Source organism: Lynx canadensis, chromosome D2 (assembly GCF_007474595.2).
Source record: "Lynx canadensis isolate LIC74 chromosome D2, mLynCan4.pri.v2, whole genome shotgun sequence".
Taxonomy (NCBI): domain Eukaryota; kingdom Metazoa; phylum Chordata; class Mammalia; order Carnivora; family Felidae; genus Lynx; species Lynx canadensis.
Window position 1 is genome coordinate 8,908,099 of NC_044313.2, and position 143,458 is coordinate 9,051,556.

Genomic DNA, 143,458 nt, shown 5'->3' on the forward strand with positions numbered 1-143,458 from the left:
ATAAAGAGAGAGGGAGACACAGAATCTGAAGCAGGCTCCAGGCTCCGAGCTGGCAGCACACGCCCGACCGACGCGAGGCTTGAACTCACGAACCGCGAGATCATGACCTGAGCCAAAGTCGGACGGCCAACCGACTGAGCCACCCAGGAGCCCCGAGAAGAACTTGTTTTTAAAATAATCTGCTGAAAACATCATGAAATGCATCTTTTACGCAGCTCAATTATAGGAACAAATCGTATTGCTTTCTTTTGTTAAAATAATGTCTTCAATCATATGACCTACAGAATTATACCCTTATTTTCCACCCACTTCCATTTAGAACTAGAACTTTCAGATCTTTCTATCTATTTAATGTTTATTTTTGAGAGAGAGAGAGAGAGAGAGGGAGAGAGAGCACGAGCTGGGGAGGAACAGAGAGAGAGGGAGACAGAGGATCCGAAGCAGGCTCTGCACTGTCAATGCAGAGCCCGATACGGGGTTCGAACTCATGACCTGAGCTGAAGTTGGACGCTTAACTAAGCCACCCAGGCGCCCCAGATTTTTCTTTTTTAAAAGTAACTTTCTTTTTTCAGGGGCACCTGGGTGGCTCATTCAGTTAAGCTTCCAACTCCTGGTCAGTCATAGTCTCACGGGTCTTGAGATAAGAGTCCTGCATTGGGCTCTGTGCTGACAGCGAGAAGCCAGCTTGGGATTCTCTCTCTCCCTCTCTCTTCCCCTCCCCTGCCCTCTCTCTCTCTCTCTCTCTTTTTCCTTCAAAATAAACATTTTTTAAAACTTTTTTTTTAGGGGCGCCTGGGTGGTGCAGTCGGTTAAGCGTCCGACTTCAGCCAGGTCACGATCTCGCCGTCCGTGAGTTCGAGCCCCGCGTCAGGCTCTGGGCTGATGGCTCAGAGCCTGGAGCCTGTTTCCGATTCTGTGTCTCCCTCTCTCTCTGTCCCTCCCCCGTTCATGCTCTGTCTCTCTGTCCCAAAAATAAATAAACGTTGAAAAAAAAAAAAATTAAAAAAAAAAAAAAAAACTTTTTTTTTAGATTTTTCTAAATACATTTTCAGTTCCTACCTAGGCTAGTAACTTAGAATTGAATCGATCAATAGAATTGCCAACTATAACAAATGTTTCTCTGATCCAAAAAATAAAGATTTAACAGGAATATAAAGCAGTCATGTCTGTACGTTAATACTTCACATGCATTTCTCCAAATGCTGACAGAGTGAAACGTCTGTCTGCCCTGAAGCTGAAGTGATTTACACGTGTACAACTTTAACAACAGTTTTGGAGAAAACACAGATGCCCTTCTTCCCAAATTTGAAAAATGATTTCCCGGTGCCTAATTTATGGAGACTGGAAAGATAAAACACAAAAGATCAATCCCAAGAATCATGACTAAGGCCTTGAACAGAATACTTCAATGCCATGGAGGTTTACTTCCACAAAAAGGCACGATAGTTTAGACTTTTATGCCAGCGACAAGGGGGAGAGGCCCGTCCCTGTGGACGTCAGTATTCTGTGTCAATGCACTTTGCGATGGTGTTGAGCTGGATATTTGAAGCTCCTTCGTATATTGTGCCTTAAATAAAAAGGGAGCAAAAAAAAAAAAAAAATTAGTTGTGCACCCATAACTACGTGTCTACATTAAGACATAGCTTGGGGCGCCTGGGTGGCGCAGTCGGTTAAGCGTCAGACTTCAGCCAGGTCACGATCTCGCGGTCCGTGAGTTCGAGCCCCGCGTCAGGCTCTGGGCTGATGGCTCGGAGCCTGGAGCCTGTTTCCGATTCTGTGTCTCCCTCTCTCTCTGCCCCTCCCCCATTCATGCTCTGTCTCTCTCTGTCCCAAAAATAAATAAACGTTGAAAAAAAAAAAATTAAAAAAAAAAAAAAAAGACATAGCTTCTACACATTACCTCTGTATATTTGCTATAAAACTGTCACTAGTGATATCATTCAATATCCCCTGAATATGGTACTATATGACAAAGTCATTTTGCCTAAGAGATGAAAATATTCCATTTGGAAATTGGATTCTGATTCCAGAATCAGTAGTAAACGGTTGAAGTTCACCGTTCCTAATTTATCAACGCATGAGCCTGGATTGTCACTCTGAAACAGGCAGCTTTCAAAGCTCCTTGTTTTGGTCTTCCTGCCTGGTAGTGGAGCGTCAGACGGCTCAGGCTTGATGGGGTGCTAGGCTTCTGAAATCAGAACTTAGCTTCAAAGAACGGCATTAAACGAATCAAACGTAGTAACATTTTTGGTAAGAGAAAAATGACAAGTCAGTTTGGTTGCAGTTTTGCGAAAAGGCTCCGTTGAGGCGTTTATAAAGGCAACTTGATGTCTTAAAAAATATAAATCCATCCTTCTTCTTGAAGGAAGAGGTGGGGGAGAAAAGCCCAGCCCCAGAAAAGAAGAGAGCCAATAAACACAATAGTGAAGAGATTACAATTGCCTTTGCCTAAGTACGGTAATATAAAACCAAACATATACAGCAGGCCACACAGCTACAGAGGCAAATAAAAGAAAACAAAATAAAACGTAAAAAAATCTACCTACCAACTTTTGCATCTCGGAAGTATTTTTCCACAGGGAAATCTTTGGTGTAGCCGACTCCTCCCATCCACTCGATACACTTACTGGTTGTGAGGCCTGCAATCTGCCAAAACCAAGCAGCAAATAATATGCTGAAACCGCGTAACTCATGCACCATAAACACTCCTGCGGAATATTTTAGTAACGTGGAGCCACTGCTGTCCGCCGATCGGAGTTACTTTGTAGGATCGCATTGTCTCTTCAGCCCCATTCTCTACGCCATTTTTGGCAACTCGTATTTATTCACAAAATTCCTATTTTCTTAAGAACATTAGGGTATCGTTCAGACACCTATGCACACCGACAGGTATCGTTACTCAGCAAATATATACACAAAGGGTCTTCTTTGCATCACGCACTCCGCCAGCCACTGGGTAAACGATGGTTGGGGGCTCTTTTGGTTCCCACATCAAACCAACAATTACAGAAAGTGATCAACTCTACGAGGCAAGGAGAACTGGCTAGGGAAGCTGATGTGATGTAGAAGGAGAACAGTGTGAAGAAATTACAGCTTCGCTGAGGCCCAAAGGATGAGTGAGGGGACATGTCAAGTTGAGGAACGTGTGGGAGGGCTTCAAGGGGCGAACGGGTTTATCGACCTCAAGGACCTGAGGGGAAGTGGGCTGGGGTCAGGGCAAGCTGCGAAGAGAATGGAGAGGCAGGCGGGCCTCCTGAGGGCAAGCATGTTTAATACTGTAATGGCCCCCCAATCTGTCTGCATGCTAATCCCCACAAACTAATGTTTGTTACCTTACATGACCACTGGGACCCACAGATGTGGTTAAGTTAAGGGCTTTGAGAGGGAGATGGTTCCGGACTGCCTGGGTGGGCCCAATGGCATCACAAGGGTCCTCATAAGGGAAAGACAGAGGCAGGACGGCTCGAGCCAGATTTGAACACGCTACCGCTGGCTTTGAAGATGGAGGACGGGGCCACAGGTCACGGAATGTGAGCAGCCTCTAGAAGCGGGAAGAGTGAGGAAATGGATTCTCCCAGAGCTTCCGAAAGGCAGTTTTGCTGACACTTTTGATTTTATCCCAGTGATACTCACTTTAGACTTGTGACCTCCAAAGCCATGACATAATAAAACTGCAGTGTTTTAGGCCACTACATTTTTGGTCATTTGTTAAAAGCGGCAATAGGAAATGAATACAAGCACTGTTCCATTTGCCGTGAGAAGCCACGAAGGTTAAGCTGGAATGGCACGGCCTCGTGAACACTAAGAAAAGGGAAGAGGGGACTGGAGGAAGCGACAAGGACCAAGGGAGCAGTCGGAAGATGAGTGGAGGCGTCTGGTGAAGAAATCACCCGGCTTGTTCAATAGGGGGCAGCAGAAAGGGAGGGAAATATACAAATGCAAGAAATACTCGGGGCACAATCCTCAGCACCTGGATGATGGGCTCAAGGTGGAGACGACGGGGAAGGGGGTGGTGAGATGACGCTCAGGCATCTGACTGGTGCGATGGGTTGGGCAGGTGAAGTGGAAATTGGATCTATTAGTCTGGAACCCAGAAGGGAGGTTGAGGCAGAAGATTAAATTTGGGGGCTAAGACGTTAAGTGGCTACCGGAAGCTATGGAATGAATAAGGCATACTGCCGAGGATGGGCCGTAGCAGCCAGTGACCGGGCAAAGTTCTCCAGCCAGTGTCCAATGGGTTAAACAGAGAAGGCAGAAGTATCAACAGAAAGCATTAAATTAAAGCAGAAACAATCTCTTCTTGTGTTTTTATTTCACATGAGCTCCCATGGCATTCACCTGGCCCCAACTGGAAGCCACGGGTGTGATGCCATCGTTCAGACTGAGGCTCACCCAGGGATTTATGGTGGGTGTTCTACCTGAACTGGGCCACTCGGTTTCCACAGAAGAGCCTGTAAAGACATCAAGACCTCATAGAATTGAGCACTTTCCTACGCAAGGTTTGCAAGTGTGCTTTTCTGTTGCAGGAACTGGAAAGTCTACGTTATTTTACTTGAAAAACAAACCAATTATCAACACTCCTAAGTGGAAAGGTTAATACTTTTAAGTAACGGGGAGGGGAAGGTGAATTACGTTTTGTCTTACCTCTGATGCATAGTATTTGGCCATGGATGCTTCTTTTATGAATGACTTTCCACCTTCTAAAAGCCTAGCAGTGTTGTATACTAGCAATCTTGCAGCCTCCAGCTGGGTGGCCACCTGAGCCACTTGGTGTTGGAGCCCCTGTAATATTTAGGCCCAAGTTAGAGAATTAGGACTCATGAAAACACCGCTTATCCTCAAAGTCTTGCCTGGACATGGAGTGCTGACACACTGAAAATGTGCACCCCCCGCAAAGGAATTTACGTTCATTTTGTAGAAATACTTTAAAATCTCCAATCTAAAAAATAATAATTAAAATATGCAATCTAAAATGAAATACATTACTTCTCAGACAACTTTCAAAATTCATGTAATTATAAATGTCAAGACTTAAGAAATCATCACAAAATGAGGCTTAAAAATTTGACTGTTAGGGCGCCTGGGTGGCTCAGTCGGTTGAGCGTCCGATGTCAGCTCAGGTCATGATCTCGCAGTTCGTGGGTTCGAGCCCCGCATCGGGCTCTGTGCTGACAGCTCACAGCCTGGAGCCTGCTCCAGATTCTGTGTCTCCCTCTCTCTCTGCCCGCCCCCACCCCCCCACTCACGCTCTGTCTCGTTCTCTCAAAAACAAATCAATGTTAAAAAAAATTAAAAACAAAATTTGACTGTTACATTTAATAACTTAAGCCCATTGCATGATCAAAATTAAGCTTAAACTAAATCCCAGCCAAGCAAAAGTGTGAACATATTTTTCATCTGCTTGAATTCATAAAATTTTGATTCTGCATATAGCCTCGGTGCATTAAAAAGATGCTGTTAGGGGGAACCTGGGTGGCTCAGTGGGTTGAGCATCCTACTTCAGCTCAGGTCATGATCTTGTGGTTTGTGAGTTTGAGCCCCGAGTGGGGCTCGCCGCTATTAGCCTGTCAGTGCAGAGCCCGCTTCAGATCCTCTGTCGCCCTCTCTCTGCCCTCTCCTGCTTGCGCTCTCCCAACAATAAATAAATAAATAAATTTTTTTTAATAAATCAGTAAATCAGTAAATAAATACATAAATAAATAGATGCTGTTAGTTGCAAAGCAGTGAAAGAACAGTTGAAGCTCCCATTTTCTCTAAGTATCTTTATTAAAGTACCTCTATGGCAATATTCATGAGCAGGTACCAGTTTCTTTAGGGTTATAGACAACAGAAGACTAATTAAAAAAACAAAACAAAATAAAACACCCTGAAGAAATCACTACCACTTCAAATTTTAGAGGATGGAGGGGCACACACTCAATGTTAGTCAATAAAAGGAGTGAGTCAGTGAGTGAGAATATGAGTATTAGCAGTTTATAGTTATAAACTATATCCTGGAAATATGGACATGGGTATGTCTATCACGAACAGAAATTTCTCATGCCCAATATCTCTGTCTGCCCAGATATGCACTAAGCACCTACTATATGCCAGGCACTGGGCTGAGCACTAAAGATGTCGCACTGAACATGGCAGTCAGAGTTCCTTGTGCTTATTACTTATATAGCCCAGCAAGGAGAACAGTTAAAAACATCTATCGAAAATACCCGATAGATTCTCCTTCTCTTTCTGTAATATTTGGTATGCACAAAAAAATCTGTTACATGTGTGTAGCTTATAAAGCATCATGATAAATTGAACACTCGCTAACCTATGTGTACAGCAATTATCATCCTCCTTTTAATTTATCTTTACTTTATGGCATCTTTTGAGGAAAAGAAATTTGGTAGCCAAATTCACCATTATTATTATCTTTTACAATTGGTCTTTTGGGGCCTTGTTTACAAAATAATTTCCCTACCATGAGATCATAAAGATATTCTCTATTTTCTCCTAAAACTTAAAAAAAAATTTTTTTTAACGTTTATTTATTTTTGAGAGAGAGAGAGAGACAGTGCAAGCAGGGGAGGAGCAGAGAGAGAGGGAGATACAGATTCTGAAGCAGGCTCCAAGCTCTGAGCTGTCAGCACAGAGCCTGACATGGGGCTTGAACCCACAACTGTGAGATCATGACCTGAACCCAAGTCGGAAACTTAACCGACTGAGCCACACAGGCGCCCCTAAAATTTTATTTTTTATGTTATATCTTTAGTATATCAGAAATCTATTTTCCATGTACGGTGTGAGGTAGGGATCCAGTCTCATTTTTTTTTTTCCACAAGGAAAGAATAGCCCCACTCAGTGATCTGCAATACCACTACTATCCTACATCAGGTTTCCATATGTGCCTAAGTCTATTTCTGGCCTTTCTTTTTTGTTCCATCAGTCAATGTGTCTATTTCTATGCCAATATCACTATTCTAGAAATAGTTTATGGCTTGTTATGTGGAATGCAGATTCTAATTATTTTTGAAAAGCACATTCGGTTCAATTAAACCAACAGTTGCCATCTAGGTTGTCCACTCCAATGACCACATCAGGTGCCAGGAGAGGCATAAAGCTGATGCCGGCAATGTCTCTTGCCCTACAAGAACTAACGATTGCTGAATACCGGTTCCCTGACTACACTGTGAACACAGGGCCTGACATGGAGAACATATTCAATGAATCTATCCTGAACACACAACTGAGAGAAGTGAGGATGAAGGGGCCTCATCTTTACCCAAGGAGCTTGTAGTCTGGACAAGACAAAGATGTGAATGATCACATGCAAAGCAAAACACAAACCATTCTAATGAGATTAAAGCAGTTAGAGAAAACTCTACCTTTAACCAAAGCATCAGATATACGTGGATAGATGTATAAAAATATATTATAAAATAATTATATATAATAAATAATGTTTTTCAAGATCAAATTTCCAAAAGCGTTTTCCAAAAGTGTTTCTAAGTGTGTTCTAATGCCACAAGAGGCATCTCTGGAAGTGCCACGATTATACCAATTAGTACACCTGACCCCGTATCCCTCCCTTACCAACTCCACAGACACAAAAATAGTTTCTGGCGTACCGAGATCTCCCTCAAATTGTCTCGTATTCTGTCCCTTTCCTTGCCATCTGTGTGGTAGCTGGTCCGAGAGAGTTCGCTAGTATAATAACATGCAAGTCAGACCAGAAGCCAAGACAGAATCTGACACATTACTAGCTGTATGTCCTTGGGAACTCAATCTCCAGATGCTTCAGCTTCCCACGTGTAAGACGCCACGACAGCACAGGCTGTGGGGGGCCCTGGCCAGGACTGACATGCTCACTCAGACTTTCCAGGCCAGAACTGACTGTGCCTCATATTTCCATGCACGTGCAATCTGTGTGTGCCCACGTAACGACAAATAATTACTACAGCACCTGAAGACAACGCATCACAACAGAACTGGTAATGGAATAAGAAATTGTCCTTGGGGCCTGCTTACAAGAAGGTTTTGTGAACATGTAAAGCAATTTTTTGGGATTTTTAGGTCAAGTGCTTAAGCGAGCTTGGTAAAGCTGTCACTCCAGGCGTTCCCGAACCCGGCAAGGCCTCAACATGGACCGGAAGATGCCACCGTCACCAACGGTCCCCTTAGCTGGGGAGCTCCGAGAAGCCACATCATTAGACCAGGCCCCTATTTCCCAATACGCTTGGCTGAGAACATCTCGTTTGTACCCACTGCAGCACACTGTACCTTCTACAAGAAAGAAGGGTCAAGGTGTCGTCTTTTGAGGATTACCACATGGCTCTGACCTGCGCAGGGGATTCCTAACAAGTGTTACCGTTTACTGAGCGCTCGTTAGACTCAGGCAATGTGCTGAATACTCTACACATCTAGCGGATGCGAAGTCACCCTGAAGTCACCCTAGTATCATCTTTAGAGAGGAGTCATGCCACAGGCGGGCCTCAAGGATTGTTGTTCTGCCCTTGGAGAAGGTCAAGGCATTCACAGGTGTGCTCCCTGAGACCTATTCCTTCCTCCTCTCCACCTCTCCCATTAAAATCCCCCCGAGGGGACGCCCTCCACAGCTTTATGACACAGCTCTTCATTAATAGGAAACCACGACAGTATAGCTGGCTAGAAAGAGGCTGAGAATTACGTACCTGAAAATCGAATATCCTTTTGCCAAATTGTATCCTTTCCTTTATATATGGGATAGTGTGGTCAAAGCAGCCTTGAGCCAATCCCAGCATCTGTTTAAAAAAAAAAAAAAAAAAAAGAGCAGAATTTCTTATTTTGTTGTAAGTTTAACACTTTTAATTATTTAGGGTATAAATCCCTTTTACAAGCAAATTGAACAGCTGGGGTAGGGGAAGGACTGGCGAGGTGTGTGTTAACACCTTCACCCACTGCATTTGTAGAAGTTAATTTCCGGTAACTGGGAGAAGATTCGAGAGATTTCACATACATATGAGTCTACTGAATTCTTGCAGGGTAAATCCTACGGCTTGGCTGTGCTTGTACAACCAGGTTACTTCTAAGGAAGCTTCTCCTCTAAGCTGTGATTCTCCAGGCATAAAGCAAGCCACAGAAATTTTGCTCGGAACTGGCCTCAAAGACTAGAGCAGCTCCCTCTGGTCCTTCTAGAAGGCAAGCATGGAAGGTCACTTCCTAACCTTCTATCTTCCTGTCCGTTCTGCGTACCATCAGGATTAATAAGGGCTTCAGGGGAAAGGGCACTAGAACATAAAAGAGCAGTGTTTTCCAACCCTGGAGGCATATCAAGATCATTTGTGGGGACTTGATTAAAAAAGAAAAAAGCGACATGAGGGTCTAACAACTGAATCTAAATCTTGAGAATGGAGGGGGTGAGTGGCCTAGGCATCAGCGTTTAAAAAAATTTTTTTTAACGTTTATTTATTTTTGAGAGAGAGAGACAGAGCACGAGTGGGGGAAGGGCAGAGAAGAGAGACACTCACAGAATCCGAAGCAGGCTCCAGGCTGTCAGCACAGAGCCCGATTCGGGGCTTGAACTCACGAACTGGGAGATCATGAACTGAGCTGAAATCGGCCGTTTAACCGACTGAGCCACCCAGGTGCCCCGGCATCAGCGTTTTAAAACCTTAATGGTTCACTGCAGGGCTAAAGCGAGAGCACCTGGTGAAAACATGGATTTAGGCACTTGAACAAATCAGGACGTGGTGACAATCTTAGCTGAACTGTCCCATTGCTAACTAAGCTCTGTATCGAACTATTCAAGCTTAGAAGTGGTTTCCAAATTTCAACATCAGGTAGCCACTTAAGCCACCATCTACTTATGCCAAACTATGTGGGTTTTAGAAAAAGGAAACAGGGGTGCCTGGGTGGCTCAGTTGGTCTAAGTGTCCGACTTCAGCTTTAGGTCATGATCTCACGGTTCATGGGTTCAAGCCCCATGTCAGGTTCTGTGCCGACAGCTCAGACCCTGGAGCTTCCTTTGGATTCTGTGTCTCTCTCTCTCTCTCTCTCTCTCTGCCCCTCCCTGCTCGCACTCTGTCTCTCTCTCTCAAAAATAAACATTTAAAAAAAAAATAGAAAAAGGAAACAAATATCAATAGCAAAAGCTTTGTGGGAAATGCCCATAGACTTATTAATATTTCATTAGTGTTCACATTTTCCTTTAGCCTTTTATTTTGAATTTTCTGGAGAACAGAATATTGTGCTAAAAATTAAAGGATCTCCCCCCCCCCCGCCAAAAAAAAAACCCCAAATTTTAGTGAGGCAGCGACCCAACGCATTTTTGGCTGAGTCAAGATGATGTCATCAAACTTTTTTTTTTTATTTAAACTTGATTTAGCCAACTGTCACCAAACCCTTAGGACTAAAATTCACAGCATGTTAATAATATCCTACATTGATGTGAAAATTAAAATCACTGGCTGTCAATCACAATAGGCTTTTCATCTCTGTACAATGTTTTCACTATCATTACTGAAAAACTAAATAGTCCTCGGCTGCAGTTTTGAGGACTGATGCCTTCAGGTCTCTGTCAGATGTGACTCTTGCTCTAAAAGGCATTCACAATGCTAGCCAAGAAACAATAACTACCTGACCTTAACTTTTAATTAGGTTATAAGATAACTCAGAGTAATTAGACTAAAGCCCAGGCTGTGTATTTTAATGCCAGAACATCTATATTATTTATATGTCTGAGAACAAGGAGATTCAGACTACGGTTTTTAACACCATATCTGATGAAGCTGAATCACAGAAAAACATTAAGAACAACAGATATGCCAATTCTCTCATTATCTAGCTTTGTGGGAAACACGGGTTAAGTTTTAATCTAAGAATATTTTGTCAGCAAATTAACAGCAACACAAAAACCCCTAGGGTAATAGCATGACATTTACTATTCCAATAGCTAATACATGTAACATCTTCAAAACCTAAAAGCTGTCAGTTTGTAAATTTTGGATATTCACTGACTAAATGAATTCTACAAATTCTGTAAATATATTCTACAAAATGATATATTTTTTAAAAGGTTTTATTTTTAAGTAATCTCTACACCCAGCATGGGGCTCAAACTCACGACCCCGAGATCAAGAGTCACATGCTCTACCAACTGAGCCAGCCACGTGTCCCCCAAACGACATTTATAATAAAACCCAAGACTTTATTCATGTTGCTAATCAAGAAAATAACTGAGGGGTGCCTGGGTGGCTCAGTCGGTTAAGCGTCCGACTTCAGCTCAGGTCGTGATCTCGCGGTCCGTGAGTTCGGGTCCCACGTCGGGCTCTGTGCTGACAGCTCAGAGCCTGGAGCCTGCTTCTGATTCTGTGTCTCCCTCTCTCTGACCCTCCCCGGTTCATGCTCTGTCTCTCTCTGTCTCAAAAATAAATAAAGGTTAAAAAAAATAATAAAAAGAAAATAAAAAAAAAGAAAATAACTGGTATCACTTCACAGAAAAATGTAATATGCATTACAAAGGGCAAATTTGATAAAAAAAAAATGGAATAGTTCTCATCTTATATATCCTATTTTATTGTGGTTATTTTATTTCAAGCGCTACACACAAAAAATTGCCAGATTTTCACATGCACAACACTAGGCAACAAATTTTTCATTATTTATAGATTAGAGGGGCACGTGGGTGGCTTGGTCGGTTGAACGTCTGACTTTAGCTCAGGTCATGTCTCACGGTTTGAGGGTTCAACCCCACATCAGGCTCTGGGCTGACAGCTCAGAGCCTGGAGCCTGCTTCAGATTCTGTGTGTCCCTCTCTCTCTGCCCCTCCTCCACTCACACTCTGTCTACTTCTCTCAAAAATAAACAGTAAAAAAAAGATATTATAGATTAGAGATGTTTACTACACAGACTGTTATGTATTCTTAATTTAAAAAATTTCTTCTAGCATGAACCTCAAAAATTGAAAAGATTTTTTAAAAAATGCATTTAATTTACAATATATTTGAGAAGTGATTGATGCAGGTATCAGATAATACTTAACATTCTCAAAGCAGAAAAAGTGTCACCACTAAGCCATTGTTTGGCTCTCAGGGCATTACATAATTGACCAAAAGTGGGATTTTCAAGCTGGTGGTCAGACGCCATTCTCCCACCTCACGGAAGGGAAGGGCGCCATCTTGTGTTCACACGCTTCCAAATATTCATCAGTTTTACTGCATTTTTCTCTTTCTACGTTTAATCGACCCACACTGTGCGAGAGTCAAACGAAATGGCCACAATGTGACTAACCTGTGCAGCAATTCCTATTCTGCCTTCATTAAGACTCCCTATGGCATACTTATAGCCGTGTCCAATTTGTCCCAGGATGTTGGTTTCTGGAACCTGAAGGGAAAAATGTAGTTATTTCTCCATTTAATTTTACAGAGTTCATTTTGATTATATAGTTTTACATGCACAATACTCCCAATTCGCGTCATAGGACTCCAGCCCAGGACTTAGCAAATTCCAAGGAAACTGTCAGCTACACCCGTCTCTCCCTCTGCACCTCTTCCCACACACGGGCTCTGGGAGACACAGGACTCAAGTCTGTGCTGTTTGCTACTGCGTCCTCTAGCGTCTAGCCCAGGCGTGTGTGAAACAAATGAATGGGTCTAGAGAAAGGGTAATCTCATACAATTCCTGAATCCCAAATGAGATTTGGGATTTTTATCTGTATGCTATGGGATGAGATACAACATTTTAGAGATCACAGAAAATAGGCAAGTGGTTTCCTAAATCAAGGGTGTGAAACCTTTCTTCTGCCAAGACTATTATTCCCATAAAAATCAACTGAGGTTGTGTGCACACAGATGCATGTGTATACCAGGGAGGGCAAAAAGGAGAGAAGAAATAAAGTGTTTATTCATCATTAAAAAAAAAATCTAGGGGCGCCTGGGTGGCGCAGTCGGTTAAGCGTCCGACTTCAGCCAGGTCACGATCTCGCCGTCCGTGAGTTTGAGCCCCGCGTCAGGCTCTGGGCTGATGGCTCGGAGCCTGGAGCCTGTTTCCGATTCTGTGTCTCCCTCTCTCTCTGCCCCTCCCCCGTTCATGCTCTGTCTCTCTCTGTCCCAAAAATAAATTAAAAAAACGTTGAAAAAAAAAAAATTAAAAAAAAAAAAAATCTAGACTAGGAACAATAAAACAAGACACTTAGCTTTATAACCCTGGGGGAGGAAGTGGGCAGAACAGAGGAAGAAAGGGCAAGTGGGAAAGAAGCCAGTCCGGGGGAATTAGTGAGGCTGAAACATCTATCTGTACAGTCACCCCGTGGGCACACACAACACATGCTCACTCATGAACAGAAAAATCGAGTTGCAATAGGAGTGGTAAAAAACCCGTCACAACCTGCTCCACCTGAGTCAAGTTCTAACTAAGCATTCTGGCAATCTTCTCTTCCTCGGTTGGAACAGATTCCACTCAACGGTGGGGCGACGCCAGGTCGGTTCCCAGGCTCGCCGAGTAACATCCCCACCTTGTGGCCTTTAGTATATCCAACACCACACACCTGTCTCGGAATGCAAGTTTATAAAGTATACATGGCTCACAAGCATATAAATTAAAAAGTATAAATGGGTGCGGGGGGCGGGGGGGGGGGGGAGACGCCTGGGTGGCTCGGGCGGTTAAGTATCCGACCTCAGCTCAGGTCATGATCTCACAGTTTGTGAGTATAAGCAGCGAGGAGCCTGCTTTGGATTCTCTCTCTCCCTCCCTCTCTGCCCCTCTTCTGTGTGCACACATGCTCTCTCTCTCAAAAATAAGTAAACAACAACAAAAATTTGTTTAAGTATAAATGGGATTAATCTTCAGCATTGGCTCTGAGGCCAGCTGCTGGGGAGAAGCTTCCATCCTTTGCCTAAACTCTCGTGAAAAGTACATTTAGGGGGCGCCCCAGTGGCTCAGTTGGTTAAGCGTCCGACTCCTGTTTCGGCTCAGGTCATTATCTCATGGTTCATGGGTTCCAGCCCCACATCAGGCTCTGCACTGCCAGTGTGGAGCCTGCTGGGGATTCTCTCTCTCCCTCTCTCTCTGCCCCTCCCCCACTCGCTTGCATGCACACTCTCTCCCTCCAAATAAATAAATAAACTTAAAAAAAATAAAAATACTTATTTAAAAAATAAGTACATTTAGTCACAGTCTCACCTAAGAACATCATCCCAGTTTTACAAAATACTCTCCTATGCACACTCAACATTGTGACGCTTTTCTTGCACGTCGATAATTCCGTGCAAAGCGTATTTCACACCAGTCTTTCACTGGAAATTCTAAGACACCCACCTTGACGTTTTCAAACGTTAACGGGCAGGTGGAAGAAGCTCTCAACCCCATTTTGTTTTCTGCTTTCCCTATGTGAAGGCCTTCAGTATCGCGATCTACTAAGAAGCAGGTAATTCCTTTATACCCCTAAAAAGAAGATTTAAAATGCAAATAAAAAATGTTATTGCCACACTCGAACTGGGAAGATCCCTTGTTTCCAACAGTTGAAAGTTACCAGAAAATTAAAACTGAACTTTAGCATTAAATAGTAATGGGCTCAGGGGCAACTGGGTGGCTCAGCTGGTTATGCATCTGACTCTTGGTTTTGGCTCAGGTCATGATCTCATGGTTGGTGGGATCGAGCCCTGCATTGGCCTGACTGCACAGAGCCTGCTTGGGATTGTCTCTTTCTCTCTCTCTCTCTCTGCCCTTCCTCCACTTGTGTTCTCTCTCTCTCTCTCTCTTTCTGGCTCTCTCTCTCAAAATAAATTATCATTAAAATTTTTTTTTTAAATATTAATGGACTCAGAATTACAACATGTGCATTAGGACACAAGAAGTTCTGGAAAGCACTAGATTCAGAGTTAAGAATGCTACAGGTTCTCTGACTTTTTCAAAAGCCATTATGGCTAGCAAAATTAAGATATGCTAAGGTACTGTGTGATCACGAGAATTTCCATGTTTTAAATTTAATTTTATTAAATACTTTAAAGTTTCAAAATTTAATTCGATTGTTAGGTCAGAGAAAGGACAAAAGATAAAATGTATTGACTTTTTTGCCCTGTATCTATTTTCTAACTACACAAAATATTCTTAAAAACAAATGTACTAAGTCAGTACTTACATTCACCATTACATAGAAATTCTGGAATCCTACAGAATGGAAGATTAGCTTCCTATATAACATACTAGGTGGCAATTAATAAATAGTCCTCCATGTAAGTAATAATCACATCAACTGTATTTATTCAGGAAGATCAGTAAATAAGAGGATGAAAAGAAATCAACTGTCCTAACATTTTAGTCCTGAGGAGAAGGAAGGATTTCAGACAAAGTTGTAAAAAGGAAATGCACGCAGGCAAGAGATAGAAAGAGAAAAGGTGGGGCGGGGGAGGGAAGCAATTTTGCTTCCAAACTTACAAGGTCAGAATTTATGTTCGCCATCACCAGGAAGAGCCCCGCACACTCAGCACTGGTGATCCACATCTTTGACCCATTGATGACATAATAATTTCCCTTTTTATCAGCTCTGGTCTTCAAAGCAAATGCATCGCTACCTGCTCCAGCTTCTGAAAGGCAGAAACTTCCTATCTACATATGCAAGCAAAAAAAATTCCAAGTTAATAACTGTATACGTATTCAGTATAACAAGTACGGTAAAGCAAACATTTGTCAACGAAAGCTTTAGCCACTTTTAAAAGCCTGTACTTATCAAAATAATAATGGTATCTTCACGTTATTATTTTCTAAAATACACCTTACTGGGGTGCCTAGGTGGCTCAGTCAGTTGAGCGTTGGGACTGCAGCTCAGGTCATGATCTCACGGCTCCGGGTTTGAGCCCTGTGTCGGGCTCTGTGCTGACAGCTCAGAGCCTGGAGCCTGCTTTCGATTCTGTGTCTCCCTCTCTCTGCCCCTACCCCACTCATGCTCTGTCCCTCTCTCTCTCAGAAGTAAATGAACACTAAAAAAATTTTTTTTAAACATAAAATATACCCTACTATTTGTCGAAGACAGATTTAAAGACTTAAGCACGTATATTCAATGTTAAATTGAATGAAATTGGTCCTAATAACTGCAGTTTTCTAGACATCTCACCATAAATTAAACTACCAACAAAAGTATTACGAAAATATAATTGGGGCCGAAAAAAAATTTTTTTTTCTGTGATGATTATTCTCTGAATTGCTGAGCAGAAATGAGAGGTAGAATAGATTTTTCTAATAGCATTAATTTATGGAGCACTGCTTGACTGACGAATGGTGCTGCGCTGTGGTCTTGGATAGGGGTCAACATTGCAGCTGAAGATGTCCTAAGTTTGGAAGAGATCAGATTCATTTCAACAAGTATCAACTCACTTTCTCTGTCACCAGCTTGGTCAAATAGGTAGCCTTTTGCTCTTCTGTTCCATGTTTTCTAATCAGTTTGTTAATGATGGTGTTCTGGAGGTCACACACCAAAGCCACAGATGCATCAACTTTGGCTAATTCCTCTATCGCTAGGATAGAGGAAAAAAAGGAAGCTCCTGTTCCTCCATATTTTGTTTCAACTTCAATACCCATCAACTAAAGGAAGAACAAAGAAACAGATTAAGAAAGTCAGTTTCTATATGGGAAAGTTTCTTGCAAGAACAAGTTCAAAACCAAAGTTTAACTATATAAGTTCCTAATTTTAAAATCGCATATTTCATTTTACTTTGGTATGGCTACTTCACTACGTTGTAAGTTACAAAAACTATAAAACTATATGTAACTATATAAATTTGAAAAGGATGTAGTTATACACTAGAACTATCATTTGCTTCCTTATGGAATCTAAAACACAAAAATTGGTGAAATGCTCTGAAGGATAATGGAATGGAATAATGAGAAAGTCTCGCACACTAAGGAGACGGAGGAAGGCAGTGGGTCACAATCTCTTCTGGTCAGCCGCCTCCACCTTGACTCATTCAGCCAAGATAATGACTGAATGACCATTCCTCCTGGGGGCACTGTGGCAAGTCCGGACGGTTAGTGGACATCTGGTGGTCTCTTCCTGAACCACAACAGACAAGGCAGAGGAGCCTGGTGAACATGACCAGATTCTGGCCAAGGCTTTCCAGTGACCATCTGACTGTTCAGCAGCTACTCCTAAGTCTGGAACATGAAATGTCCCCAGCCCCCTACTTCTAAGTATTCTCATTTCAGAAAGAGAACGTGTGTACGTGTAAATCAAGACCCAGAGCTGTTCACAGGTAAAAGGGTAATACTGCTCCTTTCCATTCTGCGCAGACACTTCTGGAACGCTGCAGCAGGCTGCAGTCTGGGTTCCGGCTGCTATGTTTAAGCTGACGGGAAGCTTAGCGGATGGGCAGGTAGAAGCACGAAGGGGGGAGACTGAGACGGTGAGAACTACAAATGATGTTCTACCAGGGAAAACTGAAGGATTCGGGCGTGCCTGAAGTCTGAGGAAGGCGTGATAACTCATCTGATTGTAATACCTTAGAGCTGTCAGAGACACTGCTTCTCCAAAAAAGTCACCGATTTTCCCTACTGTAAAGTACTTCCCTACAAGTACTGGAAATACCGTACTTGTCAGCTATTACGGCAGGTGACCACAGCACGGGGACGAGAGGAGGCTGAGAATAGCCGGTGCAGGATGTGTGCAGCCAAGCAGAGCCTCCAGGTGGCGCTCCACCTAAGGAAGAGCAGGCCCTGAGGCCGCAGCGAACCCAGCCAGCGAGAACTCTCTGGTGGGGAGAGTGGAGCCCAAAGTGTGGAGCAAACACTAAGTAAGACTCCTCAGAGCAGCCTAGAGGTTCTGCAGACGGTGGAGACGAAGCCTGCGCAAAAAACTGGATTCACAGACGCTATCTGACCCGCTGGGACTCCAGAGAAGATTCCATTTTCCCAGACGTTTCACTGCTTTAAAGAAAGGTGGAAAAATCACTACTATGTATGGTATTAAAAAGCTGGTCTCTTTAAAACCGGGAAGAAGCAAAACTATTTAGGTTCGGCGAGAAAGGCTATCTTTCAAACAGGATCAACACACCAGATTCTAGCCAATGGCTCTGAATAGGAGCTACTAGTTCTGGGATATCCCTAGTATTCAAAATGAAAAATGAATTACTGCTTCACGCCTACGGAGAGGGAGAGATGACGAGCGAGTGCAGTGATTGTGAAAATGTTCTCCTTGGAGCCCCCATGCTGATAAACCCACAGCCTAAACAATTCTACCTTTTTTTTTCCCCCCAAGTTTATTCATTTTTGAGAGAGAGAGACGAGATGGAGTGTGAGTGGGGGAGAGGCAGAGAGCAAGAGGGAGACACAGAACCCGAGGCAGGCTCCAGGCTCCGAGCTGTCAGCACAGAGCCCGACGCAGGGCTCGAACTCACAAACTGCGAGATCGTGACCTGAGCTGAAGTCGGAAGCTCAACTGACTGAGCCACCCAGGCGCCCCAAAACAATTCTACTTTTATCTGCTCTGTATCCTGGGCTTCCATCAAAGGACTACGTGACTTGAAATCTGGAAATCGGTTTCCCTGGTTAATGTGGAATTCAGAGGTCACCTGAACTTCTAAGTTTACCATGTACAGACAGAGGGATTCAGGTAGAATATACACTTGACTATGAAGTTTCACTAACTAAAGTTGGCTTCTTAATCCTGGGCATTACCGAGCTGGAAGATTCTTTGTCACGCAGCTGTCCTGTACACAGTACGATGTTTAGCAGCATCCCTGGCCTCTATCCCACCAGTTGTCAGTGGCACCCCTAGCTGTGGCAACCAAAAACGTCTCCAGACACTGCCAAATATCTCTTGAGGGACAAAACGGCCTCTAGTTGAATACCACAGGTCCAAAGAAATCACTCTCACTTGCTTCTAAGCCCTTTACTTAAGAAGTACAGGATTTCCAATTTCAAATGTCAAATCAATTAAAAGAAAATCTTTAACTAGGACCTCAATCTAAAAGAGAACATACAGGGGCGCCTAGATGGCTCGGTCGGTTAAGCATCCGACTCTGGATTTCGGCTCAGGTCACGATTGTGTCACGGTCATGAGATTGGGCCCCACGTCGGGCTCTCTGTGTGCTGACAGAGATTCTTGGGATTCTCTCTCTCCCTCTCTCTCCTCTCCTTCTCCAATCATGCTCTCTAATAAATAAACATTTAAAAATAAATGCATGAGTGAATGAGAACACAGATAATCCTGACTAGGAAATGAAGACTTCGTTATGCCATCATTAAAGTCCCTAAATTTAAAAGCATGCCTACATTTGAATGCCGGAAAGTACAGTATTTTTAAAGTTTGAAATGGGAAGAATTACAAAGTATGTACCCCTTGCTGAAATAATCCTTGTATTACTGATTCCTCCATTTTTGAATTTTCATCCATCGTTGAAACCAGAGGAGCAATCTGTTCCTGGGCAAATTTTTTAACTGTAGGGGAAAAAAAAACCAATACTGATAACGTCTTTATTCTATTTAATATAGCAGGTTTTACTGTTTTCAAAAACATGTTTTAAATTCATGGGAAAAAAATTGCATTCACAAATTGAGGTGCACACATCCCCCAGGCACATCACGGAATTTCACACCAGGGACCCAACTGGTGACCAGAGGGGTCCGGAGTTGAAAGTGAGCCGTCTACTCACCCGTGTTCTTAATCATCATCTCCTCCTCTGTAAACATCTGCAGAGGGGCGCAGGATGGCCCATGATCCGTTACACCGAGCAGAGCTGCTGACTGGGAAGATTTCAGGACACGGGGAGGAGTTTTCCAAGAAGACAGGCAAGTTGGGACATGTCTTCTTAGCTGTAGGAACGGTCCCCCCCGTGGAACCGGGAACACACACATACAAGGTAAAGAAAAGTATCTGAACATCAGTTTCTTCGGGAATGACTTTATAACCCACTCTCCTCTCTTGCGTCACCAAAGAAGGGGAACGTGAGCTGGCGCATTTTAAAATTCACAGTCTTGGGGGGCGCCTGGGTGGCGCAGTCGGTTAAGCGTCCGACTTCAGCCAGGTCACGATCTCGCGGTCCGGGAGTTCGAGCCCCGCGTCGGGCTCTGGGCTGACGGCTCGGAGCCTGGAGCCTGTTTCCGATTCTGTGTCTCCCTCTCTCTCTGCCCCTCCCCCCGTTCATGCTCTGTCTCTCTCTGTCTCAAAAAAATAAATAAACGTTAAAAAAAAAAAAAAAAATTAAAAAAAAAAAAAAAAGAGTAACTTTAAAAAAAAAAAAAAAAAAAAAATTCACAGTCTTGGGACCCAAAACCCACGTTGGTTTAACGTGTGTGTCCTCTACCAGCGATGAGCTCTTCTAACTAAAGCAATTTCCCGGATGATTACCTTTTAACCTTCAAGAAAACAGAACTTTCTAGGTGGAACTCATTCTTAAAATGTTGCATTCCACGGACTTCATTAAAGGGGAAACCTGAAAACAAAAGCACTACTGGGTGACGAGCGCAAAGAGCATTCTTGAGTGGGGTGGGTTGCACAGGGCAACCGAGCAGGGGTGGGGGAGGAGAGTCCCCTGCCCTGCTGGCTGCGGACGCCAGCCTCTTGATTCCTGAGGCTACTTTTGTTTTGTCAGCTTCTCATTAGTAAGAGACAATGTGGCATAAGGGTTAAGAAAACGGGCTCTACAGTCTGCAAGGACTGGACTAGTTTCAAACCTAGCATCTGGTATTTACCAGCTATGTGGTCTCGGGCAAGTGATTTCAGCCTCAGTTAAAACCTCTGAGGCTGTTTCCTTCCCTGCAAAATGTAGATGATAATCCCTTGAGTTTTGTGAGGATTCATGAGACAATCTGCATGAAGGGTTTAGCATAGCACCTGCCATATAGTAAGAGCTCAATAAACAGTGATGACTATTTCTACTCGGGCCCCTAAGAACACAGCAGTGGGGGTCCTACCAGAGGTAGTTGTGGCAGTAGTAACAGAGTTAACCCGCAAGGCTGGCTTTTCTTGCCATTCGTGTATCTCCCTGCTGCAGTGGCCCAAATCCTTCAGACGTGCCAATTCTGCTTAAACAATGGATTTGCTCCAATTTTGTACAAAAAAGAAGTCATCTAATTTTAAATACTTGCCATACCTTTCCAATTTTATTTTGTACAATTCTATTGCAAGGGAAACAGATAAGGTATCCGTCTTTTCCTGAACGTAAAAACATGCTAAGTGAAAGAAGCCAGCCACAAAAGATCACAGATTGTATGCCTCTATCTACATGAAATTTCCAGAAAAGGCAAATCCACAGAGACAGAAAGCAGAGCAGTGGCTGCCTAGGGCTGGGGGGTGAGAAGGAGCAGTGGTTACAAAGGGCACAATGATGGGCTCCTGGCTGGTTTACTTGGTAGAGCGTGTGACTCTTTATCTCAGGGTCATGAGCTCAAGCTGGGTGTAGAGCCTACTTAAAAAACAAAATAAGAAAGGGCACAATGATCTTTTGGTGGGGGATGGAAACGTTCTAAATTGGATTGTGGTGATGATTCTGTAAATTTACTGATAGTCATTGCGTTGTACACTTTATTTTTCCTATTTTTTTAAAGTTTATTATTTTTTAGTAATCTCTATACCCAACGTGGGGTTCGAACCCATGACCTCGAGATCCAGCATCAGATGCTCTTCCAACTGCGCCAGCCAGGCACCCCGTTGCTCTACACACTTTAAAGGAGTGAATGTCATGGTAGGTAAGTTATACTACAATTAAGCTGCTTTAAAAAAAGAATTAGTGTGTTCCTTTTACTCAATGAGATTTAAAAATGAACTTTCTGAGCACCTGCCAATTGCCTGAGAGTGTAGGGCACAAGGGAGAGCATGATATGGCTCATGGAACAGGCCAAAAAAAAAAAAAAAAAAAAAGTCAAGTTTTGCAGGATTAAAAAGAAGGGTAGTAAAAAACGGGAGAGTGAGTGAGAGAAAAGGAGCAAGAGTCACTGTGTTTGAAACCACTGTTAATCTTTCCCACATACGGGTCAATCTTTGCAATTATGTGCCCAAGTACAGATGTGCTCTGCTCTAGATTCAGGGGGGAAACACACGCTGGCCAGATGGAAGAAAAATGTGGTTCAGTTTTGTAGTTCATTTGTTTTGTTTTCAGAATCAGGAGGCAGATAGTTTAGGGCGAAGTTGCGCGGAACATTTTCTTCCTGTTAAAAGACACAGTTGGGAGAGGAAAACTTTGGACTAGAAAGAAGGAGGGGTGGGGGGATACATGAGGTGGTGTCTTCTTCCTGATGACACAGATGAAGAATCACGGGTAAGGAGAGGGGGGTTGAGAAAGGGAGGTGCACAGGGGCTTGAGGAGGGCAGCAGAGTGCTAAGTAGGACCAGGAGAGAGCGTGATCGGTGACAACAGGCACCAGGGACGGACTGGGAGAAGGAATGGAATTATGGAGGTGGAAGGGTATGTTTTGCTCAGTGGTTGGGCGGGCAGCGGGGGGGGGGGGGGGGGGGGGCGAGTCCTGTAATGGGACCGTCCAGAGATGTTGGAATGAATGAATGAGCTGACCAATCTCCTCCACAAAATGATCATGAAACTCGCCTGTTACATTTTAAAACCCCAACACATTGCCCACCTCTCTTCTTTCTGGAAGAGATTATTTACTTCACCAGACCCCCTACAGAGTTCTTTGTGTCTCTGAGTCAATGTATCACCTTTGTACTGGAGTTGAACAGAAAGCCCACCACTGAGAAACTTAAGAAGCCAGCAGGTATGACAATAATACCCATTTTTTCCTGCTGACATAACCGTGACCCGCTTTAGTCTCAAAATTGCTACCGACAAAGTGTTCGACACATAGCAATTATTTTAGATTCGCAAGACAACAGAGGCAAAGGTCCTTTACAAAGTAGGCATACAAACGTAGGAAGATGCGATAATAAAATATAGTGGCTGTGTGCTAAGGGATTGGAATCCCTTAGGAACCAAAGCATTGAACGTTATTACCTCTCCTTTTTGGCAGAAAAAAAAAAGTTCCTTTTAATATGACAGTCTTTAATAAAGGAAACGTTTCCTTGCCTCGCCTTTAAACTGCACAGCCCAAGGTTTCGATGATGATTTTCGACTGTCCCCTGCCCTTCAGTGTTGACCTCAGCCTGTGCGGCTTTGGTGTCCACTCCATCAAAATGATTTTCCACAGTTATAACCCATTGTACCACATCATCACATTTTTTTGTACAGGGCAGCAATTGCTCCTTGAATGGAATAATAGTTATTTATGCCTTGCCAGATACTTTGCGTAACACGAGTCTGATCTGTTTCCTACTCAGCTGACCAGAGTTCTGTTGCCCTTGGAAGTACTGATGATCAGACCTGGGGTCTGTAGACTCCTGTGGACGGAACAATAAAGTCCATGAACTTGCATGGGGGAAATTATATCTTTATCTCACTAACCTCTAACGGAAATAAAGCATTTCCTTCAGTTATGAAACGGAGGCAACAAGTTACAAGTTATCTGTGGCTCTGTCACCAAAAGAAATTACAGATATTTTCCTATCAAATAAACTGGTGCAAATATCTTGATGCTCCTTACTACTTCAAAACTACAGAGCTGCTTCCAGATCTTTTTTTTTTAAATTTTTTTTTAATGTGTATTTATTTTTGAGACAGAGAGAGACACAGCATGAGCAGGGAAGGGGCAGAGAGAGAGGGAGACACAGAATGTGAAGCAGGCTCCAGGCTCCGAGCCGTCAGCCCAGAGCCCGACGTGGGGCCTGATCCCATGAACCGTGAGATCGTGACCTGAGCCGAAGTCGGACACTTAACCGACTGAGCCGCCCAGGTGCCCTGCAGATCTTAAGAAATACGTATTACTATATCACAATTAAAAATATCTTTATAACTTTTCTCATAACTGGCTTCCTTTGTGTCTTGTATATTTTACGTATTTTAAAACATTTTGAGAAAAGGTCTATTAAATTTCACTACAGTGCTGTGTACCTTTCATCTATTGCACACAAAAAGGTGAAGAACCCTTGACTGTGGAATGTTCTGGTAGGTTTTTTTTTTTTTTGCTAAATCCATTACATCTGTTATATATGGAACATATCCATCGTGTTCCAGCATAATGAAATATCGTTCCCAACATTTTTAGAGTGCTTCAGTTCTACGGGCTTTTACAATTCGTGAAAGGTAAAAAGGAGGACACATGAGAGAAGTTTGCGAACCTGCGAAGCCCCGCTTAGGCTCTTCCCGAGGAAGTGTTCCAATGCAACGTGGAGGGCTTTGCACCTTAAATGTCTATATTAAGAGGTTCCCACCAAATGTACCCCCAGCTCTTTTTCCCACATGTGTGCAAGAAGACATGCCCTTTCCTGCTTGGATTCCATTCCAGCACCACGGAATTCACATTCCAGTTTTCTTCTCTTAGTGGTAACTTCTTTCCGACAGTGAGAAACTTGGCTCTCGAGATCTAGGATGATTTACTTGCTTAAACCTAGTACACGTTTACAACAGTTTCAGAACTGCTAACCCAGACCGCTGCGAGACACAAATTTGTGCTCGCGCACAGGCCTTTTTGTCTTTGGCAATCGAAACATGGTTTCTGTGGCTTCTTTCTTCCCTGCCCCCTGTGTGGGGTGATGTGACCGTCCTGTAATAATTCTGGGACCAATTCCAACACCCATAAGCAATTCTCCCAACCCAGAGACGGTGTCAGGCCCCACAGGTCAAGGGCTCAAGTCCCACAAGATGGCTCCTGTCCCACTTCATGCAGCAGTTGGCAAGCCCGGGCCATCCCGTGCTTCAGACTCACTGGCTACAGATTGCAGGTTCCTAGTACCTTGGGTTCATTAAGGTTTCTAGAGCAGCTCACAGAACTCAGAGGAACATTTTTCTTACTGGATTACTGATTTATTATCAAAGAACATAACTCCCGAGCAGCCACACAGAGAGATGCACAGGGCACGGTGTGGGGAAAGGGCACACCTTTCTGTGTTCTCTACTCGGGCACCCGTCTCCCAGCACCTCCCTGTGCTCATGGACCGGAAAGCTCTCCGAGCCCTGTTCCAGTGGGTTTGTATGGAAGCTTCATTATGTAGACCAGATTGATTCAATCACTGGCCATTGGCCACTAACTCAACCTCCAGCCCCTCTTCCCTCCCAGGAGCCTGGTGGAGGGGGTGGGGGGTGTGAAACTGAAAGGCCCAACCATCTCATCACGAGAGTGGCTCCCGGGGAACCCAACCCCCACCCTGTGCGGCAGTCTAGAAGTCATCTCATTTGACAGAAACTCAAGTGCTGTGGAAGGGGGTTCAGTATGAGTAACAAGGCACCCATTTCACCTTTAAGGCTCTCAAACTATTTCAGGAATTGCAAACAGGATCCCAATTATTTTCAGGAAAGATGCTCTTTGCTCTTCTTGCCTAGGAAATTCCCAGGGTTTGGGGAGCTATGAGCCAGGAACCCTGAAGGAAGACCCGGCATGTGTTTATTATAAACCTCAGTATCACAACTTGTAATATCGTTAGATACATTTGCCACAGCAACATTCCATCTTCCCCTTATACCCAGTTCAATTTTACTTTATTTTTTATTTGAGGTGGGGGGAGAGAAAGAGAGGGCAGAGAGGCAGAATCTTAAGCAGGCAACATGTTCAGTGTGGAGCCCAACAGGGGGCCCGATCCCACGAGCCTGGGAGCATGACCTGAGCTGATATCAAGAGTCGGACATTCAACCGGCTGAGTCTCCCAGGAGCCCGGTTCAATTTTTCTTTTATACATAAGGTAAAATGTACTTAAAATTTTTTTTTCTAACATTTATTCATTTTTGAGAGACAGAGTGTGAGCAGGGCAGAGAGGGAGACACAGAATCTGAAGCAGGCCCCAGGCTCTGAGCTCGATGTAGGGCTCTAACTCCCAGACCACGAGATCAGGACCTGAGCCAAAGTCGAACGCTTAACCAACTGAGCCACCCAGGTGCCCCTGGTAAAATGTACTTTTTGTAGTATACAGTTCACTGGGTTTGGCCAGATGCACAGAGCTCTGCGCTCACCACTGCCGCTCGCCATACAGTGGTTGCATCACCCCCAAATTCCTCGTGATGCACCTCTTCTTCCCCACTGCTCGTCATCCACTTCTTCCCAATCTACTGCACTGTACTTCCCATCACAACTCGAGCCAAGAATGGCTCCAGCGGGCTACCTCTCTGCACCGGCATCCAGGGCACAGAGGACACAGACACACGTGTGGCCTCATCCAAAACTAAATTCATAGTCACCTACCTCCACTTAGGCCCTTTCCCATTCTCTGAAATGATGACATTCTCTCACCACCACCACCCTCCCCCCCGACATACACAAGCTCTGCCCCTCATGGTCAGCCAACGATCTCACCTTCTACCAGAAAAATTAATGCCAACAAACAGTAAACACCTCAACTTCCCACCACCCAATCCACTCGGGGCCCTGCATGGGCCACCCCTCCTGTCCTTTCTTCCTCTTACAATGTAAATGCTGTCCCTCCTCTTAAGAAAGGCCCATCCCCCTACCTCTCTCTGGATCCCACCCCTCCCCACCTTCACGGGATCCTTAGCCATCACGTTTGTCTTCTCACATTTTTCCACTTCTCCCTGCTCGAATCCACCTGGAGTACCATCCCCCCCCCTTCCCCTACACAGCCAGACACCGCCGGAGTGCTGCCTACTTGCCCTTGCCTCCTCAGTGCCCCCACCGCTCACCGGCACCTCTCCCTGGAGGGCCTCCACCAACATCTCTATGCTCTCCAGGCTTCAACTTACTTGCTGTCAGCAGATTCAGTTCAGGTGAGCACACCCTCCTCCTTCCAAATGCTCCCCTCTCATTGTCTTCCTTCTGGTCAGTTTTTCCTCAGTCTCCTGTTTTAGCTTCTCTCTCACTTTGTTGGGGAAGTCTGACAAAGGCTCTCTCCTTAACCAAACGTGAGTGAGTCAGCTCCTCTGAGTCCATTCCAACTAGGCCCTGACCTTGGGCGCTGTCCTTGGTCTGCTGAGTCCAGTTTTAGCAAGAATCCTGCCGGGTCAGGTTAGTGAAAACACCCACCCTCGGTATCTGATCACTGCAGCATGCCTCCAGCAAGAATCCTCGCTGGCTGGCGAGTGTGACTCTACCAAGTGTCAGGGAGGGAGCATTTCTTCTAACCTTCGTGGTCCTTCTAGCTGGACTAAGAATCAAACCGAGATGGGAAGGATTAACAGGAGAAAGTCCAGTTGAATCCACACAGACCTGGAAATTCCAAAGACAGTCAGGTGACGTGATGCTTTTATGAGCTAAGGACGGGGTAGACATCTGAGCGTACAGAAGGGACAAGGCCATAAGCAGGAAGGGGAAAGATGTCTGGAGGTCACCCAATCATGCAGGTGAGTTTCTTAGGTAAAGAGGAATCTCCGTTAATAGCTTTCTTCTTGGTATAAGCAGGCAGGTAAGGGGGAAGTATAGAGCTTTACCTGAACCCGCCAGGTTTTGGTTGCTTTTAACTCACACTAACGTTCATGCCAAAGTGGCCCACCTTGGGTGGTCTGCCCCTTGCCCCCCACAAAAGAATCCCACTTGCCTGTAATGTTTCTTAGTGATTTTGCATCTGCTGACTCCCACTCTACTTGTCCTTGCTGTGTTTGGAACTGGGCTTGATCTCCCCTCCCTACCGCAAAATCCAATGTAGGCCCTTTTTTATTCTGAAATTATTTCTTAACGTTTTTATTTATTGTTGAGAGAGAGACAAAGTCGGAGAGGGGAAGAGAGAGAGGGAGACAGGATCCAAAGCGGGCTCTGTGCTGACAGCAGACAGCCTGAGGCAGGGCCTGAATTCAGGAAACTGTGAGATCATGACCAGAGCTGAAGTCAAATGCTTAACCGACTGAGCCACCCAGGCGCCCCTGCAGTAGTCCCTTCTTGGATAAAGTCTTCTTCATCATCTTTAACAAGGGTCATGAATAATTTTTCTTTAACAAAGTGGGGGGAGGGGTGCAAAGAAACTCTTAAACTCTGTAGGTCGAGTGTAAAAACAGGTATAAGAAATCACAATAAAGATCAAGCCACACATTAAGGCCCAGCAATTCCCTGTTAGCTCATACACATGAGGATAAGCTTGCAAGCAACGCAGTGACAGTTATAAAGGTGAAGAATTAAACATCCAATTATCTGTCAACAAAGGAATGCATAAGTTGTGGGGTACTGATTCTGAAGTGGAAAAGAATTTGCCATCACAAAATATGCCTCTCTGACCTAAGGATGATCTTGAGCTGCCTATTTTTTTTTTTCAATGTGTACTTATGATTGAGAAACAGAGACAGACAGAGCACGAGCAGGGGAGGGGCAGAGAGAGAGGAAACACAGATTCCGAAGCAGGATCCAGGCTCTGAGCAAGCTGTCAGCACAGAGCCGGAGGCGGGGCTGCAACTCACAGACGGCTAGATCACGACCTGGGCCGAAGTCAGACGCCCAACTGGCTGAGCCACCCAGACCCCCCCCCCCCCCCCCCCCCCCGAGCTGGCTCTTTTTCAGAAATAGCAGACATAAGAGAATGTCTCAAAACTGAGTAGACAAAACCCTTTTGTACGAGACATTTGGCTACATTAAAAGGGAGATCTTCAAGTGAAAGGGTGTCTTCCTCTCTGTACCAGGAAGAGTAGGATGACTAAGTCCCTAGAAACTTATGCAGGGAAAAGGGGAGGGCTTAAATCTGCATAACTGCCCCACTCTTGTTTACTGGTGCTTTTCCTGGCAACCTCCCACAACTGCATGTCCCTCCCTCCCACTTTTGTATTTAGCTGGTAACAGTATTTAAAATGATGGTGGCTTGGGCCATTTCAGGGTTACTCAGTCTCCCTGGGTGTCTCCCATTTATACAGAAGGTATCCAAGTTATTAAATTTGTTTGTTTCTTTGCTTGTCTTTCCCTGTTAACCTGTCTTTTATTACACAGGGATCTCAGCCAAGAACCTATAAGGGTAGAGTGAAAAATATTTTCTCCTCCTCTATAATTCAATGGGATAGCTTACAGCAGTTAAAATGAACTAGGGAGCTACATATAGCAACATGGATAAATCTTGGAAATATCATAGTGAGTTAAAAAAGCAATTTGCAAAAAGGATTTGTTTGGGATGATAGCATTTATGTATACTCTAAAAACACACCAAATGATAGTATATATTCTCATGGAAACACACAGATGCAGTAAAAGTCTTAAAAACATGAACAAGAAGCACACACATCAGCGTCAGGATTATGTTCCCTCTGTGGAGAAGGTGGAAATGGCACCGTTTTTGTCAAAAGTTTGTTTCACTTCTTGAAAAAACAAATGGGTGGCTCAGTCGGTTAACCAGCTGACTTTGGCTCAGGTCATGATCTCACAGTTTGTGAGTTCGAGCCCTGTGTGGGGCCGTCTGCTGTCAGCATAGAGCCTGCTTCAGATCCTCTGTCCTCCCCACCCTCCGCCCCTGCCCCTATACTTCCCCCTCAAAGATAAACATTTATTAAAAAAATTTTTTTGGGGCACCTGGGTGGCTCAGTCGGTTGAGCGTCCGACTTCGGCTCAGGTCACGATCTTGCGGTCCGTGGGTTCAAGCCCCGCGTCGGGCTCTGGGCTGATGGCTCAGAGCCTGGAGCCTGCTTCCGATTCTGTGTCTCCCTCTCTCTCTGCCCCTCCCCCGTTCATGCTCTGTCTCTCTCTGTCTCAAAAATAAATAAAAAAAAAATGTTAAAAAAAAAAATTTTTTTTTAAAGTTTATTTTTTGAGAGACATAGAGCGTGAGTGGGGGAGGGGCAGAGAGCGAGGGAGACACAGAATCTGAAGCAGGCTCCAGGCTCCGAGCTGTCACCACAGAGAGGGGCTCGAACTCACAAACTGCGATATCATGACCTGAGCCAAAGAAGGATGCTGAACCGACTGAGCCACCCAGGCACCCCCAAAATAAACGTTTAAATAGATAAACAAACCTCCAAAACTATAGGAAAAGTGGGTTGTGGGCATATGGGTGCCAGGTTTCCTGCACTTTCTTGTGTATTAGAAATATTTACTGATGAAATGTTAATGTTATGACTTTTTAAAGTATGTGATGTGTAATCCATGTACGCTCTGGATTTTTGAAGTAGGCTTGCCTTTAAAATGCTACGTTCGGTTTTAGATAAATCATACTGCAGAACAACTTTATGGCTTTCTTAGGAACCTGTCAAATATAGTTGCACGTAATTAAACTAAAGAAACTGGTCAATTCTGGGAACATTCACCAACTCCACTAGGGTCGAGTTGCCCCTGAGATAGCAAAAAAAAGAGAGAGCCATACCAATGAAGACTGATTCAACGGGCTCAAGATGAAACTTGGGCTTCTGTATTTCTAGAAAGCTCCCCCAGATGATTCTCATGTGTAGCCTGGGCTGGAATCTGGTTTAACACGCATGACTTGGAAAGTAAAAACTCAACTCCTCTTAATGCAACCTTTCAAAAGCCTAACCACTCACTTGTCTATGGTAATGATCCACGAATGTGCATCCCTGCTCTCCCTGCCACGTCCGCCCCCAATGTGTTTGGCTTTAAACAGTTTTTTGTGTTGAACAGTAACAAGGTTCAAAAAAGCTTTTGAACGATGCCCCATCCTCATCCAGCCCACTTCTCGACCTTCCTCACAGGTCACTGCGTCAGGGTCTGTGCTCACAGCCCAGAGCCTGGAGCCTGCTTTGGATCCTGTGTCTCCCTCTCTCTCTGCCCCTCCCCTACTCATGCTCTGTCTTTCTCCCTCTCAAAACAAACAAACCAACGATCATTAAAAAAAAAAAAAAAAAAAAAAAAGTGGCATGTTCTAGTGACTGAGCCAGCCAGGTACCCACTAAGTCCTTTTTGACATACAAGTCCATTAAAATCATGTAGTAATTCTACAGCTAAATAATTAGGGTGCTCACCCTGGGTAAGCAGATTTTGATGGTAACTTTCTTGTCCTTTTTGCGTTAAAAAAAAAATTAACCAAGTAAATTTAAAGATCTGACTGGCTTTATTCAATGATTCATGAATTAGGCAGCATCCCATCTAGCAAGGGGGAGTGCCACTGGGATAAATAAAAGAAAGGCTTTTAAAAGCAGAGAAAGCATTTAAAAAAAAAAAAGAAAGTAATTTATTAACAAGGAATGCACTGTTTAGACAAGGTTGCCCTCCCTCCTAAGGGGAGCTGAAAGGGTCTATCAACAAATTTCTTAGTTGGACCAAGAAATTCCAAGTTGACCTGTTAAAGGCTACATTCCTGGTTGGCTGGCGAGGGGGCGTGGGGGTGGGGTGTTGAAAACTACAGTTAAGTTAGGTATTAAGTCTCGGCTTACTGCTGTGCGGCCCTTAACCTAAGCGACATCATTTTTAGCCTCTGGTTTTCTTTTTTTTTTTTTTTAATTTTTTTTTAATGTTTATTTATCTTTGAGACAGAGAGAGACAGAGCATGAATGGGGGAGGGGCAGAGAGAGAGGGAGACACAGAATCGGAAGCAGGCTCCAGGCTCTGAGCCATCAGCCCAGAGCCCGATGCGGGGCTCGAACTCACGAACCGTGAGATCGTGACCTGAGCTGAAGTCGGACGCTCAGCCAACTGAGCCACCCAGGCGCCCCTAGCCTCTGGTTTTCTAACAGCATTGACTCAACTTTACAGATCAAGAAAGGGTAAAATAAGATTATTTTATGATATAATTAAACATGTGTAATACTAAAAGAAGGATCTTTTAACTGTCAACAAACCAGAATATCCCACTCTCCGATTCTGCTGGGAACTAAAAAGTATTTTAAAAGTAAATCAGCAGAGTGAGATATAATCAGAATGGTTAAAATAAAAACCCTAACAACAATACCAACTGATGGTAAGTGTTAGGGTCAGGCGTAAGGCAGGGTAAAGATAGGAGTCAGAGGCTAAAAAATTTTAGCAGTCAAAGGCTTTATTTGGGAACTAAGGTCTCGGGCGAGGTTCCATGACTCTGGGAGAGAGAAAGAGAGAGGAGTCAGGGAAGTCGTGCCCAGGTGTGGTGGGGTGGGGTTTTTAAGCTGCAGCGGTTCCGGGTTTAGGTCTGGGTGGGCCTTTTCCGCTGTCGCTCGGTGATTGGTTGACCTCCAACTCGTTCTGGCAAGCTACTAGGGGCTTTTCGTTGGGTTGCACTGGCAAGATGGCCGTCCCCTCTACTGTGATTCCAAGGACATCCTAAGGGTAAGGACGAGGATAAACTGGATGTCCATACACTGCTGTTAGGAACGTGAAATGACACAGCCACTCTGGAAACCTGTTCAGCAAGTTTTTTCCGATCATGCAATTACCACAACTGTGTTGTCATTATTTACTTAAGACATGAACATTTAAGGGGGCACCTGGGTGGGCTCCTGGACTTCGGCCCAGGTCATGATCTCGCAGTTTGTGAGTTCGAGCCCTGTGGCTCTGTGCTGACGGCTTGGAGCCTGGAGCCTGCTTTGAATTCTGGCATCTCCCTCTCTCTCTGCCCCTCCCCTGCTCATACTCTGTCTCTCTCCGTCTCTCAAAAATAAATAAATGTTTAAAAAAAATTTTTTTTAAAGAAATGAACATTTAAGTTCAAACAAAAACCTGCATACCAATGTATACAGCAGCTTTATTCATAATAGTCAACTAGAAACAACCACGTTGTCTTCCATTGGATGATTCGTTAAGCACCCAATGGTATACCGCTCATGGCATGGGGACCCACTTGGAACCCCAGAGCTGGCAGAAAGATTGTTTTAATCTGAAGACATCTGAGATTCAACAAATGCAGGAAAAAGTCTTCTTGGAGGTTCCCTGATCTGGCTCAAAGCAGTAACTTTGGGGAAGGGAGGGTGCCAGAAACCCTCTCTTGGGGGAGTTTTATGGAAAGACCACCAATACTTGTAGAGACAAATATTATCACGAACTTTCTTATCTCTTGTCTGTTCTCCTAAAAACTCATCTGTCTTTCCTAAAAGAACCCTATTTGTTTTTCTCTTAGGATCAGTTTCTGCCCCTTTCCTTTTCCCTAAGATATGAAACCTTTAACTAACCTTTGAAAGAGTCAGCTAGTTCTTCTGTTGGTTCCCCTACTCATACGAAATAAACCTTTTCCTTGAGTTAACGTCTTCTGTCAGTTTAATTTCCAGACTCCAGCTACAGAACCCAAGAGGGCAGAGGAAAAGTTTTTCAGTCTGGAAAAATGGAATATCGCTCAGCAATAAAAGAAGCAAGCTCTCCATGTCGGCAACAGCTTGGCAATAACCTGTTCGAATCTCAGGACTATTATGCTGAATGCAAAAAGCCAATCCCAAAGGTTATGAATCGATGATTTCATTTATCTAACATTCTTGAAATGATACAATTATACAGATGGAAAACAGAACCACTAAGTTACAGGGCCTTAAGGGATGTCCTGTGGTTAAACAAAGGTAACACAAAGGATCTTTGTGAGGATGGAAGTGTCCCGTAGCTTGGCTGTGGTTGTGGATACCCAAACATACGCGTGATTAAAACTGCACAGGACAAAATATATAAATTACATGTAAAACTGGAGATATCTGAGTAAGTGTGATGGATTGTCTCAATGTTAACATCTTGGTTGTGATACTATACTGTAGTTTTTATAAGGTGTTACTACTAGGACAAATTGGATGAAGAGTATGCAGGGGGTGCCTGGGGGCTCAGTCAGTTACTGTCTGACTCTTGATTTCAGCTCAGGTCATGATCTCAAGGTTGTAAGATCGAGCCCTACATTGGGCTCTGCGATGGGCCATGGAGCCTGCTTAAGATTCTCTCTTTCTCTCTCTCTCTCTCTCTCTCTCTGCCCTTCCTCCACTTGCACACACACACTAAAAAAAAAAAAAAAAAAAAAAAAGAAAAAAGGAGTATGTAGGATCTCTTTGTGTTACTTCTAACAACTGCATGAGAACCTACAATTATCTACTGAAAATAACATTTTAAAAAATTCTAGTGCCCTCCCCCCCAATTAAATTAAGCAAATTACTTTAAAATTAGAGAAACCAAATGTGATAGCTTTACCATGACAGAAATTCACATGGCTTATGAAGATTATGTCAACAATCTAGAAGAATTTAACGAATAGACATTTGAACACTGAACCTCTTATCATTTGTACCTGTTTCTAAAACATGTAAATTTAAGAAGTTTTCCAGCAGGAAGTAGGAGTGAAGAGGGGCAGGTCCTCCGTGCCAAGGTCTCGTAAAATAAATAGGAGCTCAAGGTTAAATGCCAAGGTGTTTAATTATGCTCACTGCTTGTTAATTAACCTAATCAAAACAAGAACGGTGATTTTTGTGATGTTTTGATGCTCCTTGGGGCAGAAGGAGCAACATGGTATATAAATAGTTCTGCAGGTTTTTTTTTTTTTCAACTTTATTTATTTATTTATTTATTTATTTATTTATTTATTTATTTTTGGGACAGAGAGAGACAGAGCATGAACAGGGGAGGGGCAGAGAGAGAGGGAGACACAGAATCGGAAACAGGCTCCAGGCTCTGAGCCATCAGCCCAGAGCCTGACGCGGGGCTCGAACTCACGGACCTCGAGATCGTGACCTGGCTGAAGTCGGACGCTTAACCGACTGCGCCACCCAGGCGCCCCTGTTCTGCAGGTTTATGGGACAATAGTTAACACAGAGAGGGCCCTATTATGTAATCAGCTGGCCACATTTTTCTCAGGCTCTGTGGTAGGCGGAGGGAGAATCCTTCCAAGACAGCTAGTTTCCTGTACAGCAAAATGTGAGAAGAGGCGGAGATAAGAGGATTTGCTTATTAATGCCACTGTGTCAATAATGGTTATAAAAAAATCCTTCAGTACAGCAGATGGTGCAATGTTTCTTCTCCACTATGTAACAACTCAAGGACTCCCGTCTTCCTCTACACAGACCTCTTAGAGAATTCCAACTAACTCCAGGATATTTATTTTAAGATCTGATTTAAGTACTACATATCTCATTTCAGATTTTAAATTGATCCTTTCTTTGCCTTCCTATCCCCGAGCCAAAGCTTTTACACCAGAACTTCTTCAACCTCTGCTTGCTTTCTCCAAAAACAGCAGCTTCGGTTCCAGGCGTTCTCCAGAACTACTAAAAAGGTAACCTTTCCCTTCCATCGGTCTCCGCCTCCTCCAGTATCTAAAGGTTCCTAACAATGCCACCGCTTTCTAGAAGAATAGACAGAGACTGTCTCAGGAGAGGGTGAAATGAACCAAGACAGGGCACAGTGCTGGGAAATCAGCATAAAGGAGACCTGTTCACCTTTACATGGCCTTGGCCAGGCCAACAAGTTCTCTTTCCAAAACGGCCTCTATTTCCAAAGAAATCTTACAGGGTGGGATTATCAACGAACTTAAAAATTTTTAATTGTGCCATTAACTCGGGTCCAACACCTTATCAGGTACTGGGAATTTCCCTCCTCTTCAGGGAAACCAGGCTGGGTAGCAGAAAGAACAGTTAAACCAGAATCAAGAGACCCGACTTCTAGACCAGGAGTTGCACGCTTAAAATGCCTGCAGGGACAGGTGGATAGTAAGAGGAGGGAAGGGAGCCTACGAACCGAAGGCAGTTCTCTAGCCTTAAACAGACCCAGTTCATACCCTGCCTCAACGTGCATTCCATAAGCTGGCCCTGAGTTCCATCTCGCCTCTGCTCCCTTTGGGTTGTTTTCTTTACATAGCACGAGTTGTGCTTGTACTTTTGCTCTTACTCTGAATAAAGTGTATTTGTCACAAATCGTCCCCTAAGGGATATCCTACATTAATTCTCGTCTTGACTTTGCCTGTCTTCAGCATTCACCCCACATGGTCTGTAACGTACTCCAAAGGCTCAGACCTATATCTGATTTTTCTGTTAGTTTCTGCTCCGATTTTTTTTGGCTAGTTGCCAGATCCCTTTCCTGCTCAGCTTCCAAAATGCTTCCAGTTAGAAGTTCAATTCACACTTTTAAAAGTCTGAAGTCTAAGCAGAATGAATCCTTTTCGTTTTGTTCAGGTCATCACACTAAGAGGTGGTAGGCAGGATTCAAACTCCAGTGCTCTGATTCCAAGGCCTGTTTCTAGAAGTCCTAGAAAGTCTAGAAATCCTTTATAGGATTAACTGAACACGGAATCGCCTCAAAAATACGTTTTTAAAATGATCCCTTGAAAAACATCAAGGTGCTTAAAATGCTTTGGAACCACAGGTAGACTAGGTCAATTCCCCACAAACCAGGTTGCCCCAACAAAATGGACATGTTAGTTCTAATGCACGTGCAGGGATAAGAGAGCCCTTCTGAGAAGGCAGGCATGGCTGAGTGCCCAAGCTGTGACCTGACTGTTGTGTGACAACAGCACCTTGAATACCGTCCTCCCCCTCCCACCCCCCAGTTCCTCAGCTGTGAAATGAAGCCACTAAGACTTGCTTAATAGGAACAGTGTACAGGGTGGTGGATGTAAGATGCTGTCCCTGGTCTATAGAAAATTCTCAGTAAAATCTGGCTTTCCATTTGTCTTTGATATCAGGGACCAAAATTAGCCCTAATTTGCAATTCTCTACCCTCCGTACCACTTGCTATGACAGCAATAAAACTAGATTATAGCTGACTATGTACCTCCAAAGCTCAAAACCTTCAAAGGCCCCTCAACAACCTAAAAGATAAACTCCAAAATTCCTTAAAATTCCCCAGGCCCTTTCGTTGCTGTGTCTTCCCCAATTCTCTTTTTCCCCTAAAATCTAAACCCAGCTCCCAGAGAGGCTGTCTCTCCCCTAATGGTCCTGTATACCACTCCCTCCTCTGAGCCCACAGGCAGACTGTGGACCCGTTGGGATTTGTATGCTACCTACATAGCAGATTAGTTGGATATAGTTCTAACTTCCCCACTAAAAGATACACTTCTTAAAGGTCAGTGTTCATGGTCTTTATTGTATCTGCCATACTACCCAATGTCTCACACATGGCAATAAAAGCTGACATTTAATGACAGCTGACTCTATGCCAGGCACTATTTTAAGTGCCTCACATCCCCCTATAGATAGGTACCATTATTCTCCCCATATTACAGATCGAGAAACTAAGATCCACAGAGATTCAATAACCTGTCCAACGCTGCTAGGGAGTGACAGAGCCTGTGTTCAAACCCAAGCAATCAGGTTGCAAACCCCACATTCTCAACCACTATGCTACATAGTCAACATCCCGTCAATTACATTAGCTGATTAATGCAAAAGAGTGTCAGAAACTAACAAGGACAACCAGTCACAATAAACCAACAAATCCAAACAAAAGAGATCTCTGGCATGGCTAAGGAAGAGAAGAAGGTAGCAGAGCACGAAGGTCAAGTGTCCCATCAGACTAGAATCTGAACACCAGCTCTGTCACTTACTTTCTAACAAGTCACTCTGAGCAAGTCACTTGATCTATTCCGGCATTAGCCTCTGCAGCCAAAAGACTGATGAAACTAGTACTCTGGAAGATAGTTTTAAGAATTAAATGAAATGACACAAATAGAACACCAAGAACATGTGCCTGCCACACCACGTGTGGTCTAAAACTGTGTTGGCTCTAACACAAGAGTCAAATTGTGAAATCCTGGGAACTGTCTTTCCTAAGCTACTAAACAACAATTATAAAATAGTACTAACTAGTACCATAGAGACTTAATTTCTTTGCAACAATACACTAAGACGACTTTAGAAATCTTCTTAATACCTCAAGTCTGTAAGACAGTCAAATAAAATTAATTACCTCTAATTACACAAGGAGAGTTCTGCCTCCCGGCATGGTACTGAAGTGGCAGCTGAACAGCCTTTAACTCTTTAGAGCAAATGCAAAGGTCTACAGCCAAGCAGAGGTCAAGTCCCTAATGAAATGTTCTCACAAACAGAAATGTATCCAAGTGTGAGAGGGTTCTAGAAAGCCTACCCAAGGAAAAGCTGAATAATGGAAACATTTAATGTAATGAGAAAACCCCACACAGTATCTTTTAAAGAATCCACAGTTTGTATCCGTCCAGAGAGCGGAATTAGGTACAACAGGTGGGTATTCCTGGGAGGCAGGTTTCAGCTCAAGTTGAGGAAGCCGGAGGGAAATGGGCTCCCCTGAGCAGTGCTGAGCTCACCCATGGGAGATGCTCTGGCCCTGGTCATGAGATAAGGGGCTGAGGGAATTCTCTAACTGGTTGCGAAGTCTGACCAACTCTGAGGTCCGACCAACTCTGAGGTCCCTTCCTAACTCTGGAGCAGGGCTGAGTTAGGGAAGACGGGGAAACGCACCGCTCAGAAAGAGACTATTTTTCACAATCTTTTTGGGGGTGGTGGTGAAATGTAATAATTGGGTAAAGTTGGCCTCGGAGAGGGGGCACCTCTGCAAACTGCCCCTAAGGATCCGAGGCTCAGGGCCCAAAGATTTGCAAAGGACATCTGGGAGTCATGGCACTCCGACTCAGGGCAGAATGCCTGCTTCCTCAAAGAAGCTTCGAGAACATCTCCCAGCCCCCTTTTCACCAGCTGCTGCTCCCGGCCCTCCTTACAGAAGCGGAGGCCGGCTCGCCCAGAGGCCTGGTGGGAGGTCGGCCCTCGGTGAAGGGTCTGAGACCGACCCGGAGGAGAGAAGGAGGCTAGGACCCGGGACGTGGAGCGGGCTCCTGGGTCCCGTTAGAAGACCCCGCCGCCGAGGCCAAGGTCGTCTCAGATCCCCAAGGCGACCGCCACCAGCGCACTCACCAGCGCGCTTCCGCGCAGCAGCCGAACCGCCGCTCCCTCCATGGGTGTTGCAGGAGATGCGACTGTGCCAACCCAGCGAAATCCTTTCTCAGCGCCTCCGGGCCCAGGGTCAGCGCTTAGGGGCGGGGCCTAAGGGCGGGGTCAGGCCCCGCCCCCACCCCCCCGCACACCTCCCTGGCCCCGCCCCCTAGTGCCTACGGAACCTCAAGAGAGACACACAACTCCCTCTCCGCCTTTGCCATAAGCCCTGCTCACGCGAGACTTCGACAAGGCTGTGGGGCGGGAAGAGAGTCGGAGACACAACAAACATGGCGGCGGCGGCGACGGTGACGAAGACGGCGGCGGCGGCGACGGTAGCGGCATTAAACAAGGCGGTGGGAGTTACTCGGTGCGGTGGTCAGGTGGTAAGTAGCAGGCTTCCGGCTCGGAAGGCGGCGACACAGCTGAACAGGACAGTTAAGGAGCGGCGGGAGACGAGAGTCGAGTTCGCAGCGGGCCGGCTGACCCCGCTCGGGACTCAGTCTCAGCGGAAGGTTGGGCGTGGTCGGTCGGTCAGCAGGGTCGCGACCCAGGGTGTTCTTGGCCCGAGTGAGGAATGTGCTGTTTCTCGGTTCCGGGAGCCCCGAGGGAGCGGCGCCTGTAGGCAGGGGCTGGAGACTCCTGGGTAGGGAGCTGCTTCTCGCTCTGACAGGTGGTCGTGCGGGGGTCTCCCCGAGGTTTGCGTCTTCACCGGGTCCCAGGGCCTGGGGGTTAGACGAGGCGCGGGACTCCTAAGTGTTGCGAATCCTTATGAGGATGCTGCCCCGACGCCAGTCCTGGGCTGCTCCTTGGGAGGACTTTTAAAACCTCTGTTATCTAATGGTCCTGCCTGGGTTAGTTTCTACTGTTTATGCACTCTCATTTTGGGAGATGTGAGGTTTGGGGAGGGCTTTGCAGCCAAGACCCATTCAAGTTCACGCAGGCTTAAGTCTCTTAATAAACTGTCTGTAGTGCGGGTAACCAAGCCGTGCAACTATTAAGTGCTCTGTAACTGAATTTGAATTGAGGTTAAACCGGTTCCAGCTACCACTGACCACGTGGCCCGTGTAGTGTCCCCTTAATGTGCTATTGGGAACCCTAATGGGAAGTGACAATTGGAGGAAGAAATAAAGCTACTTTAAATTGTGAGATCTAAGGAAAATTCGGTTTTGAAGAAACAAAACTTATTTAAAACAAAATTTTAAACATCTGGACAGTTAGTTTTAAAATTGCATTTTATTTTAATTTATGACATGCCTTCAACAGCTACTGATTAATATATTGTTGGGAAATCGTTATGGGGAATTGAGATGTTTGGTGTTTTTTTGCCCCCTAGGGGTTCAAACCGCGTCCTAGAAAACCCTACGTGTTCGGGATTGCGATAGAGAGCATAATAAAGAGGGGAATCAAGTGTTCGTTCGTTGTGGGGTGTGCTTGGAGGTTTCCTTTTTAGCCCTTTCCCACAAATGTTTCCCTAGGACTAGTGCATTATTTTTATGCAACTGTAGTTGTTCAGCAGTACTAAGCCTGACTCTGTAAGTGTACAATACTGTGCACAAATGAAGTTCATAACTTGAGTTTAAGAAAATAAACATTATTGAGAATTTGCAAAAACGAAATCTTAAGAAATCCACCAGTGGGTGGAAAAAGTCAAATTAATGCTTGTTAGTCTTTGGTGGTTCTTTGTAGCTTTTGTTGAAATAAACTTGTTGCTTTGTTCTTTCATTATCTACTAGTTTAGTTTTCTGGGAATTTTAAAATTGGCACAGGTTATTTTCTTAGCTTAAACCTGTAGATGCTAGTTAACTTTTTGTCATAAAGGTTTTGATTTGTGGTGTGCTTTTCTTTGCAGAACTCTGTATGGCTTTTCAATTTTAGTTGAAATTCCCTCCATGGCCTTTTGGAGTCCCTTGGTGTGTCTCCAGAGTAAATTTCGATTACTCTTCATTTCATCAATGTTGGAGTGGCAAGAAAAAGGAGGAACTGATTTGGGGTGAAAAGGTTAGAGTGTGTAGCTCCTGTTTTGGATATCTTCTAACTTTATGTTTTACTTTTATGTTATGTTTTCTGATTTCTCAAAGCCTTATAATGTCCCTTTTTGCTTTCAAAGAATTTGTTTTGGACGATTCTGTAATCGAAGGAAATGTGTCCTAATTATCTTTGAAGAGTCTGCGTCACTCTCTCTACAAATCAGTCCTCATTTGTCAGGCTTCTTTCTCCATTGATGTGTATTCCATGGCAAAGTAAATCTTTCAGTGACTGTAATTATTAGGCCATAAAAATAAGCACATCTATTAAGCTGCAGTCACTTTTGTAGAGGCATACCTAACCACCAAATTAAGCTGTTGTATAAGTAAGTTGGTTGCTCAGTTTTCTACCTTATGGTTAGTAACCCCCAAAGAGTAGGTGAATAAAATAGATATTTCTATTCCTGTATCATGTTGTTTTCAAAAATTTCCCATAGCTAATAAAAAAGATAGACTTTGGGGGGAAGGTAGGCCATAGAGAATTCTTCTGGTTCTTCTGTCACTGCTGTTTCATGGTTGTGGCTGTCTTCTAATTCACATCATGATGCCTGTTCTGTTAGCTCCTGGTTAAGAGAGGGTTTATGTGTGTGCACTTGTATGTGTATCAACAACTTCCCATTTATAGTGTGAGACTGAAAAACAAATATCAGAAAACTTCATACACCAGTATCAGAAACCAAGAAAGGTTGGAGAATCGTTTTAAGTTACCTGCTTAAAGGTGAAGAGGTTTTCATGTTCTTTTGGGATCCCAAAGTTTGTTTCTTAAATGCTTCTTTCCTTCACTGGGTAGCCTCTGGCTGTTTTGTAAGAACCTTATTTTTGAGCCTCGAATGGGTAATTTGGGAGAAACTGTTGGCATAAAAATGGTTAAGGTACATTCTACCCAGTTTATACAGACATGTACCTACACCCCGGGGGTTACCATACTAGACCCAACTTAACTTTTATCAGAGTAATCACAGGGGAGACACAAAAGTTTTGCCGTATCATAAGGAACGGGAATAATTCTTCCATGGTTGATATAATTCGATATCATTTAGTGGAAAGAATAGGTCAGGTTAGGAATACACCACCCAAATCTGTAATAAAATTGGAGAATTCAAATATGTTTCTTTTTCTGATGACATGATCTTCCATTTTGAAATTTTGTGTAAGTTATATTTTGGCTAACAAGTCCCAAGGTGTTGAATTCATGGCTTGTGGAAAAGATACCTCCAGTAAAAACATTATAGTTTGCTGATTTCTTAAAGTAGATTTTTATGGTATGTTTGGAGAGGTTTTTAAATTTATCAGTGTCTTAGGGGCATCTCCAGATTTCAGTTAATTTGTGAAGTTCTTAGATTATTAAACTTTCAGAGACTGATGATTATTAAAGACAGGAAGAGGGTTTGGATATGAAACCTTTATTTTCTTTTGATATTAGGAAGTGTTCCGTAGTTTCAGTTATTGTTCTTTTTCTATTTACTGTTGATTAGAAATAGTGGCTTGAGATGGAGAGAGCTGGATTTTGAACCAAAGACTCCATTCAGATTTAGGCAAGGGCCTGTCATGGTGTGTGTGTGTGTGTGTGTGTGTGTGTGTGTGTGTGTGTGTGTGTGTGTACACGCGCGTGCGCAAAAGAGAGAGAGAAAGTAAGAGAGGGTGTGAGAGAGATAGATGTGATATAGGTCAAGGGAGCATAAAAAATGCTTAGGGATGGAATGACACGTAATTTCTGAACCATTGCAGAAATACCAGAGGTTAAAACTCATCAATATATTTAAAACTCTAATTTAAGAACAGTTTTCTCCCCATATTTACAGTGTTGTGATCTTCCCTTTTTTCGTAGGCATTCTTTTTTTTTAAAGTCCATCATGCATTATGATTGAAAATCACACAATTTATGGCAGAGAACGCAGTGAAATTTATAATGTGACAATGTGATAATAGCCAAGACTGTCAAAATATGCCAGCCATCCTCTGTAATTAGGTTCATTTGTGTTCTTAAAACTTGAGATGCATGTATAAAAATACCATTTTCTTCTGCTTGCTTACTGGCAATCTCACGCATTTTTTTTTTCTGCATGGTCACATGTTGTACCATAGCAATGTTAGGCCTTCTAATCAGGAGTTGGTAAGATTTATCTTGCTTTTTGAAGACTATCAAAGCATATTCAGATATTTTCCAATGGACACATCTCAGTTTTCATATGAACTGATTAGCAAGAAGTGATGCTAAGTTGTAATGTAAATACCAGGATTTCTTTCTTAATTACGACTTTTATAATTAGGATACAGACAATCTGTAGGGCCTTACTAATCCTCATCCCTTTTATTTCTTTTTCCTCTTATTGTGGGGGGCCTCTACCTCTAGTACTTTATTGAGTAGCAGTAGTAATAGCAAGCATCCTTGTCTTGTTCTTGATTCCAAAGGGAATGCAACTAAATTTTCTGTTAATTGTGATGTAGATTTTTGGAAGATACCCTATATCAACTTGAGGAATTTTAAACATTCTAAATTTGAGTGAATGATTACTCTGCTGTTTTCTTGCACCTACTGTTTGACACTCAGATATCAGTCTGATTGTTTTTTTTTTTTACATGGGTAGATTGCCTTTTTTTCCTCTGAGTAGTTTTATGTTCTCTTTATCTTCTTTGAGGTTTTAAAATTTCAAAACGTGTCTCTTATTTTATTATCATAGGTTCTGTTTTGCACTCTATGATCCCTTTCTGTCTGAAAGACATCTTTAATTTTGGAATTTCTTGATTGTTATTTTTTTGAAAAACATTTCTCTTGGCTTATCTTTTTATTTTTCTGGAACTCATTTGATTAATCTGTCTGCTGTATTTCATACCTTTTTATGTATATCTTTACACTGTTTCCCACCCCTGTGTGTTTTGTTGTCCTTTTTTCCCTTTCCCTTTTATTGAGTTATAATCTTACTACCAATTATTGTTGATCTTATTCTTTATAACCTTTTTCATTGGAGCTGACTGGCTCACTTTTTTTTTTTGCCCCTGATCAAAGGTTAAATTAAAATTTTTTTTTAATCTTTATTTATTTTTGAGAAAGAGAGAGACAGAGCGTGAGCAGGGGAGGAACAGAGAAGGAGACACAATCGGAAGCAGGCTCCAGGCTCTGAGCTGTCAGCACAGAGCCCGATGCGCGGCTCGAACCCAAGAACTGCGAGATCATGACCTGAGCCGAAGTCGGACGCTTAACCGACTGAACCACCCAGGCGCCCCTCAAAGGTTAAATTTTAAAGGACAAATGAGCAGAATCAACAACAGTCATGGAACAATTAGTAATACACTGATTAGGAAGCAGAGAGAACCAGTTTAGATAAGCATGGTAAGATGGGAAAAAGTAACTGAAACAAACTTGTTCAGAAACCAACAATGATCCTTAAGACTGAGAAAGTTGAGCCAGACTAAAGCAAATGATTTAAAGAGGTGGCCTAAGAGAGTAAAATAAGATATGAGTTTGGGAAATCGCAATTTGGGCTATGGGAATTAATGAGACGAGGGTAGACCATGTGTGTTTCATTGTAACTAAAGAACATATATATAAAATGATAGCTTATGATGCTCAGTTGATGAACTGAGAAAAAGGGGAAAAAAATCTAGGACAGGAAGAATTTTTTGACCTCGGGTATAACCATTTTTTTGCTGCAAAATAGCTACTGTTGTCTGAGAACATGCCGTATGCTACACAGGTTGTGAGATACTTTACGTATACATACCTGTAAAACTTAAAACAGCATTGCCAGTTGGTACTATCCCATTTTACAAAATAAGAAACTGTGGCTGAGAGAAGTTTCTGTTTAGAGTCTTCAAGCTAGTACGTTTGGCCTAATACCGTAATACTCTGTTTATCTAGAGGATAGACCTTCAGTGGCCTCAACTTTCTAGAAAACAATGAAAAGATGTAGTAATAACAATACCTTTTAAAAACCCCTAAACATCTTCTAAGAAGGGAGGAAAAGAACTATTCACAAATGTTGCATTAAGAACAGTGAAAATTTGGTCATTTGCACATCCTTACTTGGATAGATATGTTCAGAATAAAGAACAAGTTAGATGTGAGGAGAGAGAAAGACAAGAAATACAGATATTAAATAAAAATCAGTCTGGGGCCAGTAAATAAGGGAAACCAAAAACTGCCCTGTGTCCTTCCATTAGTTCCTAAAATATCACTGCAGTATTGTATAGTACAGCATGCTACAGGAGTGACATAGTTAAGGGTTAGTCTATATCTATTAGAGTTCTCTTTAGTTAAAACAGAAGTTTTGGTCTTAAAATATCAATCAAGCTGCTGTTAATTGGGAAATGTGCTGTCACGGAGCCTTCTCATTTCTCAACTCCACAGTTCATGCTTTGGAAAACAGATTGAAAAGTACCCAGACTAGTCCAGACATTCTTGAAGAAGAAAAACGTACTGGTGGACCTTAGTACCTGAGTTATTAAGATTTTTATTATTAGGACTGCCTAATTATTATTAGGCAAGCGGCATGGAGATCCTCAGTTTGTCTCATCCCTGAAGTGCAGCTAGATTAGCACCAAACCATTTTGCACACCTAGGAAATTGATCTGAGGATTAACACAACAGTCTGCATAACCTGAGTTACAGAACTCGGCAGGTATGCAGTGCAGAGAGGTGAACTGGGGAAGACAAAAGCAGCGGAGGGTAGGGAGCTGTTTTTGTGGAGAGAGGACAGAGAAAGGTGGAGAGTGTGGTGCATTGGGAGAGTGCAGGAAAAACACTCCCTCGAAAGTAGCTAGAGAAAGAGAGAGGAAGAGTGAAAACACAGGGGACTGAACAAGAAATCTGTTCCCCAAAACCTTTGACAGGAAGAAAGGAGAGGGTTTCAATACCACCAGGATTCTATAAACATTGGAGCACAGAGTCTGAAGTTCTGGAGCCCAGTGGCTGGTGTGCTCTGGTGAGGAAATAGGGCGAATCCCCAGGAGCAGGCAGCAGGGTCTGAGGGGTCCGCATGCCACATGGGGAGAAATGGTTCCCCTGCTTGGAGAGCATTTGGTGAGGCCATACGGCCTTCCCACAGACAAAGGTCCCAGTGGACTCCGGAGAGCAGACACGTTTGCTGGTATTGGGACATATATGCCAGAGTGTAGTGAAACCTGATGCCAGCTGGGTATTGTGATTTGCCACAATCTCTGAATCCCTGTGGCTGCACGATCACACAAACGTTTTCTGGGGCCAGCAGGCACCTGGCCATTGTGCAGCAAGACCTTCCCCCAGAGAGTCATAGTGGGTCCAAGCCACAGGGTTCTCTCAAAGTGTGGGGTTTTGAAAAAAAATTTTTTTTAACGTCTATTTATTTTTGAGACAGAGAGAGACACAGCATGAACGGGGGGAGGGTCAGAGAGAGAGGGAGACACAGAATCTGAAACAGGCTCCAGGCTCTGAGCTGTCAGCACAGAGCCTGACGCGGGGCTTGAACTCACGGACCGCGAGATCATGACCTGAGCCGAAGTTGGACATGTAACTGACTGAGCCACCCAGGCGCCCCAAAGTGTGGGGTTTTGAAACACAACTCCACCTGGGATCAAAACTCTGGAGGGAGGTGCCGCCTGGTAGGCGGACAGCTTGGACATGGACAGAGTAGAGGTGGGGAGTGGACGGAGGCCTGAGACAAAGGAGGGGTGCTTGATCATGGGTTGGTGAGAGCATGAAGTTCCTGTGTCAGAGACTAGGGAGCTGGGTAAAGCCATTTCTATCTCCTGCACACACACGGGCACCACACCGATCCACCTCAGTAAGCTAAGCAGCGCTACCTAGTGGAGAATGGAGCCATTACACCAAGCCCTGCCCAAATGCTCCCTCCGAGCATATCTCCTAGAACAAGTCCCTCTACCTGCTTAGTGTACAGACTATAGAGTACTTCATAGTTTGAGTTCTAGGGGTAATTGGATGTAACTTCATTTGGATTTAATTCTGTTTGCTGGTTCATTTATTTGTTTTTCTGCTTCTGGTTTTGTGTAAATTGGGTTTTTTTTTTTTTCATTTTATTTTGCATGGATACAGAAAGAAAAAAATGTATTTTTCTTTTTTTTTTTGTTTTTTTACTTTATTTTTTATTTTTAAGAATTTTTCATTCTATTTCGTTTTATTTTATTATATAAAAATTTTTTTTTAAGTTTAAAAATTTTTAGGGGTTCCTGGGTAGCTCAGTTGGTTAAGCATCCAACTTCAGCTCAGGTCGTGAACTCATGCTTCATGAGCTTGAGCCCTGTGTCGGCCTCTGTGCTGACAGCTCAGAGCCTGGAGCCTGCTTCAGATTCTGTGTCTCCATCCATCTCTGCCCCTCCCCCACTCACGCTCTGTCTCTCCAAAATGAATAAACGTTTAAAAAAAATCTAATAAATAAAATATTTAGGGCTTATAAAAAATACATTTTTTAACCTTTTTTTCTTTTCTTGCCCCCTTTTTTTTTTTTACACTATTTTATCAACCTTTCAACAAGCAGACCAAAACACACCTAGGATCAAACTTCTTTTATTTCATTTTTTGTTTTGTTTTTAATTTTTAACTTTTATTTCATTAACTTTCTTATTCCTCCAAAATGACAAATGAAGGAATTCACCCAAAAAGAAAGAACAGGAAGAAATGACAGGCAGGGGCTTAATCAACACAGATACAAGCAAAATGTCTAAACTAGAATTTAGAACCATGATAATAAGAATACCAGATTGGGTTGAAAAAAACATAGAATCCCTTTCTGCAGAGATAAAAGAAGTAAAATCTAGTCAGGACGAAATTAAAAATGCTGCAAGCAAAATGCAGTCTCAAATGGACGCCACGATGGCAAGGATGGAGGAAGTAGACCACAAAATTATGGAGAATAATGAAGCAGAGAAAAAAGAGGGAAACAAAGGCAAAAGAACACGATACAAGATTTAGAGAACTCAGTGACTTATTAAAAAGGAATAACATCTGAATCACAGGGGTTCCAGAAGATGAAGAGAGAGAAAAAGGGGCAGGTTTATGTGAACAAACCATAGCAGAAAACTTTCCTAATCTGGGGAAGGACACAGAGATCAGAATCCAAGAAGCACAAAGAACTCCCATTAGATTCAACAAAAACCGACCATCACCAAGGCGTATTATAGTCAAATTCACAAAATACACAGATGAGGAAAGAATTATGAAAGCAGCAAGGGAAAAAATTAGCCTTAACCTATAAGGGAAGACCAGGTTTGCAGCAGAGTTATCCACAGACACTTGGCAGGCCAGAAAGGAGTGGTAGGATATATTCAATGTGTTGAATTGGAAAAATATGCAGCCAAGAATTCTTTATCCTGAAAGGCTGTCATTCAAAATAGGAGAGAGAAAGAGTTTCCCAGACAAACAAAAACTAAAGGAGTTCATGACCACTAAACCAGCCCTGGAAGAAATTTTAAGGGGGAGTCTTTGAGTGGATAAAAGACGAAATGAAACAAAAAAGATTGGACACAACAAAGACTACAAAGGACCAGAGAACATCACCAGAAACAGCAACACGGTGGTACTGAATTTATTCACTACTCACTCTAAATGTCAATGGATTAAAAACTCCAATCAAAAGACATAGGGTATCACAATGGTAAGAAAACAAGTCCCATCTATATGCAGCTTAAAAGAGACCCATTTTAGAACTAAAGACACTTGCAGATTAAAAGTAAGGGGATGGAGAACCATCTATCATGCTAATGGTGTTCAAAAGAAAGCTGGAGTAGCCATACTTATATCAGAGAAACTAGATTTTAAAATAAAATAGAGACTGTAACAAGAGATGAAGAAGGGCATTATATCACAATTAAGGGGGTCTATCCACCAAAAAGATCTAACAGTTGTAAATATTTATGCCCCCAATGTGGAAGCACCCAAGTATATAAATCAATTAACCACAAACATAAAGAAACTCATTGGTGATAATACCATAATAGTAGGGGACTTCAGCACCCCACTTACAACAATGGACAGATCAACTAAGCAGAAAATCAACAAGGAAACTAGCTTTGAATGATACACTGGACTGGATGGACTTAACAAATATATTCAGAACATTTCATCCTAAAGCAGTAGAATACACATTTTTCTTGAGTGCACCTGGAACATTCTCCAGAATAGATCACATACTGGGACACAAATAGCCCTCAACAAGTACAAAAAGAGGTCATACTGTGCATATTTTTAAACCAAAATGCTATGAAACTTGAAGTCAACTACAAGAAAAAATTTGGAAAGACCATAAATACTTGGAGATTAAAGAACACCCTACTAAAGAATGAATGGGTTAACCAAGAAATTAATGAGGAAATTCAAAAGTACATGGAAGCCAGTGGAGATGAAAACATGACAGCCCAAAACGTCTGGGATGCAGCAAAGGTGGTCATAAGAGGGAAGTATATAGCAATCCAGGCCTTCTCAAGGAAGGAAGAAAGGTCTCAAATATACAACCTAGCCTTCACTTACAAGAGCTGGAAAAAGAACTGCAAATAAAGCCCAAAACTAGAAGATGGGAAATAATAAAGAATAGAGCATAAATCAATAATATTGAAATTAAAAAAAAAAAAAAAACCCAGTAGAACAGGTCAATGAAACCAGGAGCTGGTTCTTTGAAAGAATTAACAAAATTGATAAACCCTGGCCAGATTGTTCAAAAAGAAAAAGGAAAGGACCCAAATAAATAAAATCACAAATGAAAGAGGAGAGATCACAACTAATACTGCAGAAATGCAAACAATAATAAGAGAATATTATGAGCAATCATATGCCACCAGATTGGGCAATCTGGAAGAAATGGACAAATTCCTAGAAACATCCAAACTACCAAAACTGAAACAAGGAGTAGAAAATTTGAACAGACCTATAACCAGGAAAGAAATTGAATTAGTAATCAAAAATCTCCCAACAAACAAGAGTCCAGGGCTAGATGACTTTCCAGGGGAATTCCACCAAACATTTAAACAAGACTTAACATCTGTTCTTTTGAAGCAGTTCCAAAAAATAGAAATGGAGGGAAAACTTCCAAACTCATTCTATGAGGCCAGCATTACCTTGATTTCAAACCAAACCAGACCAAAGACCCCACTAAAAAGGAGAACTACAGACCCAATATCCCTGATGAACATGGATGGGAAAATTCTCAATAATACTAGCAAACATGATCCAACAATACATTAAAAGAATTATTCACCATGATCGGCTGGAATTTATTCCTGGGATGCAGGGTTGGTTCAATATCCACAAATCAATCAATGTGATACATCACATTGTGATGAAAGGATAAGAACCACATGATTGTCTCAATAGATGCTGAAAAAGCATCTGACAAAATACAGCATCCTTTCTTGATAAAACCTTCCAGAAAGTAGGGATAGAAGGAAGGATCAGACTTCAAGATCATAAAAGCCATATATGAAAGCCCCACCATGAATATGATTCTCAATGGGGAAAAACTGAGAGCTTTCCCTCTAAAGTCAAGAACACGATCTAAAGTCGATATCCACTCTCATCACTGTTATTCAACATAGTTTTGGAAGCCCTAGCCTCAGTAATCAGAAAACACAAAAAAATAAAAGGCATACAAATTGGCAAGGCAGAAGTTAAACTAACTCTTCATAGATGGCATGACACTCTATGTGGATAACCCAAAAGACTCACCAAAAGCCTGCTGGAACTGATTCATGAGTTCAGCAATGTCATAAGATATAAAATCAATGTGTAGAAATCGGTTGCATTTCTATACACCAATAATGGAGCAGCAGAAAGAGAAACCAAGGAATCAGTCTCATTTACAATTTCACCAAAAACCATAAAATACCTAGGGATAAACCTAACCAAAGAGGTGAAAAATGTATATGCTGAAAACTATAGAAAGCTTATGAAAGAAATGGAAAAGGACACAAAGAAATGGAAAAACATTCCATGCTCATGGATCAGAAGAACAAATATTGTTAAAATGTTGATACAACCCAAAGCAACCTACATATTCAATGCAGTCCCTATCGAAATAACACCCGCATTTCACAGAGTTAGAACATACAGTCCTAAAATTTGTATGGAACCAGAAAAGACTCCAGTTAGCCAAAGCAGTCCTGAAAAAGGAAACCAAAGCTGGAGGCATCACAATTCTGGACTTCAGGCTGTATTACAAAGCTGTAATTATCAAGACAGTATGGTACTGGCACAAAGACAGACAGACACATAGATCACTGGAACAGAATAGAGAACCTAGAAATGGACCCACAAATGTATGGCCAACTAGTCTTTGACAAAGCAGGAAAGAATATCCAATGGAAAAAAAAGTCTCTTCAGCAAATGGTGTTGGGAAAACTGGACAGCGACATGCAGAAGAATGAACCTGGACCACTATCTCACACCATACACAAAAATAAACTCAAAATGGATGAAAGACCTAAACATAAGACAGGAATCCATCAAAATCCTACAGGAGAAAACAGGCAACAACCTTTTCAACCTCAGCTGTAGCAACTCACTCAACATGTCTTTGGAGGCAAGGGAAACAAAAGCAAACATGAACTATTGGGACCTCATCAAGATAAAAAGCTTCTGCACAGCGAAGGAAACAGCAAAAGTAACCTATGGAATGGGAGAAGATATTTGCAAATGACATGTCAGATGAAGGGTTAGTATCCAAAATCTATAAAGAACCTAACCAAACTCAACACCCCAAAAACAAATAATCCAATGAAGAAATGGACAAAAGGCATAAATAGACACTTTTCCAAAGAAGACATCCAGATGGCTAACAGACACGTGAAAAGATGCTCAACATCACTCATCGGGAAAATAAAAATCAAAACCACGGTGAGTTACCACCTCACACCTGTCAGAATGGCTAAAATTAACTCAGGCAACAACATGGTGAGGATGTGGAGAAAGAGGAACCCTTTTGCACTGCTGGTGGGAATGTAGATGGGTGCAGCCACTCCAAAAGACAGTATGGAGTTCCTCAAAAAATTAAAAATAGATCTACCCCACGACCCAGCAATTGCACTACTAGGTGTTTATCCAAAGGATACAGGAGTGCTGATTCAGAGGGGCACATGCACTCCAATGTTTATAGCAGCACTATCAACAATAGCCAAAGTATGGAAAGAGCCCATATGTCCATCGACTGAATGGATAAAGAAGATGTGGTATATATACAATGGAATCTCACTCAGCAATCAAAAAGAATGAAATCTTCCAATTTGCAACAACGTGGATAGAACTAGAGTATATTATGTTAAATGAAGTAAGTCAGACAAATATTCAGACAAGTTTCACTCATGAAATTTAAGATACAAAATAGATGAACATAAGGGAAAGGACACAAAAACAATATAAAAACAGAGACAAACCATAAGAGACTTTTAAATACAGAGAACAGTGTTGTTGGAGGAGTGTTGGGTGAGGGGATGGGCTAAAGGGGCAAGGGGTATTAAGGAGGACACTTGTTGGGATGAGTGCTGGGTGTTATATGTAAGTGATGAATCACTAAAAATATGTGTGTGTGTCTGTGTGTGTATAAATACCTAATATAGTAAAACTATCAGAATATCTACTAAAAATCCCATTTAGTTAAAAAAAACTGTTTGGAGACATACATGTATTGTGTAAATCTCCATTTGGTTGAAATAACTTTTGAAATATTTAGCTCTTTGAAACATCTAAATAGCAGTCAAAGGAGGTTGTTTACATGCCCCCTCCTCCTTCCATCCTTAGAAGATTCTCTGATATTTAATGCAGGAGTGGATATCATAATTTGTGACACCTCCTAGAAAAAATTCAGAAGGAATCTAAAAAAATTTATCATGCCATTTAAGGGATGACTGAGTTCAGCAGACATGTTAGCTACAGGGGGGAGAAGAGAATTGCTGACTAGGGATGTAATGAAGAGGATCTAGCTGGTCACAAGATCATAGAGGGGGGATTATATCATGAAGGAGGAGGGGGAGGACTCGATTTCTAAACTTTCTTCCAGCTCTTAAGATTCTGTGGATTTGACGGTCCCGTCCACCACTGCAGTTTGAATCACACTGGAGTAGGTTTGTTTGTTTAGTTCTTAATGTGGTTGCCATCTGTGCTTGGCGCCCTTTATTTCTTGTGCACTTTCTTGAAACTTTTCTTTTCATCAGCCAAATGCAAATATGTATGTGTAGACTCTGCCCACACATCACTAACTTTCAAAAGAAAATAAAAATTAAATTGTTAAAAAAAAAAAAGAAAAAGACCACGTGGTGTGTGAGCATAGACAAAAATAGACCAGTGAAACAGAATAGAGAATCCAGAAATAGAGCCACATATATATAATCACCTGATTTAGAAAGGTGATAATAGAATCTAGTGGAGAAAGGCTAGTCTATGAAATGCGTGTTGCTAGGACATCTCTTTGGGAAAAAAGTATATTTTGACTCTTCACCTCACACTATACATACACAAATTCCAGATGAAATATGAAAGGTAAAAAAAAAAAAAAACTAGTAAAGTTTTTAGAAGAAACTACAGAAGAACATCCTCAAGTAAGATATTGGTAAGGACACAACTCTAAATGTGAAGGAAAGAAATGGGGAAGTTGGACTGTATTAAGAACTTGTGTTCATGAGGTTATCTTTAGGAAAGTGAAAAGGCAAACAGAGTGAGAGAAGACGCTTGAAATCCACATATCCAATAAAGAGCTCATATCCAGAATATTACAAAGAACTCTTACCTATTAGAAAAATAGGCAAAAGACTTGAAAGCTATCACTGGGTATGAAAATAGAGGGTGTCTTCATGGCTAATTAACATAAAAAGTACACAACTTCATTAATCATCAAGGGATAGAAATTAAAACCAGTGTGATACCACCATATATGCACTGGAATGGCTACAATGAAAAAAGCAATAAATACCTGTGTGTTGGCAGGGATGTAGAGCAAGAGAGCTCTTGTTCACTGCTGGTGAGAGTGTAAACTGGTTTAAGCACTTTGAAAAACCATTTTGCACTATCTAAAGCTGATATATGCAAACCCTGTGCCATAGCAATTTCAGAGGTCGCAGGGTCCTTGCTGGGGCTCAGGGACCAGCACAGGAAGGTGTGCCGGGGTGCTACCAGGATGCGGGTGGCCTTCTGTTTCTCCATGTGGGTGCTGACTTCATGGATGCATTCAGCGTATGACAATTCATTGAGCTCTACCCTTAGGATTTATGTGCTCTTCTGTGTGTATGCCGGGCTTTGAGAAAATGTTAAACTTACATATTGAGAAGTGACTAATCTTTAGATTCATTCTACTGAGTGAATCATCTGGCTTTCAAAGATGAGTGTTTTTAGATAGAAGTAACTCATTAAATAGTTGGAATATTTAATGAGGAAAAAATTTAGCAGAAGATATATTTAACAAGACCTTAGACATTTGCATAAAAATATTTTTACTGGAAGAAAAGACTTTTGTCTCCTAGGTGCTTGTTTTTACTAGAAAACTTTTTCATTATTTGATTTCTGAATTTGGGCCATAATTATACCTATGTGAGGATCAGTTTAGTTTGTGGTTACAAAATCTTATATGATACTTTACATGAGCATCAGATTTTTTGTTTTCTTTCTTAATTTTTTCCCTCCATTCTCATAGCATGATGGGTAGCGGCAGAGGTGGTGATTTGGATTTTTAGGGCAGGGGTCAGGGAAATTATGGCATGTAGGCCAAACCTGGCTTAAGGCCAGCCTCTATAAAGCTTTATTTTGGAACACAGCCATACTCAATTTATTCACGTTTTTTATGGCCGCTTTCAGCTATGACGACAGTTAAGTAGTTGCGACAGAAACCTTATGACCTACAAAGCCTAAAATACTTACTGTCTTGCCTTTTTATGGAAAAGGTTTACCACCCTTTGTTCTAGATCACCTTTATTTCTAGAGTATTCATCCATGTGAACCCTATGATTTGAGAGCCTTTACTGTCCAAAATGATAGTCACTAGCCATATGTAGCTATTTCAGTTTAAATTAAATAAAATTAAAAACTCAGGTCATTTGTATTCACCACACTTTAAGTACTCGTCGCTGTGTGTGGCTGGTAGCAACTGTATTGGGCAATGCAGATATGTAATATGTCCATCATCCAGAAAATTCTCTCTGGCCCTGATTGAGCCACTTGGTTTTTTTTACTGTCTCCATTGATAATCCTGCTGATGTGCCTGTTTCTTTCATCTGGACTTATTTTCTCTTATTTTCTGTCTTTGTAATTTCATTCCATCCTTTAAGACTAAGTTTGAATCCTAGTTTATTTAAATATTAAATATATTAAATATTCAACATTTTCTGTATGTCTTATCTAGTTCACCAAGAAAATAGTAAGATATTGAAAGGCAGGTACTGTGTTCTTTGTAGCTTTGTTTTCATCTGGACTTATTTTCTCTTATTTTCTGTCTTTGTAATTTCATTCCATCCTTTAAGACTAAGTTTGAATCCTAGTTTATTTAAATATTAAATATATTAAATATTCAACATTTTCTGTATGTCTTATCTAGTTCACCAAGAAAATAGTAAGATATTGAAGGGCAGGTACTGTGTTCTTTGTAGCTTTGTTTAGTTCCTTGAACGTAGTCATCTTTGTCACTGTTGTTTTAATACATATTGGATCTCACTAAATAGTGTGAAATTATTTCACTTTTTTTCTCCCTAGGCATAACGAACTGTAAACTTCAAAAAAATAAAAATAAATAAAAAAAGAAAGAAAGAAAAAGAAAAAAGTAAAGATGGGTGAAAAGAAACCAGAGCCTTTGGACTTCGTGAAAGATTTCCAGGAATATCTGACTCAACAGACTCATCATGTGAATATGATTTCTGGATCAGTTAGTGGGGATAAAGAAGCAGAGGCTCTTCAGGGAGGTAGACTCATCTTAATACTATTAATTAATTCACTTTTCATAAATATGTTAATGTTTGTATATAGCTATGCATATGATGAAGACCACTATTGACTAATGTGAATCATTCCATCTTTACTTAGAAAGATACAGTACAATTTGTTTACATGTCAGATTTTTGTTGAGGGAGAATGAGGCTTCCCCAAGGGCCTAACATGGTCTAGAGAGGCATTATGGTCTCATTGGAAGATTAGGAGTTCCAAATATCCTTCCCATCTTATAAGTTCTAGTAGCTAACTGTCGACACAAGGAACCCAAGGGGGTTGAACATCAGCTTCACTACACAAAGGATTTGGCCATTAGGAAATCTGGATTAGACCAGAGACATGATGGGGGTTTCTGTTTTTTCTCTCTTAAAATGAAGAAAGCGCTGACCATGTTTACCCATTTAGACAGCAAACTGGAATAGAGAAAGCAACCCATTTGGGCCTGTTACAGACAGACTTTATCTTGTTTGCTTACCAAACACACTGGAATTTATTTCTGAACGTAGCTCAGGTGTCAACAAACCACAGCTCACGGACCCCACCTGGACTGCTAACTGTTTTTATATGACCTGCAAACTCAGAGAGATTTCTAGATTTTAAAATGGGGGGGGGGGAACCAAAACAATACTCTAATGTGCAAATTATATGAAATTCAGACATCAGCATCCATAAGTAACATTTGATTGAAACAGAGCTATATTTGCTTGTTTACATGTTTTCTATAGCTGTTTTTGTGCTATAACAGCAGAGTTCAGTAGTTGTGATAGAGAACATGTGGCCCATAAAGCCACAAAGTATTTACTCTCTGATCCTTATGGGAGGTTTGCTGACCCCTGATGAAGATGGTCTGTGGCCTGTAGTCTAGGGGCCAACAGCAGTGGCCAGGCATCATCTGGGAGCTTGTCAGAAGTGTAAAATGTCAGTTCCCAGTGCAGATCTACTGAATCAGTCTGTATTTTAAAAAGCTCCTCATGTGATTCATACACATGCACATTAAATCTTTGGAGTCACCGGCTCGAGAGAGAAATCAGAGAGGGGGACACAGCCTTGTCCCTCCCATGCCGTGGCACTGTTGGATATTGGGTTTTCACCGACCAGCAAGATCACTTTTGTCCTGGTGAAGCAGGGAGGAAACAGTGGAGGAGGCGGCTTGACGTGTTCACACAAATAGTACTGCTATTTCCTGGGGATGCAGTAGAAGTGCTTTGCCCATGAAGTTGCAGCACCAAAAATGTCCCTTCTGACACTTGAGTTTATAGGTTCCTGGACTGGGATCCAAGAGAAAAGGCTTGTCCCCACTGCTTGCTGGTCTTCCTGATTAGGAGCACTTGCCCCTTCAGTTTCTTTATAGATACAAAGAAGTAGTCGGATCACATTAAAAACAAAGGGCCAGACCGATACCTTTTAGCTTTCAAATTCTTGCAGTTCCAACATTCAGAGGTATCAGATAGACTATCTTCCTTTATGTGCTTATTTAGAATGTTAAGATCCTAAATGCATCCCAGCCTCTAGAACATGTGCATAAACCAAGTGGAACAGTGCAAAACTCAACATTAATTGCTTTAGACTACAGTAAATAGAGTTAGGATTGGGGAGATTACCGTGACTGCCAGTTATAATATTTGTAGAAGTGGCTAGAATCTTAAACGTGTGTAACTTTGCCATTACTCCTTACTCCCCTCTGTCTCCTCACCTGTCACATTAGGATAATACCCAGCTCTCTTCTTCAGAAGCATGTGGAAGACTGATAAAATGTATGTGTAAGTAATTTGAGATCCCCCTATAAAAGGTTCTCAAAAACAGGATACTGCTTTTGTGTGAAATTAACCTCAGTTCAGAAAGTGAAAGTCTGTAGCTTACCAGTTTAGCTTTTGTGCTAAATTAACTATCAATTTATGATTTTTTTACCACTCAAAACCAAAATGCTAAATTGAGTTGATTCTGAGATGCATAATTTCTTTTGCTATACTTTGTTTATAGCTGGAACAGATGGTGATCAAAATGGACTCGATCACCCATCTGTTGAAGTTTCTCTGGATGAAAACTCAGGAATGTTAGTAGACGGGTTTGAAAGGACCTTTGATGGGAAGCTCAAGTGTCGGTACTGCAACTATGCCAGCAAAGGAACAGCCCGGCTTATTGAACACATTAGAATCCACACAGGTAACGGAGAAACAGCTGGAGAAGGCATTTGTTTGGGGGTGGGAGAGGGGCCAAGGAAGGCAGGTTGATGCGTCCTATAAATCGTTCTAATAGTTTAACATTGATGGCTGATAACAAGGTATGGATAAATGGAGAAGTTACTCTATTTTTTCAAAACGATAGCATAATGAGAGGAAGTAAGGCCCCTTCTAGAGCTTCCCCTTCCTTAGCCATCTTTCTTCGTGTTCCAAGTAATCTCTCAACATTTATCTGCTTCTCAGGCTGGGCAGGTTAATGCTGATGGTATGTGAAGTGATAAAATGTTTTTATCTTCATCCTTAGTATGTTTCAGTTGCCGACCAGGGACAAGGCATTTATACAGTCACAGACTACATTGCTAATCTGCAGGGCTTGCTGTAGCCACCCCACTTCCTGAGAAACCCTCCTAGCTGTGCCTGCCCTGGGCAAGCCCTGGTCACGTGTCCCAGCTGTGTGCCTGTGGTTTCTCATGCTATGTGGTGCTGACCTAGACCCCTTCTGAGGACAGGGTTTGTGGCAGGGCCCTCTTGGTGCCCCCAGAGCCTAAAAGAGCAGCTGACACATAGTAAGTATTCAGTACTTAATTTGTCAGTACTTAATTTGTTAAATTAATGACTCCAAATCTCATATTCCAGATACTTATTTTACACTATTTCCAGCTAAGGGCACTAACTCAAATTGTCCCCTCTGGCAGCTGAAGAGGAGAAGGAGGAAGGTAGAGGTAAAGCACTGGCCATTTTGAAGGGACACTTGGCATAACTCATACTTGGACTAGGAAACTCATTTCCATTTTGAGCTTTCTATTTAATAGAAGGACTTTTTAGAAAGGCTTTTTGTATTTTTTTTCTGAGGAAGGGGTATGTGTGTGTGTGTGTGTGTATGAATATGTATGGAGAAGTGCTCGTGTATAGGTGTGTACATAAACATATAACTGAGGCATGCTTTTGGTAAAGTCACTGTTACACAGGGTACTGTCAGTTTTGCTCTTCTTTCCCAAAATGCCAGCTGAAGCCATAACAACTTTTACATGATATTGATTAAGAGAATGGATCTCTATGTCTCAAATTGTGGCTGAAGAGTTCTTAAGCTTTATTTAAGTGTACAGGTTTCTTTGCAAAGAAACGTGAACAATTTCTAAATCTAATGAACGGACAAAACATGAAACTCTCCACAAATGAGCTGCCTTTGCAGTTTCTCCCCCATTTTTCTTTTTAAACAGGTGAGAAACCTCATAGGTGTCACTTATGTCCATTCGCATCTGCTTACGAGCGCCATCTGGAAGCCCACATGCGTTCCCATACAGGAGAAAAACCATACAAATGTGAATTATGTTCCTTCCGCTGCAGTGATCGAAGTAACCTGTCCCATCATCGAAGGCGCAAGCATAAAATGGTACCAATTAAAGGCACTAGGTCTTCCTTAAGCAGCAAGAAAATGTGGGGAGTTTTACAGAAGAAAACAAGCAATCTGGGCTATAGCAGAAGAGCACTAATCAACTTAAGTCCACCTTCCATGGTGGTTCAGAAGCCAGACTACCTTAACGACTTTACCCATGAAATCCCAAATATCCAGACCGACTCGTATGAAAGTATGGCAAAAACCGCACCAACGGGTGGCCTGCCAAGGGACCCACAAGAACTCATGGTTGACAACCCTTTAAATCAGCTCTCGACTCTGGCAGGACAGTTGTCCAGTTTACCGCCGGAGAACCAAAACCCCGCCTCCCCCGACGTGGTCCCCTGCCCGGATGAGAAGCCTTTCATGATGCAGCAGCCCTCTGCCCAAGCGGTCGTTGCCGCCGTGTCCGCGAGTATTCCTCAGAGCTCCTCCCCCACGAGCCCTGAGCCTCGGCCGCCCCACAGCCAGAGGAACTACAGTCCGGTGGCAGGTCCGAGCAGCGAACCGAGTGCCCACACCAGTACCCCCAGCCTAGGGAACAGCCAGCCGAGCACTCCGGCTCCCACGCTGCCGGTCCAGGACCCTCAGCTCCTGCACCACTGCCAGCACTGTGATATGTACTTCGCCGACAACATCCTTTACACTATTCATATGGGATGTCATGGGTATGAAAATCCTTTCCAGTGTAACATATGTGGCTGCAAATGTAAAAACAAGTATGATTTTGCCTGTCATTTTGCAAGGGGACAACATAACCAACACTGATTGAAAATAATCACATTATGCTTTCCTTGGTTTTTGTGTTTTATAGTTTTGTTTATTGTTGTTTTTGTTTTTCTGGGGGTGGGGTCATTCCTAATAAGATGTCTGCTAATTTAAAGTCTATCTACATATTTATAGAATGTAAGTTTGACAGTGAAAACAAAACTTTCTCCTTTTTTTTTTCTTCTCCCCATAAAAATCTGGTGAGGGTCACTTATGTATTAGAACAGTTAGACACATTGGGGTCTATTTTCTCGTTTCATTTAGACATTTGAGAATTGGAGTGCAGTCATAATCCTAACAGGTATTCATTTAAATTTCCCATATTTATGGTCCATAAAATCTTCAAAGCTTATTGCTACTCTTGGTATTTCAACATACACATTGCAGCTAGGTAATTTCTGCCATGAATCAGCATGGTAAAATTACCGCCTCTTCCAAAGTCTATTAACAGCTTATTCAGTGTTTTCAGAGAGGAATTGCCTTTAACAACACTCTTAACTGACATGCTGTTTAGTTCACATTGCTGAAGTTGAAGCCGCGCTTTCGTTTCAACTGATAATCACAGAACTACTTTGTGTAGATTTTGTTTTCCATAAGGGGAAATGTTAATAGTGCATTCCTTTCAAATTAAAGCTATAAAAACATGAGGTAAAAGTTCTGAAAAGAAATGAAACTTAAATTGAAAATGGGCTTAATATTTAAAATACCTGTTTATTCCATTTCCAGTTTAAACACCTGTCTTTTTATGCTGGTTTATTGTAAAAGCCACAGGTAAATACAGGAGAGTGCTAGAAATATAAGAGGATTATCTGTAAAGATGCCTTTTTGTTTCTTTTAATTTGAACCTTTCATTTAAATTCTCCATTCTGACATCATTATTGTCAGGCGAGGTTGATAAGTATACTGAGACTCTGTTATTCCTTCTATTCCTTTGATGACCAAAGAGGTACAGTGGAATTCATCCATCTCACTCCTCAGAAATGCAGTCCTTTACACACATGTACACGCGCGCGCGCACACACACACACAGAATCTCTGAAATGTCCATTTCCTGCCCTCTGTCCATTCATTGTCCATAATTTCTGAGAAGAGGTGGTATAGTAACACATGGGAAAATGTGGTGGTGAAGTAATACTTAAAAAAATGAGAACGTGTGTGCAGAGCAAATTCTGGTTTTTCCTTCAGAATTGGCCATTTAAAAGATTTGCTGTGAATTCAAGTTGTAATGCTTATTTGCAGGTCCTGCCAGTTTTTCGTGTACAGTGACAAAACTATACGGAGACTGAATCGCCGCCTTAGTAGGAAAGGGTACAAAAAGTAGGAAAATAGAAGATGCAGTTAAATGTGGTATTTGATTTGTTTACAAAAATAAGACTTGCTAAATCTAGAATAATTTTGAATAGGAGGCTATTGTTTTTATATTGTGTAATAACTAGCTTACTCTGAAGAGGGCTTGGTCAAACAATAAAATATATTGTTACTAACTGCTGGTTTCTGTGTACTTTGCAAAAGTTTGATTTTTTAATTTGGTTCAGATCTTACAAAGTGTTACTAATTGGCTTCTTAAGGAGAATATCCTAACTACTAAGCATTTAATAAGCAAAAAAGACCTCAGCTCATCTATAGTAACTAAAAGGGAAACACAGACAGTGTATGTCCCCAGAACCCCCAAGTGCCAACTTAATGAATCTTCTGCCCTCCCTTCCAAATGCTAGAAAGCCAGTAAAAGGAGTTCTTGTGGTTTAGTGTCCAATTGAAACTAATCTCAGCAGCATTGTTGAGAGAGCAGCAAGGAGTCTGTCCAAACTGTCAGTAACTCTCTTCCTTGTCAGATCTGAGGCTTGCGCCATCTACGATTGTATTTCTCTTGTAGCTCCACTCACTCACCGCTCAGATCCACGTTCATGCAACCATTTCCAAATCTGACTTGGCTCTAGTATTTTTTTATTGCCAGGATAAACAGGTTGCCGTCATTTGGAAGCTTTTGCAATTCAAACGAAAGCAATACTCTGAGTTCAAACGAAAGCAATACTCTGAGATAGAAAATGAGAGATTTCATTAAAGAAGGAGGAAGGACTCTCTCATTAAAACCAGTTTATTAACTCTATGTTCTGGGCCCAATAGTGACAAACACTTTTTTCTGACAACTAAAGATAGATGTTTTGAAGGTACATTTTAATTTAAACAGAGAATATCTTTTTTTTCATAATTATAAACTAGAATTAGAAATCTAATTTTCCTAGGACTTAAAAGAGCACAGTCCATGTTCCAAAGGCATCAGTGCTTGAGCGCTACAATTAATTCTAAATGCACTAAAGTTTTTGAATCAAATCTACCTTAGAAACTTTTTTAGTATTGTATTTTTTAAAAAGATTTAGGATTTTATTTAAATGTTCTGTGAGTTAAATTTTATACATGGAAAGATGATACTATCTTCCATTAAGTGTTGAATATGTTTCTCCCATTTTATTTTTAATCAAATATTTTATAGAAATGAGCTGCTAGGAAAAGTTGAACGTGAACTATTTATAGTACTTTGCTGTGAACAGGCAATGCTCTGAAACTAAAATTATTTTTGTTCAGTGAACATAAGTTTAGATTTTTAAAGTTCATAGATAATTTATCTCCACTAATATTTTTTTAAGAAACTGTGAAGAGATTAACAGGGAATAATTTCGTTTCAGATTTTACTAATCTAGTATGTAGCTACAACTTCTTGAAATTCAAGTAAAGGCTAGACTTTTACTTTGAATATTTGCCACTGCTATTTCATTTTAGAAATAAGTGTTTGCCATTTATCTGCAGAATTGTTTGACAAAGGGGATATTCCTTTAAAAATGTTGAGATAAACTTCATTTTAAGTTTTACAAAGATATTTATCAAGTGGATGTATTATTTTTAAAGAAATTCCCTGCTAAGGACTTTTTCATTAAATAATCTTATTAGAGGGATTATGATTTCTACAACTTGTTTTTGTTCATATGTACTTTGATGTAAAGAACATATTTTATATGCAAAACATAAAACCTGAGTATGGTTGCAAAACACTACATTGTTTAGGGATTCCAGAGAGCAGTTTGATGCTGAAATAACCATATCTAGTCTGTAGTTCATATTGTGAATTAAGCTTTGCTTTTGTAATACATGAATAAAAAAATAACACTTCTATTGATCTCGATTTTTCTTCTTTGAAAACTAGGGTCCAGTTAGGTTTTTAGTAATTTTCCTGTATGTAAACTGTTAATTAAAAAAAAGGGGGCGGGGTTATGGCTACATTGGTTTGAATTTGTAGAATGCCTTACCCATGAGAAGATCTGTCACATGAGTTAAAAACAAAAACAGCTCCATGTATCCACGTCTTGTCTTCTTCCTTCTCTGCCTTATTGACGAAGACTCCTGTCCCCACCAGCCCTACCCTAAGGGTTCTGGCACGTAAATGAGGAAGCCTGCTGCCGATACTCAATTGTCCACATCACATCTGACAAGCCACCAACTGAAGTAGTTTCTGTTATGACAAATGGATCTTTAGAATGGACTTTTTTTTTTTTTTTTAAACAAGTCTGGCAATTCACACCACTGGCCTAGAAAATATCCAGTAATGCAAAATGGTTTTATTTTGCAAACTCAACCAAAATCGGATATTTGATTGTAAGTTCAAAAGTTTTAATGCTTTGAAAAATATTTCTGGACAATATTCTCTTTCTCATGATGAAAAAAAGCAATAGCGTCTGATACATTGGTGGTTTCTGGAAAGCACAGGTACTTTTTGTTTCCTTGTCTTAGGTCTTCCAAAAACTCTGCTTTGAGCTTGTTGAGTTCTTCTGCTAGAAGCTTCAAGTTGAAAGGAAGCACTCGTTCCTCTAAAATGAAAAGACATTCTCAAATTATTTGTATAAACTAAATCAGGCCAGGCTGTCTAACAACATAGGAAATTAATTCGAATACTTCTGACAAACTGATCAGATTTTATTAATCACAGTTGAGTTGGTGTACTATGTAGACAAAAGGTCACACTGACGTGATAACAAATCTTTTAAATAACTTGGTATGAGATGCATGAGCAGAAAAGATAAGCCTGAGGGGATTTTTTTGTTGTTGTTGACAAGATGGTTGGTTTAGAATGTTCTTGAGCTACACAGGTAGTAAGGCAAAAAAAGCAGGAATAGGAAATGACAGTGTGGTTGAAACTGTTGTAAATAGTCTCTAGAGCAGATGTCCAACATAGAACTTCCTACAATGATGGAAATGTCCTGGATCTGCCCTCTTCAATACAGCAGCCACTAGCCACGTGGGTAATGTGACTGAGGAACTAGATTTTTATATTAAACAGCTTTATTGAAATAAATTTGCATACTATATACCCTTTATTAATTTAGACTCCAACTCAGGGGGCACCTGGGTGGCTCAGTCGGTTGAGTGTCTGACTCCTGGTCTCAGCTCAGGTCATGATCTCGAGGTTCAGGAGATAGAGTCCCACGTTGGGTTCTGTGCCTCTAGATTTCTCCCTTCTGGATCTCTCACATGACTGAACTCAAGCAACATGTGGACTTCTGTGATGGCTTCTTTCACTTAGTCTAACATTTTCAAGGCTCATCCTGGCTCCGATGAATAATGCTGACGCAAACATTTGTGTTCACATTTTTATATGAACGTACGTTTTCACTTCTCTTTCCTGGCAGTGCAATTGCTGGGTCCCGTGGTGACTACACTTACTCGCTGCAGGAAGTGCTCGGTGGTTTGCCAAAGCAACTGCACTGCTTCCCATTCCCACCAGCAGCGGACGAGGGTTCGGATTTCCCCACGTGCTCACCGCCTCTTGGACTTTCTGATTCTGGCTGGCCTAGTGAGTGGGTGCAGTGGCCGCTCGTGGTTTTGGTTTGCGTCTCCCTGATGACTAATGATGTCAAGTGTGTCTTCTTGTGGTTGTGGGCCACTTGTGTATCTTCCCTGGGGAAACGTCTATTCAGATCCTTTGCCCGTTTTTAAAACCGGGTTATCTTTATTATTGAGTGGTAAGAGTCCTTTATCTGTTTTGGATGCAAGTCCCTTATGAGATGGATGATTTGTGAGGATTTTCTCCTGATCTGTGGGTTGTCTTTTCATTTTCTTGGTGGTAGGAGAAATGAATTTCTAATTTCATTTAAGCATAGATCTAGATGCTACGACCACCTCCCTCACCAAAAAAAAAAAAAAGTTTTTTTTTAATGGGTGGGAAATAAGTCAAGAGTGATTTGAGCGTAATCCTATCTCCTCCCCTTCTCTTCATTTTATACAGAAGACAAGGCAGGCAAATGATTGAGCCCCAGCTCCTGCAACTATTTGCAACTATTTTTGTTTTTATTCTAATTATGCTGCTGTTTCTGTTCCAGGCCCGTGTTTTTCAAACTCTGGATTATAACCTACAAGTGAGATGCAGGTTGCAAGCTGTGTTTATCTAAAATGGAATCAAAAAGATCATAGAAGAGCTCACCAAACGTGAGGGTTCTGTGAAACTTGTTGCTATGCACGTGTGTGTTCGTGTACTGAGCTACAGTCTCGGGTACAAGATAAAATCTGCTTCTGGATCGTGGTTAAAAAAAAAAAGTATGAAACACACCATATGGTTAGTGTATTGTTTCTTTTTCCAAGAAACTGTTGTAAAGGTGTTAATAATAGATGTTGTTGTAAAGGTGTTAATAATAGATGCCGATGATGCAGGGAGCGTAACAGAAAACATAAACTAGAGTCACTTGACTCTGAACCCAGGTTGTCCACGTATCTAGTAGCTGTTCTGCCTTGGGTAAGTTACTTGATCCTCTCAGAACCTTCATTTCCCCATTTATAAAATTACACCTACCTCATGAGGCTGTCAAGACTGGAAACAGTATGTATAAGGCACTTAGCATGTAAAAGCTAAAGAAACGGTAGGCTATTAGTTTTTAAGTCAGATTTTAAATATAGTGTAGAGTTCAATATTTAAAAGCGAAAGGAGTAATTTTTTTAATATTCATTTATTTGAGACACAGAGAACGAGAGAGGGGAAGGAGAGAGAGAGAGGGAAAGAGAATCCCAAGCAGGCTTTGCACCGTCATCACAGAGCCTGACACGCGTCTTGATCCCATGAATCATGAGATCATGACCCGAGCCAAAATCAAGAGTTGGACGCTTAACCAACCGAGCCACCCAGGCACCCCTGAAGGAGTTCTTTTATAAAACGACCACACATGCCATCTAAGTTCAGACTGACAATCCACTGAGCTTGCTGACTGGACATGTGGCCCCTGACCACCTCTCCCCATTCCTTATTTCACCCGATTCAGTGGCCTCTTTTCTGCTCTAAGACCTACCAAATAACTTCACCTCGGGGTTTCTGCACCTGTGTCCACTGCGTGGAATGATCTATCTCCAGATATCTGCATGCTGACTCTTTCCGTTATTCATATCTCTGCTTAAATACCACCTCTGAGAAGCCTTCCTGATTACCCTTTAAAAGAAGCTCTCCTGGGTGCCTGGGTGGCTCAGTCGGTTGAACATCCGACTTCAGCTCAGGTCATGATCTCGCGGTTTGTGAGTTCGAGCCCCGCGTTGGGCTCTGTGCTGACAGCTCAGAGCCTGGAGCCTGCTTCGGATTCTGTGTCTCCCTCTCTCTCTCCCCCTCCCCAGCTCATGCTCTGTCTCTCTCTGTCTCAAAAATAAAAACAAACAAAAAAACATTAAAAAACAGTTTTTAAAAGAAGCTCTCCCATCACCCTCCACTGCCTTACCCTACTTTATTTTCTTCAGGGCACCAGCAGAGACTCATGTATTTATCTGTCTGTCTCCTCAAAGTAATGTTCTGCTCCCTGCTGACACCCCAGTATCTAGAATAAAGCCTAGTACAGAGTAGCCACTCAATAAAAATGTATTGGATGGATGAATACCCTGTTCTAGGGGTAGAATTTTTAGTTTTCTATAATCCAGTTGCATGGTGAAACTAAAAACGATGTCAACGTTGTGACGGAAAGCTAACCAACTACCCAAGGGAACAAGAACAGCAGGAGAGTTGTATCAACTAAACCCCACACGACTGCTCAACATACCTTTTGCTTCCTTCATTGTCTGAGAGACAATCCTTCGGAGCATCTGATCGGCTTGATGAAGAAGGTTGGTTGAACAAATGATTCGTCTGCTTCCTATGCAACACAGACATCGTTACTGGAAGTTAGGTAGTTTTATAAAAGAGGTGGCTAAACTGTGATGTGTTTCTGATGAGACTACAAGGAAAGTTACGGTGGGTTTCTGTTCCAGCTGTCCCTCCCGAGATCCCATCTAGATGACGGGGGCTGACAATCTGTCCAATAATGGGCTCTCCGTCTACAGCGTTTGTTACCATGTGCGGTGCAAGTGCTCCTGTCCTTGTCCGTCTCAAGCTACCAACACCAACATATGTAACAGGCTCTAATATTTCGGAAAATGTGACAGTCGGCTTTGACCAGCTGCTGCATGTGGCCACCAGGATGCCACTGCAGCCAGTTGTCATAAGTAGAGTGCTGCTGAGATGCCAAGGCGGTGACAAAGGCATTTTCACATTTTACTCATATTCTTTTTTACATTCAGCTCAGAAAGACCTTCCTTCAAACAGTTGTACCTTGCCATTTATACCACATCTATACTGGAAGATTTACCTTTTGTTCCACATTGTCCTCAATATATTTTACTGGATTTTCCAAAGCAGTAAGCAATAAATCGGTCAACTTCAGGCTAGAAGAGAAGGTGAGATAAAATGAATCCTTCTATCAAACATCTTTTTTAAAAAGAACCTGTGTTTATGAATACTGAATTGAATTCTAGAGGAATAAACATGCTATAATCCAAAGGATCCTAAGCCAAAGGGGTAAAAAATGAAAAGATTTGGAAGCTACCTTCTACTTACAAAATCCAAATGGAGAAGCTGAAAACAAGTTAGAAGGGCAAAAGAAACCCCTTATTTAAAAAAATACTGGGGCGCCTGGTGGCGCAGTCGGTTGGGCGTTCCGACTTCAGCCAGGTCACGATCTCGCGGTCCGTGAGTTCGAGCCCCGCGTCAGGCTCTGGGCTGATGGCTCAGAGCCTGGAGCCTGTTTCCGATTCTGTGTCTCCCTCTCTCTCTGCCCCTCCCCCGTTCATGCTCTGTCTCTCTGTGTCCCCAAAAAAATAAATAAACGTTGAAAAAAAAATACTAATTTTCTAAGACTCATTCAATAAGCTTTGAAAAGGAATTCTCTCTTTTCCCTCATTAAGTGCTACTATAACTCTACTTTATTTCCTCAAGAAGGGACTTCTTTCTGGCTTCTTATTTACTGATGGGGATTAGCAAAGTTTCCTCGCTGGTCAAGGGCCATGGAGGGTTCAGGTAGAATCCATTCATTTACTACTATGTATGTGAAACTATGTGCTATAAGTTGGGGGTTCAGGAAGATCCCTACACTTTCTAAGTCCAGCAGTGGTTACATCATCTCCATTAGGAGACAGATAATTAAATCAGCAAAAATGTATAATTTCAGACAGTGACAGGTGGATAAGTGAAAGAACAAGTGAATTTTAAAAATTAGCCATTTAAAAACTGCTGGTCCCCTGTGGACAACAGTTAGGCAGGAGCTAAGAAAATGAGGGCAAAATAGCTCTAGAACTGTGCTGTCTGAGAGAATAGCCACTAGCCATGAGCTATTTAAGTTTACAGTAATTAAAATAAAATTTAAATTCAGGCCGCCAGATGCACCTGCTATATTTCAAGTGCTCAATAGTCACATGTGGCCAGCAGCTACTACACTGGACAGTACAAATGTAGTACATTTCCATCATCTGCGAAAATTCCATTAGAAATGTGCGGCTGTATAACTCTCAAGACATATATCAACAACGAAAGCATTAGCACCGCAGCCCACAGCATCACATATACGTGGTGGTGTAACTGCAGGGGGGTCTGAGGCAAAATTAGGACTCCAGACCACTTCCACTCTCTTTCTTTCTGTGAGAAAATTACTGGGCAACCTATTTAGACTGTGCTACTGTGGCAAGAGTTTCAAAGATGTGTCCAACTCTGCATTCCCTGCTCTGATCTCTGGGAGAACGTAGTCTTTTTTTTTTTTTTTTTTTTGAAGTTATTTATGTATCTTGAGAGAGAAAGAGAGAGAGAGAGGAGAGAGAGAGAGGAGAGAGAGAGAGAGGAGAGAATCTCAAGCAGGCTCTGCACTGTCAGCACAGAGCCCGATGTTGGGGCTGGAACTCCCAAGCTGTGAGATCCTGAAACCAAGGGTCCGATGGCTTAACCAGACTGAGCCACCCAGGCGCCCCTGGGAGAACATAGTCTTAACAAGAGCACATGTGCGCCAGCAAACTTGGGTTCACATCTGAGCTACCACGAGCTCGGGGACTCTGGGCAAACTAACTTTCTCACTCAGTTGCCTCTTCTCTAGAGAGGAGAGAGAGCAATCTCCATGTTTGTGTAAAGGTTAACCGAGTGGACCTGGGTAAAGCCAAGGGCACAGTGCTCCCTCAGGGAGGCACCCAGCTAAGGTCAGCTTTGCGTAGGATACCTGGCTTCAGAAGAACATTCTGAACTCTCAATTGTGAGGCTGTTGTGTTCCCAAGCATTTTTCTCGGGGGTTGGGCTTTTCCAGCTTTCTTCCCATCAGGTGGATGGTCTCGGCAGGCAGCGCCTGGGGTCTCTGGCTGTTCCTCTGTAAACAGGTCTCCAGAGAACAATCTAAAAAAAGCTGGCAAAAGCCTAATGAATCTGAAAGCAATGTGAAACCATGAAATCAGTGGTGCACTATTTTTTCCAAAATGCAAAATAAACAAATCAGGCAAATTATCCCAGCTGTGGCAGGAAAATACTGAACATCTAGCTTTGAAAATTAAGTAAATCTATACTAACTTCCTGATCCAATTCAATTCCTCACTAAAAGCAGGTCGGATTTTGATAGGCAAACAAGTGTCTGTGTGGTAAGAAAAAAATGTTTTAATTACATTCCGAGCCAGTTGGTAACTTCGTATCTCATACTTTGATAATAAAAGTTGTCATCTAAAATCAAAAACAAAGGTCTAGAAACGCAGTCTTCGTTAAGAGATAGCAGACCGGGCCTCCGGTGCAGCAGAAGATATCAGATCTTGATCCTTTAAGCAGGTTATAAAATCCTCCCACATGCTTCAGTCCTGTTGGGTGGGGTAGACATCTGACCACCGTTAATGACAGCCAACAAGAAGTATTCTAGGTACTTCAACAGTTCCTGTCGAAGCAACTTCCATTGGGATGGCTACAAAAGAGGGAAAAATCACAATTTATATTGGGCTTTGGTCAACAGGGTGCTCCCGGCCTATCGCCTTCCACCCCACGTGAACATCTCAGCTCACAGAGCCAAACCATGTGGAATTCTCTGAGCACAACTTGTTTCACCTTGCCTCCTATGTCTTCCGATATCCTGTTCCTCTGCCCAGAAACTCTTACTCCCTGAGGATAGTCCTCTGAAGTCTCCACAGACACATCCACGCAGGAGGCAGCTCAGACCCTCCCTTGCCTACATGACATCCTGCTTTGCACAGACGGGGTCTCCACCTAATGGGGCTTACACTATTTAGGCATTTGCAACATCTCTAACTCTCTGCTCAATCAACAGTCCATGGTCTAACTGGCCTCCAGCAGACCGTCAGGCACGTAAGAGGTGCTCCAGTACAGAAAATGACTGAATGAGTAAATAATGGAAGAATGAAAAGCTGTTACTATCCAAGAGAAATGAGCCAAAATCATAGACCTGACAAAATAAAATTGGCTTAGACAAAGCAACGCTGGTTTGTCCTTGAGAAAAGTTGTGGACAGAAAAGATCTGCCGAAAGGCGCCTGGGTCAGGGTGAAAAGCCTTGAGGCTCACAACAGAGTTGGAATGGGATGGGGAAAGCTAGACTGAAGGGAAGAGAATAAGTACTTGAGAACATAGGTAACTTGTGCCACTCAAGGACTGTGGAGAGCAGGTCCAGTCTGGAGAGAAAACATAGGAATAGGAGATAAGGGTCCCTCTCCTGCCTGTCCATGCCTTACCACATCAATGACGTTACAGCACATACAACAAATACATCAGCTAAACCTACGGAGAAGGAAAACACGATCACTTCCTAAAAGGTGAGATTTCCTACTCATGGTGACTAGTTGAGTTCCACAGGTCTCCGTCTACAGGGAGGAGTGGAAAAACTGTAACAATAAAAGTGAGGAAATGGCCCAGTAAATACAACCATACATCTCACCAACTTTCAGCTTTCACTCAAGTGGCGAAAATACTAGCATCCAACTAAATCTAGTGCTACAGGGACTTGATACTGTAGTCATCTCACAATTAGAACAAGAACGGGACAGAATACATACAGTTGCCAGCCACCGAACGTACTATAATTTTACTATATAGAGTGGAATCACATCATATTCATATTTATTTAGATGCCTCACCTACACCAGGTACTGAACGACAAATCTATCTCAATTGTCAGAATCTGTCGAAGAGTATTTAGTCTAGGGGGAGAACAAGATGGGAGATATGAATCCACTCTTCCCCAGAGGTCGTACTTTCTTGTGCTTCTCCAAGGGGATACATCTCGCTGCACAGAGTGTGATTTGAAGGCTTCAAGAGAATCTATAAGTACCTATATGTAAGTAGGTGCCTAAACACAAGCCCATTACTTCATCTGGTGGTCACCTGAGAAACAGCCGTCTTTTCCTAATGCGGCAGAGGCGATGTACCCGGAAATGAGTGAAGAGAGAGCTTCAGACACCAGCCCCTTCATTTGTACAGCTTCTATTGTCATGGGAGGGAACCTAGTAATTTTGTTATTCATAATTTTGTATCCTTTATCTTAAAAAAAAAAAAAAAGTTCCCAACTGTGTAAACTTGAAGACCCACAAGAATTCACCGGTGTCTGGACGTTAAACTGGCTGTGAAGTTTTTAAGAGGATTCTGTCCCCTCTCCTAAGTACGATCTTCCTAAAGGACTTTTCAAAAGTAGGGGCGCCTTGGTGGCGCAGTCGGTTAAGCGTCCGACTTCAGCCAGGTCACTATCTCGCGGTCCGTGAGTTCGAGCCCCGCGTCGGGCTCTGGGCTGATGGCTCAGAGCCTGGAGCCTGTTTCCGATTCTGTGTCTCCCTCTCTCTCTGCCCCTCCCCCGTTCGTGCTCTGTCTCTCTCTGTCCCAAAAATAAATAAACGTTGAAAAAAAAAACCCAAAAAACAAAAGCATACTTGTCTATGGGGATGGGGATGGGGGCGGGAGGGTACCATCCTGCACGCCGACAAAACCTAACGCCGTCTTAAGACTCACTGTATGCAATACACAATCCGTACAGGCCCCAAATATACACATAAATCTCTGCGACGAATCCTTCTAAGACGAGATCGACACATTCTACGTTTAAAAACCAACTCCACTTCTCTCGAACTCCAGTCTCCCCCCGCTCCGTCAGGGCCGCACCTCCCACCCAAGGGCAGTCCCGCATTAGGTGAGCCCCTCTTTGTCCTTCTGCGACCACAGGCTAGGCCCCGCCCCCTCCGTACTGACCAACGGCCGCTCGCATAGCCTCCTTGAGGAACGCGTCCGGCATGACGTCATCATAGGCGACCACGCCGACGGCCCAGCCCCGCTCCTGCCGTAACCGTGGGCTTAGGGCCCGCGCGAAGGTCGATTTTCCTGCCGCGGGCAGGCCGCAGAGAGGCAGACTAGCTTCCGCGGCCCCTCGCCATGCACTCCTCTGGCGTCCTCGGCGGTCTTCATGCTGTCGCGGGAGACGGGAGGCGGCTGGGGACGTCGTCTCCGGAACCGGCCGCCCAGCGCGCACGCGCAGTCTCCCACAGCCTGCCGCGCCGCGCCGCCTGGGGCCGGGAGGGGCACCCGGCGGGTCTTCCAATCCTGGCCCCGTGCGCGGCCCGCCTGTTTGCGAGGGCCCCCGTTTGTGAGGCGAGTCCTCTGGCTCGGCAGGCCGCGGTGATGCGTTCCTAATCTCCGGCCATTTCCCAAAGGGTCAGAGAGGTGGCCTCAGTGTTCAGTTAGACTTGTCCTCCCCGCTGGAAACTTGCAAGCCACTAGGAAGTGCGCCTCGGTCTTGCTACGACCAAGTACCCGGCCCTGGAAGATCCCGGAAGAAGCTTTGGGCGTCTTTCTCTAGCGGTCTTTGAAAGGTCAAGTGCTGGAGGTCAGCATAGCAGGCGAAGCTGAGAGTCCCACGGCCGCGCTCCACTGCCCCTCCTAATGTGACAGGTGGCAGGGAAAAATAAATAGTTACTGTGCCCTGAGTTACAGCAAGTGTGAGGAAGTGGAGGCCGGATAGAACATCCCTAGACCTCAGTTCCAATGCTTTCATGCAGAGGACAGTAGGTATTTTAGCGTTCAAATACTAAGCTGTGGAGAGGTATAAGACAAACTCCTTGTGTGCAGATGTAGTGTAGAGAAGTTGAATTCGGATTCTAACTTACACCTTATTTTAAAATTTTTTTTTTCAACGTTTTTTATTTATTTTGGGACAGAGAGACAGAGAACGGGGGAGGGGCAGAGAGAGAGGGAGACACAGAATCGGAAACAGGCTCCAGGCTCCGAGCATCAGCCCAGAGCTTGACGCAGGGCTCGAACTCACGGACCGCGAGATCGTGACCTGGCTGAAGTCGGACGCTTAACCGACTGCGCCACCCAGGCGCCCCAGTTACACCTTATTTAAAGGGGATTACTTCTCAGTCGTAAAGTGGTATGTTCAAAATGTGAACAAGTGAGGTTAGAATCCACATACAGGGGCAAAATACAATCGGTAACCCAATGTTAAATCTGGTATAAATTGACACGGCACGTGTATGTACATTTTTTTTCTGTTGGAGCTGAGCCACGAGTTAAACATACTCTTAATTTCATGACATTCTGCCATTGGTCCAGTGCAAGAATGAGGAAGGAATATTATGACAGTGGGGCAGCAAGCCCAAGGTCCCCAACCAAAAGGCAGTATGGCAGTGGTTGCTGAGTTGCAGACTGCCCCGAACTCAAATATATGGCGTCAGCAATGAAGATACAGAACTTTGAGCAGAAATTTAGAAGTTCTATTCAGCTAAGCAGGTAGCTGCTTGGAACTTAAAAAGTCTTGCTTAGTGACATTGGGTGTCTCTGCCCTTTAGTGCCCTCCCCTTGAACCTCCTTTCCCCTTCCCTCCCATGTCAGTTGATTTAAGGATGAAGCTAAGGGGCGCCTGGGTGGCTCAGTCCTTTATGCGTCTGACTTCAGCTCAGATCATGATCTGACAGCTTGTGAGTTCAAGCCCTGCATCAGGGTCTGTGCTGACAGCTCAGAGCCTGGAGCCTGCTTCTGATTCTGTGTCTCCCTCTTTCTCTTCCCTTTCCGCACTCACATGCTCTCAAAAGTAAAAACATTAAAAACAAAACAAAAAACATAAAAAAAAAAAAAAAAGGATAAAGCTGAGTATGCTAAGAACTTAGGGGAGGGAAAGGACCCAAACTTTCATTGCTCTGTTGGATTCTAGTACCCATAATCAGACTGATCTATTTTTGGTGTCATTGCAGTAATCACAGTGACCAAAAAGCAAGCCCATCCTCGAGAGACATTTGTGGCCCTTTTGACTCATATACAAACACATAATCTGAAGGGGCACAGGTCACTCTTGTTTAGGATTTGTTCAAATTGACTTAAATCGCTCTTAAGTTGATTGCCACACGGGCATTGTCACTAAGTGCACCCCAATTATCATCCTCTGTCCGTTCTGATCCTCTCAGAAGCAAGGGGGTGGGTCAGTAACCCTTCCTGCTGGAGCAGTCACTCTGCTCTGAACTTGTAGTGAGGCTGCTTGACAGACCTAACCTTGCTAGTTCTGTTCTCTCAGTTCTGCCCCTCAGAGCCGCAGGCACTCCCCGACTCTTGCCTGGCCAAGGTCTCCTGACTACCACGTGGGGGGTGCCCAGCTCCGGATTCCGGTTTTTGCCTCCGCTAAGTCTTCCATGTTGGCTGTTCGTTCTTCTCACGAGCGCTTCCAGTTCGCTTTGCTTCAGCTGCCCGTTGCAAACATGTCAATTTGTCCTGAAGGGAAGCTGTATTTGCCTGAGAGCAAGTGAACACAAAACAGTGTGTGACAGCTCTGGGGTTAAGTTCCTGATTGTGAGTGAAGGGCTCAAAAGGACACTTCCAAAATCAGAGATTCCACCTTTTTTTTTTTTTTTTTACATTTTTATTTATTTTTGAGACAGAGACAGAGCATGAACGGGGAGGGTCAGAGAGAGGGAGACACAGAATCTCAAACGGGCTCCAGGCTCTGAGCTGTCAGCACAGAGCCCGATGCGGGGCTTGAGCTCACGGACTGCGAGATCGTGACCTGAGCCGAAGTCGGACGCCCAACTGACTGAGCCACCCAGACGCCCCGAGATTCCACCTTCTGACATCACCAGTATCTTCAGAAGCAGGTTTTCTCCTCCGGTCACTAACGCTGTTTTCTGCCAACTCAGCACTCAAGTTCTTCAGCTGCTAACAAATTGCTAACATCTAGCTTGCCAAAGCCCAGATTTCCTCAGTCACAGCAATAGTCATATAAAACCTCACTCCTCACCTCTTTTGCTCATTTTTCTTTACTAATTCCCAGAGCTAAGCCTTCTGGAACCCCTACAGATTTTTTACAATCTTTACCTTAACCCAAACATGGCATTGTTCACAACCTCTCCAATTTCTCACTTCTCACTGCTGAGAAGATTAACACAAGCGCGTAGCCGTACTGGTAGACATTTAGTAAGTGCTTGTCCCGTTAGCTGCCTTCCTCATGGGCCTGTGAAAACGAACTTCCCTTTCTTTGCTCTCCAGTGAGGTATTTGTTCATACCCGTTTCAAAAACTCCTGTAAACTTCAGGCTGGCACAAAACTTTGTAAGCTTACTGGCTCCTCTCTGACACTATCAATTGTTTTCAGTTGAATCATCTTCAAGTCACCAATCTTATCTCTTCATTGAGCTTTTAAAAATCCTAACAAAGGGTCTCAAAATGTGAGCCAGATACTGAATGTTACCAGATCTTGAAGTAATTTTTACAATATAGTGTTTTTTCCTGATTTCTCCTCAAAGACTGCCTGCCCCTGGTAGTGTGAGAGAGTCAATCATTCTACTGTGCTGACAGTGGGTACTCCGTGCCAGAAAATCATTAATCGCAACCCTAAGAACCAGCAAAGTGTCTGAGTGCTAAAAATATCAGTACGAGAAGCAGTTTCTGCCAAGATACATGGAGTGATCGGACTGTTGTTGCTAAACCTCTAGTTCATAGGACCAGTGATGCTACACATTTCAATTTCTTGGTTTCTTAAGAACTTTCTAAACAACTCTTTTGGAAGAAAACCACAATTCCTAGAGTTCTAATGGGCTTTTATGTTTCCTTCCTACCATTGTCTATGCTTAAAATAGTTACAAAGATGTTTAAAACAAACTCAACAGTCTAGTGAGCCATGTATTTTAACACTGAACGTTATTCACTCAATGTTCACTTTGGTACTTGTGTCAGATACTGTGTTAAATATTAGATATCTGCACAAAATAAAGACCTCCCCTGCTGTTAAAAAAAAAAGCTAATATTTGAGGAAAGTGAGAAAAGTAAAATGTCCACAGCATGTAGAGATAAATATAACTACCAATTAAGAAAATGTACCTTGGCTGTTCATATGTATTGTATACAAAAATACAGCTATCAAAGGTAAAAATCCTACAAGGATTTTATAGTTTCCCTTTTTCCTGAAGTCCAATATTATAACTTATCCCTGTGTGGGGGGGAACAATAAACATACTTCAAAATTCTGTAATTATGCATAAAGATGGGTAATTTTTAGGAAGCACACTATCAAAGTGGGTTGTAAGCATATTACGTAGAATATTTGATGGGTTACTTCAGAAAGCACAAATGTCACAAAAAACACAACAAAAAGTCACAAAATACATCCTACAACTCATTTAGCTCAGATGCTACTTTCCTGCATTATGAACTTATCAAAAGAAGAGTTGGTTCACCCAGATCTTAAAATTCTAGGTGAACAACCTCGGTCACTGCCGAGTTCCCAAGAATGCAGGATAAGACAATCCCATGAAATGGGTCCATTACGAAAGTTCATTTTAAGCCAGGTATTCTGAAGCTGGAGTAGATTTTTCCATAGATACCATGTTACTCATGCTGGTTACCTTTTCAATCTAGTCTTTTCACTGAATTCATTCACATTAGTGTATACGGCTGTAGATACAAGCAGAACAAGTTGTTAATTTTTTTAAGTTACAAAAGTAAAACATGCAAACAAAACTTTGCAGTTTTCAGTAATTTAAGGGTATAAAGGGGTCCTAAATCAAAGTGTCTAAGAATCTGTTGTAAGGCACACAGAGCAACAAGACACAGTTATGTGACTCCTACCTACCTCCCCCTAACACTCTATTTGTATTTTCAAATATTTTCCCCTAACTTTATTTTAAAATTATTCTCTTTACTAAGACTCTAGGATAGTGATGTGTGGGTAGAGGTAGGGAAGCAAGAATATCTTTAACAGTAGCGTGGGGTTCTTTTTAGAAACCATACACACTATCTCCTAATAAAACTACTATTTTCCCCAGTTAGAATTTAAATGCTGTTACTTAATAGAAGAATGTCCAATTTTTTTTTTTAATATTTTATTTATTTTTAAGACAGAGAGAGACAGAGCATGAGTGGGGATGGGGCGAGAGAGAGAGGGAGACACAGAATCTGAAGCAGGCTCCAGGCTCTGAGCTGTCAGCACACAGCCCGACGCGGGGCTTGAACTCATGAACTGTGAGATCATGACCTGAGCTGAAGTCGGACGCTCAACCGACTGAGCCACCCAGGCGCCCCTGTCCAATTCTTGACATATACTGATGACCACAACTGTGTTGTAGTCCCCAAGACAATCCTTGGGCTCAATGATTTGTTAGGACTCAGAAAAGCTGTTATACCCATGGTTACGAATCTAACATGGCTGTGAGATATAACCATGTCTTGCTCCTGTGTGTGCCTTATAACAGATTCTTAAACATGAAAGGGTGCAGATTAAAACTAGTAAAGCAAAGGCACATAGGGTAGAATCCAGGTGAGACCAGGTGCAAGCTTCCAGTTGTCTTCTCCCAGTGGAGTTGTAACGACAGCACTTAATTCTCCCAGCAATGATGTGCGACATCATGTGCAGGGTGTTGCCAACCAAGGAAGTTCCTCCGAGTCTTGGTGTCTAAGGTTTTTATTGGGGGTCAGTCAGGTAGGCATGTAGCACCCATGTGCTGACGTTAGTTACTCAGTCTTCAGCCCTTTCAAGGGTCAAACTGATAGAATGTGGCCCCTCACCATAAATCCAATTGTTAGCATAACCTCAAGATGGTGGGGTCCAAGGCCCCTAGTTAAAAGACAATTTTATCAAGCAGGATATGCCAACAGCTTAGAGGGTATTTCCAGGAGCTGGGTAAGAGCCAGGACTTTTTTGGAATGTGCACGTTTCGAACAAGTTAACCCTTTTACTGGACAAAGCAACTTTAGTATAAGAAGATGTTACATAGTCAACATCATGGATGTGAGCACAGATTCAGCTCTAGATCAAGAGCTTCCCCATGATTTCCACATTTCCTCACAAAGGTTGAAGTCAGGCTGTATTAAAAACTTTATAGAGTACAGCAATGTTGCTAACCAGAAGAGAGGTTATAAATGAGATGGGGTGGGAAATACCTATAAACAAGAATTGGGGGGAAAGGACAGGGAAGTCATTGTTTCTTTCCCAACTCCTTCCTTAATTACAGGCCCATATGGAGGCAGGGTGAGAGGAAGGGAATTCCTGGCAATTGTGGGACCTTGCAAGAGCCAGAAATGGAAGGAGGCACAATCCAAGTGGTACTTGTTGGGAAGGAAGAGAAGTTCCTATAACCACCTTCATGGGGAGTATACTCCTGGCTAAAAGGCAGGACATATACAGTAAGAAGTAACTCTACTTAAAATTAAGATGGTCAACATTTAAACTGTTGTATTACTAAATGAATGGGTTCAGGAAAATTAATACTCCAACTCACTTTTTTTTCTAAAATGTACCTTTCAGTATGCATTGGCTTATATTCTGAAAACAGACTGGAAAAATGCTCCTAAAGAGCACATTGAGTTCTTACATTTTAATAAGCTGTAAAAACTTTAAAATAGGTGAGTTAAAAATTGCATAGTTCATCCTAGTGATATTGGGGGAATGTATTGTATTGACATACTTTTATGATTATTTCAAAGGGGAAAACAGGGAAAAAAGTTAGTTGCAATTCATGACAAAAGTAATTTTTCATAGTAAGATTGAGATCAGTTCTGAACAACCACCACATTGGCTTTGAAGAAAAAAGCATATGACTGAATTTACTCGTTTTGCCTTTTTCGGTGTCTTAGTTCGTGATAAAGCTGTCACCCAGCCTTTGCCAATTTGTCGATTCCATACAACAAACATGTGCTCAACACCTCTAGAAGGCATAAATAATTGCTAATCTTGACAAGCCTACAGATAGTAGAAACAACTATGTAAACTGATAAAGTCTGAAACTGCAGAATTATCGTATCTAACAAAGACTCTTTGCTTGATCACTCAGGATCCTGAAATCTACTCCTAGGCTCATCTGCGCACTTCCTTGTAAAATCTAGATAGTAAGAGATCTGCTGCCAAGTCAGTTTAGCAAGAGTCCCCCATCCTCCAGATCTGATCACCCTTGATATTTAATCAGGTTCCTCATCTTCCACCATCCCCCAAGTGCTACCATCCTGGCCTCTCATCGGCAAATGTTCTATTAGGCTGGTTTTAGCCAGAATTCCCCGGACCCCTGATGTTTCCTCTTCATAATTTTCCATTATAGACTCCCCACCCTGCTCCTTGCCTATAAATTCCCACTTGTCCATGATATATTCAGAATTGAGCCTGGTTTGGGGCACCTGGGCGGCTCAGTCGGTTGAGCACTCTTGGTTTTGGCTCAGGTCATGATTTCACAGTTCGTGAGTTTGAGCTATGTGTCAGGCTCTGTGCTGACAGTGCGAAGGCTGCTTGGGATTCTCTCTCCCTCTTTCTACCCATCCTCATTCTCTCTCAAAATGAATAACTTAAAAAGAGAGAGAATTGAGCCTGGTTGTATATAGAGGTCTATCTCCTATTGCAATAGTTCTAAATAAAATCTGTTTTTTTACCATCCAGCTGTGGTTTTTTCACTTCATACTTAAAAGGGGTAAGCATACTACAGAGAAATTAGTTTAATTCCGTAGCAAAGTGGATATCTGCTTGGTTTTGAATGATAAAGAGGACATTCCCTACTACCCAAAGAAAGGGGATTCTAGATAGAGGGAAAAGTATGTGCAAAAGGAGGAGCAGTATGTGGAAAGAGGCAGGCAGGAGTCACAGTACCAAGGGCTTTTTATGCCGTGCTAAGCAGAAAAGGTGATGGTGACATCAAGCATCAGAAGGGACAGAGGGCAGTGTAGAGGATGAAATGGAGGGTATGAGAATGATGGCTAGGGGTGCCTAGCTGGGTCAGTCAGTAGAGTATGCAACCCTTGATTATGAGGTCACGAGTTCAAGTCCCACATTGCGCATAGAGCTCACTTAAAAAAAAAGAGAGGGGGTGCCTGGGTGGCTCAGTTGGTTGAGTGCTTAACTTTGGCTCAGGTTATGATCTCGAGATTCGTGAGGTCAAGCCCCAAGTTGAGTTCACCACTATCAGTGGTGGAGCCCACTTCCGATACTCTGTCCCCCCCTCTCTGCCCCTCCCCTGCTTGTGCTCTCTCAAAAATATAAAACATTTAAAAAAGACAGAGAAGGCTAATGACAGTAAAGAAACTCCTGGAATTGTTCAGATGAAAGCTAGTGCTTAAAAATAAGAAGCAGAGATGAAGAAAGATGAGAAAGATTTCCTTTAAGAAAATCAAGACCTGGTGATTTATTTTCTATTTCAAGCTTTTATTTAAATTGCAGCTAGTTAACATATATGGTAAAATTAGTTTCAGGTGTAGAATTTGGTGATTCATCACTCACATATAACACTTGTGCTCCTCACAAGTGTCCTCCGTAATACTCAGCTCCCTCCATCAACCCTGTTTGTTCTCTATAGTTAAGGGTCTCATGGTTTGCTTTTCTTTTTCCCCCTTCCCCTATGTTCATCTGTTTTGTTTCTTAAATCCCATATATGAGTGGAATCGTATGGTATTTGTCTTTCTCTGACTTATTTCACTTAGCATAATACACTCTAGCTCCATCCACTGTCACAAATGTTAAGATTTCATTCTTTTTGATGGTTAATATTCCATTACATATATATATATATATATATATATATATATATATATACACACACACTACATATACACACACACACATATACAACATATGTGTACGCACCACACATCTCTATCCATTCATCAGTTGATGGACATTGGACATTTGGGCTCTTTCCATACTTGGCTATTCTTGATAATGCTGCCATAAACACTAGGGAGCATGTACCTCTTTGAATTAGTATTTTTGTCCTTTCGGTAAATACCTAGTAATGCAATTGCTGGGTCATAGGGTAGTTATATTTTTACTTTTTTGAGGAACTTCCATACTGTTTTCCAGAGTGGCTCCACCAGTTTGCATTTCAACCAACAGTGTAAGAGGATTTCTCTTCTCCACATCCTTGCCAACATCTGTTTTTTTCCTGTGTTAATTTTAGCCATCTGACAGGTATGAGGTGGTATCTCATTGTGGTTTTGATTTGTATTTTCCTGATGATGAGTGATGTTGAGCATCTTTTCATGTGTCTGTTAGCCATCTGGATGTCTTCTTTGGAAAAGTATCTATTCATGTCTTCTCATTTATTTTTAATATTTATTTTAAGAAGAGAGAAAGCACCCACATGCTTGCTGGAGTGCAGGAAGAGCAGAGAGAGAAAGAGACAGAGAGAGAGAGAGAGACAAGAGACAGAATCCTAAGCAGGTTCTGTGCTGTCAGTGCAGAGTCCCACACAGGGCTTGATCTCAGGAACTCGAAACCATGACCTGAGCTGAGATCAAGAGTCAGGTGCTTAACCAACTGAGCCACCCAGGTGCCCCCTTCTGCCCATTTCTTAACTGGATTATTTATTTTGGGGGTGTAGAGTTTCATAAGTTCTTTATAGATTTTGGGTACTAACCCCTTATATGTCATTTGCACAAAACTTCTCACATTCCATAGGTTGCCTTTTAGTTTCGTTGTTTCCTTTGTTATGCAGAAGCTTTTCATCTTGATGAAGTCCCAAAAGTTCACTTTGCTTTTGTTCCCCTTGCCTCTAGAGATGTGCCTAGTAAGAAGTTGCTACAGCTGAGGTCAAAGAGGTGCTGCCTATTGTTTCCTCTAGGATTCCGATGGTTTTCTGTCTCACGTCTAGGGTCTTTCATCCATTTTGAATTCATTTTTGTGTATGGTGTAAGAAAACAGTCCATTTTCATTCTTCTGCATGTTGCTGTCCAGTTTTCCCAACACTATTTGCTGAAAAGACTTTTTTCCATTGCATGGATATTCTTTCCTCCTTTGTCAAAGATTAGTTGACTATACAATTATGGGTCCATTTCTGGGTTTTCTATTCTGTTCCATTTGATCTGCGTCTGTTTTTGTGACAGTACTTTACTGTCTGGATGACTACAGCTTTGTAACAAGACCTGGTGATTTCCTGAATGTATGGGAGTCTTTAGGTTTTGGCTCCTGGTCATTCAGCCTCTTTAAGGAAGTCAAAATCCAGTAGATAACATTCATTTCACTCCTTAAATTCAAGATTGGGATTTTTGAAGAAAAGCGTATTTTCCTTTGGACTGCCCAAAATGTTAACATGAGTGAAAGTTAATGTATGACCACAGGAAACAAGATATTTAGAATCAAAACACTGATGTAGACCACCTAGAATGAATCTGGAATACTGAAAAATCTTTGCAAACCAGTACCTTTACATTTAAGCACTTTTGAACTTGATGCTCCATTTGTCTATGACCTAATTTCCTTTTTGCTTTCAAAAAATGAAAAACTCACCTGCACAAGCCTTTCCAGGAAGAGGATGGGTGGAGGTGGTGGGGAGGCACTAGTTACCTTCCTATCCCATGGGGCAACTAGAAAGTTCCATCAGCTCCTTTTTCCCGGAATCAAAGCTTAAAGGTCCTTCAAGTCCCAGCTCAGATGTCACTCCACCAGCACTGGGGTCCCACTTCTGCTCGGGACAGGTTTCTGCTCACAGCCACCGCCCTCTGGCCGCTTTCCACACCTCCCCTCCAGCGCCGAGGCTGGAGGGCGCCAGGTCACCCCGCCGCCGTCCTGCCCTGGCGCCAGCGGCTCACCGACAGGGCGACGTCCGGCCGGCGCCCCGGCTGCACTGCAGCCCGGTGACACCGAGCAAACCTCCGCCTGCTAAAGCCAAGCTGCCGGCATCCACGCACCCGCCGCCCGCGGGGACGACGTGCTGGGGGACCGCGTGGGGGTCAAAGAAACCCCAACTGCACGGCCCGACCCACCGCCCAGGGTCTGCGGTCGGCGGGAAGGCCAAGGCGTCCACCGCAGGCACAGCGAGGCTCGGCAGCAGGGCCTCCAGGTCGCCTGCAGCGACGGCACCACTCCTACCTGACGATGGACTCTCCTCGAAGGACCAACCCTCCCGGGCGGCCAGACAACCGTCGTCCACACCACCTGCTACTTCCTCCGACCGACGTCGAAAAATCCGCCTGCGTTCCCGCCAGTCTCGCCCCGCGTCTGCGCACAGCTCCTTTCGTAGGCCGAGGGGCCGTCGGAGCGCATGCTCTGTCCTTGAGCTCTTCCCGGGCAGGTTTGGAACCGCGTTGCTGAGGCTGGCTGGCGCGCGCATGCGCGTCTCCGGTACCTAGTTCTTTCCCCACTGGACAAGGAGCTGCTGGTCTTGGAATTGAAGCCTGCCGAGCCGGAAGGCGCTGTGCTTTTTCACCTCCGTCGCTCTGGCGGAAACGCAAGCGGTGGAAGAGAGGTTCCGGGGTTGGCCTCGGCTGGCGGCTGCAGCATGGACACCCGGGCCGAGGAGGCGGGAGTGACTCGCCGCCCGATGCTGGCCTCTTCCTGGGATGCTGCCTGCGGAGCCCTGGCCCGGAGTCTCCATCTCACCCGGGCTGGTGTCGGCGCCCCGGACTTGGACTGGGAGCAGCTGCTGGCGCCGCCTGACTCGGGGTGAGCAGGGCCGGCGGGGACCGGGGCCGCGGCGCCGGGATGGTCGCGCTCCTGGGGGAGCCGGGAGGGGAGGCGGGGCCGAGCGGAGAGAGGGTGGGGGGCCCGGGGTGCGGGAAGGACCTGACTGCGGGGGCCCCGCATCTCCGCCGGGTCGCCCCCGGGGTCCGCCTCCCTCCCCCAGGCGACCCGACGGAGGCCTCTCTGTTGTCGACCCGAGGGGGCGTTAGAAAAACGAACTGTCGAGAATCCCCATCAGCTTAATTATGAGAAAGAGCCACGTTTGCCTTTTATTGCATTCTGCTTCCCACTCTTGTGCGCACAGTAGGTGCCCAGGGAACTTTTTATGTTGAAGGAGCAGGACTGCAGAGGCTTGAATCCACAGTCGAGGAGAAAGTAGAGGGGAAAACCCCGGTGGGTGGCGTGCCCATCTCCTTGTGAATCTGTCTTGAGCGTCTGTTGGGTGCTTGGGAGGGTGCGGGGACCGCCGTGGTAAATGGGAGGGAGTTAGAAGAAGTCCTGGTGACCCAGTAGGAGGGTCGTGAGCAGCGTTCAGACAGGTGCACTGTGTGAGAGTTTGAACAATTCTTTTCAGCCAAGATCTGGTGATTTTGAAAAGAAGCCTCAACAGTGACCAAGATGAAAACCCCTGCTTCCTTTACCTGAGATGCGACCCTAACGGAGGTGAAGAGATCGTTTCTATTGGCATTTTAAGTTCCGCAAGAAATATGGAAGTATACTTAGGAGAGGAGTACTGTGGAACCAGTAGGGGCAAGAATGTTTGTAGTGATCTGGATAACAGGTTTGTAACTTGTTCATGCAGAAGTGTTCCCCCAAGCAGTGTTGTTTTTCCCCAGGGTTTGTGGTATTTACTGATTCTCTGACATTGAGGCCAGCACTAAGGGAGAGAAGAGAAAAACATACCAGCAGGAATAGAACTTTCTCCTTTTTTTTTTTTTTAATTTTTTTTCAATGTTTTTTATTTATTTTTGGGACAGAGAGAGACAGAGCATGAACGGGGGAGGGCAGAGAGAAGGGAGACACAGAATCGGAAACAGGCTCCAGGCTCCGAGCCATCAGCCCAGAGCTTGACGCAGGGCTCGAACTCACGGACCGTGAGATCGTGACCTGGCTGAAGTCGGACGCTTAACCGACTGCGCCACCCAGGCGCCCCTAGAACTTTCTCCTTTTAAGAGATCTTGGAGATTGGGACGCCTGGGTAGCTCAGTCGGTTGAGCGTCCCTTCAGCTCAGGTCATGATCTCACAGTTCGTGAGTTCAAGTCCCGCTTCGGGCTCTGTGCTGACAGCTCAGAGCCTGGAGCCTGCCTGCTTCCGATTCTGTGTCTCCTTCTTTCCCTGCCCCCGCCGTCCTCACACTCTGTCTCTGTCTCTCAAAAAGTGAATAAATGTTAAAAAAAAAAATTAAAAAAATAAAAGATCTTGGAGATAGATAGTCTAGGTCACCTTTCTCAATTTTTAGAAATGTGGAAATTTAGAGCTAATTGAGGGAGCTGACTAGATAGAGGGTCATACTAGGTAGTCAGACTGTATAAACTGTGCAGACTACAGTGTAGTCCTTATTCTTCTTCTTGGCCTTTTTTCTACATGGACGTACAACGGTGTCTCTTCCAAAGATAATTGGGCAGTTAGTCTGGAACACTGCATACATTTTTCTGGAAGGAAGTCTATTGTAAGTAGCAGACAGACCCAAGACGGTGCCTCCCAGCCTATGTAACCCACAATTCAGCCTGTTTTTTGCTATTTCTCTAGGTTTTTTTTTTAAAGACTTATTTTTGTTTGGTGAGAGAGAGAGAGCATGTGAGTGGGGGAGAAAGGCAGAGGGAGAGAAAGAGCGGAAGAGAGTGAGAGAATCTTAAGCGGGCTTCATGCTCAACAGGCAGCCTGATGTGGGGCTTGATTCCTCGACTCTGGGCCAAAATCAAGTTTGGTGGCTCAAGCAACATTGGCCCCCAGGGTCCCTGATTTTTCTCTAGGTTATTCTACAAAGATTCTACCCTAATTGAATCTCAGGATTTAAGTAATGGCTTAGAAACAACTAAAACAAATTTTTTTTTTAATTCGAGTATAGTTGACGTGCAATGTTACATTCGTTTCAGGTATACAGCATAGTGATTCATCATCTTTATAGATTATGCTGTGCTCACAAGTGTAACTACCATCAGTTACCGTACAGTATCGTTGACTATATTCCCTACGCTGTACCTTTTATTTCCATAATTGATTCATTCCGTAACTGGAATCCTGTATCTCCCATGCCCTTGCATCCATTTTGCCCATTCCTCTGGCAACCATCAGTTTGTGTTCTGTGTTTATAGGTCTGATTCTGCTTTTTCTTTTTTTTTTTTTTTTTGCTTATTCATTTGAAACAATTTGTTTTTAAGTTTATTGAAAATCATAAAGTAAAAGTAACTTTCAATTTTATTTTTAGTGAGCACGAAATTATTTTCTACAAAAATATTTAAAATTGGAGTCTTCCAGCCATGCTTGTAAAATAAAGGTAAGTCATCACTAAATTTTAACTAAGTTGCCAACTGCAAATGGTTTGTAATTTGTGCTTCTTTTCTGTTGGTTTCGTAATATGCTTCATCTACCTTTGTTCCTGGTTGTCTTTATGTATAAAAATATGGTGTCATGATAACTGCAGGCAGTTTTGGTTTCATTATATCAAGAAAGGTGGAAGGGAATTAGAGAAGTTTAGAGAAGAGCATCCAAAAATCAGGGATTTGGAGTGATGTCTTAAGTATGAAAAATACAGAAGGGAAAACTAGAGCCTAGAAAAAGTACCAAACCGGAGTACGTAGGCCCAGGATATTAATTCTGCTTTGTTGACTAGTTAAGTGACCCTCGCCAAATCTCTTTCTTTGGAAGTACCTCATGGATGAATTAGAGGACCTAAACGGCACCTGGGTGGCTCAGTTGGTTAAGTGTCTGACTTGATTTTGACTCATGTCATGATCTCATGGTTTGTGGAATTGAGCCCCAAGCCGGACTCTGCACTGACAGCACAGAGCCTGCTTGGGATTCTCTCTCTTCTTCTCTGTCTGCCTCTCTGCCTGCTCACCCGTGTGTTCTCTCTCTCTCTTTCCTCTCTCTCTCTCTCTCTTTCTCTGCCTCTCAAAAATAAATAAATAGGGATACCTTAGGAGACTCAGTTGGTTAAGCATCCAACTTTGGCTCATGATCTCACAGTTCGTGATTTTGAGCCCCACGTCGGGCTCTGTGCTGACAGCTCAGAGTCTGGAGCCTGCTTTGGTTGGATTCTGTGTCTCCCTCTCTTTCTGGCCCTCCCCCACTTGCACACACACTCACTCTCTCTCTCTGTCTCTCTCTCTCAAAAGTAATAAACATTAAAAAAACTTTTTTAAATAAATAAAATTAGAGGACTAAAAAAAACCCTCCTTGGTATTACATGAATGTTCATCATCATCAGTCCTGATAGCTAAAAGCTTACAAAGAAAACAACACAACTGTCTGTCACCTAATGAATGTAATGAAAATATGGTATAGTATACCCACACAATGGGGAAGTATTTAGTCATAAAAGCATTGAATTACTGAAACATACTACAGACATGGTGAACCTTGAAACATTATACTGTGTGAAAGAATTTGGGGCCATATATTGTGTGATTCCATAAGTATATTATACACATATATATGTATACATATATATACTTATGGAATCACACAATATATACATATATGTATTGTGTGATTCTATAAATCTATATATATATAGATTTGTGTGATTCCATAAATATATATATATATAGATTTGTGATTCCATAAATATATGTATATATATTTGTATGATTCCATAAATATATATGTGTGTGATTCCATAAATTATATATGTGATCCCATATATATATATATATATATTTGTGTGATTCTATAAATATATATATGTATATTTGTGTGATTCCATAAATATATATATGTGTGTGATTCCATAAATATATAATGTATATTTGTGTGATTCCATATATATATATGGAATATATGTATATATACATATATATATATATATATATATTGGAATATGTATGTGATTACACATATATATGGAATATATATGTATGTATATATATATAAGGTCTGGAATAGGCAGATGCATAGAGACTAAAGATTAGTTGTTGGCTAGGGTTGGGGGACTTGGTGGGATGGGAAGTGACTGGCAGTGGGTAAAGGGCTACTTTTTGGAGTGTTCTAAAATTGCAAAGGTTACACAACTCTATGAATATACTAAAATCCACTGAATTGTACGCTTTAACTCGATTGTTTGGCATGTGGATTATATCTCTATAAGATACTTAAAAAAAATTTTTTTTTAATGTTTATTTTTGAGAGAGAGTGTGCATGCAAGTTGGGGAGGGGCAGAGAGAGAGGGAGACACAGAATCCGAAGCAGGCTCCAGGCTCTGAGCTGTCAGCACAGAGCCCGATGTGGGGCACGGATTTGTGAACCATGAGATCATGACCTGAGTTGAAGTCAGATGCTTAACTGACTGAGCCATGCAGGCCCCCTGTGTTTTTAAATTTTGTAAAAAGGAAATAAACACTTGCAATCTTTTTGTCTCCACATTACTTTATACAGGGTTACAAGACTTTAGAATAAGACAAAATAAGTAGTTTCATTATCTGCTGGTGGCAAATTAACAGAACTGATTATTCCAAGATATTGTTTTATTTAGTATATATTAATAACTTTCAGATTTATTTAAAGTGATTCCTTCATTCAAGTATTTGAATGCCTGCTGATGTTAGATACTGTGTGAGGCATGTAGGAATTAGCAGTAATATAATGAATGACTGCCCTTATGTTGCTTACATTCTAGTGTAATGAGATAGATTATAAGCCAACTCAATGAGTAAAATGTGTCCCATATTCAGTGGTCGGGCAATGAGGGTGAAAAAGCAGAAAAGGGATAGTAGGGAGGTTAGAGGGTAGGTGTAGAAATTTAATAGGGAGATTCCTTGATTGTTGAGGACAGTCCACCTCTTTGCTGCCACACTCAAAGTTCTTGGATCATGGGTCTGGTTTGACTTGTGTTTTTATGTTACATGTGGTTTTATGTGTCTCTGAAGGTAAGTGCTTTTTGTAACTGTTCTTTGGAAACTCTGTGGGAGTGCAAAGGCTAGGTTGATTTAGAGAGATCCTACACCTACTAGAGCTTATTCTGGAGCAATAACATATGAAAGTTAATGGTTCCTGATGCATATTTTTGAGCACTTACTCAGTGGTAGGTACTGGGAACTTTAACACCTAATCTTCATAACAAACATGTGAAATCATTGTTATTACCCTCCCTCATTTTATTCCTGATTCAGGTTTTCGCCTTTTCCCAGGATCACACAGGCTCTAAGTAGAGTCATCATTGAACCCAGTTCTGTCTGATTCTGTTTCCTTTCCACGTGCTACTGTGTTGTCCATATCACACATAAAATGTCTTTTGGTTCAGAAACATGGATGAAATGAGGCAGCAAAAGTGTTGAGCAGGACACTACTAGAGAAACCAGAAGGGCTGTGTTCCAAGCTTGCTCTTACTAATTTGGGTAGCCCTTTGACAAGTCAGAAAATCACCCCTGACCTCATCATTTTTGTGTGAACTAGCAGGTTATGTTAGACCATTTTAACTTTCCCATATAATTCTAAATTTTAAGAGACTGACTTATTTTTAGGATTTCAGTAAATTGGAAGTGCTTTTGTATTAAATAGTATTATAGCTAGCTGTGCTATGTTAAATTCTCAGATTGGCATAGTTTATTTTTATTCATTAATTTAAGTGAATGGAACTTTATTATAGTCCCTTTTGGCTATTCTGTATATTTTTTCAGTTTGAAATGATACCTTTTTTTTTTTTAATGTTTATTTATTTTTGAGAGAGAGAATGGGAGAGGGGCAGAAAGAGAGAGAGAGGGATCTGAGGCAGGCTCCATGGTGACAACAGAAAGCCGGATGCGGGCTTGAACTCATAAACCGTGAGATCATGACCTGAGGTGAAGTTGGATGCTTACTCTGAGCCACCCAGACACCCCTCAAATGATACTGTTTTATATAAATAGTTCCTATGAGCCTGATAATAAATTAGAAGTGCTGACCACTACAATTTTCAGGAAAACTCTAAAAAATGAAAATGTATTTAATGTTTTGTTTTCTTAAATACATTACTGTTGCTAGTTTATGTTAAAAAGTCACCTTGAATAGTGATTATTGTTTAATATCATTATTTTCTGGAACGTCTTTGTTTTGTAACAGTTGCTCTCCTTTGGTGAAAAGCAGTGTGTGTTCATCAGTAAAGTTGTGGTACACATGAGGCGGGTTTCAGCCAGTTCTTCAACAAGCTCTCCTGCTCTAGGATCAAGGATAGACCTCCAGAGGGTCCAGACTATCATGGAGTCCATGGGGTCAAAGTTGTCACCTGGAGCTCAGCAACTGATGGATATGGTTAGATTTCAGCAGCAGGTAGGTAGAAATGGATTCTCTCCAGATAACCGTTAAAAATTTCAAAAAGGTGGCTTTTTTAAGGACATGTATTGATGTGGTTTTTCTTTGAAAAAGATTGATTTAATGTTTTGAAAAGATAGTGATTTAATGCGTACCTTTATTTACTTTTGTAAAATAACATTTTATAGACTTACCCTCTTCCAAAATATTTTTGTTACATATCTTCACAGTTTTCCATGAATTTACTCATTCATTCAGCAAATATTTATTAAGCACCCTCTCAGTGAATGAGGCAGTGTTTTGAGCACTTTAGAAAGTTCAAAGATTAGTCTGTAGCCTATCTTTAAGGATCTTTATAGTCTCATTTTATCTAGGCCTTTAGAAAGAAGGAGGGGACCAGGCAAGTAAATTTGGAGGGATGCAGTTTGAGAGAGAAAATAACATGGATTAACTCTTCAGCGCTAGAAGGAACGGGATATAGCTAGGAAATGGATAGAAGTTCACTTCTCTGGGGTGAAGAAGTGGTAGGGGGAGTTGGGCTTGGGGCCGGATCATAGGGGGCTTTGAATGCTGTCTTAAAAGTTCATAGGTGGTCTTGCCTGTGTTTTGGGAAATTCGAACCCAGAGTTATACATAAGAGGAATGAGGGGTACGGTGAATCAGTAGGATGTGGGACCCCAAGGGGAGCAGCTGCCTGTTCCTGCCCTCATCCAGGTGGGAGTTAAGGAGGGTCTGAAATTGGACGTACCTGATGCTGGGTTGTGAGTTGCTAAGGTGACGGTGCCGTCAGGGCTTGACAGCTAACTTGATATTGGTGTCGCTGGAGAAAGATAAAAGAGTTAAAAGTGAAATTGAGGTTTTGAAGATGGGGCTCCCAACAGTATAAATGGAACCCAAGGGAGGAGGCTACTTGGGAGAAAGGAAGTTTGATTTGGGGAGTATTGAATCATGGATGTGAATCCAACAGTGCCTGTGGCAGGAAGCAGAAGGGAGGTTTGCGAGGGGCACCCTAGCAGAGGGTGGGGAAGGAAATGAAGGGAGAGCCAGAGCAAGGAAGAAGGGTCCATGAGGAGTAGCTGTGTTTGGGAAGGACACAGGGAGAGGGAAAAGGAATAGGAGAGCGGAAGACCAGCGGTGCGACCGAGTAGCAGCAGGAAAGACCTGATGTCAGGAGACCTGATGGCAGGTTCTGGTGCTGACATTTGTACTTGTGCTATTGGTGTTGCTTCATCTTTTTGACATAAATTTCCCCAGGTTCAAAATCTAAGTGATAATACTGCTAAGATCATAGGATTCATGGGAAAGTTTAAAACAAATAGTATAATAAACAACTTGTGCGTTTCTCGCGAGATTTACCAATAGTAATTTATTAATTTTTTTAAAGTTTATTTATTTGGAGAGAGAGACAGAGAGAGAGAGTGCAGCTGGGGGAGGGGCAGAGAGAGAGGGAGACAGAGGATCCGAAGCGGGTTCCATGCTGACAGCATGGATCCCAGTGCAGGGCTTGAACCCATGAACCATGAGATCATGACCTGAGCCAAAGTCGGACGCTTAACTGACCGAGCCAGCGAGGGTTCTCAACCAATATTCATTTAGTACAGGTGTCACCGACACAATGGGAAGAAAGGGAGACTAGGAAAGTGGACGGTGGTCACAGGAACCTTGGAAAGGAGGGGTTCAAAAAAATACCAGGTTCATACTTTTCTTTCTCCTGTACCGTTATCTCACCTTGATGCCGCAGGAAGTCTCTGACTGGGCCTCCTGCTCCACCACAGTCCGTGCTCCACAGGGCAAGCAAAATAATCTCAAAGGGTAAATCAGACTCGTCCTTCCCCCTGTGTAAAGCCCTCTGACTGCTTCTCTCACTCTCAGAATTAACCCAGATTCTTTACCTTGGCATCTAAGGTCTGGGCCTTCTTGGACTCCTTAACCTCATCTCCTTCCTACCAAATCTCCTTGGACACCTTGCCCCAGACATGCTGATGTGTGTATTCCTCAGATACTCCGATGTGTCCGGGACCTTTGCACTCTTAACTTTTCTCTTTCTCCAGAAGCCCTTTCCCCAGACCTTGGCAAATCTGGCTTTTTCTTTTTATTAAGATACCAGCTTAAATGTTACATCCTTATTAAGACCTTCCCCAACTACCAGTTTAAAATAGCCTTTTCCAGGGCACCTGGGTGGCTCAGTCAGTTAAGCGTCTGACTCATGGTTCGTGAGTTCAAGCCCCACATCGGGCTCCGTGCTGAGAGCATGAAGCCTGCTTGGGATTCTCTCCCTCTCTCCCGCTTCTTCCCCGTGCGTGTACACTCTCCCTCCCTCCCTCTCTCTTTCAAAATGAATAAAAATTAAACTGAAAACTAAACAATTAAAATAGCTTTTTCCTCCAAATCTGTATCATATTTTCATCAGAGCCTTCCTGATCATTTTGTTGTTATTTATTATATATTGGTCTATCTCATTAAAATGTAAGCTTCATGTGAACAGGGACCTGGTCTGTCTTGATTAAGGCTTCAGATAAGTATACGATATATAGGATTTGGATTATCAACTGAGTACTCCTTAGAGAGCTTCAGGGGGTCAGTTTGAATAACCATGAGGTGGAAACCAGATTTTGAGGGATTAGGCACTAAATGGGGGTAGCTGGAATGTTGAGGTCCCAGGGTATTATGGGTTTGTTTCAAGAATGGTAGAGATAAGGAACTTGCCTGTATCAGAATTCCTTGTGATATTTATAAAATACAGATTACTGGCTGTTGCCAGTGACCTGAAACTCTGAAGGTGGTTTCCAGGAATCAGTATTTCAAGCATCCCCTGGTGAGTCTTATGCATAGTATATTTTAAAAACAAATGATTGAGGACAAGGATCCTATGGAGACAGAGATTGAAAATGTAAAAACAAGAAGAAATTTTTTTGTGTGTGCAAGACTTTGGAAACATCAGAGAGGGTTAAGGAATTAAAGTCAGCTCATGGACCAATTTTTATGTTTTAAAAACTTAGCTTTGGAAAAAGGGATAACATGGATAATAGATTTTTTTGGCCATGTCTTTAAGTTTTCTTTAATTCCAAAGATACGTGTTTTCTTTGCCTTGAATTTCAATCTGTTCAGAAGTAAATTAAGTAAGGCAAACCATAAGAAACTCTTAAATACAGAGAACAAACTGAGAGTGGATGGGAGTGGGGGAAAGGGGAAAATGGGTGACGGGCATTGAGGAGGGCACTTGTTGGGATGAGCACTGGGTGTTGTAGGTAAGCGATGAACCACGTGAATCTACCCCAAAAACCAACAGCACACTTTACACACTGTATTTTAGCCAATTGGACAGTAATTTATATTATTAAACAAAAAGTGCATTAAGTAAATCATAAAAGTGCTTTCCCAGCTCTCATTCTGTTCCCTGCCTGGTGTGTATCCTGGAGTTTTCTGTACTTGTAGAAATACGTGCACGTCCTTCCATCCAACACACATGTTGTGCCCTCCCCCCTCCCCCCACTAAATCATTGTATATGAGGACATTTGGGGAAGACAAAAAGTAATCCAGTTAAATCTTCTTTTAAACATGCTAATAAAAGACTTCTTCCAAGTGAGGAGGCTCTATTTATGGGATGATTCTTACATGATATACCTGGATTTCTAGGATTGCATATTATTAACAACCAGAGTCTATGGAATGTCTCCCGGGAAAATGTCATGTAAGCTATTGTCATGTATCAACTATTTGTTGAGTATAAGGTAGGGATATTTTGGGGCTCCTGGCTGGCTTAGCTGGTAGAGCCATGCAACTTTTGATCTCAGGTTATAAGCTCAAACCCCATGTTAGGTGTAGAGATGACTTAAAAATAAAATCTTAAAAAATAAATAAATGAAGTAGGGATGTTTCATGACCAAAACTATTCCTTCTATGGAAGTTGTATAACCGCACACACCTTCCTACATTAATTTGGGCAGGGCCTGTCCTGAAGGGGAAAGAAACAACCCGGGAAGCTTTGTTAGGAGTCCTACGCCTCTCCTTGCTTCACCTGGGCTATGGGGTTGCTTGTGTTCTTGAAAGTTTTATTAAAGTCGTATTTTATTTCATTACATTTGAAGTTCAAATTTGCTGGCTTTGATTTGTTTTTGCTTTACCGTTTGGAAAAATTGAATGGGATACTATATCAAAGTGCCCTAGCATGTAGTTTTCATTTAATGTTATCTGAGTGAAAGGGTGTGCCCCATTTTCTCGAAGAACAAATTCAGGTGTGCAAGATTTACACGGTTTACTTTTTTCACCTTTGAAATACAAATATCTTTTTTTCTTGCTTTTTCAAGGTGATAACTAAAGTTAGTCAATCCTTTCAGATATCTGACCGGATATTCAGAGATAAACAACTTTTCACAAGCCTGGAGGTATATACATGTGCATATATGAAGTTATGTATACACAATATTTTTTACATATTCATATATACGTATAGACATAATTCTACATGAATGCTTTCATGTTCTTTTAGGCTACTCTGTAATTGTTTTCCATATAACATGACATGGATCCATTGTTAGAAATTATTTCATACATCCCTCTGCCTGCTTTAAAAAAATTTTTTTAATGTTTTTTGAGAGAGAGAGAAGAGAGAGAGAGCGAGTGAGCGCATGAGCAGGGGAGGGGCAGAGAGAGAGAGGGAGACACAGAATCCGAAGCAGGCTCCAGGCTCTGAGCTATCAGCACAGAGCCCGACGCGGGGCTCAAACTCATGAACCATGAGATCGTGACCTGAGCTGAAGTTGGGACACTTAACCGACTGAGCCACCCAGGCACCCCCTTCTGCCTGCTTTTAAAAGGGCTTGTTGTACCTTGTAAGGCCAATGTACAAGAAATTAAGAATTCAGTGAAATCAAACGACAGGAAATAGAATAGCCACTAGCACTTAAAGTTTATTTATTGCACTGCCACATAGACTTACCTCTGAATTCCTTGATAGTTAATACAAAGAGGAAAGGTAAATCACCTAAAGAGCTTTTATTTGAAAAAAATACGAATTTTTATAATCAGTGAATTTCTTATAATCAAAATTTGATATATCAGAAAAGAAAACCTTGCATAGCAAATACCTTATTAACATTTGGATTTTTATAATTAACATTTCTGCCAAAGTAATTGTCATATGCAATTTTGACGTTGATTTCACTGCTGTTTATGTAGACTTTTCAATTTTCTGTCATTAAGGTATTTTTGCTCTGTTATACTGCTACCAAAAATCATTTAGCTTTGTCATCATGATTGAGTAAAGCTCGTTTCCACCAGAGGAGAGTTGTTTACTTTAAAAATTTTGTATAGAATTACATACGTAATTTATATATATATACATTTGTATAATTGTATGCTCTGTATATAATATGTATGTAATTCTATACAAAACATAGAAAAAATATTGCATATAATACATGCAATTATATACAAATTTATATAAAACTTACACATAATTTGTATATAATATGCATGTAGTTATATAACATAATTGTATACAGTTCATCTTCTTGGAATAATTTAATTTAAGGCTTATTCAAAACTTGGATTCAATAGAAGAACACATTTCTTTCTAGAGTATTTCTTCACTTCAGTAACAGAAGTTCTGTGGAGACTCCCCTACTCCTACACCACCATCTTCTCTGGCTTTCATTATTCCCCTTTCCTGCATTGTTTATCCCTAAGTATTTATCACTGTCTCTGTGCACATGATATTGTCTTCCTTTCTCCCTTCCTTCCTTCCATTGTTTCCTACTCTCTTATACGTTCCACATGTCAGTGATTTTCATTGGTTTTGTTCACTGTCTCATTTCCTATGCCTGAAACACAAAGTCAATTTCTGGTAAATATTTGTTGACTGAATTGAGTTTGGGGTTGGCATGATCCAGGAATCATTTTTTTAGAATATCTGGAAGATGTATATACTGAGTTTCTTTAGCTAACCTTAATAATACTTTTCTCATTCTCTTTCACTGGGTATTGAGCAACAGTAAGTATGAGATGATACCCCCGATAAGAGTGTGTAATAGAGTTCTGTATTTTGAATTTAGGATAGAGCCCTGAAACTTAAGAGTCAAGTCCGCTAGAAGTAGTTCTGCTCTTCTCTTGAGGAAGAATCCAAGGGTGCGGCACAAACAGGCCCTGTATGGGACATCATGTAACCTCATCCCAGAAGTGAGCCAGGATTTTCTCATGAAATAATATAGCACCAGTTCAGTTGAGGCCGCAAATCATTAAGGCAGACATAGCCAAAAAGTTTGCTCATTTCAGTCATTGTAGACGTCACAAATGTACCGATGGAACATCATCAGTACCTTAGAGCATGTAAGCTATCTGGCGTGTCTTTTGTGATAAGCTAGTAGTAGATTTCCTTAGGTTAGCTTATTATATGAAACTTGATGGATGGTACTCAATTCTAAGAAAATTATCAATTATCGTGACTCAGTTGAGTAGTATATTTTTACCATAAATTAAGGAGGCCTTTGTAGCGGAGACGTGAATGTTAATGCACTTTTACCAAGCATGCTAATATTTAGTATTTCCTTTAGGGAGAAACTACGGAGAAATCATTAAAAGCCTGGACTGTGGAGTTAGGTGGCCCAGGTTCATGCCCCAGTTCTGCCACTTAACTAGTTGTGTTACCGTAGACAAGTGACCTTTAGCCTGGGTCTCCTCCACTCAGTATGGGGGTAGTAATCGTAGCCTGCTTCGTGTGGACGTTTTGAGGGTCAAATGAAAGAATGCACGTTGCCTGCCTCACAGTCATTACCCCCAAAGTTAGCTGTCATGACTGTTAACAGAGACGTGTGTTTTTTTACCTTGCTCAGAATCGTATTCCCATTGGCAAGCAGCTTCAGTCGGTTTTGGGAAATCCTGGCTACAGACGTGGAATTGACCTGCAGTCATCATCTGCTTCGGGGGCCTTAGACAAGTCCCCGTCCACGCCTTTTCCTTTCAGAACCGGCTTGACCTCTGGAAACGTGACTGAAGACTTGAAAGCTTGCACCGATCAAAGTCTGCAGACACCCGGTGGCGGAAAGGCTACGAGCCTCCGAGAGTATAAAACTGTGTCACCAAGCCATGTTCTTCTTGAGAATGACCTCAAAAATGCGGTTTCTTCTCTCTCCTACCAAAGAAAGCAAGTGACAACTCGAATATACCTAACTCTGACTTGCTGCCTTTTCTCCAGAGTTTATGTAGTCAAGTTAGCCATCTCCGCGTGGGACGTAACACCAAGTGGCAGGAAACCGTCCCTAAGGCTGGTGGAGACATTGCTGGTGTTGCGTAAGTATTTAAGGCAAGTGTGATTTAGATTTCATAGGTGGAAGAATCAGTTGGAGGAAAACATTCGTTTCACTAACTACTGCCTGAAAATGTTTCCCGAGGTCATTTTAGCAGCTTCTGCGTTTTACACATTAACATACTTATAGGGAATAAATATTCTGTAGGGGAGAATGGATTACTTTTAAAGAGAGGTCTAAAACTGAAGATGTTGATCACTTCTTAGGCATTTTATGGAAGGGGTACAAGCATCAAATAAGGGTTGGAGTAGAAAGTTATCTGTATAAATGGGGAGGGGCCGTGGAAACCATAATATAAACATTTGTGCCTGATTATAATCACTGAGTCATCATAGTAGATTTTCTTTGTAGGTCTTGTTTGCCATAGGCTAATTTTAGTCTGGTCATCAATGACATTTTTAAGCTTCTAATCGTTTATAGTGTACAGACCCTTATCTGCTGACCTCATAATTCTAATGTTTTTGCAGCCTTGGTGTGATTAATGGGTGGCTAAGTATTTGGTATGTTTCCCCATCCTTCATGTTGATGTAATGTGTCAGGATATTGCACTAGACTGAAATTCATGACTCCGGTCATAGTTCTGGCTTAACTCTTTTGCCTTACCGGTTAAATCTTGTGGCTTAGATTTTTTTCACATGTAAAATGAGGTAGTTTTATTGGTTGAAATTTTCTTAAAGTCTCCAGCAGCATTGAAATTTGAGGAGTTTAGCAAGTTATTGGAAAAAAAGTATGGTTTTCAGTAAGGATATTTATTACGTAGTAATATTTTTTAGTAAGGATTCTCGGTCAGGAGAAAAACCATTATTCTTTAGTTGTTGATAGATTACATCAGTGAACTCTAGTTGGTATGTGATGTGGCTAAACAGACAAAACCAAACAAAGCAAACCAAAAAAATTAAGTTGAGATTAAAAACTGCTCTGGGGCCAGGTGAGATTGAATGTCTCCATTCCTCTCAGCTCTGTCAATGCGAAATGAGCTAACCTTTTTCAAAATTTATAGAGAAAGGAAAAGAATTTTCTTGGATACCAAGTTAAGATAGTTGCGGGGGTTATGTAGTCTTCACAAAGAAGAGAGTGTTCTGGGAAGGAACATTTGGTGCAGGGTGATAGATGTGTTTTTACATAAAAAGTTACAAATCATCGTAATGAAGGACATTCCAGAAAATTATGGACTTTATTTTTTAGTGTATGCGCGACTGTATGACTTTATTTAAGTGTTTATTTATTTTTGAGAGAGACACAGAGTGCGAGTGGGGAGGGGCGAGAGAGAGAGGGAGACACAGATCTTGAAACAGGCTCTGAGCTGTCAGCACAGAGCCTGATGCAGGGCTTGAACTCCGGAACGGTGAGGTCATGATCTAGGCTGAAGTCGGACACCCAACCAGTTGAGCCACTCACTGTTCCCCAGTGTCAGGAGTGTCAAACAACTTGCTGATTCCAGACCTTTTATAAAGATTTCTTCTTTGAGGGTAGAAATTCTCTTCATTTTTATATTCTCATTTCAGTTGTATGCTTACGTGGTTAAAGAATTAAAGATTCAGAATACTTTGGGCACTCAGGGTCGTGGTTGCCTGTTCCATGTGTATTTTTGGAACCTGGAAATATGTTGTACGAAGAGAGCACAGCTATGGAGGCAGATTTCGGCAATGTGTGTTGGCTGCTTGTTTTTAGTAGTTTGGTTGCTTTTGTGATGACATCAGGGATCATTGTTATATTGTGTGTGTGTGTTTTAATTTATTTGTAGCACGGAAGAGCAGCCTGTGTGCTCCTACCTGGAAAAGGTCCTTACTAAAAATATGGAACTGATGGAAAAGAAGCTTGTGGACTACATTGATCAGCGGATACATAAACTGCAGAAGCACATAGATACAAAGATGGCTTTGTTGATGGACGTGCTGCAGAGTCCCTGCCCGCCCCCCGCCGGGATGGCCCTCCGACAGTGGGACTCTGGGGAAAGACTGTCAAACGGAGAAAGATAAGTGCTCGACACGGACCGTGCGCTACAGATATTTATTACGTATTTATTAGAAAGCCAAAACCCCACAAGTTCAAGGCAAGTATTTAATGGCATTTGAGGATCACCATCTTACGGACGGTGACCTCAGTGTTCATTTTAGCTCTGCTTGTTACTGTGAATCCGGTACTGTGCGCTAAGATTTAACAACACATAGGGTTATAAATTATTTTTGTTTACAGTCTTGTTCACTCTGACAGAAATGTATGTGTGTTTCTGGCTTCAGTGTTGAAACATGTTAAGGATTTTTAATGCAATCCATGAGTCTGTGTTGTATAATGTTTTTGATAGAAGTATATTTTTTATTTATAATAGGGCTTATTTTATGGTCTTAGGAGTATGAAAAAGAATGCTTAGAGTATTTGATGATTTTTCTTTTTCTAATTGATTGTTCATGGAAAATTAGGTACCTAAAACTTAAAAGCCTTTCATTCAGATCACGATCGGGTGGTGTTTACGCTCGATAACGCTGAGGCATTGTGTTTCGCATGCGTACGTATGCACCGGGGCCGTTATTATCTGTTTCAATAAAGTGTAGCAGTAGGTAGAAAGTAAACATCAGAACTGGCCTGTTCCTTGTTGGCATTATTACTTTAGACTTAGCGTTTGAGGTAAATTGAGAGAATTCATCCTGTTTGATCTCAGTAAACCCAGAAAGTGTACAGTCCCCTCCTTTCCTGAGCAGATACAGGTTCTTGCCAGAGGCCTTCTCTCGTGTGTTTCCGGTGTGAAGCTCTGAGGCCTGCATTGAAGGAAGAAAGCGTGTGAATCAAGGGGGCTGCGGTTCTCTCTGGCAGACGTATGATAACTATCGTATGTGTGTTCAAGAGTGATCTAGTTGCCCTTAAAATAAACCTATCCACTTTGGAATTACTTGTCTCAAGGAAACAGTAAAGTTTTATTTTCAGTGAATCTTTGCCGAAAATGTTTTATGTTTATGGAAACCGGGTATTTCACACTCATTCAGTGTTTTGGTGAATTTACTCTTTGGAATAAGGGCTAATTTAGGGGCACCTGGGTGGCTCAGGCAGTTAACGTCTGACTTGATTTCGACTCAGGTCATGATCTCAGGGTCATGAGATCCAGCCCCGCCCCCAAGAAGCCACACTAGGCGTGGAGCCTGCTTAAGATTCTCTCCCTCCCTCTCCTTCTGCGCCTCTCCCTACTCATGCCTCTGTAGAAAAAATAAAAAAAAGGGCTAATTTAGATAATGCTACTCATTTTTATATACTACAGAGGTAATACAGCATGTGGAACACGCTCTGACCGTAGTCACAGGAGAATTTGCATATCACTTTTTCTAGTCTTTTCTGATTTGTGGGACATTCACAACATGTATAGCTATATGATCCTACTTCCTTTGACATTCGGGAGAAACATGTCTCACTAGGAAAGTGGTCCGCTGCTCACATTAGCATCACACTTTACAAAGTAGTAAAACACCTGTTCTCATCGAAACCTCTCCACCATTAACAGCCACCATCACCACCGCTCTTGTCAACCACGCAGCATCCACTGTCTCTTCACAAGTGCTCAGGGAACTGAACTGCTTTGCCAGCGATCCTATAGGCAGGGGGGGGGGGGACTCGGGTCCAGGACTCCTTTCCTTCCCGTCTCCATCTCTCCTGTTCCTCGTGCCCCAGTGCGAACCGTGGGGTGGGATCTTCTTATTTAGAATTCATCCCCTTTGACATTTGGAACCCAAGGCCGTAGAAATGGGAAGCGACTCTTCCTCCACGGCCGCCTCGCTCACGGTAAGGGACATGTAGCATCTCCCGAGACGCCCCTTCCTTCCCTCACATCCCCCAGTCTTCATCCATAAGGACGGTCCGTGCCCTGCATGGACAGGGCAGACCCGGATGATTCATTGTCCTCTGCCCATGCTGACAGGGTCTCTCCGGATGGCCCCCGAATCCTGACACAGTTGCAAGATGGCTTAGAGGGAACACCGCGAGGGTAGACAAACCTGAATTCTTCCACCGTAGCCCCTTCCCTGCTGCGTAACTTTGGCTGAGCTATTCAGGATTTCACCTCACTCCCCTTCTGCAAATGGGGATATCACAGCCTTCATCTTATCCTGTGGGAGGTTTATAATCATCTGAACAGGGAGCACCGGCACAGGCCCGGCACACAGAAGCGTCTAAGACGGGCAATGTTCGTCTCCCCTCCCTCGCTCTTGCCCCGCTGCCGTCCTCTCTTTCTCGACACATCAGGGATAGTGTATGTGATTCTTAATTAATAGCCCTTGAATTCTGGGAAATACGGAAGCGCCCCTTCTTTTTTATTTCCTTCAGGGCCAGAAATGAATTCCAACTTCCCTGGCGAAGGGCCACGAGTCTCAAAAGTGTGGCACCTTGACCGCACCAGCAGCACCTGGGAAGTTGTTACCCGTGCACGTTCGGGCCCCGGCCACCCCCGTCCGGGTCAGAATCTGGGCCCAGGGTCCCACAGCCGCGCTTTTGCAAAACCCTCCCGCGCTTCTGAGACTCTCCGGTTTAGAACCACGGGCAGAGGGGGAGCGTAGGGGCGCTGGAGCAAGGGTGCCGGGATCCGGTCCCTCTGCTGCCTGTATCGGTCCGTGACTCTGGGCACGTGAAGTGAGTTCTCTGGGATTTCTTACCCGCCGAGTGGGGATTAGATCGCATCCACCCCAGAGGGCTGTTGAGAGGACTGATTAACTGGGGAAGTTCTCACGAAGCCCTGAGAGAGTCTGGTAGGGCAGCGCCCCATCCTCAGCTTGGCCTCGCACTGCCATAACCTGGGCACTTCTAGAAAACGCTTGTGGGTGTATATTTATTTCAAAATAAAAAATTGGGGGGGGTTGCATAGGAGGCTCAGTTGGCTGTGCATCTGACTCTTGATTTCAGCTCAGGTCATGGTCTCATGGTTCATGAGATTGAGCCCCTCCTTGGGCTCTGTGCTGACAGCACAGAGATGCTTGGGATTCTCTCTCTGCACCTCCCCGCTCATTTGTACTCTCCTCTCTCTCTCTCTCTCTCTCTCAAACATTTAAAAAGTGAAAATAAAAATTTAAAATAAAACAGCACTGGTACCTGGTTCCCTCCCCACCACCCCCAGAATATTGAGCTAACTGCACAATGTTCAGCCTGTGCATCTGGGATTTGGGAAACTCCCCTGCTGAGTGATGCACAGCAAAGTCTGGAACTGCGAGTTTAGTGTTTCAGGGCCTAGAATCTGGAACTAGACTAGCTGGGTACTAATGCTGATCATTCCACTTACTATGTGACCTGAGACAAGTTCTCAGCCTCCATGTGAGCCAGTCGGGGAGCACAGTCTGGTCAGGGGCTGTCAGCCATTCCCATCGTCAGCTGGGTTGTGGGTTTTCCTACCACAACTTCTGGGCGCAGCTGACATCTTTCCACAGAGATTTGTCAGTATGGCCAGACTTTTCAGCCATCCTTTTTAGAAGACCAAAGTCTCTACTTGAAGCAGGAAAGGTGAGTCTGATGCTTTCATGTTCTGGTCTTTCAAGTGTCCAGGTACAGTCCTCGTGGCATTGAGTTGCAGGACCAGGGCTTTGTGGGTCTTCACCTCCTGCCTCGGATCCCATACGGCCGTGTAGCTTAATACTTAACTGTTTTGTAGGTGTTATTTTAAAGATATGATTGACAAATAAAAATTGTGTGTATTTAAGGTTGTACAACATGATGTTTTGATATATCTATATATTGTGAAATGATTACCCAACTCAAGCAAATTAACATATCACCTCAAATAGTTCCCATTAGACACTTGATATCTATGTACTTAGCACATTTCAAGTAAACAGTATAGACATCTGTAGCCATCATGCTCTACATTAGGAATCTAGAACTTACTTATCTTGTAGTTAGTACCCTTTAAGTACTTATCTTGAAAATTAGTACCCTTTAACCAACATCTCTTATTTCCCCCACACCTACTCCCTGGTAACCACCATTCTACTCTGTTACAATAAGTTCAAGTTTTTTTGAGATTCCACTTATAAGTGAGATCATGCATTTGTAATTCTGTGTCTGGCTTATTTCACTTAGCATAACATCACCCAGTTTATCCATGTTACTGCAAATGGCAGGTTTCTTTTTTTTCTTTTTTTAATTTTAATTCCATATAGTTAACATACAGCATTACATTAGTTTCAGATGTACCAATGTAGTATTTAGCAACTCTGCATACTACTCTGTGCTCCTTAAAGGATTTCCTTTTTTAAGGCTGAATAATAAACTCAAAATGGATTAAGGACCTAAATGTGAGATCTGAAACCATAATAATCCTAGAAGAGAGCATAGGCAGTAACTTCTCTGACATCTGCCATAGAAACATTTTGTAGGTATGTTTCCTAAGGAAAAGAAACAAGGGCAAAATAAACTATTAAGACCACATCAAAATGAAAAGCTTTTGTACAGCAAAGGAAACAAACAACAACTATGGAACCTATGGAATGAGAGAAGATATGACATACTGATAAGGGGTTAGTATCCAAAATATATGAACTTACGAAGAGGCATAGTCAGGTTGCTTAGTAGGTTAAGCATCCGACTCTTGATCTCAGCTCAGGTCTTGATCTCAGGGTCAAGAGCCTTGTGTTGGGGTCTGCACTAGGCATGAAGCCTACCTAAAAAAAAAAAGATCTTATTCAACTCAACACCAAAAAACCCCCAAACAGTCCAATTTTAAAATGGCCAGAAGATATGAACATACATTTCTCCAAAGAAGACATATAGATGGACAACAGACTCATGAAAAGATGCTCAACATCACCCATCATCAGGGAAATGCAAATCAAACCCACAATGAGGTATCACCTCACTCCTGTCAGAATGGCTAAAATCAAATGACCAGAAATAACAAGTGTTGGTGAGGATGTGGAGAAAAAGGAACCCTCGTGCACTGTCGGTGGGATTGTAAATCAGTGCAGCCACTGTAGAAAACCGTATGGAGGTTCCTCAAAGAATTAAAAATGGAACTACCAAAGGATCCAATAATTCCACTTCTGGGAATATATCTGAAGGAAACAAAAATACTATGTTGAAGAGAATCTGCCCTCCCATGTTCATAACAGCACTGTTTACAATAGCCAAGACACGGAAACGACATAAGCGTTCATCGATGGATGAATAGATGTACACGCGCGTGCACGCACACATACACACACACACACAATTCAGCCTTAAAAAGGAAATCCTGCCGTATGTGACAACATGAATGAACCTTGAGGCCATTATATTAAGTGAAGTAAGTCAAACAGAAAGACAAATACTCTATAATCTCACTTATATGTGAAATCTAAAAGAAGGGAAGAGAAGGGGGAAAGGAAGGGAGAAGGGAAGGGGAGGGAAGGGAAGGGGAAAGGGAAGGGAAGGAGGGAGGAAGAAGGAAAGAAAGAAAAGGAAAGAAAAAGAAAGAAAAAGAGAGAAAGAAAGAGAGGGAGGGAGGAAGGAAGGAAGGAAGGAAGGAAAGGATTGAACTTCAAGAAAAAGTCATTGGATTCATGGTACCAGTTGTGGGAGTGAGGGGAGGGGGAATTGGAGGAAGGTGGTCCAAAGGTACAAACTCACAGTTATAAGATAAATAGGTGTTAGGGATGTAATGTACAACACCATGACTCTGGTTAACACTGTCATATATACCATATGCCATATGGTATATGTGAAAGTTACTAACAAGGTAAATTTAAGAGTTCTTATCACAAGGAAAAAAACCCTTTTTTTTGCATCTATATGAGATGGATGTTAACTAAACTTACCGTAATCATTTCACCATATGTGTAAGTCAAATCCTTACGCCGTCCATCCTAAACTTGTACACAGTATTGTATCTCAGTTACAGCACGAAACTAGAAAGAACCCAACTCTTAGTTTCACTGATCTTTTCGGTCTCCATTTTATTATTTCTGCTCTGATTTTGCTACATCCTTCCTTCTGCTCTCTTTGGGTTTAGCCTGTTTTTCTATTTTTTTTAATGTTTTCATTTTATTTTTGAGAGAGAGAGAGAGAGAGGTGGGGAGGGGAGGGGCAGAGAGAGGGAGACACAGAATCCGAAGCAGCCTCCAGGCTCTGAGCCATCAGCACAGAGCCTGACAAGGGGCTCAAACTCATGAACTGCGAGACCATGACCTGAGCTGAAGTCGGACGCTCAACTGACTGAGCCACCCACACCCCTCTTCTCGTTTCTTAAGATGTAAAGGTAAGCTCTTTATCTGAGAGCTTTATTCTTTCATAATGAAGCCATTTCACTGTAACCTCCCTAGTAGGACTGCCTTTTGTTGCATCCCATAAATTTTGATATATTTTGTTTCCATTTTTATTTATTTCAAGGTATTTTTTACTTGCCATTTGGATTTTTTCTTTGACCAATGGCTTGTTCAGGATTGTGTTTTTTAATTTCCATAGTTCTGTGAATTTTTCAGTTTTCCTTTATTATAGATTTCTAATTTCGTGCCCTTGTGGCCAGAAATTCCATGTGACTTTAGTCTTTTTTAATTTGTTAAGACTTGTTCTGTGACCGAGCATATGATGTGTCCTGAAGAATCTTCAATGTGTGGTTGAGAACAATGTGTATCTGCTTCTCTTGGATGGAATGTTCTGTATGTGTTGGTAACGTCCATTTGGTCTAAAGCGTAGTTCAGTTCTAACGTTTCCTTAGTAATTTTCTGTCTGGATGATTTATCCATTGTTGAAAGTGAGGTATTAAATTCTCCTACTATTCTTGTATGGTAGTCTGTTTCTCCAGATCTGTTAGTATTTGCTTTATATGTTTGGTGCTTTGATGTTGGGTGCATATATATTCACAATTATTATCCTCTTGAAGAATTAACTCATTTTTTCATTGTGATGACCTTCTTGTCTCTGTTACAGTTTTTGACTTAAAATCTATTTTGTCGGATATATTAAAGTTACCCCTACTCTCTTCTTGAATGTTCTTGTCTAGCTGTGGTATCAGGGTCATGCTGACCTCCTAAAATGAGTTTGGAAGTGTTCTTTCCTCTTCTGTTTTTTGGAAGTGTTTGGGAAGTACTGATATTAATTCTTTTTTTTTTTTTTTAATTTTTTTTTTCAACGTTTATTATTTTTGGGACAGAGAGACAGAGCATGAACGGGGGAGGGGCAGAGAGAGAGGAGACACAGAATCGGAAACAGGCTCCAGGCTCTGAGCCATCAGCCCGACACGGGGCTCGAACTCACGGACCGCGAGATCGTGACCTGGGCTGAAGTCGGACGCTTAACTGACTGCGCCACCCAGGCGCCCCGATATTAATTCTTTAAAGATAAGTTTTTAGAAGTAAAACACTTGGTAGAATCATGCTTTTTATTTTTATATATTGTCACATCATCTAGAATAAACTGGTACCAATTTAGTACCCCCTGAATATATATGAGTACTATTTTTCCATGTTGAGAGCAACAGAAGGTTTTAAAACTAAAAATCTCTGGCAGGTGCCTCTTAATATATCCCTGTGTTGATTGAAAAACTGGTTCAAGTTTCTTACCTTCAGACTGGGTCCAGTTGAACTCTGCCAAACACGGCACGATGAAAAGGGCCAAGGGGACAAGCCTGCTCAGAGCCTCCATCTCTGGGAAAAACAGCCCAGAGGGCTAGCAGCTTTTATACTTCTCGGTGTTTCATAACCGCTGGCTGCATGGGCCCTCTGGCCACCTTCAGGGAAATGTGTCCGTGTGACCGGCCAAGGACTAAATTTATGTGGGAATGGAGCAGCTGTGTGACTGGTGTATTATCAGCAAGCCCCAACTTGAGTGTTCCCTCTCCGGCTCATTCCTGGAAAGCTTACAGAAAGTTCCCAGCTAAAAACTTCCTCGCAGGGGATCTCCAGCCCCTGGCCCGCGCAGGCACTGAGTAATTCATCACGGCACCGAGTTAGAGTTGAGCCTTCGCCCTGTTATTTGTTCAGATCACGAAGCAGGTAGCACTGCTGATATCGTAAGCCTTCACTGCTCCTCTCTAAAAATGAACGCCTTTGGATTCTAAAGGATCAGCCAGGCGAGGCAGGTAGTGTGGCTCCCGGGCATACTCTGGTTCCAGCTGTGTTGCCAGACGCCTGCCAGGGTGCCGACAGCAAGGAGAGCGATGACACAGGATGAGGAGGAAAAGAAAGTGTGGGTCCAGGTTCAGTTGCCAGGAATTTTAAACCATTATGTCCAGAGGGCCAGAAGTAGGGGAATTAAAGTCCCTTAAGTACTATTTGCAGACGATAGAAAGGAATCCTGGTGTCCTTGAACAAGTGTATGAACAAGAACAAGTGTATGAGAGTGTAGAGTTGCCCTCCTTTCTTTCCTTCCTCCTTCCCTTCCCTTCCCCTTCCTTCCTTCCTTCCTTCCTTCCTTCCTTCCTTCCTTCCTTCCTTCCCTTTCCTCCCTTCCTTCCTTCTTTCTCCTTCCCTCCCTCCCCTCCTTCCCTCCTTCTTTCCCTCCCTCCCTCCCCCTTTCTTCTCCCTCCCTTCCTTCTTTTTTTCCTTCCTTCTTTCCTTCCTTCCTTCTTCCTCCCTCCCTTCCTTCTTCCCTCCCTCCCTTCCTTCTTCCCTCCCTCCCTTCCTTCTTCCTTCCTTCCTTCCTTCCTTCCTTCCTTCCTTCCTTCCTTCCTCTTCCCTCCTTCCCTACCTTCCTCCTTTCCTTCCTTCTTTTTTTCTCTCAACAGATATCCACTAGCTAATAGTTTAGGTTTTGAGAATACTGAATTGAACATGACAGACACAGCCCTACCTTCATGGAACTCATATTCTAAGTGGGGGACAAAAACAAAAAATTCAAATAGTGAGAGGTGCTCTGAGTATAATAAAGCAGGACGAGGGGTTAGAGAGTGACTGCCTCAGTGGGGGTGGGGCGGGCAATATTAGAGTGGCCAGGAGTGCATGTTGAAGATGAAATCTGAGCAAACACAGAGATAAGGGGGAGGCTGTCATGTGTGATCTGGGCTGGAGGGGTACATGAAGGCAAAAGAAAGGGCAAGTGCAGAGGCCCCGAGGAAGCAGCAAGTAGCTTACTTAACACGTCCACAAAAAAGGTGGTCGGCCAGTGTGGTGGGTGTCACTGAAGGGAAGGCGATGGCAGGGAAGGTAAGGAGAGGCAGATAATGGAAAAGGTGAAGGACCTGTAGGTCAGATAAGGAGTTTGGATTTTATTCTCAGTTCAGTTGGAACTGGCTGAGCAGGAGAAAGATGTGACTAATTTTTACAGAATTTTCTGTGGAGGTAGGCAGAGACCGGATATTCTAGGTGGAAACCCTTTCTGGTTGCCCTCAACCCTCTGTGATAGCCTGACTGTCCTGCAGCCCAGAACCCATCACTGGGCTCTAGGATGTTGGGGTTCTTGGGGAGGACACAAGCCTTTACTGTGACTCAAGGGGAGCCATTCCTAGCGAGGTCCCTGGACTAAGCATTTGGCCTCACACCGGTGCAAGAGTGGCAAGACCAGCACCTGTGACATGGGGAATGGTGCTCCCAAGGAGCTTGGACACTCAACCAGGTCCTGTCAGCTCAGAGACTTCTGGGCCGGCCACCAGGTGGGGAGTGGTGTCCTGGTGTGGGAGCGAGCAGGGGGCATGCCTATGTGGTGAGGACCCATCTGGTCACTAAGGGCTGCTTACCTTCAGCTGTGTCCACAGATCCTCACTCCTACCCCCCCCCTGGCCTTTCTTACCGCACCTCTCCCTCTATCTTACAGATGCGATCTCCTAGCTCCCTGAACTGCCATCACTGCGTGTGAGAACCTTAGGGTCCCTCCTCCGGGAGAGAGGGACACTGGCAGAGGGAAAACACACGAATTCCTTCCCCAGAAGAGGAGGCAAATATTTGAGTGATGTTGATTATTTTTCTGATATCCCGTAACTGAAATACTGTAATGAAATTAAATACCAGTTACAGAGCACCTGGGTGGCTCAGGCGGTTGAGAGCCCAACTCTTGATCTCGGCTCAGGTCATGATCCAGGGTCATGGGATCAAGCCCTGCGTCAGGCTCTGCCCTGAGCATGGAGCCTGCTTCAGATTCTCTCTGCCCCTCTCCCTTGCTTGTGCTCTCTCGCTCGAAAATAAACAGTAATTAAGAAATAATAATAAAATAAAGTAGATTTTTAAAAAAGATTTTACTACTACTTAAATACTGACTCGAAGACAATACATGTTATATGAATGGGAATGAGAGAGGAAAGAAAACAAGGACATTTGCTCGATATGTGTATATTATGTATATGTATACATACGTCCATAAGTGTATGTGAATACACACCAGTGTATTCATAACAGGTAAGGAGGAAATAATCATAATTACAGTCCCTGTTTCTATAATTGGTCCCATGGTAGTAGCAGCTAGTTAGTTATACTGCTCGTTCTGTATTCCCTCTGCTTTCATCAAGAACCTCAGCTGGTTGTGATTCTTTACCCCAGAATGCCACAAACTTTCATTCCTGAAGGATCTAGGCCATGAGTCATCCTGGCTGGATTGGGTTGTTGTAGTTTGCCATTGGCCTTAATCACGGAGCCTCGTATTATGAAGAGGGGCCCTGAAGGATCTCCCTCTTTTCACACATAGTCCTCACCTCCACTGTGGAGTCTGGTTTCTCCTTGGAAGTCTGGATCAGTCACCCCAGCCAGCCCCCCGTTGACTCCCTTCTTGGCCGGTTGACTCCAAGACATGAGGAGCCCCTGGTGGCAGTCCTGAGTTCCAGGTCAGGGGAATCACTGTCATGTGTCCCAGTAGAAGCACTCCTTCCTTGGAGCTAAGGCTTCTGGTTAGGCCAGCAGAGCAAAACAGTTGTGGGAGCAGGAGACAAAATTTTTTTGCTAGGGGTAACTAACAGCGCTAGAGGGAATGGTGAGTGGCGCCACTCCCATTTCCGGCCCTTGATTCCTGAACTGGGAATCCTGACTCTACGAGAAATAGTACCACAGACTGGATGCCCAGATTCAGAGCATCCACAGCCTTCTGGAGAACCTTGCCCCAGACCTGCAAGGTACGGCCACCTGGCTGGTGCTGTTAATTGAGACTTCAAAAGGCCACTCCACCAGCCTGTGAAGCCAGCTGCTTCAGCTCGGTGGAGAAAATGCACCACGGAAGCCGCAGATGTGGCCTGCATGAGCGCTGTCCCTGGGAAGGAGCCAGGCCGCGGGCCTCCTTCCTTTGGAACTGACCGCCTCATGTCCTGGGCCCCACAATGCCCAACGTGACTTGATTGCTCTATTTGATAAATCCTGGAGGGTGTGGTGCTCTGTGGGCTTTCTCTTTTCAGAGGTGTTTCTGAGCACCCGAGAGCGGGAACTGTGTCTTATGTCCGGAATAAGTGCCTAACAGAAAGGCTGGAATCTATTAGGTGTCATGGACAATGAGCCCTAGATGAATTTTGTCAATCTGGTCATAGCTTCGCTCGCCCAAACCTCTGAATTCAAACACAGCAGTAAACTCAAGACACAAGAACAAACCCTGTGTTAAATTCTTTCGATCTATTAAGAATACTTTGGGGTACCTGGGTGGCTCAGTTGGTCAGGCGACGGACTTCGGCTCAGGTCATGATCTTGCAGTTTGTGGGTTCGAGCCCCGCGTCGGGCTGTGTGCTGACAGTTCGGAGCCTGGAGCCTGCTTTGGATTCTGTGTCTCCCTCTCTCTCTGTCCCTCCCTGCTCGTGCTGTCTCAAAACAAAGAATATTTTAACATGGCTCTTTCAATCACCCACATTCAGGTACTGACCTCACTACCATCGGTGTGTTTGGAAGTATCTTTCTGAGTTCCAGTGGAGATAGTGGCTCAAACCGCTTTGTAACTGAAGCGGAAACTACACTCAGGGAGTAGAAGTGACTTCCGTTCTCCACTGCAAGTCAGGGCAGATCAGAACCCAGGGCCTGGCTCTGTGACCTCGCTCACCTTCACCCAGACCCAAGTCCAGTTGTCTCCACCACCTAACCTCTGGGAACCCTCAGAAAGGTTCTCGTTTCCCATTCCGGTCCCTCTGGCTCTGTGAGCTAGAATGCTCTGGCTCTGTGCCGGAAAGCCTGCAAAGAAATTCAGTTGCGGGCAGTTTAGGGAGAGGCTGGGTTTTTTTTGTTTTCATTTTATGTCCTAAAAGTACCTTCCTGGCAATCCACGTTTAATGATACCTGGGAGTGTTGGCAGTGATGAAGTTTGGAGATGTAACAGAGGAACGGGGAGCGGCTTGGGTTCAGAATTAGCGAGTTGAACTTTCGTGCAGGCTACAGGGGCTTGTTTTCTCTGTAGCAAATTCTTTGTAAGTCATACCCACAAGGACTTTCACCCACATCACTTCTTTTGCCATCCTGTGACTAACCCCTGATGCCGGCAAGGTTGCAGCTCTGGTGGCAGAAAGCGGCCTGGAGCCCAGACTACCGGGAGTAAGCCTGTGAGCCTGCCTTGGCCCAGGTTCTATCCCTGTGCCTCATCCGGGCTCCTGCTCTGCCCCCAGGCGTCTCACCCATCTTTACCTTCAGGGTCCTGCATTGCCGAGGACCTTGCTGGGCCCTGGTACCCTCCATGAGAAGCGTCTGCTGTCGCCTGTGGGAGAGAATCGCCCTGCAGAAACCCTACGTCCTCGGAGCCGACATAGTGCCCAGGGGTCTGGAAGAAATCAGCGTCTGGACTGACGGCGTGCCCTCGGATGTTAGCACCTGCCAGGGTTTGAAAACTGGTTCTGAGGCTGGTTAAACCCAAAGGAGGATGTCCATTTTTTTCAGAGTCTCAAGGAGAGGGCTCCGTGTAATATGATCCAAGCAGAATTAAGCACCAGGAAAAGTTTCTCTCATTCAGAGATGCCGTGTTTCCCTTTGAGCCTAGGGTGCTGGGAAGCTTAGTCTAAACCTAGTTTCCAGATGCTTTTATTTTTCCACCCCAAGCATCTGGCACAACATCCCTTCTTGTTCAACTGGCAACATGCCTTTTTCTCTATTACTCTTAACTCTTCTTCTTATACTGCAATAGAATATTACAAGTTTACTTGCCCCAAGTCCCCAAGTGACTACTACACAAATTTAAGTAATTTAAGTACATGACCAACAACAAAATGCCAGAGGCAGAGAGGATTATTTTTCTCTTGCATGTTTATTCAAAAGTACATAAATATGTGGTACCTAACATGATGCAAACATGATTTGAACCTGACTTGAATAATGAATTCTACCAAGAAAGAAATACCGCGAATGAAGACTTTTGTGCCAAGTCCAGGTCTTTTGGTTACGTCACAGAATCACGGTGGCAGGGGGTTCGAGTTGGCATTCAAGTTACATTCTTCACAACACCGGATGCTGGGATAGGACCCATTGGTGGAGTCTGTGGTCATCGTGACTGTGGCCTCATTATTATTGATGGTCAGAGCCAAATATGCCTTTGAACATCTTAAGAAAGACATACACAGAGCATGAGATTAGAATTTTTCTTCTCCATCCATTTGTCACAATTGTCAGGGGTACCTGGGAAGTTTAGGGCTGGAGCCAATCAAATGCATGCCACAGCCCCAAACTCGAGTTCTCTGGCCCTGTCCCAAGTTCCTGTCTAACCCCCTCCTCTCTTAGGATTGTTAGAAATGTAAAATCAGGTTGCAGCAAATAAGGGAGAGTGAACTACAAGCGTGGGTCACCCAGCGGACCGCTGCAGGCCCATCAAGTGCAGAGCGTGATCGGGAAGGTGCCACAGAGGGCTACCCCCCAGGTTCTGGAATTTAGCTTCTAGCTCACAGGCTTAACTTCCCTAGGATGGGAACAGCACTGCTTCTGAGGACCCATCTCTCCCCCATTGGAAGATTCCTCTCTCCCAAAGTTAGTTATCTTTAGTCTGATCTACACTCCGTTGTGTGGGTGTGCCCCAGAATCTTCATACAGCTCAGCTCCCCCACAATCCCACAGGCCCACCTCCTTGTCCCCTAGGCCAAGCACAGCGAATGAGACAACACAGTGAGAGCTCCCCCAACGCAGGTAAGAGAGTGAGAGAACACTGTGAGAGGTTCAGCCTATCCTCTGAGTGAGTCTAAGACCCAGACTTGTCAGAGCCTCCCCCACAGTCTGCAGTGTCTGGGACAGAGGGAGGGCCCAGCCAACGTGCTGAATAAACTGGCTGAGGGTCACACTGAGAGGGTAGGTGAAGCAAAGCAGCACCCAGCCACCCAGCCGAGAACATTCTACTTATGAGCTCACAGCCCTAAGCCAGAAGGGGAAAAAACCCAAGGTTCCACACCCACCTGCCTTTGCCTTTTCCAACCCACTTGCCCTTCCTGGCCTCACCCAGGGTGGGGCCAAGGGCAAGGAATGACCTTGCTCAAGCAGAGAGCCCCAGGTATCTATTTGAGGGGGTATTTTTCACTCTTACCCACATCACTCACTTCAATGCGTTGGCTACTTTGTAGTAAAGACAGATGACAACAGCCATCAGCACAAATGTGACAATCAGTAAGCCGCCACCAAGGGCGATGATAATCTTGAGGTCAAGCATCTCACACACACCTGGGCAGAGAAGTGCGGGTGAGCAGCGAACGTGGCTTCCCTCCCCACACCCCACCTAGCACACACACTCTCCTTCGGCGGGGGAATCATGAGCCCCAAACCACAAAGCCTTACATGTGTAAAACATGCAGGAATCTTCCCGGGAGGCCTAAGAGCACAGGCTGACCGAGAGGGGAAAGGGTTTATTTGTGGATGAAACGCAACTGAAATGCAAAGTCCAGAGAGAAGGGAATCGGGAGAGAAAATGGGAAGAATTTCTTCCTTTCACAGGCCCTCTCTTGAGCAGGTAGTTTTACTCCCAAACACCTCGGTCTCGTGAACTATATTCCCTGATAGAGTCAGGAGTGACCCCGTGCTGTTCATCAAGTTTAAAACTTGCCATTTCTGAGAATGACTAGGGAGATGTCTGTTTTCTTTCTTCCCCAAATATCATGCTGTGCAATGCTGAGAATACGCAAACCCACACTGTAAATAATATGTTTTAAGGAGGAAAAGGTCTTAATTCTCCCCTCCGACAATCATCTTATGGTTTAAGGAGATTCTAGGAGCCCTTGTCCCTCCTTCTGTCTCTTGAGGACACCACAGGCCCTTTGGCCATTTTTCTGCTAAATACTGCCAGGGAGAGGTGTCAAGGATCAGCAAGTTGCTTAACACTCTGAAATTGGGGAACAGGGAGGCAAGAAAGAAGCCTAAATAATTTTAAGTGCTGAGCATACTTACGACAATTAACCTGTCCAGATCTGGATGAAGGCCAACTAGTAAAAAAAAAAAAAAAAAAAAAAAAAAAAAAAAAAAAAGATTTTAATTTAGGGAAGACGATATTTTATGAAACCTGTAATTTGAGAAAGAAGAATCGAATCATCCTTGCTAGGAGGAATTAAGATCCAAGGTTGAAGAACCCACTTTAGAAGCGCAGCCCCGTCCAGCCCCATGTCCTATGCCCAGGCATGTGACATAGACTCTCGGGATACCAGCTCTTCACGGAGTTCTGAATTCTGTTCCATGTGTGGGTACATGTTAGCACCCAGGAAATAGAAACACCATTTTGAGCCATTTAATTCTAAGTCTTTCCCTTTTCAGGTCTTACTTCCCTCACACTGATTTTCAGGATTTGACTGCTCCTCAAAAGCAGGTTTAAGATTTCAATTAAAAAAAAAAATACAAAGATAGAAATACAGGGAGGCTTGGGGCACCTGGGTGGTTCAGTCGGTTAGATGTCTGACTCTTGATCTTGGCTCAGGTCATGATCTCCCGGTTCATGGGATTGAGCCCCGAGTCAGGCTCTGTGCTGACAGTGTGGAGCCTGCTTAGCATTCTCTCTCCCCCTCTTTCTGCCCCTCCCCTGCTCGCACACAAGTGCATGCACACACAATCTCTCTCAAAATAAACAAACATTTTTTAAAAAAGATATGGGGAGGCTACAAATCTTTTTACACTTCAAAGTTCAGTTATAGAAGACTGGTTGACTTTATGCTATAGCTACACAATGAAATAACATGATGCCATTTACTAGGATTCAAGTATATGCTCATTGACATTGGAAGATGTTCACACTTGATTGGTGAGATACAAGGGTCACAAAAATGAAAAGTTGAATAGGACACCTGTTTTAGTCAGCTGTGTATGACAGAGGCCCACAGCCAGCCAATCTAGTAACATTAAGAGGAGACTCTGGGTGCAGACGAGACGGCTTGGACTTGTTTCTCCCTGCCTCTCCATCTGAAGTATAACTGTAACCCCTGGAAAAAAACCAAGAGTCAAAGAAGAACTCTGCAAGTTGGAAAGAAGAAGGCCAACGGGGTAGGGACCCCGGCCTGGAAGAGCAACACAACAGCGGAACAGAACAGGTGATCCAGGCCGGTGTCTTCCAACTCTGAATCTGGCGACAGAAGGTGGCGCCAGTGGGTGTGCTGCTGTGGGATTTAATGCAAGACAAGCGAACATCCTCAAGCTAGCGCCGCCACAGTGGTAAGGTGCGTGGTGTGGCAGCTCCAACTGACAGTAAAAGGGCAGGGGAAGTGACCTGCTTCCTACTGGTCCCAAGACTCCACTCTTCTGGGGGGACACTGGGATGGCCAGTTGACAGCCCAAAGGGGATCCACCATAAGAAGCATCCTTGTCCCTGTGGGCCAGATTCCCTTCTCCCACTTAGATCTACCAGATGGTGCCAGCCTGGGGAGTCTTCTGCCCCTTCTGGCAGCACTGTCAGGGACCTGGGGGCCCCAGTGACACTACAGAAACTGAACAGATCAAAACAGCACTGCAAAGCCTCTGGACATTAAATTGTCATTGGAATGTCGCCCCACAAAAGTAGACCAGGACCTGTATGCTAAATCTAAGCAGGGTGACTGCCTGATAAAATTAAAGATCTAAGTAGTACTTAGCCGAAACAGCCAGGATCAATGGAAAATCACCTGTAGGACCAAGAAACAGAGAAGTAACACCTGAATGAGAGAGGACCGTAAACTGATGCTATCAGCAAGATGAATCACATGTTGGAGTTATCCAAAAAGGATTTAAAGCAGACATCATAAAAAGCTTCAACAATCAGTAACAAATCTTCTTGAAACAATCAAAATAGAAATCTCAGCAAAGAAATGGAAGTTATAACAAAAGAACTAGGTGGAAATTACAGAACTGAAATGTACATTAACAGAAATTAAAAAAAAAAAAAAAGCAAAAAGCCTCACTGGATCACTCAGTAGCAGATGGAGATGCCAGGACCAAATCAGTGAACTTAGGACACAGCAAGAAATGTACCCGGTCTGAACAAAAATTTGACAAAACCTCAGGGACCTGTGGGGCCATGACAAAAGATCCAAAATTTATGTCATCAGGTCTCAGAAGGAGAGGAGAAAGGATGGGGCTGGGTTTCCGAAGAAATATAGCTAAACACTTGTCAAATCTGGCAAAGAACAGATTCAAGAAGCTGAGAAAAGTCCAAACAGGATAAAGTCAAGAAAATCCATGGCAAGACACATTGGAATTAAACTTACAAAAACTAAAGACAGAGAAACAAACTTGAAAGCAGCGAGAGAGAAACACACACTGCCTACAGGGAACACACCAATTCAAACGATGGACTTCTCATCTGTAACCTCAGAAGCCAGACAGATGTAGCACATGACATTTCTCAAGCACTGAATGAGACTTCAAATTCTATACCCAAAACTACCCTTAAGGAATGGACAGGGGTAGGAGAGATGTTCTCAGATGAAGAAAAAGAATTTGTTCCAAACAGATCTACCCCTTAAAGAATGCTTAAGAGAAAAATAAAGTGAAAATCACTGAGAGCAAGTGATGGGGATGGAGAGGAGTAATTTAGGGAGGATCATCAAGAAAGGCCTTTCTGAGGAGGCGATATTTCAGGAGAGGCCTGGAAAAAGGGAGAGGGCAAGCTGAGGAAGTGCATTCCAGGCAAAGAAAATACTGAGGACAGACTCCTGAGACTGTAATGGGTTTGGTGTGCTCAAGGAACAAGACAAAGGCTGTTGGGGTAGAGTGGGATGCGTGCAGGGGAGTGGCAGGAGAAGACCAGTCAGAAAGATTAGCCAAGGATACAATTTGGTGGGGGTTTAAAGCCCTAGTGAAAAGCCTAGACTTTTTCTTTTGCTAGTTACAGAACATTTTTGCAGTGTGTCGGGGTTTTAGGAAAGAACCCATGTAGCTGGCTACAGAGCCTGTGCTTTTAGACATAGACCAATGGTTCTCAAAACGAGTGGGCTTCCACGCCAGCTGGAGGGCTTCAGGAAATGCAATGGGTAGCCCCACCCTCAGAGTTTCTGATTCAGTATGAGTGGGGTCCAAGAATCTGCATTTAGTAAGTTCCAAGGTAATGCTTGATACTGTGGTTAGCTGAACTAGACTTGAGAACCACTGCTCACATGATTGTGACTTCCCTTCTGCACTACAGATATGAAGAGGGACTTCAAAATTGCCTGAATGTAATGAATTAAGAACCATGTGTGTCGGGGCACCTGGGTGGCTCGTTAAGCGTCCAACTTTGGCTTAGTCAAGATCTCACAGTTCATGGGTTTTGAGCCCCGCGCTGGGCTTTGTGCTGACAGCTCGGAGCCTGGTGCCTGCTTCAGATTCTGTGTCTCCCTCTCTCTGTGCCCCTCCCCTGCTTGCACTCTGTCTCTCTCAAAATAACATTAACCACACACACACACACACACCACACACACACACGTGTCACTCTTACTGTTTAAGAAGACAAAAAGAGAACACGGTAGAGAAAGGGAAAGAAGAATTTAACATTTGCCATATAACATCTTCTATATACCAGGGGCGTCATGTTCAGAATATTATAAACCTTATCCCATAGCATGAAGGAGGCTGTGAGATCTCCCCTTTTACGGAAGAGAAAACAGGTCAAGAAAACGGCAGAATCACTCATCCAATGTTACACAGCAGGTGAGGGACTAAGGTGGAAGGAGACTTCAGATCTGCTCACCCTGGTGTATTTTCCTCTAAGCCATCTTGAAAATATGTCTTCCAAGGGCATTTGGAGAAACACTGTCAAAATGGTAGAAACCATGTAAAAGATGCTACGTTTGCTTTACCTTGACAGAGGTGGCCATTAAAGAAGAGCTGTTCCTTTTCACAGCCTTGGATTTCAAATGTCACAGGGAATCAATTCGAAGTAGGAAGATCCCACCCCAAAATCCACACAGGCCTGGGGAACAGGAGAGGTGGTGGATTCCAGGCCCACCTTCCTCCCATGACTTGTCAAAATTGTTGGCAAAGCCATTCAGCTCCCTGGACCCATTTCAAGACAGCGGGCGCTGTGTGGTTTGACAATGGTGGCGGTGGCGGCAGCTGCTAGTCTTTGAGACGTTTCAACGTAAACAGACACATCACGCATTGTAATTGCAATAACGTAAGCAGTCGGCAGTCGGTCCCTCTGCTGGTGGCTCATCTCCAGCTACACGTGTACTCTCTTCACAGTTTTCATCCCCATGGAAAGTGTGAAAGTGAAAACATTAACATTTTTGACGGAAACTCTACCAACAGGTCTCTGCTAGGGAAGTCTGCGGGAAAAATAACTACGCTCCATTTGAGTCATTTCATGGTTCAGAAATTCTGACTCTCAAGAAGTCAAAGTTGCCTGAATCTTGCCCTCCTTCTCTTCTGGAACCCCTGGTTCTCATTTAAACATAAACTTTCAGGAGCATCTCCTAGATACACAAGGCTAACACAGACACCTGCCCTGGGTGTTTGAAATCGTGAGTCTGTTTCTTCAGAGACAGCCATTCATTAAAGCAGGGTTCTCTGACTCGTGTGCATAAAATCACCCGGAGAACTTGTGAAATCTAATTCCTGGGCCCCACCACAGATTCTGATTCACTGGTTCTGGCATGGAGCCCATGACTTTGCCTTTCTAACCAGCTCCCACGCGAGGCAGATGGACGGGGCTGATCGACGGCTACGTGTTGAGGTGTATTGTGTGACAGACCGAAGCAGACTCTCCAGGTTCAGGCTGTTTCATAATAACCCTGAGATCCTTTGAAATGCCTACTCCTCCCTGCAATGCCATTTCAGTCCCTGAAATGTCTGCTTCTCCCTCCGGTCTCATTCATAAGATCTGCGTTGGGACTGGAGAAACTTCAAGTTTGACAGCTTCCCCAAGCGATTCTGACGAAGACTGGAGAGCAAATGATGAGAAATACGGACCTAATTTCTTAGGCAGTCAGATGTTACGTGGTTCTGCATTCACAGCACCCAGATTCCACTGCAACCCAAAGCAGAATGCCAAGAAACTCTGCAAGTGGGTTCAGGAGCAAAGCTCCACTCTGGTTTGCTTTCCGAGGCCCAGAGTTGAGGATGCCACCCTCCTCTTAAACTGCTGAATCCTTGGTGTGGGCGGATCTCCAGAGTGGAGCAGTCAAGGCTCTCCGAAGCCAGACCCGGGCCACCTTTTCGGGCCTTACCTCTAGCCACTACCTGACCTGCATCCTAGGCTTCAGCTGACCTACACCATTTTACACCCCCCCTAGAAGGAGCCTTCGGTGTTGGCTGTCTGCGTTTCACTTGTCCGGCTGCTTGCTTACTTACTGGGGAGGGGAGGGGAGGCACCGAGGGTGTCTTCACGAAGGCTGCATCCGAGCTGAGCTGTGAACCACAGTGTAGGGTAGGGAGAGGTGGGAAGCAGGGGAGGAGGGCTCCCGTCTGCTGGCACCAACAGTCTGAGGAGCCACGCGAGGGAAGGACATGGGGAACAGTAGGTCAGGCGGAGGTGGCTGATGAGGCTGGAAAGCTAGGCTGGGGCCAAATGAGGAGGAGCCTCAAACACTTGACTCTGCGGCCACACCTGAAGATGAGTGACAGGGCCGCAGCCCTGCACCGAAAAGACTGACAATCCAGTGATATGGGATGGAGACCTCAACGCACCCCCATGGGGAGGAGGGAGATAGAAAAACACTCCAAGTGGTAAAAATGTGCAAATGAAAAGACATAACCCTCACCTTGATTTAATTTCTTGACCACCACACATCCCCTGCAGCTACTTTAAACCGCAGCAGGCCTGTGAAGGTGCGTTTGCTCGTTCTGACTTTGCACATTTGGCTTTTACAGGTGGAGAAAAGTTACAAGGAGAAAAACTTCACAGAGACTTTGTAAATACTATGTATGGTCTCCTGCTTCTGTTGAGCAAATTCTGGCAGTATTTTCTTAGGAAAAACTAAAGCAATTTTACAGAAAAACATACTCATGTACAGCAATTTACAAATATAAGAAAATCAGTATCTGTGAATACCTAATATATATATATATATATATATATATATATATATATATATAGTGTAGCTTAGGCCTTCATTAACATGGAAAAACTGAGAAATGGAAAATCAGGAATTACAGCTCTTCTAAATTACTTCTAGTACCATAATCATGAATATTGTATTATTGGAATCATTTTATAAGACATACTTGGTGTTCTAGTTGTAACTCTATTGAGATTTCCCAGCCAAAGAACAGACCGCAACTATCAGAAGTTGCCTAATTGTTAATGAAAGGGTTTGGCTTTAAGTGACACACCCTTCTCCTGAGAGCAGGAAGAAATGCTGTTTGGGGCGCCTGGGTGGCTTAGTTGGTTAAGCCTCTGACTTCAGCTCAGGTCATGATCTCGCGGTTCATGAGTTCGAGCCCCGCATCGGGCCTGCTGACAGCTCAGAGCCTGAAGCCTGCTTCAGATTCTGTCTCCCTCTGTCTCTGCTCCTCCTCTGCTCTGTCTCTCAAAATTAATAAACATTAAAAGAAATTTTTCTTCAAGAAATGCTGTTTAATGGCTACATATGTGGTGATTAAATTAGGAAAAGCTTGATAAAGTGGTACAGAGACCTCCTGTCACTGAGGTCAGAGTGAGTTGTACATGAACACTGTATTGGTTCTCACTATTTAAACAACTAAATTCACCAAAACGTTAAACAAGTATAAAACATCTTTTTCACGTAGAACAAATATTAGATGAAATGAAACTATTTCTATTTACTCAAGACAGTTTCCAGAGTAGACGCATTTATTTTTTAGATGCAAATATACCACCCCTCAAGACTATGAAATCATTGTCATTTCTGAAAATTACGTCTGCCAGAGAGAACCGCGAGCTCCTTGATTCATAGGCCTTAATCCTTCTGTGAGAGCCTCAGTGCTTCACGCTGGAAACATATCAGAGAAGGGCTCTGGAAAGAAGAACCACTATCAGCTCAGAAAACAAGAGTTCCTTATGCTTTCTGGGTTTAGTGAGATCAAACCGTTTTCCACCAGACACTAACCTGAAGTAATAATCTTAACAAAGGCCAGTTCTGATTTTTCTCTCCTATCCACATAGAGCTCCAACATGACAGAATGCAAAATTAATGGCCCCATGTAAACTAATGTTGCAGAAACATCACATCTAATTTTTTATCTGAAATAAACAATATAAAATGTAATTATGTGATTGAACTAAAGGTTGTGATTCTTAAGTACTCAGTTTTAGAAAAAGAATATATCAAATACTGTATTTTTTTCACACCCTTAAAACATAAGGTTTTTGTATAAATTAAAACAGCACTTAAATCAAACACATACAATACAGACTCATGAATTGCAATAGAAATCCTTGAAAAGTTTAAACACTTAAAAAAGTAAATAAAAGTAAACAATAAAAATACTGCAAATAATTTATAACCCTATTGTGTTGTTAAATCTTAGCGCACAGTACCGGATTCACAGTAACAAGCAGAGCTAAAATGAACACTGAGGTCACCGTCCGTAAGATGGTGATCCTCAAATGCCATTAAATACTTGCCTTGAACTTGTGGGGTTTTGGCTTTCTAAAAATACGTAATAAATATCTGTAGCGCACGGTCCGTGTCGAGCACTTATCTTTCTCCGTTTGACAGTCTTTCCCCAGAGTCCCACTGTCGGAGGGCCATCCCGGCGGGGGGCGGGCAGGGACTCTGCAGCACGTCCATCAACAAAGCCATCTTTGTATCTATGTGCTTCTGCAGTTTATGTATCCGCTGATCAATGTAGTCCACAAGCTTCTTTTCCATCAGTTCCATATTTTTAGTAAGGACCTTTTCCAGGTAGGAGCACACAGGCTGCTCTTCCGTGCTACAAATAAATTAAAACACACACACACACAATATAACAATGATTCCTGATGTCATCACAAAGCAACCAAACTCTACTAAAAACAAGCAGCCAACACACATTGCCGAAATCTGCCTCCATAGCTGTGCTCTCTTCGTGCAACATATTTCCAGGTTCCAAAATATACATGGAACAGGCAACCACAACCCTGAGTGCCCAAAGTATTCTGAATCTTTAATTCTTTAACCATCTAAGCATACAATTGAAATGAGAATATAAAAATGAAGAGAATTTCTACCCTCAAAGAACAAGTCTTTACAAAGGCTCTGATTTTAAGCTCCAAATCAGAACAGATACCGTCCGATTTTTTAAGCTCTTCACATGTCTTAAGAACTTCCCTAAACAACCCTACAATTTAAAGTTTTGCCTTTTGTCACCATCTAAGTACCAGAAAGTTCTTTTCTAACCTAATGCGAAAACACGTAGAAATGAAATGTACTGGACTGGGCAAACAGAAATAAAAATAGTAAAAAGCACTCCAGTTCCTCAAGTTCACAACCAACCAACGAACACTTCAGAGTGTGGTCCACAAAACCCTGGGGTCGCCATGACTTTTACAGCTTCCATGAAGTTGCAACTATTTTTATCCTACTACTAAGATGTCATCTGAACTTTTCATCCTCAGATTCTCATGAAGGTACAGTGACATTTTCCGGAGGCCACATAAGGTATAATGTCACTGCTCTGATAATCAACACAAGTTGTGGTTGTGTATTCTTCTGTTTCTTAGACTTTCCTAAGGTAGTAAGCTTAGGGTATAATATTTTTTTCAGAGATTAACTCAGTTTGCTCTTGGTACCTCTATGGTCTTACTAGCTATTGATGATATATACTATAATGCAACATACAGGAGAATGCGACCAAAAAAACTAACATTGATTTTATAAATTTAAAATAGTACCATCGTTATGAAACCTTTTTAGAAAATATTTTTCATAAAAATTGTCATATTACTATAGAATGGGCTTATTATTTATTTATTATTTTTTTTAAATTTTTTTTTTTCAACGTTTATTTTTTTTTTTTGGGGGGGGGGACAGAGAGAGACAGAGCATGAACGGGGGCAGAGAGACGGGAGACACAGAACCGGAAGCAGGCTCCAGGCTCTGAGCCATCAGCCCAGAGCCCGACGCGGGGCTCGAACTCACGGACCGCGAGATCGTGACCTGGCTGAAGTCGGACGCCCAACCGACTGCGCCACCCAGGCGCCCCTAGAATGGGCTTATTATTTTTAAACAAATGAATTTTTTATATATTCTACACAAATAAAGGTTCTTCAGAGTCCTCAATATTTCAAAGCGTAAAGACCAAAAAGTTTGAGAACACCACTCTAGATATAGGAGGGGTTTTTTTAAACTGTGTTTTGTTTTGTTTTTTTTCAAATAACTATAGATTTCACAGGAAGTTGTAAAGACACTGCCCTTCACCCACTGGTCCCAATGGTTACATCTCACCTAACAATGGCAGAGTACAAAACCAGAAAACTCATGCTGGCACAGTGCACGTGAGTGCCGTTCTATCACGTGTGCACATTCTCGTGAACACCAGCACAGTCAAGATGCACAACTATTCCTTAACTAATGATCACCGACCGTCACGCTGCTCCCTATTGTCACCTCCACTCCCCTCAGCCCCTCCATCGCCAACACCTGACAACCACCAATGTGGTCTCCACGTCTAAAATCTTATTTCGGAAATGCCGTACAGATGTATCATACAGCACGTGGCCTCTTGAGATTCTCTTGTCACTCAGCGTAATGTCCCCAGGAGCCACCTAAGCTGTTACGTGTGTCAGTGGTTTGTTCCTTTTTTTGACTAGCAGCCTGTGATATGGATATGTCACAGTTTAACTGTTCATCTATTTTAAGACACTTTGCTTGTTTCCAGTTTTTGGCTATTACCTAGAAATAAGGCTTCCATGAACTGTGCATAGGTTTTTGTGTGGACGTAAGTTTCCATTCTCTAGGAATAATGCTCAGGAGTAGGATTGCTGGGTCATGTAGTAACTGTTGTTTCCTTTTCAAGAAACTGCTACAGTATTTTTATAGTGGCTGTGGCATTTTACCCCCACTGGCAATGAGAAGATCCAGTTTCTCCACATCCTCATCTGCATTTGGTATTGTTACCATTTACTGTGTTTATTTAGCTTTGGAGTAACCGTGTAGTGGCATCTTGCTGTGGTTCTAATATTCATTTTCCTAGTAGCCACAAAGTCAATGATGATCATCTTTTCACCTGCTATTTGACATGTGTATCCTTTCTAGGAAAATGGCTCTATGTCTGTCGCCCCCTTCTGATTGAAGTTTTTCTAATGTGAGTTTTGACAGCTATTTATTAAATATAAGTCATTGTTAAACTTGTAATTTGCAAACATTTTCTCCCAGTCTGTAATTTGTATTTATCCACTTATCTGGGTCTTTTATGGGCAGAATTTTTAAATTTTGATGGGATTCAAGAGATCAAAGTTTCCATGACTGTGATCTTGGTGTCATCTAAGGAGTCTTTCCCTGGTCTTATGTCCCCAAGCTTTTCTCTTATATATTAAGAAAGTTTTATACCTTTATGTTTTGCTTTTATGTCCATGGTAATTTTCGTATAAGGCATTTAAGTCATGGTTCACTTTTTGCCCTTTGGATATCCCATTGCTCTTGCACCACGTTAAAAAAAAACAAAACAAAAACTATGCTTTTTCCACTGAATGGCTGTTGCACCTTTGTCAAAAATCAGTCAGCCATTGGGGCGCCTGGGTGGCGCAGTCGGTTAAGTGTCAGACTTCAGCCAGGTCACGATCTCGCGGTCCGTGAGTTCGAGCCCCGCGTCAGGCTCTGGCCTGATGGCTCAGAGCCTGGAGCCTGTTTCCGATTCTGTGTCTCCCTCTCTCTCTGCCCCTCCCCCGTTCATGCTCTGTCTCTCTCTGTCCCAAAAATAAATAAACGTTGAAAAAAAAAATTAAAAAAAAAAAATCAGTCAGCCATAATTGTTTAGGGGTACTTCTGTGTGCTCTATTCATTTTTTTATTTGAAAGCAAGAGAGAGAGCAAGGGAGAGGGAGAGAGGGGCAGAAGGAATGAGGGAGAGGGAGAGAGAGGAGATAGAGGGTTGGGGGAGAGGGAGGGAGGGGGGAGGGAGGGGGGAGAGGGGGAGGGGAGGGGGGGAGAGAGAGAGAAGAGAGAGAGAGAGAGAGAGAGAGAGAGAGAGAGAGAGAGAAGAGAGATGAATCCCAAGCAGGCTCCATGCTCAGTGCAGGGTCTGACACAGGGCTCAATCCCTCGAATGGTGAGTTCGTGACCTGAGCCAATATAAGAGTTGGACAGGCATTTAACCAAATGAGCCACCCAGGTGCCCTGTATTTTCACATTTTAGAATATCTTGTCTACATTTATAAAAAATGTTTTTGAATTTTGGAAGGAATGCCATTAAACTTACAGATCAATTTGGGGAAAACGACATTGTTACTATTTTGAGTCTTCAAATTCATGAACATGTATGTCTCTCCATTTATTCTGGTCTTCTCTCTTTCATCACCTATCTTATAATTTTCAGTCTCTAGATCCTACACGTTTTGCTACATTTTTGTTTTTGCAATTATTTTTCATAGATTTATACATTTTACATGTATTTACATGTATTTTTATGTATCTCATTTCTCTGGAGCATCTAATTTGTCTCAGAGCATACTGGCTTCATAAAATGAGTTGAGAGGTCTTCCCTTCTCTTTTTTTGGGAAGTGTTTAAATTGGGTTCTGTAAAGTTTTGGTAGAATTCTCCAGTGGAACCACTTGGGCCTAAATATTTCTTTTATGTTAGTTTTCAAATTGTGAATTCAGAACTTTCAGTGGTTATAGGACTATTCTGTTTATTTCATCTTAGTTGAGTTTGGTAGTGTGTGTTTTTTTGAGGAATTAATCCATTTCTTCCAAACTGTTAAAGTTATGAGCATTAAGTTACTTGCAATATTCCTTTCTTTAAAAAGTTTATTTATTTTGAGAAAAAGAGCGTGCGCATGCACGTGTGAGGGGCAGAGGGGAGAGCGAGAATCCCATTGTGGTGCTCGACCTCATGAACTGCGAGATTACAACCTGAGCCAAGATCAAGGGTCGGATGCTCAACTGAGTCACCCAGGTGCCCCATTCCCTTTTTAAAATGGACTTAGAATGTGTAGTGACATCTCCAGTTACATTCTTTATATGGGTGATTGATATCTTCTATCTTTGCCTGTATTGCTAGCCAGTCTTACTAAAATTTTGTCAGTTTCATTGAATTTCTTCATGGATTTTCTTTACTGTTTCCCTGTTTCAATCTCGTTGATTTCCACTCCTTGTCATTCATCTTCTTTCTATTTGCTTTAGGTTTATGTTGCTAGGCTTCTAAATTACAAATTCAACTTCTTGAATGGTTATGTAGGACAATTCTGATTATTTCATGTTTGTTGAGTTGTACTTTTGTGTTATTGAGACCTCTCCTCTCTTCTAATGTAAGCATTAGTGCTATCAATATTCTACTCAACACTTCTTTAGAAGCTGCATTCCACGGTTTGATCTACTGTATTTTCATTCATCTCCAAGTATTTTTAAAATTTCTAATGGTATTTCCTTTTTGAGCTGTAGAATATTTAGAAATGTGTTGTTGAATTTCTAAGTGTTTGGACCATTTTGCTGTTGTTGTCTTTGTTATTGATTTCTAGTTGGTTTCATTTATGGTCAGAGAATATACTTTGTGTGATTTCAATGGTTTTAAAATTGGTTAGGCTTACTTTATAACTCAAGAAATAATCTTTGTGATTCTTCCATTGGTACTTGAAAAAAATGTGTATTCTGATACTGTTAGTGGAGCCTTCTATATGTCAATTAGATCTTGTTGGCTGGTATGTAATTCTTTAGTTCCAAACTATTCCAACTGCCTCACCATCAGATGAAAACTCTAAATTAAGGGAGATAAAACTGTGGCAAAGTGGGTAAGCCAAAACTATGACCTGAGTCCTGAATTCCTGAATGACAAATTACACTTATGTAAAGGATAGGGAACATACTAAATTCTTTTCTTTTTTACTTTTTTTTAATGTTTATTTTTTTTTGGAGAGAGACAGAGTGTTGGGGGGGGGTGGGGGAAGGACAGAGAGAGAGGGAGACAGAATCTGAAGCAGGCTGGGCTCTGAGCTATCAGCACAGAGCCCAATGCAGGGCTTCAACTCACGGACTGTGAGATCATGACCTGAGCCAAAGTCAGATGCTTATTAACCAACTGAGCCACCTAGGTGCCCCAGGAACATACTAAATCCTTAACCATTGCTTAATCAAACCTGTGCTGCTAACATATGAGATTATAAGATCAGGGGATAAGAGCCGGTATACTACAAATAATTATTATCCAAATATATATAGTTTTGATTATTCCAAAATTAGCCCAGGTCAAACATGATCTACAAAGAAAATCTATTATAATGACATGCTTAACATACCGAGCTCAAGAACAGAAAAAGCATAAATAAATAAAAACACAATGTAAAGCTTATGAGTCTACAACTCCTTGGTACTCATGCAAACAACTTTCTACTCCAACCTCTCTGAGGTTATAATCCTTCCACAAAATCCCCGAGAAGTGCTCAAAACCTCCACTTTCAGGCACTTCTTTCAAAGCAACCAATTCTACTTTGTATAATAGTTATTCCTTGTAAGTGTGTTAATGGTAAAATGTGGAAGCTCCTAAAATTATCTTTGGAAACACATTTTTAGGCAGTGTGCACGGAAAAAGTCTGTTTCCCTTCAGGCCATTCACACACCTACCTAACCTAAACCACATTTGTCTCAAAATAAATACTTACGCAACACCAGCAATGTCTTCACCAGCCTTAGGGACGGTTTCCTGCCACTTGGTGTTACGTCCCACGCGGAGATGGCTAACTTGACTACATAAACTCTGGAGAAAAGGCAGCAAGTCAGAGTTAGGTATTTTCGAGTTGTCACTTGCTTTCTTTGGTAGGAGAGAAGAAACCGCATTTTTGAGGTCATTCTCAAGAAGAACATGGCTTGGTGACACAGTTTTATACTCTCGGAGGCTCGTAGCCTTTCTGCCACCGGGTGTCTGCAGACTTTGATCGGTGCAAGCTTTCAAGTCTTCAGTCACTTTTCCAGAGGTCAAGCCGGTTCTGAAAGGAAAAGGCGTGGACGGGGACTTGTCTAAGGCCCCCGAAGTAGATGATGACTGCAGGTCAATCCCACGTCTGTAGCCAGGATTTCCCAAAACCGACTGAAGCTGCTCTCGCCAATGGGAATATGATTCTGAGCAAGATAAAGAAACACACGTCTCTGTTAACAGTCATGACAGCTAACTTTGGGGGTAATGACTGTGAGGCAGGCAACGTGCATTCTTTCATTTGACCCTCAAAACATCCACACGAAGCAGGCTACGATTACTACCCCCATATTGAGTGGAGGAGACCCAGGCTAAAGGTCACTTGTCTATGGTAACACAACTAGTTAAGTGGCAGAACTGGGGCATGAACCTGGGCCACCTAACTCCACAGTCCAGGCTTTTAATGATTTCTCCGTAGTTTTTCCCTAAAGGAAATATTAAATATTAGCATGCTTGGTAAAAGTGCATTAACATTCACGTCTCCACTACAAAGGCCTCCTTAATTTATGGCGATAAAAAAACTACTCAACTGAGTCACAATAATTGGTAATTTTCTTAGAGTTAAATATTCCCCTACTTTCCACATATGGTAAACTACTCATTTTTACTTAGCCATGTCTTTTGCAATGAGTTTTTCATGGAGGCCACACAGTCACTTAAAATTAAATGTACTACATACTTTTGTGACCTTCTCAATGAATAAAATGAGCTACCTTTGGCTGTGTTTCTTTTCAGAATAAGAGTTCTGTTTTGTGGCCTCAACCAACTGCTCATGCAGTATTATTTCCTGAGAAGATTCTGGCTTACTTTGAAGGGAAGGCTGTCATATCTCTGCTATGCTCTTCAATTTTTCCACAGGAGGAAAACATAACTAAGTGTTAAGACATAAGGCTCTATCCTAAAATCAAAACAATAGAACTGTATGATGGGTTCTTATCAGGATATATCACCCCATAGTTCCTGCTGTTTAAGAGTTTGTGAGAGAAGGACATCTGGGTGGGTCTGACTCCTGATTAAGTGTCTGACTCCTGATTTTGGCTAAGGTCATGATCTCACATTTTGTGGGTTCCAAGCCCCTGTGTCAGGCTCTACACTGAGTGCTGACATACAGAGCCTGCTTGGATTTTCTCTCTCCTCTCTCTCTGCCCCTCGCTCCCCTTGGTCTCTCTCAAAAATAAACAAATAAACATTAAAAAAAAAAAAAAAAAAGGAGGGGCACCTGACTCAGTCGGTTGAGTCCGACTTTGGCTCAGGTCATGATCTCACAGTTCATGGGTTTGAGCCCCGTATCGGGTTCTGTGCCAACAGCTCAGATGGAGCCTGGAGGCCTGCTTTGATTCTGTGTCTCCCTCTCTCTCTGCCCTCCCCCGGCTTGTGCTCTGTTTTCTGTCTCTCAAAACTAACAGTTAAAAAAAATATTTTAAAAAGTACAATGTAAATGTATTCGCTACGCAAATTTTCATTTTCTGTTATTTCTTAATATTTCGGATCATAAGAAAATCATTGCTTTTTAGTCATTTTTTCCCTCAGATCAGGGCTCTTTGGGTGATTTTTTTCTCTGTATGAAGTCATCAAGATATTCATAGGTCAGTCTATATGTCACTAGAGTAATGAACAAAACCTCAGGTGCCTGTGGCTGTTCTTTTTTTTTTTAATGTTTATTTATTTATTTCGAGAGAGAGAGAGAGAGAGAGGGCTCATGTGTGAGCAGGGGAGGGGGGCAGAGAGAGAGAAGGAGAGAGAGGGTGAGAGAGGGAGAGAGAATCCCAAGCAGGCGCCACACTCTCAGCGCAGGGCCCTACTTGGGGGCTCAAACTCAGCTAACTGTGGAGATCATGACCTGAGCCAAAATCCAAGAGCCAGATGCTTAACTGACTGCGCCACCCAAGCCCCCTTCTTTCTACTTTCTTTTTATGGTCAGTTTGTTCAATTCGTATTTTTACTGTCCTATCATATATTATTTTGAAGTCACATTAAGTCCTTTTGAAAGTGAACAGCTAAATACATATTAAATAATCTAAAAGAAACTCACTCCTGCCAAAATAATTCCACTTTGAAGAATCTACTCTAAGGAGATATTGGAACAATTTACAAAATAGACATTCAAATTCCTTCCATGTGTTGCTACTCATGCTACCAAAAAAAAAAACAAAAACAAAAACAAAAACCCAAAAAACTAAAAAGCTTAAAATATTCATGATCAACGACTGGTTACATTGGTTACATACCACAGAATATCCCTAAAATCACAGAGATATGGCTTTATTGCTTAATAAAAGGCCCATGATATCCTGTAAATGGAATATTTTACTGAGCAACCATGTACAGTATAAAAGCATTTACATAAAATTGTGCCCGTATACTTACACATGAATATATAAAGAGCTATGTATATGTGCGGGTATATGTAATTTCATCCACATGCGTGTGTATACACACACACGGATTTCTGAAAAATAGTTTGTCTATGTTGTAGGGACTTATAAAGTATGGATTTTCTATAACTTTTATATTATAAAAACCTCCAAGATGTATCACTTTTCATACTTCAGAAAAAAATAAATTATAAAGTCATTTTTATTTTAAAGGGGAAAAAGTCCCATATATAAATCCTGAACAATTTAATGTTTTCTCTAAGAAAATGGGGCATAGCCTTTCATTCAGGTAACTTAAACAACCGCTGTATGTTAGGTACTTTGATATAGAATTCCTACTTGGTTACTCTAAATTACTAGAGCAAAAATAAATCAAAGCTAGTATATCTGAACTTCAAATACAAGAAAATAAGGAATAACTTTAACATTTACTGTGATAAACAAAAGTCTGTATTGTCACATCAGACCTACATGACTTGTGAGTGTTAACCTTTATAAGCTTTCAAGGAAACAAGCAATCCCCAAGGCACAGGTGAAGCAGGGGGAGGTCTAGGAGTCTGACACAGCACCCCATGTCCTTTCTTTCCCTTCAGGACAGGCCCAGGCCCAGGCCCAGTCCAAACTGACATAGTGAAGGCTGTAACAGTGTGTGGCTGACCACTTTCGTAGCAGGCATGAACAGCCCCATTTTATGCTCAGATAATCACATGGTTCATGTGGCATTTTCCAAGAAGCCATGCCTTAGATTCCAGAGATTTCTGGTTTGTTAACAATAATCAGTCCTAGACAATCAGGATCCACTCCACAAATACGGATTCTCCCACATTAGGATGTTGAAAAGGCGATTGAACGGGACCATCTTCCTTCCCCAGGGTGTCCCCCCAAACTTCCTCGCATGAAGCGGTGGGAGGAAAGCTAGTTACCACGCAGTGTCTATAGTATTAACCCGTGAGTGGTGACTGGAACAGTTTATGTAGAGTTTCTACATGCACAGAACACTTAGAGGATACACACCAAACTGTTATCAGCAGCTACCTCTGGGGAACGGGATGATAGCTAGGAAAACACTTTGACGTTTTACTCAATAACCTTCTGCATGATTCAAAATTCATGGCAAAGAAAACAAGTACAACTTAAGGAATAAGACCTTAACATTTAGAGACATGTACCTCTCTCCAAAATAACTCTACCATCTTTTTTTTTCCCCCAAGTCAAGTTTTTAAAAGATAGAAATCGGTCAGTGACTAGTCATATTTAATCATTCATCGCTTCTATTTACAAAATCTTTTGCTTTTGAAAACTTTTTAAAATCTTCAGTGTTTCTCCACAGAATCTTTGCACTGAAAGAGTTATTCTCCAACCACAGTGTGCATAAAATTAACATAGCATACTTGTTTAAAACACTGATTCCTGGATCCCACTCTGGGAGACTTAGTAGGTGGAAAAGTGTGGCCCAGAGATGCATTTTGTAAACACTGGAAAGGATTATGATACAGGCGTTCTGTGAATCATACTTAAAAGACACACTATTCCTAAACCCTTTCAAATAGTAGTCTCAGGAGCTTGACAAGTTCTTCCATTATTCTCAATATTCCTTTACACACTCTCCTCCAATTTCCTCTTTATCTCTATGCTTAAGAAAACTTTCTAAATTGCTCAAAATAGTGCCTTATCTGCCAACAAGGTGCTAAATGAATAAATTCATGAAAAACTGTGAGGGTCTGTAGTAAGGTATTTGTAGGAGGGAAAGTCTACAAAAAATGCTATTTTACAAAAGCAAAGAAAAGATTTAAGTCAATACATGTCCTTATAAAAGCTGTCCACTCTGAAGTTAAACAAAAAAATTTTTTTTTACATTTATTTATTTTTGAGAGCAGAGACAGAACGTGAGCAGGGGAGGGACAGAGAGAAAGGAAACACAGATTCTGAAGTAGGCTCCAGGCTCTGAGCAAGCTGTCAGCACAGAGCCCGAAGCGGGGGCTCGAACCCATGAACCGTGAGATCATGACCTGAGCTAAAGTCAGATGCTCACCGACTTGAGCCATCAGGCACCCGGATCACTCAAATTTTTAAGAGTCCCTGGACAGAATCCATTCTACCTACCTGCTGCTGAAATCTAACCATATCCATCAGTTGCTGAGCTCCAGGTGACAACTTTGACCCCATGGACTCCATGATAGTCTGGACCCTCTGGAGGTCTATCCTTGATCCTAGAGCAGGAGAGCTTGTTGAAGAACTGGCTGAAACCCGCCCTCATGTGTACCACAACTTTAACTGATGAACACACACTGCTTTTCACCAAAGGAGAGCAACTGTTATAAAACAAAGAAGTTTCAGAAAATAATATAAAACAATCATCATTTAAAGTTACTCGTTACTTAAGAGTGAAGCATTCAAGAAATCAAAAAATTAAATACATTTTCATTTTACATTTTCTCTAGCATAGTCATAGAAAAAATTAAAATTTATCATGAGGCTCAGAAGTAGTTAAATAAAAAAGCCCTTTCAAAAGTAACAGACTACACATAAAATAGCAATGGGATGGGAAACATAAAATAACATTTACTCAGTTTTTTTAAGGGATTAAAAATAAACTGTAACAATCTGAGAACTTAACATACTGCAACTTGCAATGTAAATATAATATTTAAAGCAAAATAAGGCTGTCTAGAGCCCGTGCTACGTTGCTTCTGAAATACTAATGTAAGTCAGTACTTTAGAAGTTAGAACTATAAGGGAAATGTCAAGATGATCTAATATATAGCTTGATACCTTACATATTTAAAAAATGAGTGCAGAGTGATTTTCTAACTTGTCAAAGGACACCCAGGTAGTAAAGGGTCAGAACTTTGGACGTAGCTCTGCCAGCTTTTAACCCCAGTAGTTTTCCCAATGCTTCATGCTGCCTCATTTTGTCCATGTTTCTGAACCAAAGACATTTTATGTGTGATATGGACAACAAAGTAGCAAAGTGGAAAGGGAATAGGATTTAGAATCAGACAGAACTGGGTTTCAATGACGACTCTACTTAGAGCCTGCGTGATCCTGGGAAAAGGCAAAAACCTGAAATCAGGAGTAAAATGAGGGAGGGTATAACGATTTCACATAGTTGTCCTGAGAAGTACGTGTTAAAATTTCCAGTACTGGGGCGCCTGGTGACGCAGTCGGTTGAGCGTCCGACTTCAGCCAGGTCACGATCTCGCGGTCCGTGGAGTTCGAGCCCCGCGTCAGGCTCGGGCTGATGGCTTGGAGCCTGGAGGCCTGTTTCCATTCTGTGTCCTCCCTCTCTCTCTGCCCCTCGCCCGTTTCACGCTCTGTCTCTCTCTGTCCCAAAAATAAATAAACGTTGAAAAAAATTAAAAAAATAAAAAATAAAAAAAATAAATTTCCAGTACTGACCACACTGATTAAGGGCTCAAAACTGTGCACCAGTAGCTATTATTTTTATTTTAATTTTCATATGTTATTGCCCTGGAAGAAGTCCTCATAAGATCCCCCTAAATGAAACAGTCCTTGCACTCCCTCCTACTTTCACAGAACAGTCACAAAACATTCTCCGTCAGAGACACACAAGCCAATGTAGCACACAAAGACACAGGTGAACACAAATCCACAATCAAAAAACTCAGTGCGACACGAAAGATCAGACTGTCATCAACAACTAAATAAACATCTCATCAAATTTATACATCTACATTCCAACCTCCATGTGATCTCTTTCATGCTTTTTGATTCTCAAGTTCTTCCTCACTAGTGAATGTAGGACATATTTGCACAGTTTTGGACATGTCTTGGCCACTATACTATTAGCAATATGAGGGTTTTGCTCCAATTTATTTTATTTCCGTTAATTCCTAAATGCTTAGTATAGGATCTGGGATCAAATGGCACTCTAATTGTTGAATGAATGAATCGCTTTATTTAAAAGACTTTAGGGGCACCTGGGTGGCGCAGTCGGTTAAGCGTCCGACTTCAGCCAGGTCACGATCTCGCGGTCCGCGAGTTCGAGCCCCGCATCAGGCTCTGGGCTGATGGCTCGGAGCCTGGAGCCTGTTTCCGATTCTGTGTCCTCCCTCTCTCTCTGCCCCTCCCCCGTCCATGCTCTGTCTCTCTCTGTCCCAAAAAATAATAAACGTTGAAAAAAAATTAAAAAAAAAAAAAATAAAAAGACTTTAGAAGTTACTAGCGTTTTACTCCTAAAACAACATCTTGGAATATTAACAACTTGGAAGGTCAGTTCTGTGACCTTCTCTAAGTAATAATAAGCACAGAGATAAAATATTTTAAAGTGTTTTTTTTTTTTAATGTTTATTATTTTTGGAGAGAGAGACAGAGACAGAGAGCAAGCAGGGGAGGGACAGAGAGAGGGAGACACATTATCGGAAGCAGGCTCTAGGCTCTGAGCCTGCCAGCACAGAGCCTGACACAGGGCTCGATTCAGAGAGATCATGACCTGAGTGGAAATGGAATGCTTAACTCACTGAGCACCCCACACACCCAAGATAAAATATTTTAAAGATAAAAATAACTCAACAATTTACTGTCTTTAGTCTCCTTGTATAACCCACAAAGTAGGTCCAAACAGGTGAGGAAACTTGAACAAGGCCTGTTTTGTTAGCAACAAAACTCATTTAATAGTCAGGGCTTCTGATTTCCAGCTAAGTACTCTTTCCCTAGACTCTAATGGACCTCATTAAAGTTCACTGTAACAATATTTTTCCTGCTGAAGACACCAGTCCAAATTTCTTGAACTCTGTACTGCCTTTGTCTGGAACTTCTCTGTGTTCTCTTTGGATGTTTTGGGACAAAAACTGTCACTTTCTTTGCACCTAAGTTCTACATAAAAATAAAAAATGTATTTAAACTCAGTTTTCCAAGGCTTAAAGCTAAAAGTACGATACCATTATATTAATAATAGCATATAACATAACATTGCCATAGCTAGTAAATGTTGATTATTTTAAAAGAAGAACGTTGATAATTTTAAAGTTCATTTATTTATTTTGAGAGAAAGAGAGTGCAAGCAGGGGAAGGGCAGGGCAGGGGGTGGGGCAGAGAGAGTTCCAAGCAAGTTCTGTATTATTCAGTGCAGAGCCTGATGTGGAGTTCAACTCATGACCCGTGAGATCACGACCTAAGCCCAAGTCAGAAGCTTAACCAACTGAGCCACTCAGGTGCCCTGAATTTTGGTAATTTCTTAGAGAAGAATTCTTCTTCCATGTTTAGTATTTCTCAACTAAAACCAGGGACCACACTGGACTTACCACATTAGTGAGGCTATCAGAAAATAAGTTTATGTAGTACAAAAACAACTGTAGTTTTCAAATTAGTTATAATTTAGTGATTACTTACCTTTATTTTACAAGCATGTGTGGAGAACTCCAATTTTAGATATTTTTTGTACAAAATAATCTTTTCACCTTCACTACAAATAAAAAAGAAATGAATTTTAAAAATTTTCACTCATTATCACTTTTAACAGTTACGTTTAAAATGAAGGTTTCCCAGGACAATACATAAATCCTGAGATTCAGTTTTCCTGGTAAGACACGAAGAACTGTAGGTTCATACTGAGTTGCACTGGATAAAAAGACTACATCTGTCACTTACTACCTATATAAGATAATTTAAAAAGATAACAAATGTATAATCATGTAGCACAGAGCATATTTTAAAGCTCAATAAACATACCATTATTTCCAACATATGTGGTATAATAAAACCGTTCATAGCTTGAATTTTATTAAAGAAAGATTAGGACAGAATCTTTTTAAGAATTCGGAAAAAAAAAATCAAAAGTATAATAACACATTCAATATACTTGTATGGCACAGTCTGGGGTTTGTGTACTATTTGTAATGGGCTTCCTACAAGAAAATGTGTTCAAAGTTCCAGCCTAATTAATTTTTGGAAAACAGACCATTCTGAGTTAAGAAGAGAGACAAGAAACATTTATCACAACTTCAATTCTATCAAAGTCCTCCACTAACTAGCTATGATGTTCTACCAACTTATCTGCCTTCTGTTAGCTCCCAATTTCCACATTTATAAAAACTCCTGAGGGGACCCTGGGTGGCTCACTTGGTTGAGCACCAGACTCTTGGTTCTGTCTCAGGTCATGATCCCAGGGTCATGGGATTGAGCCCCGAATGGGGCTCTACCCTGAGTGTGGAGTCTGCTTAAGATTCTGACTCTCTCCTCCTCTTCTGCCCTCTTCCCCACTCACACTCATTCGCTGTCTCCAAAATTTTAAAAAAAACAAAAACAAACAAAAAACTGGGCTCATGTACACGCCAAACTTCTATTCCTGCTGGTATGTTTTTCTCTTCTCTCCCTTAGTGCTGGCCTCAATGTCAGAGAATCAGTAAATACCACAAACACTGGGGAAAAACAACACTGCTTGGGGGGGAACACTTCTGCATGAACGAGTTTACAAACCTGTTATCCAGATCACTGCAAACATTCTTGCCCCTACTGGTTCCACAGTACTCCTCTCCTAAGTATACTTCCATATTTCTTGCGGAACTTAAATGCCAATAGAAACGATCTCTTCACCTCCGTTAGGGTCGCATCTCAGGTAAAGGAAGCAGGGGTTTTCATCTTGGTCACTGTGAGGCCTCTTTTCAAAATCACCAGATCTTGGCTGAAAAGAATTGTTCAAACTCTCACACAGTGCACCTGTCTGAACGCTGCTCACGACCCTCCTATTGGGTCACCAGGACTTCTTCTAACTCCCTCCCATTTACCACGGCGGTCCCCGCACCCTCCCAAGCACCCAACAGACGCTCAAGACAGATTCACAAGGAGATGGGCACGCCACCCACCGGGGTTTTCCCCTCTACTTTCTCCTCGACTGTGGATTCAAGCCTCTGCAGTCCTTCTCCTTCAACATAAAAAGTTCCCTGGGCACCTACTGTGCGCACAAGAGTGGGAAGCAGAATGCAATAAAAGGCAACGCGGCTCTTTCTCATAATTAAGCTGATGGGGATTCTCGACAGTTCGTTTTTCTAACGCCCCCTCGGGTCGACAACAGAGAGGCCTCCGTCGGGTCGCCTGGGGGAGGGAGGCGGACCCCGGGGGCGACCCGGCGGAGATGCGGGGCCCCCGCAGTCAGTCCTTCCCGCACCCCCGGGCCCCCACCCTCTCTCCGCTCGGCCCCGCCTCCCTCCCGGCTCCCCCAGGAGCGCGACCATCCCGCGCCGCGGCCCCGGTCCCCGCCGGCCCTGCTCACCCCGAGTCAGGCGGCGCCAGCAGCTGCTCCCAGTCCAAGTCCGGGGCGCCGACACCAGCCCGGGTGAGATGGAGACTCCGGCCAGGGCTCCGCAGGCAGCATCCCAGGAAGAGGCCAGCATCGGGCGGCGAGTCACTCCCGCCTCCTCGGCCCGGGTGTCCATGCTGCAGCCGCCAGCCGAGGCCAACCCCGGAACCTCTCTTCCACCGCTTGCGTTTCCGCCAGAGCGACGGAGGTGAAAAAGCACAGCGCCTTCCGGCTCGGCAGGCTTCAATTCCAAGACCAGCCGCTCCTTGTCCAGTGGGGAAAGAACTAGGGTACCGGAGACGCGCATGCGCGCGCCAGCCAGCCTCAGCAACGCGGGTTCCAAACCTGCCCGGGAAGAGCTCAAGGACAGAGCATGCGCTCCGACGGCCCCTCGGCCTACGAAAGGAGCTGTGCGCAGACGCGGGGCGAGACTGGCGGGAAACGCAGGCGGATTTTCGACGTCGGTCGGAGGAAGTAGCAGTGGGTGTGGACGACGGTTGTCTGGCCGCCCGGGAGGGTTGGTCCTTCGAGGAGAGTCCATCGTCAGGTAGGAGTGGTGCCGTCGCTGCAGGCGACCTGGAGGCCTCTGCTGCCGAGCCTCGCTGTGCCTGCGGTGGACGCCTGGCCTTCCCGCCGACCGCAGACCCTGGGCGGTGGGTCGGGCCGTGCAGTTGGGGTTTCTTTGACCCCCACGCGGTCCCCCAGCACGTCGTCCCCGCGGGCGGCGGGTGCGTGGATGCCGGCAGCTTGGCTTTAGCAGGCGGAGGTTTGCTCGGTGTCACCGGCTGCAGTGCAGCCGGGGCGCCGGCCGGACGTCGCCCTGTCGGTGAGCCGCTGGCGCCAGGGCAGGACGGCGGCGGGGTGACCTGGCGCCCTCCAGCCCTCGGCGCTGGAGGGGAGGTGTGGAAAGCGGCCAGAGGGGCGGTGGCTGTGAGCAGAAACCTGTCCCGAGCAGAAGTGGGACCCCAGTGCTGGTGGAGTGACATCTGAGCTGGGACTTGAAGGACCTTTAAGCTTTGATTCCGGGAAAAAGGAGCTGATGGAACTTTCTAGTTGCCCCGTGGGATAGGAAGGTAACTGGGGCCTCTCTGCTCCGTCCTGTCAACCTTACCTTGTAAAAGAACTGGAGAATTAGATTCAAATAAAATTGGAATGTCAGTGTTCTTCGTAGTTGGGCTGTCAGCCATGTATTTATGGTGGCATTCAGTCCGGAAAGTAGAAATCTTACTCTGCGCCATATTAATTTTGTTTTAGGACTCCATGTTCTGAGTTTTTGTTTCAGTGCAAAATAATTTTTGTTTTTCTTGAGTTCTTGAGTTATGTTAGAATATGTGCCCAGTGAGAATACGGATTTCCCTCATGCTCGCAAGTGGAGTGTTCTTGTAAAAAAAAAAAACAACAAAAAACAAAACAAAAAAACCCTTTGCCTTAACAGAAATGGCCGGAAGGGAAGAGCATCCCCAGGTTTCCAAAAGTTCTAGTTTTTCCACTTTTCTTTCGCAAGGCCTCCATTAGTGCCTGTTTTTGACGACCGAAAGAAATGTGAAGAGGTTATTTGCTGTTAGGAAAATAAGACCTTGCTGTGTTAATGTAGGGCTTTCATAAAAGCTAGGTGGTGTCGTGGGAATTTTGGGAAAGCAGGAGATACTTGTACAATACCCTTTTCATTCTTTTTATCTGTGGAGTGGTGTTAGAAAAATCGGAGTGTAATTTTTTGTGAGTAATCTGTTATCCAGAGTGTATATTACAAGGATTTACCAAGATTGAAAGAGAAACCCCACCGAGGGATCTGATATGTACAGCAATCAGAAAGTTAAAAGTTCTTAATTGTTAAGTGTCCTAGTTTTCATGTTTGTAAAGATGAATCTAGACTGATTCTAAGGTGTCTAAACAGTTTGTGTGTGTTTTCTCCCCCCTCCCATGTCCGGCTTCCTATGGTCATAGTTAACATTGATCCATGGTAGCCTATTTGGGACAGTCCCCAAAGGAAATACTCTTTTTCAGAGTTCAAGTTAATGAACAAGATCAATATTACCAACTGGGTGTTGACTTCCTTACATAAAACTGAAAGCTGTAAGTCAGAAAACTATAGAGTTCTGTGGTCCTTCCCTTTCTTTCATTCCCATATATCCAATAAACCACAAAGTCTTGATTTCTTTTTCTCTTCTTTCTTCTTTCTTCTTTCTTTCTTTCTTTCTTTCTTTCTTTTTTTCTTTTCTTTCATTCTTTCTTTCACTCTTGCTTGCTTTGCTTGCTTTTTTTAAGAGAAAAACCTTCCTGTCTTTTCCACCTCTTGACCTCTTCCGTTCTCAAGCACTAACTTTCATTTGAATAATCCCCAGAGTTTGTTCACTGGTCATTAGCGTTCATTTTCATCTTCATTTCATTCTTTGCACTGTCCTCTGATTGTCCTGCTCCTGAGTCACCATCGTCTTTGTTCATTAGCTTAGCATATAAAGCCTTTCATACTCTTGTCTCCTGCCTGCATTCTGGTCTCTTCTACCTTTGCACATGCTTTTCTCTCTACCTACAATGTTTGTTTGTTTTGTTTTGTTTTGTTTTGTTTTGTTTTTTGGATAGCAGGGAAAATCCTCTTTACTGTTGAAAACCAAGTATAGACCTCCACTGCACTACAGAATTAATTACTAATTTTTCTGTACTACACTTAGAAGTTTTAGGTACTATAACTCCCTTGTGGTTTGGGACTTTATGAAATAATTCTCATATTTGTGTTCCTTACCATCTGAATGATTATTGAGATTAGAAATTATTTTATACTTGGTTGGACATATTCAGAATATGTTTTTGCACGGAACTGATAAGGGTAGCAGTATGAGTTTCAGAACTTTATTACAATGTAAGAGGAGCAGAAAAAGGAGAAATGAGTAAATTCAATCTTATGCTTTTTTTTTTTCAAAGCTAGAATGGTGGGTTGCTGAGATTACCTTGGTTTTAATGTGCTACATTACTCTTGTCATGAATTGGAGATTTTTTTTGTTTTTGTTTTTTTCCCCCCACTTCAGATAAAGAATAAAACATATTTTTAAAAACTTTCCACCAATATCACAATGTAAGTTTTGGCTTAGCTATTTTATTTATTTTATTTTATTTTATTTATTTTATTTATTTTAATATGGAATTTATTGTCAAATTGGTTTCCATACAACACCCAGGGCTCATCCCAACAGGTGCCTCCTCAGTGCCCATCACCCACCCATCCCTCCCTCCCACCCCCATCAACCCTCCGTTTATTCTCAGTTTTTAAGAGTCTCTTATGGTTTGGCTCTCTCCCTCTCTGACTTTTTTTTTCCTTTCCCTTTCCCCTTGGTCTTCTGTTACGTTTCTCAGGATCCACATGAGTGAAAACATATGGATCTGTCTTTCTGTGTATGACTTATTTCACTTAGCATAACACTCTCCAGTTCCATCCATGTTGCTACAAAAGGCCATATTAATTCTTTCTCATTGCCAGTAGTATTCCGTTGTGTATATAAACCATAATTTCTTTATCCATTCATCAGTTGATGGACATTTAAGCTCTTTCCATAATTTGGCTATTGTTGAAAGTGCTGCATAAACATTGGGGTACAAGTGCCCCTATGCATCAGCACTCCTGTATCCCTTGGGTAAATTCCTAGCAGTGCTATTGCTGGGTCATAGGGTAGATCTATTTTTAATTTTCTGAGGAACCTCCACACTGTTTTCCAGAGTGGCTGCACCAGTTTGCATTCCCACCAACAGTGCAAGAGGGTTCCCGTTCTCCACATCCTCTCCAGCATCTATAGTCTCCTGATTGTTCATTTTGGCCACTCTGACTGGTGTGAGGTGATATCTCAGTGTGGTTTGATGTGTATTTCCCTGATAAGGAGTGACATTGAGCATCTTTTCACGTGCCTGTTGGCCATCTGGATGTCTTCTTTAGAGAAGTGTCTATTCATGTTTTCTGCCCATTTCTTTTTTTAAAAATTTTTTTGAATGTTTATTTATTTTGAGAGAGAGTGAGAGACAGAGCATGAGTGGAGGAGGGGCAGAGAGAGAGGGAGACACCAGAATCCAAAGCAGGCTCCAGGCTCTGAGCGGTTAGCACAGAGCCCGACCAGGGGCTCGAACTCATGAGCTGTGAGATTATGACCTGAGCCGAAGTCAGACGCTCAACTGACTGAGCCACCCAGACACCCCTCTGCCCATTTCTTCACTGGATTATTTCGTTTTGGGTGTGGAGTTTGGTGAGTTCTTTATAGATTTTGGATGCTAGCCCTTTGTCTTATGTGTCATTTGCAAATATCTTTTCCCATTCTGTTGGTTGCCTTTAGTTTTGTTGATTGTTTCCTTTGCAGTGCAGAAGCTTTTTATCTTCATGAGGTCGCAATAGTTCATTTTTGCTCTTAATTCCCTTGCCTTTGGAGATGTGTCAAATAAGAAATTACTGCAGCTGAGGTCAGAGAGGTTTTTTCCTGCTTTCTCTTCTAGGGTTTTGATGGTGTCCTGTCTCACACTCACGTCCTTTATCCGTTTTGAGTTTATTTTTCTGAATGGTGTAAGAAAGTGGGTTAGTTTCATTCTTCTGCGTGTTGCTGTCCAGTTGTCCCAGCACCATTTGTTAAAGAGACTGTCTTTTTCCATTGGATATTCTTTCCTGCTTTGTCAAAGATTAGCTGGCCATACTTTTGTGGGTCTAGTTCTGGGGTTTCTATTCTATTCCATTGGTCTATGTGTCTGTTTTTGTGCCAATACCATTCTGTCTTGATGATTACAGCTTTGTAGTAGAGGC

General features: G+C 42.7%; 6 protein-coding genes across 10 annotated transcripts; 2 read left to right on the forward strand and 4 right to left on the reverse strand.

Moving 5' to 3' along the window:
• Positions 1-1,013: 1,013 nt before the first annotated feature.
• On the reverse strand, positions 1,014-38,709 carry ACADSB (acyl-CoA dehydrogenase short/branched chain). Its single transcript, XM_030334283.1, has 11 exons — positions 38,598-38,709; positions 19,599-19,758; positions 19,283-19,383; positions 16,327-16,533; positions 15,391-15,561; positions 14,272-14,397; positions 12,247-12,339; positions 8,670-8,759; positions 4,645-4,782; positions 2,547-2,646; positions 1,014-1,567 (listed from the first exon to the last, which is right to left on the reverse strand). The coding sequence occupies exons 1-11, from the start codon at positions 38,637-38,639 to the stop codon at positions 1,497-1,499; spliced, it is 1,299 nt and encodes a 432-aa protein (XP_030190143.1). The 5' UTR covers positions 38,640-38,709; the 3' UTR covers positions 1,014-1,496.
• A 144-nt stretch (positions 38,710-38,853) lies between these two features.
• Positions 38,854-61,354, forward strand: IKZF5 (IKAROS family zinc finger 5). 5 transcript variants are annotated; one of them, XM_030334284.1, is made up of 5 exons: positions 38,854-39,001; positions 40,468-40,616; positions 55,296-55,501; positions 57,507-57,689; positions 58,927-61,354. In XM_030334284.1, exons 3-5 carry the CDS (start codon positions 55,369-55,371, stop codon positions 59,868-59,870), a joined length of 1,260 nt encoding a protein of 419 aa, XP_030190144.1. In that variant the 5' UTR covers positions 38,854-39,001; positions 40,468-40,616; positions 55,296-55,368; the 3' UTR covers positions 59,871-61,354. The 5 variants fall into 5 exon arrangements, with proteins under 5 accessions (XP_030190144.1, XP_030190145.1, XP_030190146.1 ...); XM_030334285.1 differs by lacking the exon at positions 40,468-40,616; XM_030334286.1 differs by lacking the exons at positions 38,854-39,001; positions 40,468-40,616 and adding an exon at positions 57,232-57,286 and having other exon boundaries at positions 55,412-55,501.
• Positions 60,872-83,099, reverse strand: PSTK (phosphoseryl-tRNA kinase). Its single transcript, XM_030335473.2, is given in 14 exon segments — positions 60,872-63,730; positions 66,929-67,021; positions 67,219-67,258; positions 67,514-67,589; positions 69,404-69,471; positions 69,473-69,603; positions 69,689-69,711; positions 69,837-69,921; positions 69,924-69,944; positions 69,947-70,015; positions 70,018-70,123; positions 72,411-72,559; positions 72,562-73,090; positions 82,895-83,099. Coding segments are annotated over 13 exon segments (1,116 nt in total). The 5' UTR covers positions 72,620-73,090; positions 82,895-83,099; the 3' UTR covers positions 60,872-63,533.
• A 575-nt stretch (positions 83,100-83,674) lies between these two features.
• Positions 83,675-100,746, forward strand: LOC115526979 (ATPase PAAT-like). The gene is given in 8 exon segments (XM_030334282.1): positions 83,675-84,049; positions 84,642-84,848; positions 86,497-86,522; positions 86,525-86,565; positions 90,327-90,533; positions 97,347-97,637; positions 97,640-97,803; positions 99,565-100,746. Coding segments are annotated over 8 exon segments (1,335 nt in total). The 5' UTR covers positions 83,675-83,885; the 3' UTR covers positions 99,800-100,746.
• A 12,124-nt stretch (positions 100,747-112,870) lies between these two features.
• Positions 112,871-121,003, reverse strand: LOC115526984 (protein FAM24A-like). Its single transcript, XM_032595258.1, has 4 exons — positions 120,751-121,003; positions 115,004-115,038; positions 114,163-114,283; positions 112,871-113,182 (listed from the first exon to the last, which is right to left on the reverse strand). Exons 1-4 carry the CDS (start codon positions 120,777-120,779, stop codon positions 113,035-113,037), a joined length of 333 nt encoding a protein of 110 aa, XP_032451149.1. The 5' UTR covers positions 120,780-121,003; the 3' UTR covers positions 112,871-113,034.
• A 1,608-nt stretch (positions 121,004-122,611) lies between these two features.
• LOC115526978 (ATPase PAAT-like) lies at positions 122,612-138,958 on the reverse strand. The gene is given in 12 exon segments (XM_030334281.1): positions 122,612-122,884; positions 128,744-129,180; positions 129,183-129,200; positions 133,533-133,679; positions 133,681-133,701; positions 133,703-133,741; positions 136,782-136,854; positions 137,868-137,961; positions 137,964-138,041; positions 138,044-138,072; positions 138,661-138,742; positions 138,745-138,958. Coding segments are annotated over 12 exon segments (1,332 nt in total). The 5' UTR covers positions 138,824-138,958; the 3' UTR covers positions 122,612-122,649.
• Positions 138,959-143,458: the final 4,500 nt, after the last annotated feature.

Excerpts from the sequence above, each read along its gene's own strand:
- ACADSB (XM_030334283.1), bottom strand. The coding sequence starts at position 38,639 with ATGGAGGGAGCGGCGGTTCGGCTGCTGCGCGGAAGCGCGCTG. Across the intron at positions 19,759-38,597 it reads TGCTGCGCGGAAGCGCGCTG|CTAAGAAGACATGTCCCAAC; the intron begins GTGAGTGCGCTG and ends CCGTTCCTACAG. Across the intron at positions 14,398-15,390 it reads CGAACATAAATTCTGACCTT|GGGTATAAAGGAATTACCTG; the intron begins GTAAGTTTGGAA and ends TCTTCTTTTTAG.
- LOC115526984 (XM_032595258.1), bottom strand. The coding sequence starts at position 120,779 with ATGTGTGGTGGTCAAGAAATTAAATCAAG. Across the intron at positions 115,039-120,750 it reads GGTCAAGAAATTAAATCAAG|TTGGCCTTCATCCAGATCTG; the intron begins GTGAGGGTTATG and ends TTTTTTTACTAG. Across the intron at positions 114,284-115,003 it reads ATCTGGACAGGTTAATTGTC|GTGTGTGTGAGATGCTTGAC; the intron begins GTAAGTATGCTC and ends TTCTCTGCCCAG.
- IKZF5 (XM_030334284.1), top strand. The coding sequence starts at position 55,369 with ATGGGTGAAAAGAAACCAGAGCCTTTGGACTTCGTGAAAGATTTCCAG. Across the intron at positions 55,502-57,506 it reads AGCAGAGGCTCTTCAGGGAG|CTGGAACAGATGGTGATCAA; the intron begins GTAGACTCATCT and ends CTTTGTTTATAG. Across the intron at positions 57,690-58,926 it reads ACACATTAGAATCCACACAG|GTGAGAAACCTCATAGGTGT; the intron begins GTAACGGAGAAA and ends CTTTTTAAACAG.